General features: G+C 44.5%; 5 protein-coding genes across 5 annotated transcripts; 1 reads left to right on the top strand and 4 right to left on the bottom strand.

Annotated features, from left to right (window-relative positions):
• Positions 1-63436: 63436 nt before the first annotated feature.
• Positions 63437-71071, bottom strand: PSMG1 (proteasome assembly chaperone 1). Its single transcript, XM_040056730.2, has 7 exons — positions 70925-71071; positions 70577-70674; positions 69234-69385; positions 68835-68897; positions 66671-66869; positions 65753-65889; positions 63437-64700 (listed from the first exon to the last, which is right to left on the bottom strand). Exons 1-7 carry the CDS (start codon positions 71044-71046, stop codon positions 64626-64628), a joined length of 846 nt encoding a protein of 281 aa, XP_039912664.1. The 5' UTR covers positions 71047-71071; the 3' UTR covers positions 63437-64625.
• Positions 71072-72678: 1607 nt separating this feature from the next.
• On the bottom strand, positions 72679-115489 carry BRWD1 (bromodomain and WD repeat domain containing 1). Its single transcript, XM_040054967.2, has 41 exons — positions 115383-115489; positions 115186-115244; positions 115011-115040; positions 114765-114824; positions 111594-111744; positions 110684-110782; positions 110314-110474; positions 109883-110104; positions 108423-108523; positions 107748-107818; positions 106605-106705; positions 105948-105988; positions 105128-105226; positions 103615-103765; positions 103045-103179; positions 101993-102121; positions 100549-100774; positions 100062-100247; positions 98978-99161; positions 97723-97813; positions 96676-96816; positions 95179-95264; positions 94134-94329; positions 92807-92923; positions 92601-92708; positions 92139-92263; positions 91959-92041; positions 91521-91632; positions 88434-88495; positions 87524-87679; positions 86853-86973; positions 85417-85542; positions 84802-84877; positions 84272-84316; positions 84015-84161; positions 83157-83309; positions 82712-82881; positions 81105-81340; positions 80178-80366; positions 78739-79710; positions 72679-76369 (listed from the first exon to the last, which is right to left on the bottom strand). The coding sequence occupies exons 1-41, from the start codon at positions 115438-115440 to the stop codon at positions 75237-75239; spliced, it is 6909 nt and encodes a 2302-aa protein (XP_039910901.1). The 5' UTR covers positions 115441-115489; the 3' UTR covers positions 72679-75236.
• Positions 115490-118517: 3028 nt separating this feature from the next.
• Positions 118518-123358, bottom strand: HMGN1 (high mobility group nucleosome binding domain 1). The gene is made up of 6 exons (XM_040057057.2): positions 123227-123358; positions 122905-122937; positions 122789-122818; positions 122636-122686; positions 120697-120828; positions 118518-119411 (listed from the first exon to the last, which is right to left on the bottom strand). The coding sequence occupies exons 1-6, from the start codon at positions 123239-123241 to the stop codon at positions 119364-119366; spliced, it is 309 nt and encodes a 102-aa protein (XP_039912991.1). The 5' UTR covers positions 123242-123358; the 3' UTR covers positions 118518-119363.
• Positions 123359-123478: 120 nt separating this feature from the next.
• On the top strand, positions 123479-129300 carry GET1 (guided entry of tail-anchored proteins factor 1). The gene is made up of 5 exons (XM_040055887.2): positions 123479-123639; positions 125401-125566; positions 126140-126207; positions 127510-127624; positions 128301-129300. The coding sequence occupies exons 1-5, from the start codon at positions 123550-123552 to the stop codon at positions 128372-128374; spliced, it is 513 nt and encodes a 170-aa protein (XP_039911821.1). The 5' UTR covers positions 123479-123549; the 3' UTR covers positions 128375-129300.
• A 1069-nt stretch (positions 129301-130369) lies between these two features.
• Positions 130370-141748, bottom strand: LCA5L (lebercilin LCA5 like). Its single transcript, XM_040055884.1, has 7 exons — positions 141586-141748; positions 138925-139439; positions 137784-137921; positions 136100-136193; positions 132919-133022; positions 132504-132630; positions 130370-130974 (listed from the first exon to the last, which is right to left on the bottom strand). The coding sequence occupies exons 1-7, from the start codon at positions 141746-141748 to the stop codon at positions 130370-130372; spliced, it is 1746 nt and encodes a 581-aa protein (XP_039911818.1).
• Positions 141749-142320: the final 572 nt, after the last annotated feature.

Raw genomic sequence — 142320 nt, 5'->3', positions numbered from 1 at the left:
CACTCGGAATCATCGCCCTGCTTGCAGAGGTTAATGGGACGGGCGGATTTCCAAGTGGGAAGCTTTGCCCAAAAGTGGGTTAGCAAGAGGGCGGGGAGGAGACAGGCCCTTGCAAAAACAAAAATTCACTTACCCAGCAGTTGTGACTGGGCAAGGCCACTCACAGTGTGACAGGGGTAAAGCCCAGCGTGACAGATGTTATTTAATGTGGGGAAGTGGATCAGGTCACTCATCTCCAGTGAGGATCTGCTGCCCTGGCACAGTGCTGGCGGGAATCCTGCACTGAGGGGTGTCCAGTTCAGGACTGGGCTTTGTACATAGGAGCAGGAACGTGAAATCATAGAATGGTTTGGGTTGGAAGGGACCTTAAAGATCATTAAGTTCCAAGCTGTAGGCAGGGACATCTTCCACTTGAACGGGTTGGTCCAAGTCCCATCCAACCTGGCCTTGGACACTTGCAGGGATGGGAGAGCTATAACTGCTCAGGGCACCCTGTGCCAGGGCCTGCCCACCTTCCCAGGGAACAATTCCTTCCTAATATCCATTGTAACCCTCACCTCTGGTAGTGGAAGCCATTCCCTGTCCCTCCAGCCCTTGGGAATTGTCTCTCTCCAGGTTTCCTGGGGCTCCTTCAGGCCCTGCAAGGCCACCCTGAGCTCAGCCCAAAGCTTCTCCTGGCCAGGCTGAACAATGCCAGCTCTGCCAGCCTTTGCTCCCAGCAGAGCTGCTCCATCCCTCTGCTCATCCTGCTGCCTCCTCTGGGCTCTCTCCAGCAGCTCCACGTCCTCCTGTGCTGGATCCCAGCTCTGCAGTTGGGCTCTCACCTCAGGGGGCACAGGGACACAATCCCAGTCCCTTTCCTGCTGCTCACATGGTGGGATCAGCCCAGGGCACAGCTGGTTTCTGATGCCAGCACACACAGACAGGTCATGTCCCGCTCTCACCCACCAGCACCCCAAGTCCATCTCTTTTGCAGTCCAGATGCCAGGGCTCAACTTTGATTTATGCCTGGTGTGGATAAAGTCACCTCATCTAATTCCATCCCATTCCTAATTGTGCTTCCCCCCCCCAAGACACCTTCCCACAACCCCTTTCATTCCTTCTCACTCAAGTTCTTCAGAACATACAGGATGGGGAAGCACCACCACGACCTCTCTGCTGCTCACTCACACCAACAGAAGGAAAAAAAATAACCCAGCAGTTCTTGGAAAACAAGGACTGAAACCTCTCTTCCAACACGACCTAGCTGCAGCTGACACTAAACATAAAATGAAACGCAAAAGTGCCTTTCTCTCTCTCCCTTGACAAACACTGCTGCTCACGTCTGCTCAGATCTATTTCAGGCATCGCTGCTTATTCGAGGCAAACCTTGGCTCTGTGTAGGTGTGGCAGGGATGATTCAGCAGAGGAACCAGCATGGCTGGAAACCTTCCATGCTGATGGAAAACAGAAATTTTTTGGACCCTTTGCTGGCCAGGTGACAGAAACCTCCCTTTTTGTCCTCACGAGGTGGCTCTGCTGTAACTGTGCTCCTCACAGCAGTGCAAGTCCTGCAGTCTGGGTTAAATAAAAAATGTCACATGACATGAAAACACTGATGCCTGTCTGGTGTTTTACTTGCATGGGACAGCACTGAGGTTTTTCACACCTAAGGATCAGGGATCACAGAACTTTGGTGATAGAGCCATAATATTTGCCTAGGTGTATCCATGTATTTACATAAAGAATATTTAGTAGAAACAGGGAAACATACTTATATAATGCCTTTTGTACCAGGACACTAATTTATGAGTTTGATCAATCAGTTAGATTTTTACAGCTTGATTATTAAAACAAATTAACTCCCACTGTTACACAAAGTTCTTGCATGAGACGGATCACACACACCCACATATATACAAATATTTACTCCTGAGAAGAGCTGACCTCTCTTAATGCACAAAGATTCTGCACTAGTCTGATTTAAATGTCATATTGTAAAAAAAAGAGTCATGGGAAAACACGCTGCAAATAGCCATTATGTCCATGAAAACATCTCATTATCCAAAATGGGGTTATGTTTAAAAGTGTCTTGTTTATTTAAAGTTCAAGTCCTAGAAATAAATTCCACATTTCTCTTTCTCTTCAGATAAATACTCAATTACTTAACATGTTTGTAACATTGGAATGAATACTGAAGTGTTCTGTTGTTTTTTAAAAATATATTTTTTTAAAGTGTTGCAATGACAACCAAAGATTTAGTAGCCATTTTATTTGCTTGAGTTGACCTCATAGGATGTGATCTTGGAGAAAGACAGGCTTTTAGCAGGGCAGTGATTTAAAACACGGAATTCATTGCAAGATAAATAAGCAGGAGTCACACTATTTTCAAATCTCTCTATTTGTGCCTATGTGAGGTCTCCACAAGGAATAAAATTACATGGATCAAGAGGCATGCAGCTGACTTGTCACGGGGCAGTGTAGGAGAAACTCTCTCCCCCAGCTCAGTTCCCATTAGCTGTGAAGGGCTGATGATTGCAGTTTTTGGATGGAATTGCAAAAGAGAGTTGCTTTTGCCATTAATGTCATGGGGTCCAGATGTGAGGAGATGAGAAGCAGACTCCTCACCTCACTGCAGCTCTGGCAGAGGCTTCCAGCTGACAAAAAGCCAAAAAGCATCAACAGAGTGATGTTTCCAGCATTTCAGGTTTAACACATCAGGAATTCCATAAAAGTGTCCTGAGGGTCTTCTGGCCAGACTGGCAGGGAAGTTATTCCTGTGTTTTCCACCAGATCCTTTTCTGCAGGACTTTGTCAGGGTTAGAAAAGTGATTCTCCCCTGACTTAGACAGTGATGTGCTGTAGCTGTTCACCTTCCATGATAAGGATCAGAGAATCCCAGAGGCTGGAAAAGCTCTCCCAGCCCATCCAATCCCAGCTGTGCCTGTTCCTTACCTTGTCCCCAGCCCAGAGCTCTGAGTGCCACCTCCAGGTGCCACCTGCAGGGATGGGCACTGCAGAGCTCCCTGGGCAGCCCCTGCCAAGGCCTGAGCCCCCTTTCCATGGGAAAATTCCTGCTGCTGTCCAAGCTGAGCCTCCCCTGGCCCAGGCTGAGGCCGTTCCCTCTGCTCCTGTCCCTGTTCCCTGGGAGCACAGCCCGACCCCCCCCGGCTGTCCCCTCCTGTCAGGGGCTTGTGCAGAGCCACAAGGTTCCCCCTGAGCCTCCTTTTCTCCAGGCTCAGCCCTTGCCCAGCTCCCTCAGCCTCTCTTTGCATGAGCCTCTCTCTAAATATCTAAGTAAATCCAGCACTTCCCCTCATGGAATCACAGAACTGAGGATCAAATACACCTGTGCCAACCTGGGCTCTGGAGCAGAGCATTCCCAAAAGCACTGAGGTATTTGAAGCTCCTCTCATGGCTTATGCCCAAATGTGATGCCAACATCTCTGGGAAAATACGTCTACTATGAATTGGTGGTGTTTTTGTGAAGTTGCTTAACAAAAGATGGGCAATGTAACAAATTTAATCAAATAAAAGAGAAACAGCAATAAAAGCATTTCTCTTGAGCCTCACACTCAGGAAGTTGCCACCTTAGGACATCAGCTGCAGCCCTAAAAACGTGTGCAGGGGACAGGACACCAGAAGAGCCGTCGCTGGCCGTGTCCCTAGCTGCTGGGGGAAGCAGCCAGAGAGCACAAACCCTCTGCAGTCCGCCCTTCCCCTCACTTAAGATTCCAGAATAATGAACACTTCGCACAGAAGGGAAAATTTTCAGCTCTGACTCAACGGGATCATTACTTTTTTGTTTATAAGACACACCCACTAATTTTACGTTGGATGCACGATGGATCCATCACGAACCGCGGGCACGTGACAAACGCTGGGAGCACTGCTGCTGCACACAGCACAGCTGGATGAATCCATCCTCTGTCTCCTTGGAGTCTCCTTGGAGCTCAGGGATAGACCCTTAGCATGCCACTAGGCTGTTCCTCCCTGCTGGAGAGAGAGCTGGCAGCGCACAAAACACAGGGAAAATCTAAGTTTTTCCAGCGGCTCCAATGCGGAAACTGCAAGCAGGTGCTTCCCTCATGCCCAGCACCTCTTGGATCAGCGGGTGGCCCAGCAGGGCCAAGGCTCCACAGACTGCAGAAATAAATCCCAGCTGACGTTTTGCACCTGGTTTTCCATGCAGCAGGATCACAGAGGGTGCTGCGAGCTGACCCAAACCGGAGGAATTGCGTAACAGGCAGCCTCCCGCAGCGATGGGGATGGCTCCCTCCTGGATCCACTGCTGCATCCAAGTCCCCCTTCCAACACTCAGGAAGAAGAGAAGGACCCTCCCTCGAGTGGGTGTGAAGGTTTGTGCTGCCAGAGTGCAAATGGGAATCAGGCCTGACAGCCTTTAAACAGCACACAGCGGTGCAGAACCAGAGGGGAAGGCCATCCAACTGGAATACCAGGGATTTAGGCAACCAGAAATTTGGAAGCAACAAAACAACCGGTGGGACTGAGGCGAGGACTGATGCTAGCATATCTGCCAGCTCCAAGAATAAGGAGCGCTAACGAAAAAAACATGACCCACAGCTGAAACCGCGAGTTTCTAAACCTTAATCCTGACCAGTTAATTTGGTTTATTAACTCTGCAGGCACATTCTGGTCCCCAGTATGGGCTTTGCCCCAAAAATATGAGATCCAGAACCAGTCTTTGTTGGGACCAGGGGCTCCTGGGCAGTCAGGCACCTGCCTGAGGTCCTGACACACAACCCATGGCTTCCAGCATGACCAGGAGTGTCAGGTCCTTGGTGGGAATAAGATTTTTGTGGGAAGCCACTCCCAATTTGCAACCCCACTTCTCATGTTCCCACCTGCAATCTGAGGGCAGAATGCCACCTGGTGAGCTGCTCTTCCTCATCCTCATCCTCTTCCTTCTCCTCCTCCCTGCAGCCCCCCAAGCCTCCCAACCCTGCCCCACTGCAGGGGCACCCACAGCAGCTATCCTATCTCCTCATCCCTGTTACAGTTCTGGCAGCAGCTCCCAAATTTTCCTGCTCACCTGCACGTTCCATCACTGCAGGAGTCACTGCTGCTTGCCTGGGGGCTGCTCCCACTCCATGATGCCCATTTTTGGATCAGCTTGCCCAGTGTCTATGCCACAGAGCAGGGCACCTCACACAACCAGGACACAGGCCAAGGAAGCAGGCACAGCAGAGCAATGGGAGCCCTTTAAAGTTCCATCCCTGCTGATCCCATTTCCAGAGGAGGGTTTTGACAGGCAGAAACAAGATTATGGAAGGGACACGAGCTGCTTTGTGGGGCCTCATCTGATGTAACCATTGCATTCTTGAGGTGGATTCTTGGTGCTAATCACAGGCTGGCAGTAATTGGAATGGAGGTTTGCCCACTCTCCCCAAAACCACATTCCTGCAGGCATGTCAGGAATCTATCTATCTATCTATCTATCTATCTATCTATCTATCTATCTATATTTTTTTTTTTTTAACCCCCAAACCCAACATAAAAAGAACAGGTCTTGCTGTCTTTTGCTTCTGGGAGCTGGAGAGATTATTGAAGCCATCCTTCAAAAGGAAGAAGCAAGCTCAGCCAAATTATAGGGATTCCTCCTCTCCTGAGAGGCCTGAGTATAACAGGGATGCAAAAAAAAAAAAAAAAAACAAAAAACAAAACCCTCAGTGAATATGTCTGAAAATAACAAACATTTCCAACCAGTCATTCACCTTTGTCCATGACGTGGCATCATAACAGAGCACCAGGGAAGTAAAAACAGCATTTAACAGGGTCTTATTCCTGGGAAATATGCTGGACAAGCAGGGAAAAGAGGCGAGGTGGAAGATGCTTGGAAACCCAAGCACAGCCGAGGCAGCAGATCCAGGCTCAGCTGACCTGGCTGCTGTTGTTGTAAAATAGGAATGACACCTTGCACAGGTAATTACAGCCACTTAAACCCTCATCTGCATTCCACACAATGCAGCCAAGGAATAAACATAATTACCTCCTTGTCTGGAGCTGCTGCCCGGGTTAACCTCCCACCAGCCCCAGTTAAAATGATTAACATTATAAAACCTTAAATCCACTGCTAAATCCAGGGTTTAGCAACTCCTCGGTGGATCCCCACCGTGCCCAGTTTTGTTGTGGATGACCAGCAACACATCCCACAGCCCAAACATCCAAACAAACAAATTTACAAGAGCAAGTAGAACACAGGACAAGGGGGAATGGCTTCAAACTGACAGAGAATAGGGTGAGAGTGGATATTAGGAATATATCTTTTACTGTGAGGGTGTTGAGGTCCTGGCACAGGTTGCCCAGAGCAGCTGTGGCTGCCCCTGGATCCCTGGCAGTGCCCAAGGCCAGGTTGGACACTGGGGCTTGGAGCAGCCTGGGACAGTGAAAGGTAGACATGGCAGGGGATCAGTGTGGGTGATTTTTAAGGTCCCTTTCAATCCAAACCATTCTGTGATTCTTTGAAAAAAAGGGGTCAAACCAAGAGCAAAGCAAGGAGGAAAAAAAAAAAAAAAAAAAATAGCAAGCTTCCTGGGAGGAAACCAAACTATACCTTCTGTTGACTAAGTAAAAGTGAGTTTTGCATTTTGCTTGGGATAATTCTCTGCCTCTTCCTAAGTCCAGCCAGGACTGATGTACAGCAGGAGCCCAGCTGGCAGTGATTGGGACAGAGCAAAGTGATGGGAACTTTCCATCCCAACTTTCTTGTGCTGATGCAAGTCGGTGCAAGACCACTGGAGCTGGTGGAGGTTGTGTCTATTTATATCCCTGGAGGATCTGGCTGATGAATCACCCCCTTGCTGTGGCTGGAAAATACTGCCTCACCGGGAAAATCCCGCTGCCAGTGACACAAAACCTCAATGGTGAAGGAAAAGAGCTCCCTTCCAGCTCCAGAACAAACTCACTTCAGATTAGGTGGGGCCCCATTCCCTCAACAACGGAGAGCTCACTCCAGCCCCTCCATGGCGGCTCAGCTCGATGGAGGGCGGTCAAAACATTTCCTTATGGGGTCTTTCCTACTGGTGTTTCTTTTCTCTCTGCCTCTCCTTCCTCCAGGCTCTTATCTGCCTGCACACGTCCTGCCTCACCAGAGAACGACCATAACAAACCCTGATTTATGGCCCACTTGGAAAACGCGGTGACGTCCAGGGCTCCCTTCGAATTCCTTCACGTTTGCAAAGTTTAGATGTTGTCCCAGGAGCCGCCAAGGAGTCCAGAGCAGGAAATCAGCAGGAAAAAAAAAATTTAAAAAAAAAATAAAAAAGGAAGATAAGGGGGCTGCTGGGGCTGGGACAAATCCCCTACCATATGTTTTGTTTTCACGCCTTCTCATGGTTTAAAACTGAAGTGGAAAGGCTCTCCTTCGGCTTCTTGCTCCCCTTTTTCCTTATCCCAAAAAAGGCAGCCTCAAACAGAAGTGATTGTTTCCTTGACAAAAATTAGGTTAAGGGAAGGAAGGCACCTGAAGCACAGTTTGCATTTGATATTAAGTCTATTTTTTAATTAAATTGCTAACGATTCCAGAGCCCTGGTTACATCACATCCCCAACTAGGCTGGAACTGCATCTGCCCTTGCACTGGTGAGTTTATTTGGGCAAATCAGCTCTGCACACAAATCCTCCTTCTCCACAAGGGGAGAGCTGACACATGGGGCACCTGCACCCCACCAAGCCAGGAGAAAGGAGACATCCCATGCATTCACCACCAAATGATATCAGGGTGATGATATCAGCTCATTTCCCAGCAAGCAAAGCTGTTAAAAAGACACCAAAAGTAGCTCTGAAAGTAACTTTCGTGGAATGTATTGCATGACCCACTTGTGACAGGAAGACTCATCTTTTGTCACTCTTTTGCACTCAAATAGAGAAACTGCAGCTCTGTACGCAGCAGTAATTTGGTCTGGGCCATTTTGCCAGGCTGGGACAGTCAAGTATCTGCTTTCATCTGGTGGCTGGGGTTTTTTAGAAGGTGGAGGGGTCTTTTCTGAGGACACAGTGTGTGGACATTGGGCCTCTTCCCAGTGCCAAACAAATGATAACTTGACCTGGAGCTGGCATATCCAGTGCACCCATATTGAGGCATTTACGTGTCTGTTACCAGACCATAAACCACAGAATCTTCCACATTTACCCCTCTCTCCCATAATAATAATCTCTATTATTATTTATCCATATATTGTCTATCTAAATAACTAAGCAGCTCTAACTATTAAGCAAGCGACTTCACAAACACCTATTATCACAATCTGGTGAAAAATTAAAAAAAAAAAAAAAATCTTTCAATTAAAGTTCTTCTAATAAGAAAATGGATAAAGTCCTTCAGTACTAAAGGAATGTGAAATCCTAGGGAACCATGGCACAAACAAGACGTAGCAAAAAAAGAGGAAAAACCAAGCAGGAAAATTGACAGTCTTCATCGGAGGAGTGCAGTTTGTCTTTTGTACATACTGCAGAAAAATACTGAATATCCAAATGAAATTACTAAATCCAGAGGGGAAAAGAAGCCTCCAGTCTGCTCCTGTTTTCCAGGAGTTCAGGGTTCAAGCACATGAGATCTGTTGACTCCACTGTATGGTTTTGGGATCATTTAGACATAAAAATTCTGCCTTAGTCAGCCCTGTGGGTGTGCAGACATGGTGACCAGCACAGGACACACAAAAGTAAATCCTCGGTGTGCCTGAAGGGTTGGCTCTATATTGTCTTCTGCTGTCATAAAAAATGTCGTAACATCTCTCACACACACTTGGTGGCCACTTGCCACTCGATGCAAGAGATTACCAGGACTGGCCTCAAGAAGTTTTCCACCAGTATCCCCGCTCAGAAAAATTACAGGGAAGTACCTAAAAAAAAAAAAAAAAAAAAAAAAAAAAAAAAAAAAAAAAAAAAAAAAAAAAAAAAAGTGAAGCACGAAGCGCTTTTTGGTACAAAGTTTTCTTTGGAGAGCAGATTGTTTGCAGAGAGATGAAAAGCACGGCAAACACGCTGACAATTCGCGAATATGCATCCGTACACATATTTCCAGCCGGGCTCACGCAGCCTTCCCTTCCAGCTCCCTTGCAGGTCTGATGAATCACAGCCTGCAAAGAGCCCCACTCAGGCAATAGTCACGCTGAGTGGCTCATGACTAAACCCCCCGAGCAGGAGTTTATTCACAAAGTGTATGCAAATAGCAAACACATCTGTAAGCAGCGGCAGGCAGCGGGCGCTTTACTCCAGGATAATTTGCAAACAAGAAAAGGGGTTAAGTCTGTCACGCTGATTGCTTACAGAAAGTAGATCACTCAGCCTTAGTCATTTGCATCTCTTTCTGGATTGCAAATCCTCCTGGCGCAGAGTACAGCAGGCCCTTTCATTTGTTTTCCTGCTCCTCGTCCTCCAGATGTTCGAGTCAGACTTGTTTTCTGCAGTTGTTTTTGTTTTTTCTTTTGTTTTTAGGACTTCTCAGCCAGACAATGAAACCTACTACAATCAGGACTTTGCAACAGTCAAGCTCTGAAAACTCGATTTATTACTTCCAGCGGTCAATCACATAAATGAATTAAGCTTTTCCAAAGAAGAAATTCATAGAAACATATCATAGAATGGCTTGGGTTGGAAGGGACCTTAAAAATCATCTCATTTCACTCCTTCCACTATCCCAGGTTGCTCCAAGCTCCATCTAACCTGACCTTGAACACTTTCATGGATGGTGTATCCACAGTTTAACTGGACAATTTGTTCCAGGGCCTCAGCACTCCTATTTCAAGCACTTCATCCTCATTTCTAATCTAAATCTACCCTTTTTCCATTTGAAATTGTCACATGAATATTCTGCTTCAGCAGCAACCCAGGGTAAATACTGAAATTCATCTGCAGAATGAAAAAGCAAATTGTTTCTCAGCAGCACAATTATTCAATAGGCTCATGTTCAGTGGGCCCTGTAAAAACCCTTATGATCAGACTTTAGAAAAGCAGCTGTATCCAAAAAACACCCTTTCAATGGGTCAGAATCAAACCCAGAAACATCCATCCTCAATGCCCCTTGAGTAAGTGTTTAAATATCTTACTTGATGCACTTTTGCCCACAGCACTGGACCCCCAGATTTCAGAAACACCAGTTCTAATGTCACCACACACAAAGGCAATCTCTTAAAACTCCTTTCCTTCGGGTCTGGAATGGTAACAGCTGCAGTGCATCAGTAACAGGTAATTTAGGCACGGATTTAGCTCAGAGCTGCTGTGCTGAGCTCCTGGAAAACAGAAAGTGGAGTAGGAGGATCCTCCACCCCCAGCAATGAGCAGGTGAGTGAGCAACAGGCACTAAATTTGTACTAGGTGTGGGTAAAATCGCTAAGTCAGGGAGTTAGAAGGCTGAGTGCATCCCCACTCCCTCAGCTGCCTCCCGTGACTGCTGAGGTGCCACCTCTTGTTCTGCAGCTCATGCAACATCTTCACACCCTGTCAGATGATGTCTGACTGCTGAGCCTGCTCCTGGTGCTGCTCCATGACACCTTTCCCGATGTTTTCTCAATGCTTAACTTCAGCATTTTCGAATTACGGGCTACCTGTGCGCGTGCTATCCAAATTCAGTCTCCGTGTTCTCCTGTAAAATGGAAAGTAAATTTTTAGGAGCCCATTTGCACTTTAGTCTTTGACTGAAATCTGCTCTCTGGAATATCTGTAGACAAAGAATGCCTCTAAATACTGTGGTCCATCCCATGATCTGTTTTGCAGGAAGTTGCCCCTTTCCCTGGATTTGGGATGTTACCAGGAACAAGAAGTGAGCCAGTCTAAAGAGTTGCTGTGAATATTCTGTATACCTTTCAATTCAAGTCCCTTACCTTGCCAATGTCACAAATGAATGGCTGTGAGCTTCCTTTGATCTTGACATGGTTAACGACCCCAAGGCTGAATGGGAGAAATAATTCCCATATCATCCCCATCACATCTGACTCCATCCTCACCATCCCAAGGCTTGGGGTCACAGAGGATGAGGTTTTCAGGTAGAAGATCATGGAAAGCCTGTACTCCTGATCCCCCTCACTGGATTTCATTTCAGAGATTTGGGAATAGTAGCTTAATGCTGACAGCTACAGCAGCCAGCTGGCAGTATTTCTGGATTTGGGGAGCAGGGATACAGGCTACATCCAACTTTCAGGATGCCCTAAAAATTTCCAGGCTGGTGTGAGCAAGAACTGCTGCCTCATCTCACTGACCCTTTCCTAGTATCATCTTAAAAAATCAGCAATTGTGATCCAGGGGAGCCTCCTTCTCCTCCAACAGAGACTCACTTTTAATTGCCAACTACTAAATAAAGCCATTTTCACTCATTTCAGCCACCAGAACGCATAGATAATGGAACACATACTCATAAATAACCTGGCAATGGAGACACAAGGAGAGGGAGATGCTGAGTGTAGACATGGGTGCATTCCCTTGGAAGGGTGCTACATTTTTACCACAAGGTAAATCCCACATTATGCAGCCCAAAAGTGGCAATAAAAGGGCTGGATATGTACTAAACTTCTTTGTGTATGAGAGGTTTATAAAAAATCAGAAGTAATATGAGCAGGGTGTTTATTTTCTGCTTCTCCAAAAATGTAACTGTTGATATTCCTGGTCCACAGACATAAACAGCTTTTCCTACTTCTCTTCATTCCTGCCTGCTTTGAGTATTTGGAAATTATTTTGGACTTGTGTGACAGTTAGACCTGATTTTATTGTGTGTATTTCTCTGTCTTTCCTAACTAGAATCAAACAGCACTTAGAACATCCAGTGCCACCCCTGCCATGGCAGGGACACCTTCCACTGTCCCAGGCTGCTCCAAGCCCCAGTGTCCAACCTGGCCTTGGGCACTGCCAGGGATCCAGGGGCAGCCACAGCTGCTCTGGCCACCACCCTCACAGGGAAGAATCTTTTTCCCAATATCCCATCCAACCAATTCCTCTTTCGGCTTAAGGTCATTCCCGCTTGTCCTGTCCCTCCAGCCCTTGGGAATTGTCTCTCTCCAGGTTTCCTGGGGCCCTGCAAGGCCACCCTGAGCTCAGCCCAAAGCTTCTCCTGGCCAGGCTGAACAATGCCAGCTCTGCCAGCCTTTCCTCCCAGCAGAGCTGCTCCATGCCTCTGCTCATCCTGATGAAATCCTTGCTCAGAAGGAGGGCAGCAGCCACACCGTGTGTCCGGGGTAGTGATGAGGAGATGGGATGGAAAATGCAGGACCCAACAACTCCAAACCTCCCTTTAATCTCTGCCAGCCTCTGTGCGCCAGGGAATTTGCTGGAGCAGCCGGGCTGGCCGTGAGGACACACAGGAACCTGAGCCCTGGGCTCTGTTCTGCATCTGCTCCTGCAGACAAACAACCTGGGACTGTCACCGAGCAACGGGGAGATGCCGGTAATTTAGGAAATGACCAGCCATTTGTGTGTGTCTGCGTGCTGAGAAAACACATCCGGGAAAGGTTAAATCTGCCTCTGCAGCAGCACAAAAGAAACGGGATTGTCCCTGTCATGCTACAGTAAAGTCTGGAGGTTGGGGGTTGTTTGTTTGTTTGTTGTTTTTTTAGGGTTTTGTTTAATATTTAAATCAGAAGAATTCTGGAAGTAAATTTCTCCTGATTCTTTGCTTGATGGATTGTTTGGCAGTTGATACAGAAATAAAACACGGTGCTGGATGCTACCTGAAAAAGTGGTGGCTCCCTGTTTTATATGTGCTCAGGAGCAAAGCTGGCAGTCACTCACCTCATGCTTGTTTTTAAAAGGAAAAACATCTCTGACCTGAAGATTTCCTCGAAGACTCTCATCAGTGAGTGGGGGGAACGATGCAGCTTGTGCTGTTTCAGGCACCAGCAAGACACAGTTGATACAAGCACTGCTTAAACGGTGTTCCCACAGGAATTCTGAGCAGCCCATCTAGCCAGAGATGGAGATGGAACATTAAACAACTGAAGTCCTCTCTGGAAGGCAGGGAAAAGGTAATTTGTGCAGCTGCAGGGCAGGATCTCTGTGTGACCACAGCCCTGAGCAGGGCCAAGATCACACCTGGGCTGTTCCCCAGGTAAAACAACAGAAGTGTCCAGCTGTGAGCCTGCTGGACTCACCTCCTTGCCAGCAATTCCTCTGCATACATTTTAAACGAGGAAATAAAACATGCAGCTGAAGGCACGGAGGTGGATGTGGCAAGATGCAAGACAGGTTCACCACGGGGCAGATTATTCTTGTCAAACCTGGCATCTGATTTTCTAGAGATCAGATCTGCGATAAACCTTTCCTCTCTCAGTTTCAAACACGCTGCAGGACAAGGTAAGGGTTTACCTTGAGGAGGAGGAGGCTGAGATGGGCAAAACTAAAGGGATGGGGCCTCAGGCAGTGGGGAGAAGAGGCAGCAACACAGGCTCCTTCTCCAGGACCATTCCCAAGGCTGATCTGACTCAATAATTTTCCTCACAGCCTTGGCTCAGAACGTCAGCATGTGCTAATAAAATCTGCTGATGTCACAAAACTGGGAAGCAGCTTCAATTCAAATGTTAGAGCAAGTTACAGTAAGACCTCATGATCCAAAGCAGCAGAAAAGGGAGGAAACTCAGTAGCAGGAGGTCATGCCTTTGGGAACTACTGATTTTCTTTTTCCAAGCAAGGAATTCATCACCTGGCAGCAACAGAGCTTTTCCCCCAGAGGAAAGGGCAGTTAGGAATGATAACATGATGCAGATGTGAAGAGGGAACTTCAGCCTTATAGTGCTTCCAAAGAGGTGCCTCTGTTAGGGAGGCCCTAGGGAGGGTTGAAGTAATGCCGCTGTACAAGCTTTTGGTCGCATTTCCTTTGCAACTGCAGGTACAATTCTTGCTTCCAGTTCCCAGCATGAACTCCCAAGGGACAAAAAAAAATAAGGGTGGAGAAGGGTTGCCAGGATAATCAGAAGAGAAAAGGCTGCATCACCGGAATACTCTTGCTGAAAGCTTTGCCTTGGGAAAAGAGCAGAATAAAAACTCAAAAAGGGGTGTGAGAGAAAGGCATGGAGCTGTTTCAGAGGAGGTTTGGGGTGGATATCAGGTAAAAGTTCTTCCCCCAGAGGGTGCTGGCACTGCCCAGGCTCTCCAGGGAATGGGCACAGCCCCAAGGCTGCCAGAGCTCCAGGAGCCTTTGGACAGCGCTGCCAGGGATGCACAGGCTGGGATTGTTGGGTCTGGGCAGGGGCAGGGGTGGGACTGGATGATCCCTGAGGGTCCTTTCCAGCCCAGGGTATTCTGTGATCCTATAATTCTGTAAGTTAGGTGTTCTCTCTAAGTGTGCTGGGCACAAACACTTGGGAAGAGCTGCCAGAGTAATAAGAGCATATGGATACACACTGGCCATCCATTTATTTAGGCTGTAAATTAGGTGGAATGTTTAAATCAGTGGGAAAACCAGATTTAGGAAAAGGCTTCCTATGGGATCACAGAGTCAAATAATCCTATTCTTTGATGAGGTAGAAAAAGGAGGATATACCTGGACCAGGTGATGCAACAATTCTTTTTTAATCCCTTCCTCTGTCCTAGCTGACTCTCCCTGAGCGCTACCCATCAGGAACATAAATGATAAAACATGGAACTTTGAAGCTCCAACTTCTTCTCTGCTTTCAAAAGATAATTGAAGGCATTTGCTAGCTTCCACTCTACACCCTGACTGCAGAGGAGAGCAGAGCGTGGATTCAGGTTTCTGAGTATAAATTAGCACAGAGAGTATGAAAGTGAGATTTCAAAAGCAGGTCCAAACCACTTATACTAAAGGAAAAAAAAATCTGACTACAGCAAGGTCTTTAAAAAAACCCTATTGAAAGAACTGGGAGTAGTAAAGACTTCAAATACTTTTATTTTGCATGCTGTCCTTGGTCTTTTCCCACAACAAATTTTGAGCACAACAGATTTTTTTTTCCGCTCACCACCGAGTCACCTGCAAGAGGCTCAGAAGTTGTTTCCCATTTGTCTGGCTGCACTGCTGTGGTTGCACAGAGCCCTACAGGTGTACAGCGGTGGTAATAAATATATAAACCATTTTTAGAAATTTTTTCCCCATGGATTCACAAAAGCTTGAGTGTCTTTGCCTGGCAGGTTTGGCAGGAAAGGCATTTTTCCTTGTGCGGGATTCATTTTTTTGATGCCTACAGCACCGTCCAACAAGAGGGAATTGCACCGTTTTTCGTTCTTCAGCAGTGTTCTATTTAAAATAATTACAGTCAATTATTATCACTCAACAACTGGGACTTCCTGCCCTAAAAGCTCTTTGTTTATAAGTCATCACCCACCTCTCTATTAGTGAATTCTCCAGTAATCCAGTGTATTTGAGGACTACATGGAACGGCATGACTAATGCCTCCCGCTCATATTTTCCCGCTTTCCTGGTAAATCAGGAACAATAAGCAGCCAGAGCATCTCCACCTGAGCACTGTCCAGTATGTCCAATATGATTTTTTTAAATCATATTTTCTGCATCCAGCCCTGCTTTCCTCGCATCCAGCCCCACCCTGCCCCTGCCCCTCGGGAGTCTTGCAAAAATTGAAAAGAAGCCAGTTTCAGTTTTCCTTCCCTCCCCCAAAATTCCCTCTCTTTCATCCTGGGCTGAGTCATCCCAGAAGAGTTTCCTACACCCCTAGAGCAGCCTCCAGGCCCGCTCTGCTCACCCTCGCACCTTGCCAACTCTCCAGCACTGCAGGCACCACAGCTTTTGAATGGATAAGCCAAAGACTCCTTGAAGAATATTCTTATTCATGCTCCTCACTCGGCTGTCCTGGAAGCAAGCCCTGCCTTATCCCAGCGGATCTGGGTGCTGGAGATCAGAGCCCAGAACAAGAAGCACTTTACAAAGTCCCCAGGGAATACCTCAGGTGTGTTTTCACACCGAGCCTTACATCGCCTCCCAACAAGCCTGCACACGTTCCCAACGCCAAGTCCAAGCTCAAAGCCAAGCTTTCCAAAAAAAGTTTTAAATTAGAACGATTTGTTGTTGTTGTTGTTGCTGCACCTCATCAACTTCGCATGCAACCCCCACTTTGTTGATTGTGTTGATTTTATGGGGAGAAAAAAAGAAAAAAAAGTTGTTTTATGTTATGCTGAGGGCCAGGGCTTGTGTGGGTAAACAGATAGAGGGACCCATCAGTTCCCAGATATTAAAACACTTTTTCCTACTCGCTCCAGTGCTCCACAGAGCTGTAACTAAGTCCTTGCTGCTTTTCTCTCTCTGAAACCTCTCTGTCTCCCTGCCACTGAAGTGAAGAGGATTTAGCCCCAGGTGAGAGCAGCCAGGAGAGCAGGAGTGCAGTGACAGTGCCAACAGGAACATGGCCAGAGGGGTAAAGTTGTCTCATCCTTTTTGATCCTCAGCACAGACGGCTTTTGAGGCAGCCAAACAACACCTCTTGTGTCCCTGAAGTGGTGTGGGGAGGGTGGAGGGCAGACTTCTCTTGAAGGGTTCTTCAGCTGGGCTGTGAGGGAGACCTGTCTTATTAATACTTTCCTCAAATGCTCTGCAGCAGCAGCACTGAAAAAACCCCCACCTTTTATTCCACACATAGCTGCCTTCAAAGAAAGATGGTTTGTGGAAAGAGGAAATGGCTTTTCTTAGGTTCCCTAACACAGCTGGAGAACACAGGTGAGGTTTTGGGCACAGAGCCCTTTTTATGGCTTCTTTCTGCTATAATTGCTTTAGGATGTGTAACGGATGTACAACACACCTACAGCCAAAAAAATACACTCCCTTTGAGAATATTAGCGCGGCTGTGAGCTTTTCAGCAGGACCACCCTTTCCATTTCTCTGCTAGTCTTCTGCTGAAATTAGGAGCTGCTTAATTACAGCCTGCTTGAATGGTGCAAGTCAGCTGAACAGTGCCAGGGCAGCTTGGGCACTGCCCCAGCCCCGCCGACAAAGCAAAGAGTAAGGGGCATAAAGGGGTGGTTCTCCCCATCCAACCACCTCAGCCTCTTTATAGACTCTCTAGGTTGAAGCCATTAACAAAATCATTCTCAGGCACCTCTTACGACGCAAAGGAGCCTCAAAATCTTCCAGAGGTGGTTCCTAATGCAATCAGAGAAACAGAATTAATGTCTTGGCTTTCTCCTTGAATATTTCATCTGAAAGATCCTGAAAACAAGTAAATCTGTTGAATAAAGCTGAGGAACGAAACACACTGAAGCCCTTCAAAAACACTCTGGGGAAACAATGGCACTTGCAGTGACTTTCCTCCAGCACATCAAGGAGGAGGGAACAAAGGGGTGATTTAGGGGGTGCCTGAAGAATGGGGTTATTGTTCCTTTATTTCCTACACACACCCACCCAAACAGGAGCCAGCCCTTCCTCCAAACAACACCAGGCTGTGGATGTCTCAGCTGATGTGTCTGTGCCACCAGGCAGGAACACAAAGTACTTCACCCAATTAACAAGCACTGAGCCAGCAGCTGGAACCCCTTGGCAGATACAAGGGGTTGGGGGTGGGGGTTAAGCCAAATTTGCATTTAGGTGTAAAGACGTGGCTCTGACTTGTCTCCACGTTTGAAACCTCATTAATTTTCCTTTTGATTCATTCATTCAGTTACCTGTTAGCATGTACCTGGCTGCATGCTGAGACTTGACCTCTGAGGGTGTTCAAAGCCCAGAAAGGAGTGCTGGCTTGATCAACATCTCCTTAAACAAAAAATTTCCAGTAAGAAGAGAGATTTCTGCGAGATGACCGTGGCAGGAGCTGCTATGACGTCCTCCAGTGACGGCTGTACAACCTGGCCATAAATCACCGCCCCACAAAAGCTCTTTTCCAGGTCAGGGCTTCACCTCTGGCCCCAGTGGCTGCTCACTGAAGCTGCTCCATCCTTCAGGAGTTTCCAGGAGGAAAACATCAAACGTGTGATCACCACCAGCAACTGCTGCCGCGCTTGTGATGGATTGGGACGGGAACTGTCTGCGTGCTGCCGGACACAGTGGTGGCCTAACCCGAGCCTACCCAATAATGAACTGCAGCTGCAGCTCCAGGAATCCTGGATACCCTCATTTTGGCACTCTGGCTGATGGGTAAATCTAGTGGAAAAGTAAAAGCAAGTGAAGGCAGAAAAAAAGACAGCTACCTCTGAGGTAATTCTTTCACTTCCCTCTGTGTTATTGTGATTTGCTGTGAAACTCTTTCCACCAAAACGCTCGAAGAACTTTTTAACAGAAAAATCAGATTAATAGGAGGGAGCACGGCAGCATTGGCTACCTCACAGCTGGCCTTTGGCTTCTGAGCCACTGATTTGTCCTCTCTTCACACTGAAATAAAAAATAAGTTATCACAACTCAGGGATCCCTACAGGCTTCCTTGCAGCACTAGCAAAGTCAACTGAGGTTGTGTTTGGCCAGCCTAGGGGAGGGCACAGGGGCAGCTAACACTCAGTAACTAACCTGGGATGGCCATTCATCAGTCTATCTGAGCTAATGTCCCTTAGCAGCCAACAAAAAGGAGAAGAGAAATCCAGAGGAATTCACCTTACCCTAAGACAGAAAGCAAAATTAGGCCAGTTGACTCATGCCCAAAACACACCCATCTCTCCTGCTGCCAGTAAAGGGAGCCTGGGGTGATGGAGACAGCCCAGGTGGGTGAGTCAATTCCACCCCCACCTGGGAGCCCTCAGCCACCAGAACCTGGTCCAACCCCTGCCCCCCAGCTGGCTGTGAAAGGAGAATGTTCTCATCCCTTCTCACACTTCATAAAGAGCTGCAGAGGGTCTCCATTTCCCAAAGGGAACATTCTCACACCTGCAGGGGTTGTGTGGAGAGATTTCCTGCCCAGCTCCTGCCCCTTTGCCACCCTCACTACCTATGCCCAAGCTTGGCCACTGGGAGAAGCCTCCAAGGAGCAGGAATGTCCGAGATGACACCTGGAGGCATGGAGTCACTAGGATCCCTGCAGCCTGGGGCTTGGCAGGCTGTCCCCAGCCCTTGGAGGGATGTAGCAACCTGGAGAGGATGTCCACACTCACCCCATGTGTGTTCCAGCTCTGCCAGGGAGATGTTTGTGTGTGCACACTCATGCTGTTAATTAATGTAGGGAAACCAATACTGCACATGAGCCAGAGACCCATAAATGTGAAGCTTCTCAGAAAAGTAGATGGGACTTCAGCTAAGAGCAAGCAGGGGAAGGAGGGGGGATATCACCCAGCAAGCACACGCACCACCATGACCACTCAGCACGGAAAAGGAAAAAATAACGGCTGAGTAGCTCGGAAATATAAAAATAGTTTGGCTGCTCCTTTACCCTTTCAGTCATGGTTCCACTGCAGCCCCAGGGTTTGTTTGTCTCAGTTGCTATGGGGAGGCTGTGGCTGCCAGGCCCTGCTGGTCCCTGAGCCCAGGGAAGTGGCTCTGTGACAGCCCCAAGCCCGGCTTTCTCCCTGTCCCTCTGAGTGCCAGACCCGGCGCCTCCGGGTGCAGTGAGGCGTCAGCACATCTCCCCTTCCCCTTCTGCCCTTTTAGGAGAGCTGTGGTGGCTGGGGACAAGGCTGTTGGGCTGCCCCTTACCAAGAATGTCACCCACCCCATGAAATCCCTGTCACCACCCCAGAACTCATGGAAGAATGTGCAGGTGGCCTGTGTCCAACCTGGGTACACCTGGGAAACACCAAATTCTGCTGCCTCAGGCTGTGAGTGTGCTGCAACAGTGACCCTGCAGAGCCAGGGAAAGCAGAACAGGGAATGGCTCCTGTCCCCCTCCTCACATTCAGGGGGCTGGGTGCTCAGCACAGCAGCCAGAATGTCCCCAGGAGCAGTGCCAGCTCCGCAGGCTGGTGAAGCGGTGGCACTTGCAGCCCTCACCAGCCCTGCAGGAACACAAACACCTCTCACACGTCCCTGATAACGAGTGTCTGCAGGCAAGGGCTTGTGGCACCTTCTTTTCCGCTCTGGCTCTGCTCAGGGGTGACTCCTAGGGCACAGCAGCTTCTTCTCCACACTCCCTCATCCCTGCCCAGCCCCCTCCCGACCATCCCGTGCCCCAAATCACCGTGCTGGCGGGGTGACAGATGTGACAGCCCACTCAGGTTAGCCATCCACCTCTCCCCCCAGTTCCACTGGTCAGCAGGGCCGTGCTTTATGGGGTGCCTGCGGTCCCTCACCTCCTCATAAACGCATTTTGGCACCCTCCTGTATTTGTGAGCTTAAACATTCCTGCCTGCAATAAACCTGTCGTGCTCGCCCCACGAGTGTCTGAGCACCCTATTTCCCTTTCCTGCAACGTTCAAACATGCTGCTGGGAACCTAAAGGCTCCACATTTTTCTCACACCTTCTATGTTTGCAGCACTGTGCAGACATTCATTGCCATCTCCTAACAGCCCAGTGAGGGAGGTGAACAAATATTATTCTCTTTCCTTGGGTGGGAAGAATGAAACAAAGTGAATGATGCCTTGGGAAGGCTGACCTGGAACAGAAACTAAGCAGAGCTAGAGAATAAAGTAGATATTTATTGAAAGACCTTTAAGGGCACACCTTGGGCAATGCAAGAGCCTGGCCAGAGCTACACCCAAGGTGGACCCAAAATGGTCACAAAATGGACAAACGGTCATGAGGTCTTACACTTTTATAAGTTTTGGTCCATTTGCGTATTGGGTTTAATTGTCCAATTATATCTTCAGGTTATGCAGTCCCATCCTTCTTGTGTTCTCTTTTCAGCCACCATTGTTTGTACTTTGGGCCCGAAGCTTGTACCAGTTGTCCTTGGTGTCCAGCAAGAAAAGGATTTGTTTTGTCTCCCTACTCTGTGAAGAGAACTTACTAACACTTAATGTGAGGCTCAGAACTGCACCCCTAGGCCACACAGAATCTGACAAACATGAAAGCTGAACTTTTCAGCAGCTTGTCTGGGACCTCAGGGTTGAGCCTGGTAGCTCCTGAGCCTCCTTTCCCTTTTTGAGAGCGCAGTGTTTGCTCATAACCCACCTCACACCTGGAGCCCATCCCTGCTGCTGGCAGAGGCATTTGCTCTCCATGTGCTGGGCTGCCAGGGCTGAGTAACTTGTGAGCAGAGCATGAGTAAGAAACATTTCCTGCCAGGGCCTTGGGTTAGGGATGCTTTTCACAACTCATGGTGTGGAAACACGCAGCTTTTGAGAGTAGCCTCGACCTTCTCCACCGGCTGGGCTGGAAGCGCTGGAGCTCAGCTTTTTGAAAGGCAAGTGTGAAGAAGGGGAGAGGAATTTGCAGAACTCGTGGGCGGTTTGGCTGCCGTGAGGGGCAGGAGGGGGGATTTACAAGCACTCCATCTCCAGTCCTGTGCTCCTCCAGCCCTGCCTCAAGTGGATCTAGCCCCAAAAGCCCGGCCTTTGCTGGCTGTTTCACAGAATAAATGGGGTTTTCACATTGGGTTGCCTGCCCATTTGAATTTTTAATTGACATTGCCTAAGGATGAAGTACCAGCTGACTCAAAGAAAGAAGAAAGCTACAGTTGCTGTCCCATCTCTTCTTGTACATTTCCATAATTTCTGAGCTCTGAGATCTCAAACACCAAACCCTGAGTATCTCCAGCTGTGCTGATAAGGAAGGCGGCCACCAAAGAGAAGCTTGGCTGTAAAAGGAGTATTCTGACTTTCCCCAATGGCTCCCAGGCAGGGAAAAAGAGCAACTTCATTGTTTTTCTGTCGGGAACAGTGTTCATACATGCTAGCAAAAGACATAAGCTCCCATTCTTGGCAAACCCCCTGGCAGCTGGGCTGGCACAGGTGAGCAGAGCCCAGCTGGCACACGATACGCCCTCCAGCAGCACCAGAGCTTCCCTGTCAGGCTCAGAATTCCAAGCATTTTACAGTTGGAAACTAAACAGGCCACACTTCCATGGCATTCTAGGTGGATTTTTTGTCTTCACTCTCCTTCAATCCAAAAGCTTGGTTTGAATGTACGGTCAAGGGACTTTTTATTTTTTTAACGAGCAACAGTCCCACTTTTCCTCACGTCACTCTCCTGTAGTTCCACTCAGGTGTCAGACACAGGTTTTGGAGACATGGCTGCAGCCCTGAACATGAAAACTGAACTGAGGATAATACATCCAAGTGCACTAGAGAGTTTTTCAGGAATTCTGGTGGATCAGCAGAAATTTGATTGCGTATCTGTGTCACAGCTATCAAAAGTACCTGTCCTGGAGTTCAGGGTTTCAGATTCCAGGGCACATTATCTAGGCTGGGGCACATTCAAGTTATTGGTTTTACAGCCTGCCTATAACTGTGGAGAGCAATTTAAATAATTACAACCACAAAGAGCTGGAAAACTCAGGCGGCTGGGAGAAAGAGGAATGGGAAGGTGTGACAACACTGCTGGAAAAGAGATTACTGGGGAAATGGGCCAGAAGTGTCTGGGAGACACCCTTGGCTGCTCAGGGATCTTTGCTGATTGGGCGCCTCAAATACCTCCCCCTGGGCAGCCTCAGCACTGAGTGGGCAGCTCAGGTGTGCTGCCCATCCATTATCCCTTTTCCCACCAGCTTCCTCCTAGGAATTGTTGTGGTGAGTGCTTGGGCAGGGCTCTGCCCACCATTCCCCCTCCAAGGCTGGGACTTGACAGGCATTAAGCTATTTATGGAAAACTGGCCAAATAAGTAAAAGATCTTGATGCAGGAAAAATGGGAAGGACGAGGTGGGTGTTGAAGGAACCTGGGGTAAAACCTGGCTAAGGTGGCACTGTCTACAGGTTGGGGGGAAGCCTCAGAGAGCTCTGAAGCCCTTCCTCTCCCTCTTGCCAATCTCTCCAGCTGGATGGAGCTCCTGCTCCGCACCACTTCCCAAAAAACCACAGGAGCATGCTGTAGCCAGCCCCCACAAGCACTATCCACCTGGGAAGCCAATGAGCAGGGAGGGGAGCAGTAAATAATCTATGGAGAGAAGTGGTTGGCACTGCAGCTCTGCTGTCCCAGGCCAGGAGAGCTTTCCTTGCCTGGCCATTTCCCCTGCAGTGGCAGGGATGAGAGGGAGGGGACACTGGACTGGCCAAGGTCACCTGAGTTACAACTCTGGGCAGTGCCAGCACCTCATCTGCCAAGAGAAGGGCACTAGGCCCATTCTGTGGAAACAACAAGGGTTTATAGCAGAAATCTCTGTTTAGGGCAGCATTAGTCATCTGCTGTGGGTGTGATTCAGGGCCAAAGTTAGCTGACCAAATTCCCTATATAGTCAAGAGAGAGACCAAGAAAGAGGCTGGTGTCATCCAGGGTGCCTCAGTTACACACCTGAAGTCAAACACAGTCAACCCTACCATTGTGGATGGAGTGGTATTTTAGTTTCTGGCTGCAGTGAGTTTGGTTTGTGGTTTGTTGTTTTGTGTTTTTGTTTTGTTTGTTTGTTTGTTTGTTTTTGGTGGAATTTGTAAAAGCAAACCAACCTTTTAATACTTCATCAAAGCGGTTTTCCTTTTTTCAGCCACCAGTGGGAGGTATCTCACGTGTTTTGCTGGTATGCACTGCCCCACTAATAAACTGCACTATTTTGGCTACGCTTGCCAGCTGTTCTCGAAGCTTTCCTTGAGAATCAGTCCAAAAAACACCTCAGGAGAAGCATTTCTGTCCCCCATCTCCAAAGCAGGGCTGGCAAGGAGTGCTGCAGGGCAGATCACAGAGAAGGGTTTTTCAAAGGCCTTAGAAATCCAATGGAAACACTCAGAAATTAAAACAGTGGAGTGAGGAGACAAAAAAAAAAGCACAAGAGCCGTCTAAGAACTCAGGGCATGGCAAACTATTGGAATGAGGAAAACTCTGGGCAGTCACAGTCACTGCACAGGTAAAGGGAGCCAGAGCCTGGGAGATAATAGGACTTAGGATTAGTGAAACACAAATGACGGAATAACTGAACCAAAAATATATCTGCAGGGACAGGGGTCATTCACTGCCAGCTGCCAAGGAGCTGCGTAGGAAAGAGTTCCTATCTTTAGTCACACATCGTCTGAGGAGGCAGAGAAAATGATGCAGTGAGCAGCAGTGCTGGAAAAGAGTAAACACCATAAAAAGTTCATCCATGAGGGAGGAAGGGGCATGCCAGCTCTCCTAACACTGGTGAAACAACAGGCTATGCAATCCCTGAGCATTTCTACAGTCATAAAGGGTGCAGCCAGAAGTGTGAAGCCAGTTTCCTTACCAGATTTCCAAATTCCCTTGTTTTGTCCCCCCATCAATCATCTTGCCTTCACAGTATACTTCAAATTCTAATTTTTCTTCCCTCCACACCACCATTAACCCCACTTCCCCCCAGCTGAAGGTGTTTGCTTGTTTATGCCAGCTTAAACAGTGACACCATGACTTTCTATCCTTGGAATAACCAACAGCAGGTCTATTTCCATCGACGCTTTCGTGACTCAAAGTGATGCAATCTCTCAGTTAGCATCCATCAATTGTTCTCAAGCTGTTCCCTGGGACTATTTGCTGTTGGCAACGAAGTTCTGTTGGTCACATAAAGTTGTGTGCCATTGTTTCCATTTCCTGGCTGGAGGAAAAGGCAAGTAGATCCAGTGCTAATATTAACACTGATTTTTCCATTTGTTTTTGCACTTACTGGTACCTGCAGTTTTGGTGGCATTACGGCTCAGCTGGCCAAACTCAGGACTGGCACATGCAAATAGAAGGCAAGAAGAGATCAGCAAATTTCCTTAATTATATGCACAAACATGAGTGGATTTTTGGTTTAATACTCTTCGCCCAGTTCTCTATCACAACTGTTAGCCTGTTTTCTGATATTTGTGCTCCCTTTCTTTGTTCAGCTTCATTTCATGGTGGTTTCCTTTCTTCCCATATTCCCAAGATCTCCTCTATTCATTCCGCTACCTAGTGAGCTTTTCTCCTTCCTGACATGACTTATCCTTGGCAACTCTTAGAGCAAATACTCTCTATTATAAAATCTGTTACTACTTGAAATCTAATCTCCTGTTCAGCAAAGTTTATTTAGGATGGGTCTGGCTTTTCCCTCAGGATTTGTTTTGCACACTTTTTTTTTTTTTTAGCAAAACATTTTAACCAGTTGGGAAAGACCTCAGCAGAAAATTCCCTCTAAAACGGGGACAGCAGCCACATTAATAAAATCAGAGGTTGCAAAGGAAGAAAATTGTTGTTAAAAAGAGGGAAGCAAATGTGTTCCACCGCCCGTTCCGCTTTTGCATCAGAAGGTATATCTGGTGTGGAATGAAACCATCCTGATTAACCTGGTAAAATGGGCAAATTTTCCTGGATATTCCCTATTAAAGAAAAAATGTGGAGGGGAATTTGAAGAGTTAAACCACTATAGAGGAAATATCTCATTTTCTTAGGGAAAGAGGTGTGACTTGCAGAATGAATGCCCTTCAGATAAACACCTTGGGATGATCGGCGTGCCCCACCTCGGCAGAGTTACATTTTCTGCCCACTCAACAAGTGGGAGCTTGCGGGCACCCTCTTCCTCCTTCGAATGAGACACTCTCCAAACAACCTGAGCGGGCAAACAAACCCCTGGTGCTGTGATATCAAAGGAGCAAGATCTGCACGCACACCAGTAAAAAAACCGCGTTGTGAAACGCCCGATGTTGACACACACCAGCTGAAGAAACACACAACCACCAAATGGAAGGAAATCGGAATGGAATTACCCAACACTGTTATCTCCCTGTTCATTCAGCCGCCTTCCTACCCAATTTTCTCCCAATTCATTTACTGTGAGACTCAATGCAGATGTGTACTCTATTTATAGCTCCTTTCTGGATTTTAGGGCTTGCTAAAATTAGATATATTAAAATAATAGTCTGGTTTAAGCACTGCTTTCATACCCTTACTGCACAGTCACATTGGAATAATGTCTGGGGATAACACAACATCATCTCTTTACGTCTTTTATTACCTCTTATTATGGCAAATTCAACGCAGAGGGATATATAATAGACCTAGTAAGAGAAATCGGGCACCTGAGACACCAATGCAAATCCCCGAGCTCAGTAACGTGATAGGCACTTAGAAAAAGCAAATTTGCTTATTTGTTGGGCCAGGCAGCCTGCCCGTGGCTAGGGAAGCAAGCCAGGGCTGCCAGACCCACACCAAGATTCCCAGGCCAACCACAGCTTCCTCATGACCTTGTTCCAGTCGCTTAATCCCCTAGATCTGTTTACAGTGGGTAAAAGGAGAGTGCCTGCCTTCCCTATCGCATGAAGGCAAAATCCCTTAATTGCCATCGGGAATGAGAAGGGTTTGAGGGCTCTGGCTGGATTTTAAACACTTATTTCACTCCCGTGTCTGCAGGAGCGGGAGGGATGGACAGGCCGCGGGTCTCAGGGCATGGTCAGACATGCTGCTCTGGCTGGACCTGCCCTTTAGAGTGAGGGTTTAGAGGTGACCTTGCCTCTAAAAAGGTGACTTTTCAAACCAGGCAAGTTGTGCCTGTGCAGACACGGAGCGCAAGGAGAGAGGCTTGGAGGGTTTGGGACGCAGGGCGCTGGAAATAGCAGCGATTAGTGAAACTGTTGCGCCATCTATGCTCAGACACGGCTCGTGTTCCACCGTGCTCGGTCGGCCCCGAAATGGCATCGTGAGGGGTCGATTTGGCATCGTGAGGGGTTGGTTTGGCACCATGAGGGGTTTGTTTTGCACCTTGAGGGGTTTGTTTGGTACAGCGAGGGGTTTGCTTGGCACCGTGAGGGGTTTGGAACCGTGAGGGGTTTGGAACCGTGAGGGGTTTGGAACCATGAGGGGTCTGGAACCGTGAGGGGTCTGGAACCGTGAGGGGTCTGTTTGGCACCGTGAGGGGTTTGTTTTGCACCATGAGGGGTTTGGCACCATGAGGGGGTCGTTTCCCCTCATAGCTTTGCTCTCAGCCAGAGCTGTCCCTGCACTGACCGCAGCCATGGAGCACTGGGGCGTGACACCCGTGTGGGGCACCTTCACTGAATCAAACAGTCCCAGAATCATTTATGTTGGAAAAGATGCCCAAGATCATCACGTCCGAACTTTGATCTCCGCCTTGTCCCCATTGCTCTGAGTGCCACCTCCAAGTGCCACCTGCAGGGATGGGCACTGCAAAGCTCCCTGGGCAGCCCCTGCCAAGGCCTGAGCCCCCTTTCCATGGGGAAATTCCTGCTGCTGTCCAAGCTGAGCCTCCCCTGGCCCAGGCTGAGGCCGTTCCCTCTGCTCCTGTCCCTGTTCCCTGGGAGCACAGCCCGACCCTCCCCCGGCTGTCCCCTCCTGTCAGGGGCTTGTGCAGAGCCACAAGGTTCCCCCTGAGCCTCCTTTTCTCCAGGCTCAGCCCTTTCCCAGCTCCCTCAGCCCCTCCTGGGGCTCCAGCCCCTTCCCCAGCTCCCTTCCCTGCCCTGGACACACTCCAGCCCCTCCAGGGCTCTCCTGCAGGAGCCACAACTGGACACAGACTTGGGTCATGCTCACGTTTGGGTAGGCAAGCTTGCAAGTCACAATGCTCTTGGTTGCCATTCCAATTTCTCGACCAACATCAGGGAAGAACCATGAGGCTTTGTGTCTGGCCACCTGCAAGAGGGAAGTAGTACACCTTGACCCATGGAGAAAATCTCAGAATAAACAACTGTAGCTGGCAGGAGAATCAGCCTCTCATTCCTCAAAACCAAGAGACAGCCAAACGCATTTCTTTCTCACACCACTGCTCTTCTCACCACTTGCTTTTTAAAGTACCGTGGTTTTGTGTTCTCTTTCCTAAAATGCTAGTCACTGCAGGGCCATGTGTCTCTATTTTGGAAGTCCAGACTTCTTCCTTGCTGTCTTCCCCGCAGCTGAACTGGGATCACTGCAGTGAAAGTGTGATAAAGGAATAGCTGCCTGTGCTGGTTTGGGCTGGGGTAGGGTTAATTTTCTTTGCAGTAGCTGTTGTGGGGCTATGGTTTGGATTTGTGCTGGAATCAGCGTTGATAATTCAGGGATGTTTTGGTTATTGCTGAGAAGAAATTATACTTTTTCTGGCTCTCACCTCACCTCACCTCACTGATGAGTGGGCTGGGGGTGCACACGGATTTGGGAGGGGACACAGCCAGGACAGCTCACCCCAAACGACCCAAGGGATGTCCCACCCATATGGCATCATGCTCAGAGTCCGGAGATGGGAGAATAAGAAGGAAGGTGGGGTGGTTTTGTCTCCCCAAGTCACCATTAAATAGAATGGATCCCAGCTTTTTTGGGGATGGCTCAATGCCTCCCTGCCCAGGGGAAATGGGGGAATGGAGTCCAAGATTTGCTTTGCTTGCAAATGTGGCTTTTACTTTGCCTATTAAACTGTCTTCATCTCAACTCACAAGTTTCCTACTTTTGCTTTTCCAATTCTCTCCCAAATCCCACCAGCGAGGAGTGAGTGGGGCTTAGGTGCTGACTGGTACATGCTGTCCTTCCCATCTGGGAAGGCAAGGGCTTCCAGCAGGAGCATTTCAGATATTTCCTTCTCAGGAAAGCTCTCCAGTGCATTTTCACTGTAAAAAAAAGAGATAGTTCAGGTCATGCCACCTGTCAATGCCTCATTTTAAATATGCACAGAGTCTCTCCCAGGCACATCCTCACCCCAATGCCAAGGTGACCACTTGCAAATACACTCAGCAGGGCGAGTTGTCTCAGGGCTCTGCACACAGCCAGCAGTGCGTGTAGATCCCACTGATGAAACAAATGAGCACTTTACCTTCAAATGAGCAGGCTGGGTGTGGACCTGGCTCTGAATTCAGCGATTCTTTCTCTCTGCCTGTCACCCTGGGCCTTCAGCACTCTCCCCTTTGCCTCACACACTCCCTGAGCAGTGACAGCCCCTCCTGGGAGCTCACATGGGGCTCTTTGTACGGCCATGGAAACCACATCCTCCTCCCTGTCAACTCGTCTGTGAGTTTTTGAGAGCAGTGACAAAAAGCAGAAATAGGATAACCCAAACTGGGCTCAGTGTGTTCACTGTTACCAGTTCACAGCTGGTATCCAACACAGGCTCCTTCTGGAAGACCACCATCACTCCCCTGCTCCAGGAGGAGCTTTACCCCCCTGTCCTACCCTCCCAACAAATCTTTATCTTGATTTCCAGCCGCTTTTGCGAACAGCTTGATCTCAGTACTTCTCCTCCCTTCTCCATGTCCCAAGGGTTAGGAGAATCACTCAGAAGAAGGAAGACCTGCTCCCAGAGCTCAGCATTTCACATGCAACATGGATAAAATCCAGAGGAACCATGTGGGTCAGCACAGAGATGCCCAGGGCAGATGCAGGCAGCAGCAGTGGCTCCTGTCCCAGTGTCCCATGATCCCTGTGAGTGGAGCACACCAGGTGCCTCCAGGCTGAAGATGAACAGACATTTCCAAAGGCACAGCTTCAAACTGAGCCTTTGGATGGATCCTGTCCTTGTGTCTGTCTCTCAGTTGTAGAGCTCCTGCAAAAGCAGCGCCCCTGCAGCTGAGCTGGAGTTGTAAACAAGGCAGATTTTCCACGGGAATTCCCCCAGGTCCAACAGGCAGTGAGGTAACCCAACCCTCGGGGGCTTCCAGCTCTGCCTATTACTCAACTTGGTGCATTCCAAGGCCTGTTTCAAAGGAGGGGATTGTCCTGGAAAGGTACTGAGTTGTTAATTATTTGACAGTGGTTGCAGTAGGCTGGGAGGGTTTGCAATCCATTAATGGCTGCAGAATCACTCAGCAGCAGCACATCCAAAGCAGCCCGGGAGATATATGAGGTGTTTAGGAAAACTCTTTTATTGTGAAAAGTGTCAAAGGCATCCTTTAAACTACTCCTCCTTGGAAGGATTTATTAGCAATTCGTTTCTGTCACACCTCAGCTCAAGCCACTGTAGATCTTACAGCGATTTTTGGGGGTTTTAAGATGTTTTTATTTAATTGCTGTCTCAAAGATTGCTTTGAATCCTGAGTGTGCCCTGTGAGGTGCTGTCTGAGTCCCCTTCCAAGCTGACCTCCAGAGTGACGCCTGAAACTTAACTGTGTTTCCCTTTGCTAAAGGACCGCTGCCACACTCTGGCAAATTTTGAAATATAGCTTTTCCTAAAGTCCTGATGATGGTTTGAGGCTTTTTTTTTTTCCCATCTATCCGTCATGTCTTCTTTCCAAAGGATCTGTTAGGAAACAAAATTTCTTTATTTTCTTAACCAGATTTATCCCTCTCCTGGATTCTACGAGGGATGCTGCACAATTTGCTCTGCGGGTGACACCACCACAAAAGCTGCTGGTAGGGGGACAGGTCTGGCATGACAAACTGAGAGTTTGCACACAAATACTCCTGAAAAAAAAACAACAAACCAGCAATGATCAGGAGAGCCGCAAAGGGAACTCTGTGACTGCTCTGTCTTTATGAAAATGTCTGGGTGAGCATTTGAGTGTTCTCCATGTCCCATCAGCTTCTGAGAAAGTCCTGGTGCCTTTCCACAAAGCAGTTCCAGTTCAAGGGGAAGGCTGGTACAGAAACCTCCTGCAGGCTTTCAGCGCTGTCTCAGTTCCTGGGAACACGACTAAATTTGTCTGAAAGGAGGGGATGTTAACACAGCTTGTCAAGAAAAGCATCACTCAGGCTCCAGGTTCAGCTTGTGCTGACAGCTCTCAGGCGTTAGAGGAGGCCAAATCCTGCACTGATTTCAGGAGTAAATGGATGAGGCTGGCCTTTTTCTCCTGCATCATTTTTTTCCTTCCTCCAGCTGGACACTCAGTGACTCTGTGGTCTAAAACACAGACCTGAAAGCATAATTGTATTCTCTCTTCTACTGCCTTGAGCAAATATCCTCCAGTTGTAATCACAGAAGTTTGGGTTAATTGTTTTTTATACCCTGGGGTGCCCTATTTACATGAGACTATTCTGCTTTATCTGTTTTCTAGCTGGGCTTTTTTCTCCTGTGAAACTGGAGTTCACCACTTTCTGCCTGTTTTGTAAGAATTCCTTGTGGCTGTGTGCTGGGAGTTGTGGTTTGCAGTAAAAGCTTAGCCCATAGCTATTGGAAGTTAACAGGACATGGGCTTTATGTCCATTCTGAAATATTATCGCTTCAACATCTACTTTAAAGTGTTTTCAGGTGTATTCTGGAGTTATTGTCTTCTCCTCAGGCAATCTCTTTGAGGCTGCAGCCAGTTCTTTGCCCCACTTGGGAGAAACTTCACCTGATTTTCAGAAGAATTTATAAGTTGCAGCTCTTCTCTCTTTCTCTGAAGACACAGTCCAAACAGCTCTGATTAGAACCTGATTAAATGCCTCTCAAAATATTTCTTTTTCTGTGGAAGTATGGCAATAACTGTTCAAGGCTGTTACCAATGAGGGGGAAAACTGATGGGAAGTGTGGTTTCAGTGTAAATTATGCCCCAACAATGAGTGAGAGGTGGAAAGAGGCCCCTCATTCCTGTGTCTTTCTCATTCAGCACAAGATACAAGCAAAAACAAATGGAATAAGCTTCTAAAAATAGCAGGTAAGGTTTCTATTCGTCACTCCTAAAGACTTCAAATGGTAAAGGTATCTTTTATTTCACTAAAAACATAATTTAATCCTTTCTTCTCCTTTTTCACATCTCTCATGTTGAACCCTTGAGCTGCTCTGACTTGCAACTCATCTCCCAGAACTCTTACACAGGCACACCCCAAAAATTGATGCTGAGGCTGTGAGACATGAGGGTTTTTAAAAACTAGATGGTCACATCAATCTTTTGCCTAATAATTGTGGTCAGCTTTAGCTGATGGGATTTTGTTGCTGGTGTTGTTACAACATTTTTATGACAGCAAAAGCCTTAATATAGAACCAACCCTTCAAGCACACAGAGGATTTACTTTTGTGTATCCCTGAACTCCTGGAAAATGGGAGCAGACTGGAGGCTTCTTTTTCCCCCTGGATTTAGTAATTTCATTTGGATATTCAATATTTTTCTGCAGCATGAACAGAAGGCCAACTGCACTTCTCTGCTGAAGACTGTCAGTTTTCCTGCTTGGTTTTTCCCATTTTTTGCTACCTCTTGTTTGTGCCATGGTTTCCTAGGTCCTCACTTTCCTTTTGTACTGAAGGATTTTATCCCTTTTCTTTTTTGAAGAATTTTAGTTGAAAGTTTTTTTATTTTCCACCAGATTGTGATAATAGGTGTTTGTGCAGTTACTTGCTTAATAGTTAATTAGAGCTGCTTAGTAATTTAAGTAGACAATCTATGGAAAGCCCATTTTTCTTGGAAACCCCTTTCGCCTAAAAAGGCAAATCAAGGAGCAGCTTTTTGTACAGCATCAGCATGATGGGACCCAAATTCCTTCAGCAGCACACCTGGGGTATGAGAAGAAACATCACTGAGACACAGCAACCAAACCAAGAGAGCTCTGAACTGTTGACATAGGGAATTGTAATTTCCTTATCTTGAGTGCTAATTTCCTTATCTTGAGGGCAAAAAGAGGAGAAAAAGGAGCTACAAAGGGTGAAATAACCCTTCTCTCAGAGAACCATTCCTTCCAGAACCACAACATGCCAACAGCAGCAAACAGCAGGGACTATTATTACAGCCCAGACATTGACACAAAGAGGTTTTCCATGAGTGACAACACTGAAATTTCACTCAGAGCAGTCAGGATGCCAATGAGAGATGTGCATAAAAATACTCTTAGACCAAGCCCAGGCAGACTGAGCTGTCTTGCAGGTCCTGGTCACAGAAATGCTTTTTTCACACATGGCATCAGCACAGGGGGTTTTTTTTTCAGCATCGTTTTTATACTCAGCTTGCTGAACTCTACCTGACACACCAGTGCATTGCTGAACATCCTTTCCTCAGCTCCTCTTGCTCTGTTCCATTCCTGCCCAGCAGGAATGTGCAGGCACAGCTCTCCAAAAGCCTCTCAGCTTCCCTCAGCCACGTGGCAGGAATAATCTCCTGCTTTTCTTCCCACAGAAGGAGCTGATCCTTTTAGGTCCTTTGCAGTATGATACATACAGCTTTTTTACAGTTTTCACTGGCTTGGTGTAACTGGTACCCTCTGCCCACTGGGTGAGATGGGAGGCTGTGAAACCTCCAACCCAGCATGGGCAATTTTCCCAAGTCCTGTGGGGAGAGGAAGGTGCTGGAATAAGTGTTTCAGCCCAGAATGTCCTGTCACAGCATCTTTATTGAACTTAGCACTTGGTAAATCCTGCCGCAGCTCTGTGCCATATCTCTGCTGTCTCCTCACCTGCTGGGATAATTTCTAGCCCTTTTTGTCATTTCATTCTTCTCAGAAATGCTGCAGCGTTGCTTACAGCAGTGCTCAGAAATCCTCCTGTCTGTGCAGGAGGCACCAAAATGCCAAATAACAAACTGTTGTGCTGCGCCATGCCAGGACCATCCCTGGCATTTCCTGAGGCATTTTTTTATGTCTGGCTTTTAATTTCCTACACTGAAAGCTGCTTGAAGCAGAAAGCACATTTTCTCTCGTTTCTTAGTCTGGAACCCAGCAAAACACGAGGCCTTTATATCCATGAGTGGCTCTGTGTGGTGGGAGCTGGATTTCCCACCTGGTTTTGGAGAGTGTGGATCTCCATACCTCACTCTCCCCAGATGTGATGCCTTAGGATTTTAGCTTTTATACTTTCCATATATTTGTAATCCTGCAATTCTTCAGTGTCTCACTCTAAACTCCATACACAGGGTGAGCTGCTGCCTTCCCATTTTGGTCAGACAACACAATTCCTCTCCAGGCCTGGGAATCAAGGACACCTCACCGTCCCAGACCCTGAGAAACGTAAACACAACTGAGCTGGGGAGGAGCAAACTTGGAGCTGTGATTGGACGATTCCCCCAATATGCAAATGGACCAAACTTATAAAAGTGTGAAAAATCTGTGTCCCATTGTCCATTTTTTGCTTTATCTGCCTGAAAGGTACCTGAAGGCCCTTCAATAAATATAACCTCTTTTTATTCCCTTAATTTTGTCTGGCCTCTGTTTTCAGGTAGCCCCAAAGGCATCACAAGTAGAACCCAGCAGAGGAGATGGCATTTCCATGGAACTCTTCTTTGGAAGAATTTCAGCAGAATTTTTTCAATCCTGCTTTGCAGTGAGGTGTGTTTTCCATGAGGGCAGCGTGACCGCGGGCCCACCTTTCATCCCAACCCTTGTGCAATGCTTGGAAGAGCCTCCTGCTTTTTATGAGTCTGCTCTTCATAACTCATCTGCCAAAGAGAGCTCGGCACAGCCAAGCTCAATAGAAAATATTCCCCTGGGGAAACAGGAGCATTCTCCAGGCTTTGGGTATATTTACAGCAGGCAGATGAAATGCATAAATTAAAAGAGTAGGTAGAGGCTCTGAGGAGTTGAAGCCAGCCAGGGTACTCAGACACTACGCACATTTATTAAGGATAGGGTTTGGGGTTTTTTTCACAGGGAATGTTACTGTTCCACGTCTGACTTTCACAGCTGTAGTAAAACACAGGGTGGCATTTTGAAAGCGGCGGCACCGCCGTGAATCCCCTCGCTTTGAGTGGTTCCCTGGTAGGAGACCTTGGCAGAGGCGAAATCCTGGAACAGGCCGAGAGCTGAAAGCAGGCACAGCTAAAAAGCACAGGATTGAAGTGCTGTGAATAGGCAGTTTGTCTCCAAAAGAGCCACACAGGCTTTATCCCAAGGAGATAGCGTGGAAGCAGTGGGGTTGTTTGGGATCTTCGTCCTCTTTTCCCAGCACAAAGCTACTTTCTGCCCCCAGTGAGCACCCTGGGTGCAGGCTGGAGGCTGATCAAAGTAAACAAACAAACAAACAAATAAATAAATGAGCAGTGCCTGTCAATCCCAGCACTCTGAGGGCCAAGCAGGGTCCCAGTGCCAGGAGCCAGCTGTGATTCCACACACGGCCCGGGGGCGAAATGGAAACCAGACGGGAACCTCTCCAGCCCCACTGGGCTCGCCTTCCACCGGGTCTGCAATTAATTAAGACTGGAGGGGAGGTTTTGAATAACCCCTTTGTGGAACAAAATACATGCAGTCAAAAACCCAGCTGACAAACACAACAAAACTTTCTTATGAGAAAACCATTAATGGTCGGAGGAATGAAGAAACACTTTGTTCGAGTCGCTGGTGTGAATGCAGCATATTCAGATTACAAAGCAGTCTTGCCCTGCTGTAATAAATATCCTATAGCTTCATCCATGGGTTACCAGGTATATAAAAGCCAGGAATAACACATTAGGTTTTTAGTTAGCATACAGTACCTACTATTGCATGTTCACAGAGTTCACTCACAAAGAGCCAGAGCTTCGACGCCTCTGATGCAGCAAGAAAAGGTGTGGCAAACACCTGACCCCCACTGCCATGGCTCTGGCTTGATTTCAGCTCTTTGTCCATGCCCTCCTCTTGTGTCAGCACCCAAGGGAGAGCAGGGCTGTATGCTAAAATGTTTAATAAAGAAATCTCCTTTACCTCGGTGGCGCGTCGCCTTCTTTTCCACAGTGCTGATGAACTGTGGCAGGTTGCTCAGTCAGGCAGACAGGAAGAAGTAGGGAAAAAACGTCATGTTTGGGGAAAATATTTACGGTCTCCAGCCCTCAGCTGGGTGTCATTTAACAATCTGTGATGTGGCAGGTCAGAGAAAAGGCTGTGACAAGTTTTTCTCCTTGTACAGGTGGTGAAAGTGATCCTCACCCCTTGTTTTACTGCCAGCACCCAAAAGCAGTTCAGGAGTGTGCAAGCCTGACTGATTCCTACCACAGATCCCTCTTGCAATGGCTGGTCACCCTCTCTCTGTGATGTTTGTGAACCCACCACCCATGAGCCAGGGAGAGTCAGTCCACAAAGCACAGACCCAGCAGGTCCTGGTCTGATCTCACATCACATTCTCCCTTTGAGCACCTGAAATCCCTGAAATCCCTTTTTGCCTGCACCAGCCCCTCAGCTCTGTCTGGAGGCTTCTAACTTCACCTGCAGCTGAGAGACCTGCAGATGAGACTGCAAAACTCATCACTCTTCCAGACCTAATCCAACCAGGAGCCCAAATTCCTCGCAGGAAAAGGCAGCCACCACACCAAGTCAGCTTTCAGTCACAAACCTGGATTATTTTTGGCAGTACCATTGTTGGCATCCAGAAACACAGTCATTTTTAAGCTTAGATTCCTAAAATGAGAGAAAATTCTGACCAATACACCATATTTTCATCAGGTTCTCAGATAAATCAGCACATAACTGTGTCATCTCCATGGTTTTACAAGTAATTGACCATTCACATTTGTCTCCGTCATTTGGAATACTTTGATGCCCCAAGCATGCCAGGTGGGATAACAAATAATTGATTCACTTGTAGAACATGGAAAGAATCCACTGCAACATGAATGAGAAAACCCTGATTCTACACCTTCACCAGCCCTCAGAAACCTGAAAAATTCAACCTGCTGAGGCAGCAAGTGTGCAAATTCAGCACCAGCTTCTTTGGGCTGTATTCTGAGTATTTTGATACCTCATAGCCAGTCATCTTTACGCATTTATGACCACGGCTAACCTTTCCCAGGTGAATCCAATCTCAGGTGAAACCAAATCATGTCATACATGAAGTTGGTACTGCCTCTTCACCTTGTCCTGCATGGTACAAGGCTAATTCTCTTCAGATCCCTGAAATATGAGATGACAGTACCATTCTCTGGGTAAGCAAAGTGTGCTGAAAGCAACCACGACCATGAGGCTTCCAGTCCCAGAAGACTGACTCAAAATCTCATTGCGTATCTGACCCACTGAAATCAGACCACATCACAGCTCTCACAGAGCTTTGCTGTCTTTTCTAATGCACACACAGAGCTGTTTCCACCTGGTAAGAGGTGTCTCCTTCCTCCCTCCCCCTCATTTGAAATCTGTTGATCCTGAAGGCTTTGGTTTATAAGGAGGATCAGGTCAGGTCCTCCCCTAGGTGTTGCAGGGACAAGGATTTTTATGTGGACTCTCTGTCAAAACCAGATGGGATTTTTAATATCAGTCTTGCTTGGTCAGCCACGTTTGGATTTTCACCACAAACCTCTCCTGGCATCTCAAGTTTCTCTTGAGAGATCACATCAGCCTGATCTAAAGAGAAGGCCTGGACAGAACAGATGGGGATCATTGGGAGAACTGAAAGACCTGAATTTCCTTCCCCAAAGTTTCTTCAAAATGAGCTGGCACATAGGTGGCCTGAGGAAGATTTCTAACTACAGTCCATCCATGGCTTTAGATACTGAGAAATGTTGAGGATGAAGTCAAGATTTTTATGAAGACAAAATTTAAATTTGAAAGGGACGACTGAAAAGCCAACAAAGTAATGACCTAGATCAAAGAGGAGCATTTCTTATGGAGCACCAACACTCATGGTTTGCACTCCTCCTCTACCTACTGCAGGCTTGGTCTTCAGATCATTTCAGGTGAATGGCTGGAGCTGCCATCATGGGTGAGATGGGACTGTCAGGGCCTCCTCCTCCAAATGCACAAGATACTTTATTTCACTGATTTTCCACCTCAAGCACTCATTCAAATTGCAGTTAAATGAATGCACAAGTTCCCTTCTACTATTTCTGCTCACTCACCACACCTTCGGTCAGAGCTGTTCTCCTTTCTCCTGGTAAATTTGGGGTTGAATTTCACACTGTGATTTTCTGCTCCCATCCTTTAGGAGCCACGCCTTCTCCCAGTCCAGCCGCTTCTTTAGGCCCTTCAGGGAACACTAAGGAGCAGGTTGCCTCTTCCCACCCCACTTTGACCAAACCACAGGTTTTTTTCCTAAACATCTGCTCTGGCAACCACAACACCACAGGAGTTGCCTCCTCCCTGGCTCTGATCCCAAATCCTTGGGGTAAATCACTGCATCATCCTCTGTTATCATCCACTCAATGCAAATACCCACTCAGCATTTTACCTCACATTGTAATTTCTTGAGTGTATTGTGAGTCAACAAGACACACCCAGCTCCAAGACCAAAATCACGCCACATTGACACACTCAAAACTTAAAAGATTCTGATCAGATCTGCCAGCTCAACCACACATTTGATGATCTTCACAAAATAAGCCAAGAACGGTATTTCTTCCTGAACATTTTAAGAGATATCCACACACAAAATTTCTCACCATGCCCTCTTCAGCACAACAGAAAGGATAAATTGTGTTCTCTCTGCTCGAACTTCACAAGGAATTTCCCTTCTGTTAAAAAAAGACCACCACTGAGTATTTTCTCGAAAGACTAGATGGACAGAGCTAGGAACTGATGGGGAATTTCTTTCTGTCACAGATTTGTTAAAAGATCAACAGCCTCACTAAGAAGACAATAAAAATGTCTGGAGAAAAGTAAACCCCAATTTTCTCACAGAAGGGAACATTGCTTTCTACAGCTCACTGACCCTCCAAACCAGAATTAAGAGAATGAAACCAGGAGGGAAAGGGAAGAATCTAATAAAAATGTGACAGGTAAAAAGAGGAGGGTAAAATAAAGAGCTGTTTAACTGATAAATTTTAAGACATGGTAACCTTTACAAAATTTAATAGTTTTACTCTGATTGATCTTTATGCTGTTGAAGACTGAAGAACTGACCCAGGATAAAAACAGACTTGATCCCTTTGTGAAGAAATGTTCACAAAAATCCACAAAAAGCATTTTTTAAAACACAGACCCACACATTGATTTTGTCCAAAGCAGTACCAATAGCACATAAGCATTGTTCAGTTTCTATGAACACAACAATTTATTATTACAGCAATTTCTGTGTGACTGTTGCTCTGTGTGAGGATGTTCCCAACATCAAAGCAAGAAGGCTGCAGAAATCCTGCTTGGAAATTCTCTATTGTCCATGGATCACAAAAATAATGATGTTCCTTAGAATTTTAAGGATTTGATGAGAGCACTGGAGTTTGGGTTTGAACACAGCAAAGTGTGAGGACTTTGCCCATTCAATGTCACACGAAAACACAAAATTGTCAAAGAAGGAGCTCCTGAAATCCCTGCATTAAACATGATTCCCAAGGTCAGGAAAGGATCCAGCTGCCTGCAGCAGACCCCTCCTTGGGCCTGAGGATTCTGCATCATGCCAAGCACCCATCCAGGGGCAGCATGCCCTCACCTGGAATTTCATCTTGAATGGAGCTGGGGCAGCTGTGACAATCTCCTCTGCAGCCTCCAAACTGCAAAACTCAACCAGAAAACCCTTGAGCTACCTGAATTTGCAGTCACCCATACTGGGATGTGGGCTGGGGATAGGGGCCTCCAGAGGACCCTTGCAAGACAATTTTTTTCCATTATTCCACCAAAACATTACATTTCTTCTCTCGAATCCAGTAACATTTGACCCCACTCGAAGCAAGTTTCCATTATTTTGAAATACCTTTCTTTTTGTTCTGAACCAACCCTAAGATATTGTCTCTCAGCCCTTTATATATTGTCTCTCTCAACCATTAAAACCATCTGACAGTCATTCAGTTTAACTGAACACCTGCTGCCTCATTGTAGTGGAGAGAGAAGTACTGTGAATCACATGCTGCTGTGAAAAGAGGAAGGGACTTGAGAAAACGCATAAAAAGTTCCTCTGTGTCCAATTTCTGAGAAATACACTCATTATCTGGCTAGAAACATTAGCTGTCAACTAAATGTGGCTTGGACGCATACAGGAAGAAACAACTTGGAGCATTTTCCTCTGAGTATCTGAGGATGATATTTCCACACCTTTGAGGGTTGAATCATATCGTGTTTCCTTTTGCAAAGCTCCTACTCACTCCAGTAGTCAAATATGCTTGGAAAGTGCACATTTTTTCTTTAAAAAACCAGTTTTTTCTAGACAGGTGAACAGCAAGACAAGAGGTTATTGATTTGTAACTTGGCAGTAGAGCAGGTTGAGGTGGACTGGAGACCACAATGAGCTTAGCACCAAAGGAAAAAGCAACAGAGAACTTCTATCTGCTGCCACTGATTGCTGTTTTAATTTTGCTTCTTCCTTTAAGAGGCCCTGCAGCAGAAATACATCCAGAGATGTGCCATTTTGACCTCCCCTGATAAATGAAGAACATTATATTTGTATTTTTACTTGGGCATTACAATAGATCATGTGCTGGTTTTCGACCTGTCCATAATCTGCTCACAATTAAATCAAATTCATCTCAGACACACAAAAGATTGATTGATCATTAATAATGAATTATTTCTCTCCCACAAGGCCTTAAGCATGGCTAAGTCATTCCGGATACCAGCACAATTAATGCCATGGCTTCCTTGCTGTTAGGAATTCAGAATAATAAGATGGGCTGGGTTGGAAGGACCTGAAACAAAATCTATTTCCAACCCCCCTACCATGGGCTGGGAATCACTCTCTGGAAGTTCCTGGGTATCTGTGTGAATTAAAGAGGGGCTTTCATGTGAGGCATCACAGTGAACAACAGCCTTTTGTTGTGACAGCACTGTCCCAGTGCAGACATTACCCAAAACCCTGTTTAATGTGATGATCAGAGAGGGTTTCCCCCAGTGCTACTATGGAAAATGTGGGTTTATGCCACAAGCAGTCCAGAAGTGAATGGATGACTTCTGAAGGATCTGTCAGGCCCCAGCTGAGTCAGAGTTGCTCATCAAGCAGTTCCTGATGGCCAGAGAGGCACTTTCCTCATCCTTTTTTGGGTATAATCTGCACTTCCCACCCCACTCTCCCCAGAACTTCCTCTCAGGGCAGACTGTGTGGTGCTTACACCACCCCTGAGCTCAGCTGGCTTTTGGCATGCAGGGAAGAGACAGAAATGCCAACCAAAAGAGCTCCTCCATCGCTGAGTAGAGATCCCGAGGGAAGAAAAGCAAGAGGAGTACGATAAATGCTCACACAGATTGCACTTGCTTTCTTTTTCAGGCAGACAGGGCTGTATCAAATCATAACAACAGTGCAGGAATCCCAATTTCTTCTGGAGAGACACACCTCCTTCTGGCAGCGGGAAAATTCCAGCAGGAGCAGATATTCCAGGTGCCTGAGCTCACGTGGCCCTGGCAGCTGCTCTGCAGAAGGCTGTGCTTTGTGTTCAGGGATAAAATGCAAGCAACAACAGCAAAAAAAAGGGCATTTTCAAACAGAAACACCTGTTTCCCACAGGACCACAAAAATCTCCAGGGCTGTTCTTCTCGCTGGAGCTGCAACTCATTAGCAGGACCAGCCTCGCAAAGGGTGTTTGGAAAGAGATCAGCAGATGTGTGAGCAGGCTGCTAAGGTGTTTGAAATACACACCCAGAAAGGTGCTGATTATTTGAGATTGTTCATACAGAGAAAAGTAACTTCACTCCTGAAGCCCACGAGCTGCAATGAACTTGTCAAACGCAATCCTCTGCCTCCTCCAGGTGCACTCTGTGGGGAAAAACAGGTTCAGTGTGCAGGGAAGCCCAATCCAATGCCTTTGGCAGCAAAGAGTGAGTGCAGAGGCAGGGAAAGAGAGAGGAGACAGCAAAAACTTCTTATATTCTGCTCCCAGCTCAACCAGAAAGCAACTGATGGCAGCACCTGTCTTGAACCACGGTTTGTTTGTTTGCTTGGCTTTTTAAAGACAGATGTCACAGGTACATCAGCAGAGCTCAGGTTCCACCACAACCAAAGCAGTGGCACCTCAGAGGGATTTCCTTGGGACAATCATGGATTCTGGTGGCAAAATGACCCTTCCCAATGCTGGTGTTGAGGGAATCATCACCCAGCTTGCCTCTCTCTGGCAGTTTAGTCCCTCCCTTGATGTGGTGCTCACAGGGAAGGTGACCCACCTCTGTCCCTCCCAGAAACCATGCTGACACAGGATGTCTCCGTGTTGGAGTCCTAGAAACTTAGAATTTGGGGTTTTGGTGTATAGTAATATATATATATATATATGAGAGTAAAGATGGAGGATTTTGCGTGCTATTTTTGTTCTTCTTCCTTCTTCTTCATGGGTTTGGGTGGTTTTCTGTAATTGAGTGAAAAAGGTCCGCATTGCAGGTCTTGGGTGGTCATTATTGAGTCAAAAGTATAAATAATATAAGTGTCATCTCGTTATTGGGGGATTATCTCTTAAATAACCTTGGAAAGAGTTAGAAGCACTCCATTTTACCTTAGTTTTCCTAGCATGCCAGTTGGAGCTCATGGTACGTGAGTCTGTAAACACTGTAAATAGATGAGATAATAAACATTCCAAGTCTGAGCTCGACTCTACGTTTCCCATGTCTTTCATCCCGACCTTGGCAGAGAAGAAAAGAAGCCAAAACTGTCACATCCCCACCCCGTGCAGGATCCCCTTGAGGAGCCCATTTCCTCCTTAGCCTGAACTCCCAAAGCTCCTGAACCCAGCCCACAGTGGGATTTCCCACTGCCTTGCCCCCAGGATAATGGGTTTTCCCTGGCATATCTCTGGCCAGCTCTGCTGCCCCTTCCCCACCATCTCCTCCTCAGTGACCCTACACAACTCCCTCACCACGCCTGTCCCCACTGGGACTCCTGCAAAGCTTCATTAAGGAAATCAGAAAGCAGCACAGACCCTTTTCTGGGGCGCCCTAGCATCAATGCCCCTTCTCTGGGGTGCAGCATCCACCTTGGACGCTGAAAACTCCTGAGGTTTGATGGCCTGTGGAGGCACTGACGTGCAAACAAGCAGTGCCAGATGCTCATTGTGCAGGGGAAAAACCCTAAAAATGCCACCTCCTGGGGGATTTACCTGGGTAGCTCATGAAATGTTCAAGGATTGGGATTTTTTTTAATACTTTGAGGAATAACACTTCTCTATAACCCTGTCTCGAGCCCCCTGACGAGTTTATTTTTGTCTTGACAACATATTGTCCTTTGGGGTATTGCTCACTTCCAGAAAGATTGTCCTTAAAGGGGAAAAAGTGTGCAGTGGGAGAGACCAGATCAGGACCCACCTGTAAAAGAACATCACCCACACTTTATCAGCTTTTAAAAGCAACATATGTCTGAGAGAAATGAAAAATAAGAGATTTTTTTTTTTTTTTTTTGAGAGCTAGGGACCCGCAAAGATCTTCGAGTCTAACTCCTGGCCCTGCATGGGACAGACCCAAAATCCCACTCTGTGCCTGAGAGCATTGCCCAAACTGTTCTTGGGGCTATAACCATTTCCCCATAGTGAGATTATGGGAAAGACATGAATGGCATCTGATGCCAGTTTGGTCCCCAAACTGGTGAGTGTGAACTAAGTCACAAAAGACCCCTTCCACTTCCTCCAGTGTGCTCCTCTGGTTGGTGTTGTGTCCTGCACTATGAAAAAAAAGATATATTTTTTTTCCTATTTTTGTCCACCTGTGGACAACAGAAAGCTTTCCAGGGAGACATTTGGGAGAGAGGAATCCCATAACCTCGTTTGCTTCGTTCAAGGCCTCTGTTTCTTCCCTGCCCAACATGCACAACTTTTTAATTGGTTAAAAGGAGTTTAATGGAAAAAAAAAAAACAAACAAAAAAAATAAAGGTAGGAAAAACCCAGCCCCAAAACCCTGGGTGAAATTTAAGCAAGATGAAGACGTGCACGGCTTTGCTTTGAGTCTCTGCAACCTGGGTCCGCTGGGTTCCATGGATTACTGCAGCACCCAAATTTTTCCAGGAATCTCAGACAAGTTTACCACAGCAATTAAGCCGTCTGCCATCTGCAAAAGATTTGCCCAAGAGTTTTCCTAGTGTTTTCCCCCCCACCCCGGCCCCAAAATACACTTAACTTAATTCTTTCAACATTTTGCCTATCATTCAAGTCCACGTACATTAAGCACTGCGGAGCTGGCTGGATTTTTGAGGGCAACTTTCCCTTCTAAGGATTAGTTGTGCGCTGGTGCACTGAAATTTTATATACGGAGTAACACTCCGAATATGAATTATTTCTCGTGGAACACTGCGCCTATTCTTGGGGAGCGGAGAAGTAAAAAACTTTACTGGGAGTTCCAGCCAAGGAGCTGAGATTAACACCCTTTATTCTCCTCCCAAATGGGGAGTTATTTCGAGAATACTGGCCCAGGCTCCAGCTTGATGTCTCCATCACACTGTATAAAAGTGCCCTGCGAGTAAATGCGCGCACTCAGCCAGTGACAATGAAAGACGTGGATCTGAATTCTTCGGCACACTGGAGAAGGTTTCCAGCTTTCCCAGGAACATTCAGTGTGCCCCGCGGTCCAAGGAAAACAGTGGTTAGGAAAACTGAAGGGTATTCTTTATGTTTCTCCTCCTTGCACATAAACTGGTTGTTCCCAACTGCCTAATGCTGGTGGGTGTTCTCACTTTTCACTATGGAAACTATATATATATATATATATATTTATGGAGCTCTCTAAATACAGATTTTCTTGTGTGACAAATAATCAGCCAGTCTGCAGCACGTTATTTTCTCTCTCCTTCAGCATTTGTGCTTGCATGGCAAATTCTGTTTTTCCATCGTGTACCCAGAGAGTGAGTCCCCTAAAATAACCCCCGAAAAAGTAATTTGTTAACAATTAAAAGGCAGGAGGGTTGGTGGCACAACCTGTCCCTTCTGGAGACTGATTTTCACAGAATTTGGAACAATTTTAGGGTGGTCAAGTGTTGGCAGGGGCTGCCCAGGGATGTTTGGAGTGTCCATCCCTGGAGGTGTCACCTGGAGGTGGCACTCAGTGCTCTGGGCTGGGGACAAGGTGGGGCCAGGTCACAGCTTGGACTCAATGGGCTGGGAGGGCTTTTCCAACCTAAACAGTTCTGTGATTTTGTGAATTTTATGCTGTTTCTATGACTTTGCAGTAGCACAAAATAAGGTCGGGCCTTAGAAGAATTGGGAATTAGAACTGGAGTTTTCACAAAGCCCAGTAAAATGCTGCATAACTGAGAAGAGCGGCAATTGTGAAAAGAAATAACTCAGTCCCTCACCTGGGTTCAGTGTAGGGCCTTTGGAGTCCTTGACTGACCAGATCTATCAGTAAAATATAAAATTTTGCCCTTGAAAGCACATGTTGGATTTTAGGATGATGAATCTGCGTTTAAAAGCCATTCATCAGCCTCCAAGAAACCATTCTGTGTTTGTGTGATTTTATAGATAACATTTTATATTAATTGAATAAATTAACAGCTGGGTCTCCTCTTTCACTTTCTCATGGTGTGTTTTTCCTTTTTCTGAGTGGTTAAACCCTTTGGACATGTTGTCTATTTCCCAGAATCCCAGAATGGTTTGGGTTGGAAGAGATCTTAAAATTCCAATCCCCTCCTGTGGGCAGAGACATCTTCCACCATCCCAGGCTCCTCAGAGCCTCATCCAGCCTGGCCTTGGACACTTTCAGGGATGGGGCATCCACAATTTTTCTGGGAAAGTACCAAAAAGCTCAGAAATGTGATCACAGATGAGTAGTGATCTGCATAACCAGTCCTACCAGTCACTGGGAACACTGGGGCAGCAAAACACTGTGTAGAGTCCTTAAATTGGGTTTTAGCCAGCAGCAGCACTCACAAACTATCCCACCTGCCTTCCTCATGTCCTCCTGTCCATCCTCATCCCATCAATCCAAATCTCACTACAAGGCTTCCAACCTCCACCATCCTCCACAGCTGCAACGTGGAGCTGATTGTTCTTCTTTCTATATAGAAAGTCAAATTTACAGCACTAAAACGAGGTGTCTCCCCACCCTACTTTACACACACTTTCAAAAATACCGCTGCTATTCAAAGCAGTGGATGTTAGGCACCAAAAAATAATAACCAACAGTGTGGAACACATAATTCCCGTGGTATTTTTTTACAACCCGTGAGCCCAGTGCTGGCCACACCAAAAAGAGCACGCACAAAAATACAGCAAAGCCATCAGAGAGGCCCTGAGCTCTGCAGAGGAGCGAGGGCTCCAACCCACTGCCATGGCAGGGACACCTTCCACTGTCCCCAGCTGCTCCAAGCCCCAGTGTCCAACCTGGCCTTGGGCACTGCCAGGGATCCAGAGGCAGCCAAAGCTGCTCTGGGCATTTATTTTTGCCATGGTCTTCATGGGAAAGACACAGAATTTGTGTTTTATTCCAGGGTGTAGAATAAGGAAGGGCTACACGAACACCAGGAGCCACCTGCCAGACCTTACACCTCACATTTCCCTTCAGAGGTTGCTCCTCCAGCTCTTTGGAGCCACCCATCATCTCCATCACGGCAAGGTCCCAGCTCAGGGAAGTGTTCAGACTGTGCTTACATCAAGCAGCAGCCAAGGGGAAAGGGGGGAACCTTGAGGAACAAGGAATGGTGGGGTTACCACAGACACTGTGGCCTTTGAAATCCGTGGGACACAAGCAGAGGAAAATGAACGATCTTGTCTGAGGGTCTCTGGGGAAAGGCAGTGCCTACAGCACAGTAAATCACAGAATCAAGAATCTTCCAGGCTGGAAAAGACCTTCAAGCTCATCCAGTCCTAGCATCACCTGGCAGCAGCAACATCACCCCAAACCCTGTCCCCAAGGGTCACATCCAGACTCCTCCTGAGCACTGCCACAGACAGTGACTGCAAACCTCCCTGGGCAGCTCAGCCCAAGGCCTGAGCACTCTGCCAGGGAAATTTTCTTTCCCAGTCTCCACCCTGAGCCTGCCCTGGTGCGATTTGAGGCCGTTCCCTCTCCTCCTTTCCCTTGGGACACGGCAGCACAGCCCAACCCCCCCGGCTGTCCCCTCCTGTCAGGGGCTTGTGCAGAGCCACAAGGTTCCCCCTGAGCCTCCTTTTCTCCAGGCTGAATGTCCCCAACTCCCTCAATGGTTCCTCATAACTCACATACTCCAGACCCCTCCCCAGTTCCATTGCTATTCTCTGGACATGCTGCAGCACCCCTTCCCTTCCCTTCCCTTCCCTTCCCTTCCCTTCCCTTCCCTTCCCTTCCCTTCCCTTCCCTTCCCTTCCCTTCCCTTCCCTTCCCTTCCCTTCCCTTCCCTTCCCTTCCCTTCCCTTCCCTTCCCTTCCCTTCCCTTCCCTTCCCTTCCCTTCCCTTCCCTTCCCTCTGGACATTCTCCTGGCTTGAAATTATCCTGCCCAGAAAATTTCCTTCCAAAAGGTCTCTTCCAACCGAGTGATTCTGAGAAATCCAACTGCTGTGCTGCCTCTCCCTCTCCCTCTCCCTCCTCTCTCCCCTGCTCTGTCTGCACTCTGGGATTTTAATGGACTTCTGGTCTCTCTCTATATCCTGTGTATAAATTTCCCAACTCCTCAGACAGTTTTATTCTGCCACAGCCTCCAGTGGTCTCTGCTCACAGCCCCTGGCTGCCAGGCCAGTCACTCCAAACTTCTCACCACACCTGGAAAAGCAACAACAACCAGAAGTCCTGAACTCAGGCAACGTCTGGAGGTGCCAACACCCCATCCAAGCCCAGAAGGACAAAACCTGGTGCTGAAAATTACCTTTTGCCACTTCAACTCGGAGTCCATTCTTCATGCCCACCACAAAATTCACTCACCAGGTGCAGGACTGGTCTGCCTGTGTGGTGTGAGGAAATTATAGCCAGGTCCATGGGATCTCTGAGAGCCCAACCCCAGATCGTCTGGGAAAACATAAATTCTTCCTGATTTCACCAACACTATGGGGAATTGAAGCAGGAAGACAGCAACAATAATTTCAAATATTGGCTCTCTGTTTTTCTCTAGGAAGTGAATCATTTAAAAATTGACACTTTGCAGCCAGAAAAAAAAAAAAAAAAAATCAATAAATCAGGTTAATATGCCTTGGCATAGCAGGTATGTGCTTAGGTATGTGTCTGCACACAGGCTGGAGGTCTGCTGGTTGAATTAATATATTATTTTTAAAGTGAGCTAAGATGCTGTCACTGAACAGCAGGTTATTTATTTTTTTCTCCCCAAATGAAACCTCTGGCAAAAGCATATAAACCAAGTAGATCCTATTCTATTTCACATGTATTTTCTGCATGAAATCATCCCTGGAAGTGTCCAAGGCCAGGCTGGATGGGGCTTGGAGCAACATGGTCTAGTGGAAAGTGTCCCTGTCCGTGGCATGGGGTTGGAATGAGATGATTTTTAAGGTTCATTCCAACCTACACCGTTCTGGGATTCTATGGAATTCATTTTGGGGACAACAGGAAAGAGCACACTCATGGTAACAGCAGTGTTGCTCAAAAAGCGTAATTTGTAAAATGAGGAACACAATGAGAACAAAATTGCTGGTTAAAAAACGTCATTTTCTATGAAAACAAAATACGGCTCCGTTTTCAAATGCTGCCAGAAAGAAAAACTTTGGAGTTGCGGACGTGAGCTATAAACCACGATTTCATTTCACAAAGACGCCCCAGCAGGGATCCGAGGCTGAACTGGGAGCACTGGGGCTTTGCTCCGTGGTGTCTCCAAAGCAGGGCTCCGAGAGACGGAGGGGTTTAAAGTGGAGCAGCAAATCCAGGGCAGTGAAACTCAAATCCGAAGCGCTGAAAACTCAAATCCAGAGCTCTGAAGCTCGTACGGCGTGGCAACACTGCCCTCCTGCTTCCGAGAGATCCCTGCCCTCTGCTCTGTTCAACACAGGGATGGTGAGAGGCGTCCCAGCAGCTTCCCCCACCGCACAAGTGTCAGGGGTTAGCTCTGTGTTTCCTTCATTCTGTCCAAATCATCTTGTGCAGGCAGTAAAGACACAGCTCGACAGGGAAAGGGGGATGATAAAAGCTCGAACCTTTAATTTCGTGGGTTTTCTGAGGGGGAAAACACACCGCCGTAAAAATCACCTCAAAATCCGCTGTTTGATTTCTGGGTTCAGCTTCAGGCTGTGTAACTGAGCTTAGCACAAGTGAATTAGCAACGGAAAGTAACTAAAATAAAATAATTAATAAATATAATTTAGCACAGAAGCATCAAAGCTGGAAGAGCCCTTTAGGATCACCCAGAGCCACCCCAGTGCCACCAGCATTACCCCAAACCCTGTCCCCAAGGGCCACATCCAGACTCCTCCTGAGCACTGCCACAGACAGTGACTGCAAACCTCCCTGGGCAGCTCAGCCCAAGGCCTGAGCACCCTTTCAGTGAACTTTTTTTTTTTTCCAATATCCAATCTGATCCTTTTCGGGTGCAATTTGAGGCCATTTCCTCTCCTGCTTTCACTCGAGATGCAGCAGAAGAGATTGACGCCTCTCCTCCCCCACAAATAAAAATGGTTTCTATCTGTTCCTTTCATTAGGTTGAACATAATGGAAAATATTTAAAAAATAGGGGAAATGGATCATTAGATTAGACTAATCCTGTTCTTTCTGCATTCTGTTTTTGGGGATGGCAGGGAGAGAAAGATGCGATACTCTAGCCCTGGCCAGATTAAAATCTAAATTTAAATAATGTAAATTTATAAATAAATGAGAATTAAATTAAAATATTAATCCCTCTGACCTGTTCCTACCTGCTCCTATTGAAATACTTGTCCTGGGCCAACAAATCTACTGAGAAAAATGAGGAAGAGAAGAGAGGACACCTCTTGATCCCTGCACAATCCAGGTGCAGCCTGAGCACCAGATGACTCAGAGGGTTAATTTAAGCATCTGATGAAGAAGTTAATTACTGATTTACCTGGTCTAATGGGACGTGTCCCTGCCCACAGCTGGGGGTGGAACAAGATGATCTTTAAGGTCTCTTCCAACCCAAACCCTTTTGTGATTCTCTGATTTATGATGCTGCAAAGCAAGATGATGATGACGATGATGGAAGCCTTTGGTTCTGTGTAACACTTTACTTGAGCCTCTGCGTTTTTTCCCTTCCAGAAAGAAAAACAACCTGAGATGTGCAAATAAACCAGGAAAACTGGAGGGAAGGAAGGAACAGCTTGCAAGGCAATTGTGAAAAACAAATAACAGCAGTAACGAGGAAGGAACAGAAAAAAAATCTCCACAAAGAGAGGACGTGGGTCAGGGTTTAGAAAACATTGGAAAGACTCAAAAGGTGCAGGGAAAAAAAAAGCTTGAAGAGGCTTATTGAACCCAGGAGGTGAACAAGACTGAGTAACAAAATGAGGGAAAAAGAGGCTTACAAGGAAATAAATCCCTTTGTTTCCAAGTTCCCATAAATCAGGCTCTAGGCACTGCTGCTGACAAATCCAAGTCCCAGGTGTTCAAGTGTCCCAAACTCCCCTGGACTCCTGTCCTCCTTTGAAAGTTGTCACATACACACCACACTTCAAAGGTAAAGGTTTTCCTGGTAAAAACTGGCTGTGTGCTGATCCCTCAGGAAGGATATTTCCCCTTCCAAAGGAAGAAAAATAATTAGAAAAAGCAGCAATAGGCACTAGCCCCAAAGCCCTTATGGCTTTCTGATTTGAACCCAAATCATTACCAGTTTGTGGATCCCCAAACTCCACCTTGTATCTCCTCACCTCTGACCTGACCCAAAGGTTTTTTTTTTGGTCGGGAACACACTCGGAATCAGCACAGAGCCCGTGGGCTCCTCCTCGCACACCGTCCAGGTGTGTCACCACCGACAGCTCCCAGCACCATCCCCCTGCCCATCTCCCATCTCCCATCAGGAAAATCAGCACTGTGTTTCCCTTCCCGAGGCACCTGGGAAGAGGAGCAGGGTTGGGGAGATCTGGGACTTTTGCTGATGTGTTGCTTCCCCCACACTCGGCTGAATTTTGCGTCAATGCCACAGCGGAATGGTCCCACGTCTCTTTTCACTGGAATATTCCTGCTCACTTAGCCAGCACTGATCTGCACGTTTGCCCCGTGCTGGCTGTCACCTTCCAGCCTTCCCATACCTGTTGGGTTTTCCCGACACCTGGCATTGCTTTGATGCTTGGCTTTGTTCTGTGCTCCAAGGGTCACACAGAGAGATTTTCTTAAAGCGTCCTTCAACGCCAGCTCCCTGACAATGACAACTCTCGGTTTACTGCCTGTGCTGAGGCCTCAGAGTGTTCCCTAAGACATCCTAGTGGTGCTTTCAAATCCATCACTCTCCAAGGCAGATGCAAAGTAACCATGGAAAGCTGTACACAGCCATCAAACCATATGAACGGTTTTATAACTCCTGGCAACCCACTGAACGTTAAATATTGGATTAACCTTCAGCAGCTCTGCTGGTGCTTCCTGCACTTTGGCAGAGAGCTCTCCCCACCACGGGATGTTCTCGTGGAATGGGCTGCAACTCTCACTAAAGGATCTGAAAATGGAGGCCTTTGTTCTACTCTCAACGCAAAGCCAGAGAGAAATGGAGCAGCACAACAGGATCCCAGCCTGGGAGATGAGGCTGCTGCTGCTTTTCAGCTTCTGTGAAATTAGTTTGTAACTCCTGACTTGCATGGCTGGCCCAGGGAAAAACCCGTGCTTGAGTTGCTACCAACCCAAACCTACTCTCTCATGAGTTTTGGTTCCCTCTCCTCCCTGCCCTCCCCCTAAGTGAGAGCTGTGATCCCTTTGGGATCAGGACTGGTTTTCCTGCTTGCAAGGTGATTTTGCCTTACATTTGCTCGATCTTTTCTCCCATAACATGAGTGCTTCTCTCAGCAGGAATAATTTTCTCTGAGAGGTGGCTCTGGGTCTCTGCACTCCGGAGATTCAAGCAAGAGTCCCGCCTTGTACCTCCAGCCAGCTTTTCACTGAGGAGTTCCCTCTTTTCCCTGCTCTGCATCCCTCCTTGCAGGGTCAGGAGCCTCGTGTAGGACCAAAGCCATCTCTGGGGAGAGGAGCTGCAAGACCACAGGCACCAAAGGGACCCTGTTACATCTTCACCTCTGTCAGGCACAGATAGAGGAGCTGCCATGAGCATGACAATCCTGCCCAGACTCCTCAGGTGTAGAAATTGCTTTGCTGCTGCTGCTGAGGACTCCAGGACGGTGTAGATAAATGTAGACGAGAGATCTCTGAAGTTGGGTTTTAGAAGATGGGGTTTATTGTAAGGGATGTGAGGCCTTGCTCTGAGCTGCCAGGCTGCAGCTCGTGGCAAAGCCTAGGAAGGTGGGGGAAGGGAGAGATTGGGAGTGGGGGAGAGCAAAAAGCAAAGAGCAAAGAGGCCGAGCCACCTTCGCAACGCCCTGATAAGGGGTCTCGAGGTGGGCTGGGTCAGGACTTGTGCCAATGGGGTTACAGATACCTGATACTTCAGGGGAGGGGTACAGGTGTGGGATGAACCATACATTGGGGTGAGACAGAACATCCCATTTGACCTCTGGGTCTGGCTGCAGGTAACCTTCAGCTGGTCACATAACTGTTTTCCCAGACATCCAGTAGCTAATACATCTCAAACATCAAAACTTACTTTCAATCCTATCTCACTTACAGGTTTCTCATTCTCAGAATCTAAGCAATCATATTTATAGGGCTTTCTGGCTTCATCCTCCCCAACACTCAGGAACTGCAGCTCTCACCTGCCAACTGTTAGCCCAGGTTGGGGTGAAATGAATAGATCCAGCTCAAAGGGGGCTGCTCCATCCCTGGAGGTGCTCAAGGACAGGTTGGATGGAGCTCTGAGAAAACCTGGGATACTGGAAGGTTCCTTGCCTATAGCAGGAGCTGGAATGAGATGATTTTTGAGCTCCTTTCCGACCCGAACCATCCCGTGGTTCTGTGATTCTATGGGAGGCATGGGGAGAAACCTGATCCCAGAGGATGCCAGGCAGCTGTGCTGGAGAAAATCCTTCATGCACATTCCTCCTGACTCGTATTTTACATTCAGGCACAGGCTGCAGCATTCCCAGAGGCAGGAGGAGCCTGACTGATGGACTCCAGCCCTGCAGAACATGCCAGCAGCCCCGTGACAGGGGTAATCACCACATCCCAAACACCATTTAAAGAAAGGCAACCTGTCAAGTTTGCTTATATTTTGAGCCTCAGCCTCGGAGGACTCCGGCGAATTTCCAACGCATCGAACTAATTGCAGTTTACATTCGCTTCACTCTCCATTAGAGCTGCTCCACTTTCCAGGAAAGCTAATTGGATCCACAGCGTTTGGGCGGCCGGAATTTTCTGCAGGAAACCCGAGCAGCTCTCCTGACCGAGCAGGGCTCTGGGTACCAGGCAGAGGGAAACGTGCACACGGGCTGTGGCATGTCACCCTCGGCATCACCACACGCCCAAAACAGCCCCAGCTCCCTCCGCCCTGCTGGAGATAAAACATATGGAGTTAGCGCGGCCGCTGATTGGATTTTGATTGCTCTGAAACGCTGCCAAGTTTAAAGTGGGGAGTGCGTCCTGAAAGGAAATACAGTAGACACCAGACAATTTATTTGTTTCTGAGCAGGGACCTGGCTGCCGGGCGGCTCCGAAGGTGGCTAACGAGAGCAGCATGTTCCCATATGGAAACCAGATGGCGGGATCGGGCGGGATCCGGGAGCGCGGCACGAGCGGCGTTATCGCGGCGGCGGGGAAAGAAGAACCCTGTGAAACCTGTGCCAACCGCAGCAGCAAACTGCTGATTGATGGTCAGGGGCTTTCCCTGACATTCAGGTGGTTTCAGGGTCCTTTGCTCCCCTGCACAGCTCCGAGCCAAGCCGAAGGAAGAGACGGAGTTCTCAGGTTTAGATTTTTCAATGTTGCATACTTTGTTTATTGTTTCTTATCTTACAATTTTCTCAGAGTCCGACAAGATGTTCACAGCTGCATGGATTCCTCACGTCTCCCCCCGAGCTGGGCTGTCCTTATCTTTTATACTAATTACTATGTATTTCTTGTTTACTATTTCTTACCAATGTCTATCACTATTACTAAAAAGGTCATCTTTACTTTGACCCAATCCTCACTAACTACTTTGTGCCACGTCAATGCAGCAATGGAGTGAGGGAAGGAGAATGAAGAAGAAGGAGACAACGCCCCAAATTCTCCATCTTTTCCCCATTCACTCCAATGCTAGGAACCTAAAATTACTATTTTCTCACCCTGTGATAAGCTAAACTACTATTTTTCACAACCTTCTCTCAGTGTAGGAAGTTTTTCCCATGGACTGAAATCAAAGCCAGTGTCTCTCTGAGCTCTGGGCTGGGGTCCCAGACCCCCCTGCCCAGGTCCCTGACCCTCCAGGGAAACCAAAGGAATGCCCTGGACTCCAGCAATTGATGACTGCCACGGAGAACATTCCAGAGGGGTCGGCGTGGTGTGGAAGGTGGGGAGGGAAAACACCCCTGGAGATGGGAAAGTGATGGTCATTGTCATCAGTGCCATGGGCAGAGCTCTCCCAGCTCAGCGTGGCAGCCGATCCTACGGATCTGAAGGACTACAAAACCCTGGGAAAGGGAAAACTAATCCCCCAGTGCCACACCCCTCAGAGCTCCACCCACCCAGCCCCACCCAGGGGGTTCAGCCCCACCCACAAGTGACACCACCCGGGGGAGGCTGTGGAACACAATCGTACAGGAATGAAATCAACAAAATTCCCTGAATTCCTGGATTTAGCACAGATTTATCCATCGTCTTGACAGAAGAACAAGGAGATATCAACTTTCTGCCCCCTCTTTCTGAATGTTTTAGACCGGAATGCTCTCACACCTTTATATTTCTATTTTTTTTAAACAGCAGTGCTTTGATGATGGCATGCAAAAAATGAGAACAAGTTTGTCTGGATTAAAAAAATTAAATTAAAAAAAAAAAACACCAACCAATTTTGAATATTAATTATTAGTCTAATTACAAATTAATCTTCTTTATCAATTAAAAACAAACAAACAAAAAAACCCCAAACCTTAAAGTTCAATTTTTCCTTTTTATTTTGTTGAGATTTTTGGTCACGTTTTCCCAGACCCAGAATAACCGTTTTTCTGAAGCTGTTTTTCTTCAGTCAGTGGAGGGGAAAATAAGAACTATCCACACGGTTTCACCTCTAAGGGCAGAAAAAGAAGGAAATAATTGACCATGTCAAAGCATGATCCATCCAGCAACCTGACAGTGACCACAGGCACATTCCCCACTGCTCATTAACTGCTGAAATGCTTCCAGGACAGGAGCATTTAGTGGAAAAGCAGCATCCAGAGAGCCAGAGCCCACGACTAAACAAAGGTTATGCTGCTATGGTCTGTTTTCTCACCTCAGGAGCTACTAACTTTTCATTTCTTGATTTTATGACTTGAAAGATACAGGGAGCGGGGAGTTTTAAGCCGTTGTCCATGGAAAAGGCATCAGCTTTTCCACATTAACTGCTCAGGATTTACAGCTTCCCCGTTTGCCGTGACGCCGCAGGAAATGTTTCACCGGTACGTTGCAGTTCTGCACGTTCACTGCGTGTCCTCAGCCACCGTGAGACCAAAGCGGTGATTTTGTGTTTATTAAATTCATGCTTGATTTATGCACAAGGAGGGCCTCAACAGTGTTTACAGACACTCTGAGGAAAATTCCTCTTGGGGACAAGAATATATTTAGTGACAGCTTTGAGCAGCCCCAAACTGAGACTTCGGTCAACCTCCCTGGAAGACTCCAGGGTGCTCCTTCCTGCTGCTACTCCTGCGGCTGGTGCTCCTAGAAATACAAAGTTCCTAAAAACACCATCCTCACCCAGAGCTGGCTCTTGGAGAATTTCATGCCCTGTCCTTTTGAGGCCATGACTGGCCATAAGTGCCTCTGAGGACCCTGCTTGGAGGGTCGGAGCACCAAATTCATAATATTTAAGGGAAAACAGAGCAGAAGAGATAAAAGAGATGGGCAGAGAAACCCAGACTAGCCACACACCCAGCAGAGATGGAGCAGCTCCTGAATGCTGGCAGAAGGAGGCAGAAGCCCAGAGGCTGTGGGGTCATGGAATGGTCTCTGGAGTTATGGTATAGTTTGAGTAGGAAGGGACCTTAAAACCCATCCAGCTCCACCCATGGGGCAGGGACACCTTCCACTGTCCCAGGCTGCTCCAAGCCCCAGTGTCCAACCTGGCCTTGGGCACTGCCAGGGATCCAGGGGCAGCCACAGCTTCTATGGGAATTCTATTCCAGGGCCTGCCCACCCTGCCACGGAACAATTCCTTCCTAACATTTAATCCAATCCTGCCCCCTGTCAGTTTGAAGCCATTCCCTGTGTCCTGTCACTCCAGGCTCTTGTAAAAAGTCCCTCTCCACCTTTCCTGTCGTCTCCTTCAGGTACTGGAAGGCCAAAGTTGGGTGTTCCCAAAGCCTTTTCTTCTTCAGGAATCTTTAATGCCAGGTCCTAAGGAACAGCTATAATGTTGAGCTATAAGGCCAGGAAATCAAAATAGACACCTCAGTCATCGCTTGTGATGCCCAGCCTTCAAATGAAAAATAACACTTATTTCACCAAAAAAACCCCAGAAGCTGCCAGTGTACAAAGGCCTCTTGATACAATCTCAGCAACTCCGTAAATCAGTATTTGCATGTCAAAAATCTCTGAGTGGTTATGTAAGTCCATCTATACACATACAACCATAATTTGGAACAAAAGTAAAAAGCCATTCGGATGTGTTTTAGCTTATTTCAAGATAAAGCAGTGAGCATCACTAATTTCATCACCTCATGCACCACAAAGCTACAGGATGATGCAGTTTTATTCTAATCATCACAAAAGTTTTGCATTGATTTATGATAAAAGAGGAGAATTTGTGCCATCCCTGTCTCCAGCTGAAGATTTTTTTCCCCTGTGTAACACCTATGATGTGTTCTCCTGCAGAAACAGGTCACATCCAGGCTGACACTACACCTGGAAAAGCCAAGCAGGTGTATCTTTATCAGCTCCAGCAGCAGAGGAACTCAGATTTTTCACTCTCTAAGCCAATATTTCAATGGCAACCCCTAAACACACCAGGCAGGAGGATTTCCCTCAGTGATGCTTCTATTTCGTGCTCAGGAAATAGAGCAAAACTCCTCGTTTTAATTAGTCTACAGCCTCTAGAATATTCCAATCTGTTCTTTAAGGAAAACACAACCCTGGGCCAAGGCTGAGCACCTTCCTTTTCACATCCTACTTCCGGTTCAATTCACAGAATCACAGAATATTCGGAGTTGGAAGGGACCCACTGCAATCACCAAAGTCCAGTGAATGTCAGAAATCCAACGCAGCCAGACCTGGGCTGTCCAAAAGTTAGGACCAAATAGTCTTTGAACAAAGCTGCAGTCCCTACAACCAGTGGTCTCTTGAAAATTTGGTGACTTTAGGAAGAAATCCTTCCCAGTGAGGGTGCTGAGGCCCTGGAATAGAATTCCCAGAGCAGCTGTGGCTGCCCCTGGATCCCTGGCAGTGCCCAAGGCCAGGTTGGACACTGGGGTTTGGAGCAGCCTGGGACAGTGGAAGGTGTCCCTGCCATGGCAGGGTACGGGAATAGATGATCTTTAAGATCCCTTCCAACCCAAACCATTCTGGGACTGTGATTCCATGACTTTGCCAGAAGTTTTCATCACAAGGAAAATCCAGTCCTCATAGTTACAGGGTAAACAAAAGCCTCAGGAGGCAACTAAAAACACCCCCAAACGTACTCAGTTTTAAAAAATTGATTAGAAAATCAACTCACAGCTACCTACACTTGGAGCTACCTACAGCAATGGAGACTATATATATATATATACAAACATATTTATATCTATGCATTTGCTTGCCAGCAATTTTTTCATCTTTAAAAACTCTTTAAAAGCTAATTCACTTGGCTGCTTAAAGAGATTTGTTGCCCAGTGACATCAGAGGAGGACTTCTGCCTTTTTCCAGCAGGTTTTGCATTTCTGCCTCTCAAGTTCTGACCAAAAGGGTAATTTTTCAATCATTAAAGAACAGCTTTGGCACTTAGGGTTTAGTGCCCTGTAATGACATCTTTAAAGCTGGAGAGTTACAGTGTACTAAAAAAAAAAAAAAAAAAGAAGAAAAAAAGAAAAAAAGGAATCTGGGCCAGAAAAATAACTGCTGAGAAACTTACTGGAACAAAATGTATATAATAAAAGTCTTTTTATCTTTTAAACACTCGAATAATTTTGTCCAACTGTAGTAAAGACCGAAACTTTTTTTTTTTTTTAATCCTCTCACTTGGAGCACACCTTTAAAACAAACCACAACAATGGACGGAGCTTCCTGCATCCACTTCCTGCTACGACCCGCTCTAATTCTTTGAAATAAATGTGTTTCAGGTTATTTTTGTAAGGGCAATGTTTAGTGTCTGTCCCCCAGTGTGTAAATGTGTAGAATACACCAAAGATTTAACATCTGCTATGAATAATTTTATGGAGGATCTCAAGTTCTCCTAAGGTTATTAGGATATTGTACAGGTGGCCAAATTATTAAAATATGGTTTAAATCCAACACTTACGCGTTTTCATAACACGCACTGGATTCGAGGGTCTGGAAGCCACATGTCAACACCAGAAAACATCGGGCCTGGCTCCCTGGAAGTCCCAAAAAATCAAAGCCACTTCCCAAACATTACAGCCTGGCTGCTCGGCATCGCAGCTGCGGCACCCCCGGCGTGGAGGGGATGGAAAACCCAGGGCAAGCTGCTCTCCTCTCAGACAAGTGACCTTTTCTAGCAGCATTACAGCATTGCTTTCTCTGCCCCACGCTGATTAAGTCAAGACCTTCTCCGAGTGAGCTGAATTTTAACATCTGACTCGGAGCACACGCTGCAGCACAGGGCCAGGGCCAAGGCGCACGGAGCCAGGCGGCTGCTGCTGGTGCTGTGCCTTCGTTCAAAAAGTGACAATTAAATGAGGGAAAACCATATAAAAATGATACTAAAAAGCCCTGCTTGCTCTTGGCTGGTAACACTCAGTGTTTGTTTCTGTTTTGAGCTGCTCTGTCAGGAATGCCGGGGAGCCTCTTGCCTGCTGTGCTCAGCAGTGCAGAGCTCGGGGAATTTGGGTTCCAGCGGGGAGGAAGGACATGGACACGATTCACACCGGCACAGGCAGCATGAGAACCCAGTTCTGCAGCCTGTGCTTCCGCTGGGCTGCTCTGGAGACCACAGAAAGGGGGGTTTAGCGCAGAAACTCTTATTTGAGGGAAGCACTTGCTGTTTTGCAGCAAGGGAGAAGTTCCTGTAGAATTCCCTCTGTCCCATGGAATAGAGGTGGATACCACCTCCCCAGGAATCACCTAAAGCATAGCCTGAGCTCCTCAGGTCTGAGGAGGCAGCAGGATGAGCAGAGGGATGGAGCAGCTCTGCTGGGAGGAAAGGCTGGCAGAGCTGGCATTGTTCAGCCTGGCCAGGAGAAGCTTTGGGCTGAGCTCAGGGTGGCCTTGCAGGGCCTGAAGGAGCCCCAGGAAACCTGGAGAGAGACAATTCCCAAGGGCTGGAGGGACAGGACACAGGGAATGGCTTCCCAGTGCCAGAGGGCAGGGCTGGATGGGAGATTGGGAATCAGGAATTGTTCCCTGGCAGGGCGGGCAGACCCTGGCACAGAGTGCCCAGAGAAGCTGTGGCTGCCCCTGGATCCCTGGCAGTGTCCAGGGCCAGGTTGGACACTGGCTTAGAGCAGCCTGGGACAGTGGAAGGTGTCCCTGCCATGGCAGGGGTGGAACTGGATGGGCTTTAAGGTCCCTTCCCAACAAAACCATTCAGTGATTCTATGAAGTACAAGACATACTGCTTTAATTTGAATAACATACAGAAATAGCTGAGCCTGAACAAGAATTATGTACAAGAACCATCTCAAAACGGACCTGATACTAAATTTGATCTCCAGCCTTGACTTGAGGAAATATTTTTGCCCAGATTTTTCTCAGACAATTATTAAACTGAAAAAGTCCGTGAAAACCTAAAATTTACTTGAGCCTTAGAAAGCCTCATGGCCACAAATGGGCACCACACGGAAAACCAAGCTGCAGCTTTGAGTGCCTGACCTCAACCACCTCCCCACTGGGATGCTCAGGAAAGCAAATAATAGGATTATTGTCCAGTAGGACACAAAGCAGAGCATTCACAGAATTACTTAGGTTGGAAAAGTCCTCCCAGCCCATCGAGTACAAGCTGTGACCACTGCCCACCTTGTCCCCAGGCCAGAGCACTGAGTGCCACCTCCAGGTGACACCTCCAGAGATGGGGACTCCAAACCTCTCTGGGCATCCCCTTCCAACATTTAACAACCCTTTGTGTGAGGAAACTCTTGAAAGAATTGTTAGGGCCAACAAAATCTCCACTGAACTTTATGCTCAGACAAACCTGCACCATCCAGAATTCCTTTCCTTGCCAGGCAGGGTGCCAGCTGGGGACTGGAGGGATTCTTATTTGGGTTTAAATCAAAAGATCTCTACCACAAGCCTTGCAGGAGGTGAAGTTCCCTAAAGACAGGAAATGTGCCTCCCACAATACCTGGGGATAAGGTTATTTATAGAACCCCCACAGACTAATTTTTTGCTAAAAAAAAAAAAAAATCTACTAGATTTTAATAGATGTTAAAAGTAAATATTCCTCAATACACACACTCTGATAGAGAAATGGAAGAACATAAAAAAGGGGAAACTGCAAGGGCAGGTGCTGAATCCACTGCTGTAGAGCATTTCCTCACACATGGCACTACCAGGTTACCCCAACATATTTCTCTGCTGTGCTCTCATCTTTCCATAGCAGCTGCCTCAGTTCTCATCAATCCTTTCCTCCCACAGGTTTGCTTTGCTCTGTTTTTCTTGAAATTAAATGAGGCTGTACATTCTCTGTTCATCTGTTCAGTAATCGGACTGCTGCCTACACTGACTGTGACTCTATTTTAATTTTTCATCCCCCCTTTTTCTAATTCCTCATGAAGCAGCTTTCAAGTTGCTGGAACTGACAGAAAAAAGGCTGCTTTTGTGTCATGACAAGGGATCCTAGTCAAACTTAGAAGAAGAATTAAAATATCAAAGTGGAAAATGAAATGTGGAGTTTCCAGCGTATGAGAGCACGTTGCAATTCTCTGATTCAAACACAGGGCAAGAACCTGTGCTCTTCCCAATGAATGCTTTATATTAAATTTCCTTTGAAGGTCCATCAATATTCTCATGAAACATTTCCTGCTTTAAAGCAATGGACTAAATGTCTTATGCAAAGAACTTTTGAATATTTGGCTACACGATTGTTTGAAAGGAAAAATTTGACGTGAAGCTTCTTCCACACAAACAGTAAGGGGTCTGTGGATTTCCCTCAAATCAGGATGCCTTGATAAAAAAGTGAAAATTTAAGGATACTTCTTTTCAGGAAAGGGAATTAAATCCAGTGATTTCAATGAGGATTAGTTGGACAAGCTTTGGTCCATTTCCCTGCACTTCTTGTCATCCCATTCACTATCACTGTTTTTGCTTGGTTTTGCAATTTTTCCTTTCTTTTTTTTAAATTTCATTTCTTCAAATTCTTCTTCTCCCTTTTTTTGCATTTCTCCCCTGATTTTAGGATTTGAATTGTCATAATTTTGGCAAGATTTGGTCCTTTTCACTGCCCCTTATTTCATCTCAGGCCATTTGGTGGCAATCACTCCATTGCCAAATTTTCTCGTTTCTTTTCAATTGCACCATTTTTGATCATATCACTTTTCTAGTGCAGTTTTTAGACTTTATTCTCTGATTTCAAGATTTCATCCCCTTCCCTGAAAGCCTTTTGGGAAAGGGAATGAAATCTTGAAATCAGAAAACAGAGTCTAACAAATGCTTTGCACTTTTATCCATGTGAGTGGTTTCCCATGGTATTGAACTCTGAAGTACCTGTGCTCATCAGCTCTCCTGGGTGATCTCTCAATAGGATCTCAGAGTTTTCTGTAAAATAAAATGCCTGACTTCAGAGCTGTGATCTCACTTGGCTCAAGGAGGAGCCTGTTGGTGCTGGTTTCTGCAGCTGGCCAAACTTAAAATATTAGATGGGAAAAACAAAGCACAGATCTAATGGCACCAGAGGAGAGGAAAATCATTAACCCCTTTGGTTTTATTTTTAGCTCATTTAGATCTTTCAATGTTTTAGACACAAACCTGAATGTTAAAAAACAAAGAATGAGGTAGAAAAAAACGCTTGGCTTTTTCAGTTTCTTGGCGACAAACCGTAGAATTACACGTCAGAAGTGATCTTCTTCCTCTGAAACTCTGGCAACAAAGCACTGTGCAGGTTGGAGCCAGTGTGAGCATGGAATCTTGGAAGAATTAAATTTTTTCCTGTATCTGTGCAGTGAGATCAGAGCTTTCCCAGGAATGGGAATGATGTGAATCCTGTCTGCATCCACAGCTGAGTGAGCAGCAGGAAGGGGATTGGGATTGTGCCCCTGTGCCCTGCTGAGGTGAGAGCCCAGCTGCAGAGCTGGGACCCAGCACAGGGAGCACCTGGAGCTGCTGGAGAGAGCCCAGAGGAGGCAGCAGGATGAGCAGAGGGATGGAGCAGCTCTGCTGGGAGGAAAGGCTGGCAGAGCTGGCATTGTTCAGCCTGGCCAGGAGAAGCTTTGGGCTGAGCTCAGGGTGGCCTTGCAGGGCCTGAAGGAGCCCCAGGAAACCTGGAGAGAGACAATTCCCAAGGGCTGCAGGGACAGGACACAGGGAATGGCTTCAAACCAAAAAACGACACGTTCAGATCAGATATTAGGAAGAAATTCTTCCCTGGCAGGGTGTTGAGGCCCTGGCACAGGGTGCCCAGAGCAGCTGTGGCTGCCCCTGGATCCCTGGCAGTGCCCAAGGCCAGGTTGGACACTGGGGCTTGGAGCAGCCTGGGACAGTGGAAGGTCCCTGCCATGGCAGGGTAGGAATGAGATGAGCTTTAAGGTCCCTTCCAGCCCAAACCTGGCTTGGACATCACCTTTGTACAGCCCTGCTCTCACACCTCTGCCCTGCACTGCACTGACTCCAACAGGTTCCAAGGCAAAAGCAAAGGTGTAAAATGCAGCTCAAATCCAAGACTTAGGTCGGGCACATCACCTTGGAGTCAGGAAGGTGTAAACACCTTTGCCCACCAAATAAATTCTGCAGCATGACAAAGCAGAGTGGACTCGAGAAGAGCCATTGGTTTGGAGAACATTCAGCAGAGGACAGCTAAAAAAAGGTAAGAAGTGGCTTAAGTGACTTAAAAAAGTTGGGGGGTGGGGGGGAGGAAAAAACCCCTCTTCCAGTCTCACAGTTTCCTCTGGTTTCACAATTTGCATTTAGAAAATACTTCAGGAAACCAAGTCTTACACAATCTCATTTCAAACTTCTTCCCCCAAAGCCTTGAAGCCATCTGCCACATTTGACAAGTCTGGAGTTTGTGAACTCCTACAAGGATTAAAGCCAGCAGCTGTTGGGAAACAAGAAAGCCTCACTGAAGGCTCCTGGTAGATACTGGAGAGCACAGAAGGGAAAATAAAAAAGGCAGCAACATTCAAATATGGAAAAAAATCTTCAGTCAACACTCACATCTTATGAGAGACACAGCTCATCATTAGTTCTAGAATATTTAAGAGGTGAATACGAGCTGCTGCCTACATCAAATTATGGGAAAAGGCAGGATTTTAAATTAAAATCTCTTATTTCACTGCCTTACAGTACCTCCCCATGACATCCTACCTAAACATTTCCTGCCATGGAGAGCTTTCAAGCAAGAATAGTGAAGAAGAATTCTGCCAAAACATCAAGTTTCAGTCCAATTTCGACTCCCAAGCTGCCATGGTTCCGTTTGCCACTTTTATTCAAGGTGTTCAAGAACATTCTCACACCTCAGCATAAAGCCAGGTAGTAAAAACTGAATTAAATATAATATAGTAACTGTTTTGAAACATTGCAAACTGCCTGGGCGATCACATCAATACCAGAAATACATACCACAAATCCTCTAAGGGGCTGCAGAATTTACTATTAAAGATATTTCTTGCTATCTGCTTTATTTATTATGAACCAAACACACAAAAGTAAAAAAATGGTGAAGCCAACTTTCAAAACAACAGAATTCTAAGCTCAGATCACGCATAAAACCAATTTTTGAATTACGAGAATGGACAGAAATGGGAAAAAACAACCCAACAAAGCTTCAGAATTTGTTCCAAAATCCAGGACCAGAATCCAGCACTGCTTTAGGCAAGATCTGCTCATCTGTAATTATCTGAAATTTACACCAGTGACAGTTCTGTGAAGGAAAACACTGTTCAAAAATATCCACCGAGCATCCAGGGTAAGTCAACGCTACACCCAGAAGAGAACAGAATCACCTGGGAGCAAATTAATACTTGAACACCACTTTCTTAAACAAAATGTTAAATTAAAGGGAGTGTAACTCAGAACCGCACCACAATGCTAGTTAATATTTTAAATAAACTGCTGAAATTTTTGCAAACTTTCAGAGAATTTACTGAGACACTTTAAAACCTTTTACTTTCCTCTAAAAATCATGTGCTCTGCCTAAGAGATCTCTTATTATTCCTACCATTGTCCAAATTTTGGTGTTTTAAAGTGAATTTAAATAAGCATACACTGGCAAATCCAGCTGAAGCAGCCTGTGATACTGCCAACCCCTCTGACCAGGAGAGGTTATTTTTCACTAGCAAGTTTAAAAGGCATTAACCATTCTTTATTTACCGCATTTTGTATCAAGACATTCATTGAAAAGGGTGAGTGGAACCATAAATAAACATAAACAAAATTCTCTGCGGATGGAAAAGGACAAAGGATAGAATTCTCTATCACAGACAAATCTTTGAAGAGCATCAAATATCAGAAAAACCTCCAGGTCTCAAAGTCAAAAAGGAGAATTCTCAATAGACACAGACAGAATTCCTTATCTGCATTTCCTCTTTTACATACAAAAGGAGTACTTTTAGGTAAGATAATCCCTTCAAGAGGAGGAAAAAAAGAGTTCCTTTTCATATCCAAGGTATCTTTCCTTAAATCACTCCAGAAGAAAGGGTGTTTGCAGTGATGAAGTTAGAGGCAACAAAAAATAAGTAGAAAAAAAAAAAAATCTGCTGGAATTTATTCTACTTTTAAGGGGAAAAAAAAATCTCAGAAGTCCTCTAGAGAAGAAACTGGAGTTTACAAAAGTGCAGCATCAATGCTGTGGTCAGATGTAGATATTATTTTGAGTTTCACTGGTTGTCAGGAACTTCTTCAAAATCTTTGTGCTTTCAGAGGCATCCTGGGGAAAGGAAGAGAGGGATCAGCATCACCCACAGTGCTGGGAACAATGCAAGAGCCCCACTGGTCCCATTTTTATTACTCTAAACATCACTTTTATTAAAATAACTGTGAGCAAAACTCAGGTCTTTTGAATGAAGTTATCCACAGCAATCTGCAGTTCAGGAATAAAATGGGATTTATTATTTTGCATTCCTCCTTGCCTGGACATGAGGGGAAGAGTCTCTGTATTTGTCACTGTTCTCCTTCAGTGTTTAAATATTTATGTCTTACTCAGACTTACTCAGCAGAACAGAATGAGCTGCACTGAAAACTGATTTCAGGACTGAAATGAACACCTCAGTACACACAGGCCTCTTTGGCATTTAAATCTGGGTTCAAAGTGTTTTCAACCAACTAAAATTCAATTTAAAACATTTCAGAGGGAGCAGAACGTTCATTTTAGGAGCTGCAATGGGAATTCATGGGAGCAGTGGGATTTACTGTGAGGGTGGAGAGGCCCTGGCACAGAGAAGTTGTGGCTGCCCCATCCCTGGAGGTGTTCAAGGCCAGGCTGGATTTCACAGCTGCTGCACTGGTGTAAAAACATCCTGAGAAATTTGGTCTTTTAGCTCCAAAAAGAAGTTATAGGTAAAAATGGGTATTTTAAGAAGTTCTCCTGTATGCCAGAAGAGGGAGAGAGCTAGAACAGAGCCATCTGCTATACGAATAGAAGATGTGAAAATAAAAAAAAAAACCCACACAACAAAAAGCTTAAAAAGTTTTAAATGAGGCAACTCCAAAGGAAAATGCAGCTTACACAAGCACAATAAATCTCTCCTTGATATATTCATGCCTGAACATTCAAAATGAAGTTCTGAAGGAAGCTGTGGATTCATTACTCCCAAGCCACACAGATGTCACAGCAGGTACAAAGCACTGCCATTAAAATCTGTGTTTTTCTGCCTTTTCAGATGAAATCCTCACAGGGGAACCAAAACCAGCAGAATGCAAGAGATGGAAACCGACAAAAGCAGCCCCCAGCTGCCATTAATTTTAAACATGGGATTTTACCTTGGCTAAACTCTTCAGGACTTTAGAAGCAAGCAGAGGCTTGAAGGCTTCGATGGTAACCGTGTCCAGCTTGATGACATCGGTGTAACACTGATACAGCACCGCAGGGATCTGCCACACCTGGCAGTAACTCAGAACTGAACACAGATCACAAGGAAATCTGTGTTAAACCCAGCAGAAAAGCTACCACAGTTCTGCGTATAAAAATCACAATTTTAAACCCGTGGAAGTTGAATTACCAGCTCAGGATCCTGACTGCTGGAGCAGCCATTCCTCATCCCCCAGCTACACAAGGAAATAAACCATCAAAAATAAAAATAATAGCAACGTCTGCAAAAAAAACGAACAAAAAAACCCACAAAAAAGAAGTGTGAACAAGAGAAGATCATCCACTTTTTAGCTCCTGCCAAGCAAGCTTTTCCTTGTGCTGCCACCATTAGGGACTCTGAACTGAAAAGCTCCGAGTTTTTATTAAATTACATAATAAAACTGAACCATGAGGTTGATCAGTAGCCCTGTGCAAGCTTATTTGCAGTATACATAAAGGACTTTATAAGCTTTTACTGTGGATGCTCAGATGAAAATAATTCTTAATAAAACACACTTAATTACTAAGTAAAATTCCCCCCAAAAAATCCCACTGTACAATCTATTTTGTAAGGCTATACCAAAGAATTTTCCAGTATTTCAGTCCCACACAAAATGGGGAAAATGATTTGTGGCTGATTTGGAAAATGGTTCCTCTGTTTTCTAGGGCAACGTGTCAGATGTCAATCTGTCAGTAATTCATTTTTAAAAAGCTGACTTGTCAGAAAAGTCCCACAATTAAGCAAAAATTCTAATTGCAGTGGGATGTTCCTCAGGGACAATTTTGTGTTTCCACCAGCAGCCCTGTAAATAATTGGAATTGCAAAGTACCAGCAGCAGGAAGATCCCTCACAATGTTGGGCTGCTCCAGCAGCGGGCAGCAGACCTCCTCCTGGAATTCTTTGGTCTTCAAGGCTCTCAGGAATGGGGATACAAGTGTCAGAGTGGATTCCTGAGTTTTATAATCAGCTACAGGACACGTGGAAAGGATGGTTACTTGCAAGCCTTTCTTCTGCATGGAGCCAAAAACCTGAAATTAAAAAAAAAATGTACATCAGCGGAATTTCTCTTCTCGCAATTAAAGCAGAGAAACCTCAAAGATTCATTTCAATTTCAGAGCAAAGGGCATTTCAACTCAGGTTTGCAGGACTAAAAACAGTTTGCATCACAGCCTTCAGGTAGAAATTCCCCAGGCATTGCTCCTGGGATGAAGATAAAAAACCCCAAAAATAACAGCTGACATGTTTCCAAAGTCCAGTGATCTTCAGGAGAGGTTTTAGGTTTTCAGCACTTTCTATTCAATACATTAATATTTACTGCTTTCATTAATGGTGACTGTAGAAAGGAAAAGGATTTCAAATAAAAACAAGCAGTTCACTGAGCTGCATACCATTTGAAATTAAAATAGTGCTCCCCAGATGTCCTATAACACTGTAAAAGTCTTTAATTTTAAATGCACAGGTTTTATTTCATTCTATTCAAGTTGAATTGAGAAAGAAGATTTAGGGTTCTCTTTCTCAAATTCAAAGAACAGAGTTTTGAAATACAGAACCTCTGGGCCATCACAAAATACCAACAGGAGAAAAGAAAACAGAGAATTTGGAACGTGTGACAGAAATTTGCCTGTTCCTGTCTGTGTGCCAGTCCCAGGAGGGAAGCTGCCTGTGCTCTCCCATCGCTGTGTCATCACCCTGACAGAAATCTGACAGAAATATTCAGAAGCCCACCTATTTTCCACTTGCTTTGTTGGGAACACTGGCTGCAAAACTCCAACCTGTGCGTTCTCGTTTGTCAGTGATCCCTCACAGAGAAAACACACCCAGATGTAAAGGTGTGACTCGTGGAGATGAGAGATGCTCAGCAAATCAGGATTTACACCCAGAACAGGTCCGCAATTCACATCAGAAGCAAAAAGATTGCCAGCACGTTGTTTCTGCTGCACAGTTAAAAATACCAATAACCACAAAGCCTAAAAATACTCAGGAACATTGACTTGGTACAACCACACTCCTGCTGCTCAGGAACACCCACGCTGGAAATCACACCAACAACTGGGGAAGACAAACAACCCCCCAGTCACCTTCCTCCTGCAATCCCACTTTAAATGAAGGGCAGGAATGGGTGGGATACAGCAAAAGCAAAAGGTTTGAGGTCTCAAGGTTTTTAATGAGACGCAATTAAAAAGCCACACTTATGTCTAAGCACAGCTTCAGAAGCCCTGCTCATCCATCAGCTCAGCAGAGATTTAAAACAGGCAGGGATACAGACAGCAAGACAAAGTAAACCACTCTTCCTCCAAGCAAAGCAGTGACCCAAATCCATCAGGAAAATCAAGAGGAGGAACATTCCCTCCTGTCTTTTATCTTATTAAAATCAAAATTATGATATTCGGAGGGACTCCACTGAGCCAGAAGTGCTCCTGTACCTGGAGGATGCTAGGGTGAGGCCCTGGGAATGTTCAATCTGGGAACAAATGGGAAAAATGCTGCTTGGGAGGCACCTTCCCCTCCAGCTCCCCCTTGGGAAAGGCACAGAACACACCCAGCAGCTGACACCATCCACCAGGAGTTCCACAACTGGTTTGTCTGCTGATCCTTTGGCAGCTGTACAAATTGCTGTTGGTTTGTTGGTTTTTTTTTTTTTGTTTTTTTTTTAAAGGAAAAATTCTCCCAGGGGTGAAATGCAGCTGAATTAAGTCATGGGAAATGAAAACCAAGCAGGAAAAAGGTTTGGGAAGTGGTTAAGGGCCAGCAAAACTGAAATTGTCCAAAAAGAGTGACTGCACTCAGCTGGGAGGTTACATCAGATACAGCTGGCAGCATCTAGAAAGGGACTTCACAGATCCTGCAGGGACTAAAATTAATCTATTTTTGAATATTTAATAACAGAAAACCACAGGGGAAACTTACTTAACACTGTCATGTTTAAAGTATCAGAGAGTAAGATCCCCACCCTTAGGATTTTCTTACTCCATTTATTTTCTTGCCAGTTTTACCTTCTCAAGCCACTGGAACTGTTGATCCTCAGCCACGTAGCAACTACACTGGCACAATAAAACCTAAAAAAAGTAACAACTTGTGTAAGCAAGTGGTTTAAAGGGCACAACAGCAGCTCATAATCACCTGTAAGGATGATGAGGCTGCAGACAGTAACTTGTTCAGTTATTCTGGGTTTCTTTAACCCTGTTTCAATGAGGGTTTTTGCTCACAGGTGCTGTGAAGCCTCGGGGCTGTGACATCTTTGTGCTGAGCTCCACAAGGTTTTAGTGAGAATTAACCCCTCAGATCATTTATGAGATTAATCCACGATCCTCAAGTGCCTCGTTTGGGGGTGGATGAAGTTTCTCTTTTTCAGAAAGCCAAAGCACAGAGGAATTAATGCTGGAGTCACTTACTGTGGGATCTGATATCAACCTGTAGAACAAACAGAAAGAGTCTGTGGGGAGGACATTTGTGGTGCTGGATGTTCTGCACCACTCATTCCACAGCTTCACAACTCCAACCACCTCCCAGCACACAGAATCCAGGATAAAAGATGACAGGAAAGCTGCAAAAGCCATAAAAAATACTGTTAATTTATTGTGATGGTTTTAGGTAATTTATAAAGAATATATATTTAGAAAGAATAAAATAAACAAATAGCTGGACTAAATTAGACTGTTGCAAACTGAAGGAAGAATAACTCATTTTTATCAAGTTAGATTTACTTACCAAATCTAAGAAACATCAGCAATGTGAATAGCCCCACTGTACCCAAATTTAAAAGGATGAGAGAGTTGTTCAACATATACAGATCCCTAACATCAAAATCACTTGTTCTTAGGAATTATAGCATTACAATCAACTTTATTTCTTTAGCATTAATTAAGGATGTGACATATTAAGTCTTTAATACTTTCTGACACAGCAGATATAGCAGATTAAAACCAAAAATCACTGAGGCAGCAAGGCAGAACTGTTACACTGATTCCAGGAAACAGAGGCAAGAGTGTGGCAAAAATGCTAATAAATCAGATTCCTGTCTAAAGCTACAAAAGACAGACCCAAAATATCTACTTTTCAAGGAAAAATGTGAACAACACCCAAACAAATTAGCAAAGTTAACGCTGCAAAAACCTGAATGTCATCTAAATGTCACTTAAATGCAAGCAAAACTTCTTGGTACTATCAGAACAAATCTGTTGCCAATTAATAAACAATCAAAGGTAAAGGAAAAGGGGGACTGTCCCAACTAAAACCCTAAACAAAAACATACTTCACTTTTGCAGTTCAACTGAAAATACATCAATTTTCAGGAGGAACAAACAGCTGTAGCAATAACTGTGTTTTACATGCACAGAGGAACTTCAGCTTTCTCCGGACAACTCAGCTGCCTCCAGGTTTAACCTCTGCTCCTCAATGAGGAGCTGCACATTCAGCAGAGGGGCTTCAAGAAAGCTGGAGAGGGACTTTTCCAAAGCTAATGGGATGACAGGACAAGGGGGAATGACCTCAACTCAAGGACAGCAGGGTTAGATGGGATACTGGGGAGGAATTGTTCCCTGAGAGGGTGGGAAGAGCTGGAATGGAATTCCCAGAGCAGCTGTGGCTGCCCCTGGATCCCCGGCAGTGCCCAAGGCCAGGCTGGACACTGGGGTTTAGAGCAAGGGATGTCCTGGCACATTTACACCTCCCTCCCACTTTCTGCCTCCTCAAATTTATGCCCCAAAATCCCAGCAGCATCTGGTTCTGCACGCACCCGCAGCGTTCCTTCCAATGGCCACGATGAACCTGGAGCACACCAAGGGCTCCTCGGCACAGCCGCCCGCCTGCCCGGTCCACAGGACATCGATCTCCCTGGGAAAAGAACCACACAACACCCCGAGATGGGAGAGACCCACAAGGACCATCCAAATAAAGCTCCTGGCCCTGCCCAGACCCAACAATCCCAGCCCGTGCATCCCTGGCAGCGCTGCCCAAAGGCTCCTGGAGCTCTGGCAGCCTCGGGGCCGTGCCCATTCCCTGGGGAGCCTGGGCAGTGCCAGCACCCTCTGGGGGAAGAACCTTTCCCTGATCTCCAGCCTGAGCCTCCCTCGCCAGCCGGTACCTTTTCTTCTCGATCTCCCTGCGGATCTCCCGGTCCTCGGGCGTCTCCTCCCGCGCCTCCTCCTCCTCGTCCAGGCCGGCCCGGGACGGGGCCACCACCACCTCCCCGAAGAAAGTCGCCATGGCCGCCGCCCGCGCCTGCGCAGCCCCGCCCTCAGCGCCGGAACAGAGCTGGGAGGCTCCGGGGCACGGCGGGGAGAGAGACTGCGACATCGCTGGGTGTGTGTGAGGGACATAGCCGAGTGTGAGGGACACCGCTGGGTGTGTGTGAGGGACATAGCCGTGTGTGTGATGCCATCACCGAGTGTGAGGGACACCGCCGTGTGTGTGGTGCCGTCACCGAGTGTGAGGGACACCACTGTGTGTGTGTGGTGCCGTCGCCGAGTGTGAGGGACTCCGCCGAGTGTGTGTGTGGTGCCATCACCGAGTGTGAGGGACACCGCCGTGTGTGTGGTGCCATCACCGAGTGTGAGGGACACCGCCGTGTGTGTGGGGTGCCATCACCGAGTGTGAGGGACACCGCCGTGTGTGTGGGGTGCCATCACCGAGTGTGAGGGACACCGCTGTGTGTGTGGTGCCAACACCGAGTGTGAGGGACACCGCTGTGTGTGTGGTGCCAACACCGAGTGTGAGGGACACCGCCGTGTGTGTGGTGCCATCACCGAGTGTGAGGGACTCCGCTGTGTGTGTGGTGCCAACACCGAGTGTGAGGGACACCGCCGTGTGTGTGGGGTGCCATCACCGAGTGTGAGGGACACCGCCGTGTGTGTGGGGTGCCATCACCGAGTGTGAGGGACACCGCCGTGTGTGTGGGGTGCCATCACCGAGTGTGAGGGACACCGCCGTGTGTGTGGGGTGCCATCACCGAGTGTGAGGGGCACCGCCGTGTGTGTGTGGTGCCATCGCCGAGTGTGAGGGACACCGCTGTGTGTGTGGTGCCATCACCGAGTGTGAGGGGCACCGCCGTGTGTGTGTGGTGCCATCGCCGAGTGTGAGGGACACCGCTGTGTGTGTGGTGCCATCACCGAGTGTGAGGGACACCACCGTGTGTGGTGCCACCGGCGCCCGGCACCGCCCTTGTTACCCACCCCCAACTTCGGCCTCAGGCGCCACATCCAGACGGCTCCGGTGACTCCACCGCCTCCCTTGGCGACTTCTTCCAAGGATTCACCATCTTTTCAGTGAAGATAATCATCCAAATATCCCATTTAAAGCTCCCCTGCCTGAACTCGATGGCGTTTTGTCCTGTCCCTGTTCCCTGGGAGCACAGCCCGACCCCCCCGGCTGTCCCCTCCTGTCAGGGACTTGTGCAGAGCCACAAGGTTCCCCCTGAGCCTCCTTTTCTCCAGGCTCAGCCCTTTCCCAGCTCCCTCAGCCCCTCCTGGGGCTCCAGCCCCTTCCCCAGCTCCCTTCCCTGCCCTGGACACGCTCCAGCCCCTCCAGGGCTCTCCTGCAGGAGCCAGAGCTGGACACAGCCCTGGAGCACAGAGGGACAATCCCTGCCCTGCTCCTGCTGCACACACAATTCCTCATCCAGCCCAGGTGCCAGGGGCCTCTTGCCCACCTGGGCACCCCTGGGCTCGTGTCCAGCCCCTGTCACCAGCACCCCCAGGGCTTTTCCAGCCCCTCTGCCCAGCCTGGAGCTCCACGGGGCTGTTGTGACCCAAGGGCAGGACCCGTCCCTTGGCCTGGTTGAACCAAATAAGAAGAGCACAGTGACATTCCAGGTGTATGTACAGCTTTACTTTGGTCCACTAACACATGTACATCATCAAAGCCTTCAACAGGAAAGAATTTGATTCTGATTCTGTCCTGCACTTTAATGTTTCCCTCTGTTCATGCTGGCTGATCACTATCACAGAGCCAGGTCCTGCTTTAAAAACAAATCAAAACACCCCGTCCAAAAGTCACATTATTAAATAAAGATCCTACTTTCAAGGGTCTACTACTTCCCTGAGTACAGCTAGACCAAACCAAAACTGCTCACTTAAAGGAAGGTGAAAGGACTCCCACTTCTGCAAGAGTCACCATGCTCCTTTAATAAATTAAAAATAAATAAACAAAGGGTGAAAGACTCCAAAATACCTTTCCAGTTTAATAATTTCCTACTGCCTATGTGTATAAAATTAGGAAATACAGACCAGCACATACTTTGCTTAGCAAATAGAAGTGTCAGGGTTCCTAAGGCAGTGATTCCCTCTGGGATCTACAGCTCCAGAGGCCAGAACCTTCTCCAGCTTTCAGGGATCGCCATGAACCTGTGCGTGCAGTGACAGAATACAGCGCCTGAAAAGAAAACCAGCTTTGTAAATCTAAGCCTAGATTAGAAATACAAACCTACCAGCCAAATTTTAGCTGTTCAAATGGAAAATCAATAAAAAAAACCTCTGATGTTCGGTTATTCCCAAATTGGAGGTTGTACTCCAGAGAACACTGAGAATAAGCAGCTGCTAAACAACAAAGTTTATGGAAAATACAAAAGAATAGTGGGCTTACTACCCTATAACGAAGTTTGCTCCTCAAAAAAACCAAAGCCACCTTCAAGTTTCATCACTAATCACAACAGTGCTTGTATTTCAGAAACCAAATAAAGAATCCAGATAAACATCTTGAATTTACAAAATTCTGCTGCATCCTATTACAGACTATGCTCTAAATAAAACTTCCAGGGGCAAGAACAATTTTAGTTGTTTTTGGACTTCACCCATGGAAGTTTTAAGGAAGAAAAAAAAAAATAGTATTTCTCTATGCTGAGATAATATCCAGGACAGTAAATGTGACAGCAAAAGTGATGGTAAATGCAGACAATGTCAGTGAGGGTGTTGGAGAAGTGGCTCTCAATGATGCCAGCTCCCTTTTCCATGATGCATTTCCATTTGTACAAGGAGCTCTGTCATTATTCACCAGGATTGTGCAGCTGCACTGAATTTCTTTACCCCCAAACCCTTCCAGATCCACTACCAGTCCAACCTGCTGGAAAACCAATCCCCAAACTTTTGCTAGTTCAGTTCAAATAAGCTAGGTTAGGATAAATCTGATATTCTGCCACATCTTCTACTGAATGATGAAATCAGGAATCACCAAGTTTTCTGAAGTTGCAAGAAAGGGAAGCTGCAGAGCAAAGGAGGAACCCTGGAGTGGGGAAGGAACAGAAATTCCTGGTGTTGAGCTGGGGGCAGCCATTTGGGGGGATCCCACCAGCACAATTCCAGGGAAAACTTCAGGATTTAGAGTTGCTGTGTTTTTGTCCGTTGATATGTATTCAACCAGGGATTTCCACGTATTTTCCGGAGAAATTTTCTTTCTTGTCAACAAGGGCCACCTCAAACCTTGTGAAAACAGGAGATGTACTGCAGTGCTCAGAAACTGGTAACGTTTAATCAATGGGAAATCCAACATTCAAACACTTCAAATATGGAGGAACAACGGAAACGTAGCAAAAAAAGGTCTGGAATGTCAGAATCCTGCACCTCAAGCTTTCCACGCATAAAGAAAACAGGAACAAGTGTTTTGTTTGTTTTTTCTATTTTATAAAGAAAACACACAAAAAAAACCCCCTTTAGGCCCAAGAGTTCACCTGCATTTCATAATCTTAAAAGTTTACAGTATAGAAGTCACATTAATGATGTACTACCTGTCAGCAGAACCCCCTGTTCACCACAGCCTCTGGAAATGGCAAATCAACTTCTTCGCTGGTAAACGCTGATCAGCAATGCAGGCACGGAACATTCAGCACCTGCACTGAATCAAGCTGTGAAGTTATCAGCCTTTTCATTCCTCTTTCTCTACCAGGTTTTTAGAGTGTGTACAGTTATTTAGAAGCCTGTTACTACTGTAGATGATTTCATACAGCATTAGAGATGTTTGAAACCTGTTCTTGAATGTTGCATGACCTAGGTAGTATTTCATTGCAGCACCCATAACAATAATACTCAACATACTGCTATTAACCTGTTTGCAGTGTTTTAACATTTTTTTAACTCTTGTTTATATGTAATAAAATACCAGTAAAGACAAAAAATTGCCCCTATAATGAGGCACATTTTGGCATCTGTGCTAAATGCTGCTACATGGGCAGGCAAGTGCAAGTCAAAATATGAAAAAGGAGCAAAGTCATCATCTAATCACATTCATAACTTTTTCATAGAAAAATATAAATATATTCCCTGAAATGTAGGACAAAGAAGAGCCAGCACCCATGAGTTCTAGTGCTATTACCATTAAAAAAAAAAAAAAAAAAAAAAGGAAAAAAAAAACAAGGGGAAAAAAAAAAAAAAAAAGAAAGAGACGGGCCGGCTTTCCTTTTGTTAAGGTTACGTTTCGCACTCGGCGTCCTCGAGGGCTCTGTCGTCGTCGTCGCCGTCGTCGTAGCGCACGGTGCGCCGGCCGCCGTTGCGCGTGCGGATCTTGGAGCGGCGCCGCGCCCGCCGGCACTCGCCGTACTCCACCTCCTCCGAGTCCCGCTCCTGGCTGCCTCGTTTCCACCGTTTCCTCCGCTGCGGTCTCCTGGAAGGTTTCAGCGAGTCGTAGTTGAGGGTTTCTTTCCTGCCAGGTTTGGATTTCCTCTTGCGTTTCCTGGTTTCCGTGGCGTCGCTGCAGACGGTGGTGTCGGTCCCGGAGTCCGAGGAGGAACGAGTGAAGTTGGCTTTGGAGCTCCCTGCAGTCCCGGCTGCTTCCATGTCCTCGGACACGGAGCTTTTCTCCTTTTTCTTCCCCCCCGTTTCGGATTCTGCTGTTTCTCTGAAGCCCTCCGCCTGTTTTAATCTCTTGAAAGAAGCTCTGGGTTTTTTATTTGCTGCTACTCTGGTATTTTTAGTTTCAAGTTTAGCTAAGTCACAATCTACCTCCTCTTCGGAGTTACTCGTACAATGGTTGTGGGCTGAAGCTGCCTGCCTAGAAATTCCCCACTTTCCCCCATTTTCTACCCTGTGGTTTGTGGAATTCTCCTCCGAAGAGTTGTAGTCAAAATTATTCAGAGCTGCAGCACAGAGGGGTTTGCGTGGCTGCACATGGTTATCGCTCCCCTTCGGAGTCTCTGTCTCCGAGTCAGTCCTTTCATTCTCCGACTCAATAACGTATTTCCTTCTAGAAACAGAAGACTCCGGGCAGGAAGGTTTTTTCCTGCCAGAAACCTGCTCACTCTCATTTTCAGACCTGGAACAAGCCTCCACCTCCGAGCTGTTGAACAGCTTCTTCCTGCAGGCCGTGGACGCGCTGCCCTGGAGCTGCTTGCGGTTCTTTCTGACCGGGTAAACGCTTTCTGAGCTGGATAATTCCTCCTTTGCATGGCTCATGATCTTGATCTTGTTGGCCGCCAGCGTGGCACACCTGCGGGGGTTCTTCTTCTCCCCCACGCCGGGCACCTTGGTGTGCTTCTTGTAGTTGATGATGCACGTCCTGCTCCGCAGCACTTTGGGACTTTGGCCGGCTTCCTCTGATGCTGGCTCTACGAAAGAAAAGAGTTGGAAGTTCTTTTGAATGTCTGACGTTCCTGAAATTATTTGTTTGTTACGCCCAAACGTTGCCGCTTTTAGTGAAATAAACAAATATCGGATTTTATTTTTATTTAAACTGTTAAGTGCAATTTTTCTCGATTCTTTACTTAAAATACCATCGGTGTCCCAGGGGTACTTTTAACTCTTGAGATTGTCACTTTTCGTGGTCTCAAAAGAGCTTTCTTTAGCATCACTCTGTTAATTAGCTCAGAAATTACCAATTCCCTCACTTAGCAAACAAATGCTGCCATATTATTAATACCTGCAACAACAATTACACATTTTAGACCTTTTTATCCTAAAAAAGAAATGATACTATTTCACATGGATGCAAGTTTCACAATTTTAGCCAGTTTTAGGTGGAGAGCATTTAAACCCTTCATATCCTTAGTGACTTTAACATTCAGATTGCTGCTAACATTGAATCTTCCAGTGTTTTTTTTAATATAGAACTTGCTTAAGTTGTGTTTTAAAACAAACATTCAATGTGTAAATCATATACTGTGAAAATCAAGTGTTTCCCTTCTAAATAGAACAATTTGTACATACTAACAAAAAAAAAAAAAAAAAATCAAAAGTTCTTGAGGTAAATTTAAAAAAATAAACAGCTGGAAAAGTATGAGACATAAATTCCAATGTCCAGCTTGAGTACCAATATTAACAATCTCTTCATATACCAAATCTGGTCCTTATTTAAATGTAGATCCTTTTATGTACTACTCCAGTATATTCCTATTTATAACTCTTCAAAGGATAATAATTTCCTTTCTTTGTTAAGAGTTTCCAGAAATGATACATGAATATTACTACTTGTAGTACTTGTATTGTGTGATTTGATGGCCAAAGCACAACTCATTTCTGCTGCACTCTGCAAAATGCTCTATAAAAGGTGAATTAATCCACAGACTAAAGAAAAGAAGAGTTAGATCTTATATTATACACTGTCCTCCAATATTATTAAGTAGCTGGAACACAAGGCTAAAGAATAAAGAAGTCCAGCCTTTCTGCAACACTGCCAGAATATCAAAATTATACTTTGTATACAAGATCCCAAATTTGGAACAAATCTATAATAACATCCAGAATGAAAACCTGCAAAGGTCCAGCCAGGTGGCACAGGCAGAGAGAGCATTAAACCAAGGACCCCCAGAAACTGGAGGAGCTTTTAAAAGACACAAAGATGTGAAGGTCTGGCTCATCAGGGTGTCCTGGAGTTCAGGCCAAATTCCAAACCTGAAATATTGGGCAGGAAAATCCAGCCTTAGCTCCAAGGAGCTCAGCTGCAGGGGGCACTACAGCCCACAAGGTGTTGGCACAATTTATCTGAAAACTTTGCTTTCAGTATTTTCTGATATATAAAATCTCATGCTAAACAGTACAAATCTATAATATATACTATCTGTAACATAATATACATTACAGAACTATATATAGACTGATTTACATATCAAAATGGATTATGTTATTATTATAAGTATTTCAAAAATAACTAAAAGCTTCCACATACATTGTTTAGCTGGCTAACTGAGCAGTGTGTATACACACATAAATAGTTGCAGTTATATATATAAAAATACATATTTATTTCAATAACAGAAATTCTTCTAGGACGCTTCTATATATGTATTAAATATAAGATCTTGGGACAAAACAAGTAAATATTCCTTGTGGAAAACTGTCAAGACAGAGTCATCTTAACAGGCAATAATTTTCTTAAGATTCTTAAAGCACCTTGACAGGCCTGGAAGGATGACACCAAACACCAACAGTCTTTCAAATTCCAAATCAGGACCAATGCCCTGATTATATGAGGGCACAATGTGCATGACCTGGTTTAATAAACATCAGCATCATTCTCATAAGCTTAAAAAAAATCCCCAATCCCAACCCAACTCTAAATCACGATCAGCCAGCAGACAAAGATCTGAGTGACAGATAAAGTTACAGAATAAAACCCCAAAAGTAAAGAATTTAACTTTGTGAAACAAGTGGAATTTAAATCTTACTCCTACCAAGTGCCTGTCTGTGTTAAGGACTCTACACATCACTGACAGAATAAAAAGTCAAATCAAATTCATTTTGAAAAATGATCAATGAAATTACTTCAAACTGAAAATAACAGCTGTAAATCTGCTGCAGCACAGAATATCTCAACAGAAAATTAAAGCAAGTAACGGAACTGCAACCCAGAGGGTTTTGGTTACCGAACTCCTCAAAATAAGGAGCTGAACAAAGAGAGAGAACGATCTGCTCTCTTGGAGATTTTCTCTGTCATCTACTCAGTATTAAGAAACAGAGAAATTAACTTGAAAAATGTTACCTTTTCTAACGACTTTTGTTTTTCCTTTCCTCTTCCTCATCTTTGTTTTTGCAGAAGTTTCACAGTAATTGCTGTTATTGGAATCACTCTCCGAGTCTGAATCAGAAGAGTGATGGAAGCTGGAGGCAGCTCCAGATTTGGAACTCCTCACAATCCTAGTGGGCACCAAGCTCTCCCACACAAAACTCTTCTCCTCCTCTCTGGCTTCTGTTTCAGATTCTGCTGTGTCCTCTAAATCACTCAAGACTTTTGCTTTTTTTAAAGGAGGAGACAGCTGCAGCCCGGAGGCTTTCCTGCCATTCCACCTGTCCGAGTCCGCCTCATCCTCAGAGTTGCTCGCTGCAGGCTTGTGATGTGCAGATGCTGACTGGTCAGAAACCTTGTGGCTGCTCCCACCCTCAGAATTACGGCTTTTGGAGTCCTCCTCTGAAAGGTCTAAGGTGGGACTCCGCACTTGGGGAGACAAAGAGCACACAGGGCCCCGGAGCTGTTTGTGCCCGTTGCTCTGCCAGCTCTTCTGCTTGGTCTGCGCGTCGAGCTCAGAATCCGAGCTTCCATTCTCAGATTCGCTGACGAATTTCCTTCGTGGAGCAGAGCAGCCAGTCTGAGAAAGAGCTTTCCTCTTGGTGAGCTGCTCTTCTATTTCTTTGTCACTCTCAGACTTCAGGCCAGCCTCATCCTCGGATCCCTCCAGCAGCATTCTCCTGGCGGCGGCCGAGGCGTTGCGGTGCGGCAGCTTCCTGTTCCTGCAGATCCCGATGCTTTCTGAGCTCGACACCTCTTCCTCCACGTCACTCATCAGCCTCAGTTTGTTGGCAGCCACAGCAGCGCTCCTGCGTGGGGTTTTCCTGTGCCTGCCCTTACTGTTGCCGAGGGGCTCGGATGTCAGCGCCGAAGTGTTTTCAGAGTTGCTGCCATATAACTTCTTCCTGACCGCTTTCCTTGTGTTCCCGTTCTCCTGAAGGAGTGTTCCTGTAAAGGAAAGCAGGGATTGGTATCTTACATATGAAAGAGCAGCTCTGAAATCTTGTCAAAACTGGGACAGGTTCAACCCACAGACACGATGCGTGAAATGCATTCCTAGAGACAGTCAGGTGCTTTTGCTGTCATAAATTTCAGATTCATTCTGGTTTTGTGACAACCAGAACTTCTTTATGAATTGTTGCTTTTTTTTCTTAAGATAATGTTGCAAGTCATTCCCTCTCACCAGGCTCTTGGTTTCTGCCCTCTTCCCCTGGTCATGAAAAAAATATTTTTAAAAAAATTGAGTGTAGTATTTGACAGCTTCAAAATTAGCACCAAATAAAAAATGACTATCTAACACATACAACGATTTAAAAAAAATACTAACTCCACTGAGTTATTCTGATAAACATAAATATATAAACATAAAAATTTGGACTTTTCTTGCTGCTCACAAGAATCTCCTGCCACCCTACCTGTCTGTTTCCTCTGAGCAGCCCTGTTCCGAGTCAGCCTGCGACTGCTGTTCCTCCTGCACACCCCGTTGTGCAGGGGAGAGGACACAGGAGCCCCAGAACAGCCTTTGCTGTCTTCTGAGCTGCTTGAGGAGGATGAAGATGAAGAGGAAGTGGATGAAGAAACCCCAGAACCTTCTATTTCACTCTCTGTTAAAAAAAAAAAAAAAAGAAAGCAATTGGCAGGTAGAATTCTAAACAGCTTCCAGTTAACAGTTACATTCTGCTGATCCTGGAATCTTCAGAATTTCCTCACATATAAAATGCATTCGCATGCCTGAATGTCTTACAGGGATCAAACTGATACCTCATCAAAATCCATATTCATGCAGTGTTCAGTGACAGGAAGCTTCTTTAACCTGTATTTAAGTTTCAATTAAAATAAAACAGCTCTTTTCAAACACCAGATTTAAGTGAAAAGCGTGTTTAAAAAAAACCCTCCAAAACACAGAACATTTTCTAACAGATTTTACCAGAACTTGCATTCTGTTCTTTGAAATAAGCTGAATTTTTGTCAGGAGGAGGTGTAGGGAAAAAGACAGTTTTTAAGACTCAGAAACTTCTGTCATTTGCTAATTGCAGATTATATATATGAGCATGTAACCTGTATTTTATATAGTATCAATTATCAAATACTCTTCTTTCCTGCTGACAGATTTCTTAATCAATTAAAGTAAATCTACATTCGACACAATTTCAAAGCAAAAAATTATATGCAGTACACAAATCTTTTTATAACAATCACAGTCAATAATGTAAGCATCCAAAATCCAGTAAAACACAAAACTTCTGCGTCACACAAAACCCCCAAACCTCGCGTAAAAAAAAATTCCGCTTTCAAAACGCCAAGCTCACTTAACACCTCAGAATGCAAATCTGAGTCCTGACCTGATGATAAAGCAGAACAGTTAGTTAATGTCGTGGATCTGGCTTTCCCATTCCTCTCAAAGGATGCCAGGCAGGCAGAATCCGAGGATTCTCCCGAGGAGCTCTGGTTGTAGGAGCCAGCGTTGGGTTTATGGCTTGTGACACAGGCGGCTCTGCTTGAGGTAGGCTGAGGAAAAGAATCTTCCTGCTCGGATTCAAGTTTGGCCTGAGACTTCAATGGTTTCTGCTTCAGATTTCTAGTGAAAGTAGCGAAAGCAACACAGGTTGTAAAACCAGGAGAGGGAAGGCAATTATGTGTTTTAACAACCTTTAATACGGTTTTGTATTTCTGGGAGGGTGTTTTATGAGCTAATGTGGTGTGGGACGATTTTAACTCTGGCAAGGATAAACATGAAGCACTTTCATTAAAATAACAGTCTGCACTCCTAGGGAAGTCATACAAGAGGAAACAATCTTTCTCTGCTCTGAGAACCAGAATTTAATGGTGGATGTCCTCCAGACAATTCATCTCCTCTTATCCTCACTGCAGCAGCAGCCTCAATTCTTGTTGGATTCCCAGCCTCTGGTTAATGGCACACAAGCCTCCAACTAAATGCTGTCCAGGCAAACATTATTCCAAAATAAACTGAGCTCCCAACACACACAGAAGGTGGAACCTTACAGACAGTTCACTGTTTAAAATAAAGAAAACCTCACTAATTTGATCCTTCCTTACCTCCCCTGCCTGAGTGCTTCCTGCCATCCTGCCCAGTCCATTATTTTCACCTACAGAACTGTTTTGTCAGGTTTTTTCTTTACATTGCAGCTTTTCAGACATTCATGCAGGTGCACAGGTTATAAATTCCGTTATCCCAAACCTCACTTCTGCTGTCCCTCACTGAACAATCACACACAATTCTCCAGGTATGAGCGCAAATGAGATTCAAAAGCCAATTTTGCCTATCCTGGTGTGTGGTTATGTTCAAGTATAAAAGTAATCCCTTGAAATTAGATTTTTTTTTTATTATTAAAACTCTTACTCTTGTCCTTTCCCTGCCAGAGAAGGAAGCCTGGACAGCAGCAGAAGGGAAAAGCTCAGTTTCAGTAATTTACCACAATTTCGCTTTAGTATTTTGTCCCACATGTAAATTAAGGACAGGAGTTAATCACGTCAAACAGCAATTGTGTCAAAAGCTCGTTTGCCCTCAAAAGAGAAAAGGCAAATCTGGCTCCCAACGGAATGCTACAGCAAGTGACAATTGCTAGGAATTCCACAGGACTGACTCTATTCTGTATGCAATACAGAAATTATGTAATTTATGCCAATTTTCAACTTTGTTTCATTCCTCATTGTTTTAGTTGAATGTTGATTTTCTGATTCAAATATTAAAGAAAAACCCAACCTTTTCTACTCATCTGTCTCCTTGTATTTCTCAGTTTTATACTATAAAAAAGCCTCAGTTCTTTTGTAATGTATTTCTCCTACTGCATGAAAATTATAAAAAGTCTCACTGGGGTTACAAACCATTTAAAAATCCAATTGTTGCCCTCTCCACAGACTAAATGTGAAAGTCAACGTGAGTATCAGTCAGATGAGATCGATCTTTATATCTTCATAATTTAATTACCTGAGCGTTTTGGTGGGCTGCTGCACTGAGCTTTGATTATTAAATCTTCTCGTGTACCTCTGGTTTCTCCGCAGCTTTTCGTTCTGTTTCTGCCCATTCTTGAAATCTGAAACAATTCTTCGGATTTTCTCTTCAAACAGCGCTGACAATCTCAAGGTCATGCTGTAAATCTAGGTAAGGAAGTGGCTTCTATTAAAAACAGAGCCTTTGATCCAAGACTAGTATTTGTAATATTAAAAACTGCACAGAAAAGCAATAGGAAAAGCACAGGCAGTCCTGTGTAATTCCAAATAAACAGGAAATGAACATATTAAATATTTTTGTCCTACTTCTCCTCCCTTATCTACCCAACCAGCAGCTTTACAAAAGTACTGACAAACAAATTGCAAACGAAGATTTAATTTCATTAAGACATTCACAACCCCCCCCAGATATAAACAGCTACCTTTGACTTTTTGTTTGGAGTATAAGATTTTGCATTACTGAATATCAGTCTGATATCTTTGCACAGTTCCATTGGAGTGTCATAATTCCCAGCTTCCAGAGTTTCCTTCACTGTACCAAAATCCATTGGAGTGTCTATAATATGTCTGTAATCCTATAAAAAACATATGAAAAAAAGATTTCTGTGAAAGTATAAAGGAAAAAAACAAAAAAACCCAACAAAAAAACACTTTGGAATTTTATTTCTGTCATTTAGGAGTAGCTAAAATTCCACAAATTATCTTCAGCAGCAGTGGAAAGAGAAGCACCACAGCAGAAAACAACACTTTTGCTGAGACAGACTGATTTAAAATCTCCTTTTCATCATCCCCTGAATTTTGCTGTGACAAACAACAGATCTGGTATAAAAAAAACAGCCAAAAAAAGCCTCAATACACAATGACCACACAAAAAAACCCCAAATTAAACCCCATCAAAACACCTCAATCTTTCTCTCCTGTTCATGTTTTTTTAAGAGAACCTCAAGATGTTTTTAGAACCTGAAGTAAGGCTCAAACTCAAAATGTGGAGTCACAAGGAAAAGTTATGTGCTCTAAAGAAGTTGTTGTCCTTTTAATTAAGTTTGTTGGGTTTTTAGAGAAAAAAAAGAGACTCAGAGGGGTACTAAGGTTACCCTGAACAGCTAAAAGAGAGGGAAAAAATCAAATTCATAGCTCAGGCTCACTAATCAGATTTTAGACCTCCAAGAAACTCGTTTTAATTAAGGAAATAAGGATTTTTCTAAAATAACTCCTTTACAAGGCACAGTAAGGCACCAAGGGAAAAAACCAATCTATTAAATTTATCAAGTACAACTTACAGGATATTGATCCAAATCAACTGGCTGCCTGAAAGGTTCTGAATCCTCACACTGGAAAATTAAATTCACCAGTTCCATGCACTGCTTCTTCCAACAGTTTTCATCATAGCCACTTTTCAGGTTCTTTCCTTTTTTTAAGCCCCGTCCCTTGAGGGGGAAAAAAAAAAAAAAAAAGAGTTAGGGGAAGCATTAACAGAATACAGCAAGAAAAAATTCAGCCTGATTTGGGTTATAAGGTAAACGATTGGCCAACTCACTTTTCTTCTTCTGTATGATGTTCTTGGAACACATTTTTCATCATCCTGCACAAAATAAAATCAATTATCTTAAAAGGGATGTAGGGAAAAACAGGTGATGGAGACTAAAAGCGCCATTAGATTTCAGACTGTGGTAAAATTAAATTTTCTTCTTAATTCTTTCAATGAGACAAAAAAAGAACATAAAAAAAACCCTAACACAGCATTTGGAGATTTGGAAAGCACTATCCTAGATAAGGACAAGAGCTGGAGTCTGGAAACTTCAGCGGTCTGAGAAAAGGAAAAACCACCATCAGCAATTGCAATTGGAAGTTACCCAACAGCTTTGAACTTCAGTGACTAAATATTACCAGTAATGCAATTCACTGATAATAAACGACATAAAACATTCATAAAAATTCCTAACATAGTCCATGTTTGTATTAGCTACGTAAATAACTCAGCAATTTCACCAGCAACGTTTGAAGGTTGCCGGTATTTTCTTACCACCATAAATTACTGGAATGTTCCACAAAAACATCCCAACTTACCAGATCAGCATCATGACAATCTTGTTCATCATCTGTCGTGCTACATAACTCAAAAATGTTTGTACAGTCCTGGTCACTGCAATGAAATTAAATCTCTGTTACTGGAATAGCAAAAACAGAGATGTTGCTTCCTAAATTAAACTCAGCCACAACCAAGTGCTCCATGTAAAAGAGAAGACAGTAACTGAGTATTAAATGGAATATAAAAATCAGGATTAGGGGTTTGAAAGCGGCCTGCCCAGCTGTAGGAAGACTGCCCACACACATTTCAAAATAAACCTCTCAGTTTATTTTAACTTTTCATTTAAGTCAGTCAAGCTACAGCAGGAACTTCTACACAGGACAGCACAGAAGTCACTTTTCACAGGCTGAGCTACTTAACATACTCAATGTCTAGTGACATTTCAGGGCTGTAACACTACAGAAAAAGCTAAAATGCCTCTAAGCTAAACATTTCAGTATTTAAGGTAACAATCAAAATTATACACCTGTCCTCACAGGGCACTGAGAAGAGTCAAAGCAGGGCTCACCACAAAGGGATATTGAGCTGTTTTTTCTCTCCACTGTTCAAAAGCATAACGATTCAAGGAATATTTAGATTAAAATGCCACTTACTTGATAAACTTTAGGAGCTGGGTGGTGATTTTTTTTGCAGCTCTGGCAATAGCACTCCCAGGCTCATTGAAGGTTCTGGCATTGCTTTCAATGTATCTGACTTCCCAAACCAATGCTGAAATTCTCCTTCAATTCAGAAAACATTACACCTTTAATACCAAAGAAAAGCTTAAAACCAGCAAAAAATTTATCTCTCTAAATTTCTCTCCATATTAGATTTATATGTCCTCTGTTTTATGTCCCTTTAGGGCAGTCTTAAACTTCTCCTTCACATGGAAAACCCAAGGAAACAAAACCACAATCTTCATCTTCCATCACTCATTTCCCAACTCATTATGATAATTCATCCTCAGACAGTTGGTGATAAAAACTCAGTTAATTCAGCTGGCAAAGTAAACACTAGCATTTGTTACCACTGAAATCATCCTCAAGGGCTGTGGATTTCCTGGAATCTTTAAAAACAGGCATTTTTAAAAAGCTTATGTTTGACTAATTCAAAAGGAGGGGGAAGAATACAATCTAATCACTAGTCTAAATGATCACATTTCTTCTGGAAATATCAGAAGCTGCTTGTTACAAAGCCCTGAGAAATGGAACACAAGTTGAGTCATACCTGAGGAACTTTTAATTAATAAATACAAAGCACAAGCAATTAAAAAGGAGTGACAAGAGCAATTAAAAAGGAGAGCCTTGTCCAATTACACTTTTGAAGACATCCCATCTAGGATGTCCCTTTCTGTCCTCCCTTAAAGACCTTGCTTTGGGCCAAGTGACCACTGAAAACAGCGCCCCTGTAAAATGACAGACTTGAGAAACTGCTACAAATTGAAATTATAACTTGATAGAAATGAGCTGCTACAAACGTGTAATTTTATTTTTTACAACTCCTTTTCCCAATTCCTTATACCTGTGAAGCAGAGATACCCCCAAGTCTGCAGTTCTTCACCTACAGAATTCCCAATTATTTCCCAAGACTTTTTTTCCATCTAATGCAGGAGGAAAATCACTATTAGTGTCCCTTCACTGTATTTATAGACACGCTGAATGCAGGTCCAGATGAAGAATATACCCAAATTAATTTTCAAGCTATGGCTGACCAGCACATCCACGGCTTTGTCATCATTACACTCTTCCCTCCTTCTCTGCTCAAAGTTTTTATCATTTAAAATGCTCCTGTCAATATTTAACATTTCACCTCTGGTGTTTAAGCTCATTTCCACAAATAGCAAGAGCTTAACCCTCTTCAAGTTCAAGGAAACTGAAGGACAGCACTTCAAAATCTGAATTGTCATCAGCAGCGAAGTAACTTCAGGGAGTTTTTAAATATTTGCTGAATTCAAATCGTGAATTTGAATTCAAATTCCAAGAAAGAGTGTCAGGGTTTGCTGGGACTCTGCACAGAGTGCCCAGAGGAGTTCCTCCCTGGCAGCACTGACCTGTAGAACCTGTTGGCCAGGCGGGTGCGGATGGTGGTCAGGTCCGTGGGATACGCGATCACCGTGCAGTACTTGGGGTACGTGCACAGGTCCACTGGGCCAGCAAAAGCTGCTGAGATGTCTGGTTAAAAACAGCAAGAAGGGCAAAATTTAACTGTTTGACCTCAGTTTTGGCCTTCCAAGTGCCTGAAGGAGCTGACAGGAAAGACAGAGACAATTTCCAAGGGCTGGAGGGACAGGACACAGGGAATGGCTTCCACTGCCAGAGGGCAGGGCTGGATGGGATCTGGGGGAGGAATTCTTCCCTGGCAGGGTGGGCAGGCCCTGGTACAGCTGTGGCTGCCCCTGGATCCCTGGCAGTGCCCAAGGTCAGGAGCATGGAGCAACCTGGGATACTGGAAGGTTGGCTACCTGGATTGGCTTTTGGGTCCCTCCCACCCCAAGCCATTCTGGGATTCCATTTCAAAGCCTGTAGGTCCATGACAAGTGAGCTGGGTGTTATAAAACCAATGATGTATAAAACCATAAAGATCTCAGTAACACAAAGAAAAACATTTGTTCCTTGAAGTACTTTGTCAGAGTGAATTTTTAAAGGATGCCATGGATATCCCAGGCTCTGTTTATAGATGCAACCTCAGGAGAAAACCGCCTGAAGCTCAGCTCACACTCACCAAGAGTCATGAGTTGATCAATCCCACGGATGATCCTTTCACAGGCCTCATCACGGGACTTCAGCCCCCACTCCCCCTCCTGGGGTTTGTACAGGAGCTTCTCCACCTCTTCCAAAGTCACAGAGACGCTCGCTCCCAATTCTTCAGGCTGATCAACTACAGAGAGCAAATTGGAGGAGCAGTGAGAACAAGACAAATTGTTGAGCATTCACGGTTATTAAATAATTGTATGCTTGCAACTGACAAGGAAAATCTTTGCCTTGAAGTAGAGTTTAATGCTAAGGCTGAGGAAAAAAAAAAAATTACACAAAATGGATACGAAGAGCAAAATGTTGTAAATTCTGTTTTTCTGCAGTTTTGAATTAAGTTTATTATCTTTTTGACGGCTTATTCAGTAGCTACTTCCTCAGTATCTCCCAAACTTTTCTCCCCTCTCCCAGCTAGTACTGACAAGTGCTGGAAAAGTGAAATCTTAAGACATACCACAAATTCCACTTTTTCATTTACACATAATTCAGATTTGACCAGCAAACTTTATAAACTTTTGGTTTTATGTGCAGTAAGGATTTGCACCCCCCTGGTATTATAGTATACTACAACAAGTTCATAGTTTGAAACTTCAGATGTTTTTTGAAACCTGCCATTTAGGAGTAGCAGGTTTTATTCTGTAAATCAGAGCTAGACATTTAAAGTTGTTGTGTGGTGTTGTTTTTTTTTTTTTTTTTTTTTTTTAATTGCTCTGGAAGATGCAAAAGGAAAAAATAAAGGTATATTCAAATTATTTCACTAAATCTGAATCAAGACTGTCTTTAAGACAGGAATCACCTCAGGTCCACTACCTGCATGAAACAAAGGGACTGGGAAGAGGGAAAAGCAGATTAAACTGTTTTATTGAAGGGTTTCTACCTACCATTATCAGGCACTGGTTCCATGTCCCATGGGCTCAGCTTTTCAATCTCACCATTGTCCCATCTGATTCACCAAGTAAAAAAATAAAAGAAGAATTTAACATCACCATGACTCAGAAGTGTTTCCTCCAAGCATATTTAAATCTCAGCTACAAGCACATTTAAATGACAGCTATTTGTAGGTATTGACAAAATACACTGTAAAAACATGTACATAAACAAAGGCATTAGTTTGCACCCAGCAAAAAGGAAATCATTCTTCATAATCGATTTCAGATTTAAATTGTGCTCCTGATTTTGGCTGCATGCAACTTACCCAATACATAAATCAATTTTACAGATTCTTGTATCGAGAAGACGAAGACAAAAAAAAAGCTGCACATTTGAAAAAGTGAGATTACATCTAGGGGAAGATTTGAGAAAAATACAGGAGAGGATTTTTCTTGGCTGATCACAGCAGGAATTGTGCAAATCCATGGATTAAGGGAGAACAGGAAGTGAGGAATTTCATATGCTAGCATGCAAATTCCTGGGGCAGAGGACATTAAGACAAAGAAAAGAATAAATGTAAAATTAAGAAACTGAAGTTAATTAAGGTCCAAGACAAAGCAAAAGCAACACAAGTGTTATTGATAGATCTGGATATTCACTCTGATGTTGAACTATTAGGTGTGAACATCATTCTGAGATCTATCCAAATCCCACCACATTTGGGCAGATTTGTACATGTTTTTAAAAACACATAAATACCACTGAATTTTGCAATTTTCAAGGTAAAAAACATCTGACTGGATCAGCTTCACACCTCCCTGATCCAGAGAGGCAGAAGTACCCTGTATGCTGGATCCTTCCTACAGCTGGATTAATCCTTATGTTCCCATTTTTAGTTTTTATTACAAGCACATAGCAGAAACAAATAGATCAGACTGCAGTTCACAAATTTCCCCTCCAGAGCTTTGCCAGCAGTTTGCTGTCAGAGTTCTCCAAATTCCTGGGTGTACTTCTGATGCCTTAATAAACTCAGATACTTGGACTAATGCCTCCTGTGTATTTATTTCAAACCAACAGGAAACTGAAATGATCACGCTCAGTTATTTTATCTGGCAAGAACAGCTCTCTGTTGTTTTGGATTTCCCAATGCCCAGGAAAACTTGGCTCATTCAGCCTGTTTGATTTTTATGAACTAAGAGTCCTAAAGGTTGATCTGTTCACTTCTCCTCCCCAGTTATTGTACAATACTTCTCAAGTTGCTGATATTCACAAATGGATATAATAATTCAAAAGTTTGCATGTAAGACTTTATCAAGTTTAGTACAGCTTAAGCCTCACTTGGTTCTGCTTAAGTTCCACTCGTCCAGGTAATCCAACATCAGAATAAACCAAGCTGCTTCTACACAAACACCTACTGTCTTGCCAATAAATTAACAAATAAATTGAAAATTATCTTCATTTATTTTCCATACAAGAGTAACAGCAATAAATTGAAGTAAGTGTAACAAAAAGAACAGACCCAGCCAAGTCACAAAACTTAAATGCAGCTGCCAAACATTCCAGGTATTTCCATACACATCTCTCAGGATTCTGCTCTAGAAGAGCTGTTTGTGAGGCCAGGTGGGATAAAGTCCTTTTGGAAAGGGATCTTAAGGAATGCAGCATTCATTCCTTCAAAGCAGCTCTAGACTTTTCTGTTAAAGGCTGATGCATTAAAATACTGAAATATCCTTTAGGTTTTACAGAAGAAAGGAGCCCAGGAAATTGGCACCAGGCTTTTGTTCATAACTGCAAACTTGATTTGGAACTGGCCAAGAAAAATCCAAAGCCCACCTGAACTTGCACCTAAGGAGTATCTGTGGTACACAACAGAACACATGGAATGGGATATGGAAGGGAACAGGCAAGAACTTCAGTCTGTGAGTTACTTCCACCTCCCCATCAAGGAAAATCATTGAGAGAAAAGACAAGGAACCATAACATGTAACACAATCTTGGCAGCCTCACTGGATTATCTACTAGCTATAAAATTTTCCTTCTTTGTGGTGAGCAACAGGTTCAAAAGCCTTTGAGTGAAAAGCAATTAAGAAGTCCTCCAACAGTGAAACTGTGATTATTTAAATGTACTGATAAGGCATGGGAACTATCTCTGAGCATGATGGAAATAGGAATATTGAATATTCACTGTTTATTCTCCTTACAGTCCTTCCTTGCTGGGGGAAACCAAACCAAGCAAAATCCCAGAATTATCCTTTCAGTGCCTACAGGGGGTGACAAGAAGGCTGGAGAGGGATCTTCACAAGAGCATGGAGTGAAGGACAAGGGGGAATGGCCTTAAGCTGTAGGAGGGAAAGGTTAGATTAGATACTAGGAAGGAATTCTTGACTGAGAGTGGTGAGGCCCTGACACAAATTGTCCAATGAAATTGTGGCGACCTCATCCCTAGAAGTGTCCAAGGCCAGGCTGTTTGGAGCTCTGAGTAACCTGGGACAGTGGAAGGTGTCCCTGTCCATGGCAAAGGGTTGGGAGCTTTAAGGTCCCTTCCAACCCCAACCACTCTGTGATTCTATTCCAGACGGCTTGGACAGGGCAGGACAAGGTCAATATCCTGAGTCTGAACATTGAAGTGCAGAGATATCTTTGTTTTCCATTCCCCTACTTTGTGTGAAGGCCTCTTTGTCGATATGAAAAAGGGTGCACAATGTGAAAGACAAAGTGTGAGGACCTGAGGCGTAAGGACCTTGATGTCCGCAACCACAGAGGAGATTCCACACCCCAAACCATCAGTGCAGACCAATAATTAACGTCCACAGAGAACTGCAATGCTTGCTTTGTGGAAGGCATCCAGAATTACTCAGTACAGGAAATGTGAAGAGGCCAACAACTGCTTTTACCATATTACTGCTCATTAACACGCTGCCACAAGTTATTACAGATCCACACCGTGCTACAGCAGCAACTTAAACCCATTAACAAGTGACAACACCAGGAGTAAAATAATTTAAGTGAACAATTTATACATTCTCATAGCAATGAGGCAGCTGTGTGAGAGCAAATGCACTCTAATACCATTGGGAATAAAACCTTTTTGTACTCACTTGACACTGTAACACTGGAAGTGGCTGTCTGGGTACTGAGGCTGGTAAGGTTCCTGACCCAGCACCGTCCCAAACCACCAGGCATCGTCAATAATGGAGCGGAACCTGTCGGCTGCAGCAAACACAGACACTCTGCTGAGGGAAGGATTTAACTCTGTGGCTGCCACAGGCAATCAGAAAAACTCCTGATAAATGTACTGCTTGATTACTCTGCATAATTAAAGTTCTAGACCCACTGACATGTAAGTCTGCCATTTAGCTTTAAATTGAAGACGGGAGCAGAACAGCCTGGATACGTATTTTGGTGACTGTATTTACATCTACTGCAGTCCCTCCCACGTTCAAATTTCTGACCCTACAAACAGCACATGCAGCAACTAGCCAAGGACACATTTGTGATTTCAAAACTGTTCAGCCCAACACTCAGCAAACACTTACAGGCCTGCCAGTTCCTCTGCCGGGCTTCGTCGTAGAACTGACGTAAGATGAGGAAGTCGATAACGTCTGGCATGTCGTGGTACCTGGGTAAAGAAATAGTCACTCACGTGTGTCTCAGGGCTTCAGGAGGAAGAGAAACACATTCTTAAACAATTTTCAGGAAACTAAAACTGCACATACCTGATGGAAAATGATTTGTCTGTGTGTTTCCCAGTGGCGTGGTCTATAAAGGCAAGCTTGAGGCAACACAACGTGGGAGGACCAACTTCGTATCTAATTCCAACAATTTTTACCAATTCCTGATCCTACAGGTAAGAACAAACAGCATCAGCAAGTTTTACCTTAGGGACCATGAAGAGAACTTTTAGTTTAACATGAATTAACCAGCTGTACCCACATGCAAAAATACTGACATCAGATTTTGAGATTTCAGTGGAAGGCAGTTTGTCAGCCTTAGGATTTTAACACAGGTATTTCATTTGGCTTCCACAGAAAATTCTGAAGACAATCTGATAATTGCACACGCTTTTCCCATAGGGAAATATCAGTAACCTCACAAATCCATGTTTTGCAAACAGAAAAATAAAACTGTTCAGTCACAGACTCTGTTATAAACCCACAGAACCTTCAGTGCAGACCTACCCTAAGCACCACTTTTCTCCAAGGCTCCTTGTGTGGATTCAGCTCGTAAATGTTATTTCTTCTCACTGCCTCAATGTAAGCTTCGTGCCCTTGTCGGAAATATATCACCTAAAAAGCAGCCCAACAAGCCCAAACAGTGAGTGTTTCCCTGTATTTAGCAATTGCAATAATCACAAGCACTGGAAGATTGCAATCCATGTTCCTACCTCGTCCCCCATCTGAGGGACAAACGGGGACCTTCGGAGAGCCGTGTCTGTGATCCAGACTGGAGGGTGCCAGTCATAGGACAGCTCCAAGTTCAGTGGTTGTGCTGCAGCATCAGCCTTCACAAAATCAGACAAAATGGACATGAGTTCTAAACAAATCATTCCATTCTGACTTGGCAGACAACAGCTTAAAGGATTAATCTGCAGCATTTCCAAACAGCAGCAGCAGAATTCCTCCAAGGCTTTGCTTGAGTTGTAATTGTATTTGTAATTCTAACACTCAACATTCCTCTCCTATCTGGAGATTTTACAGAGCAAGTCATTATTATGCAGGTCTTAGCAAAAAGTTTTATAATTCAGATGACAGTCTCAGTACCCAATCAAAAATTAATCTAGCTGCAAGAAACTGTTTGATTCTACTTAGAAGAAAGTGAAAGGATAGAAAGAAAAACAGACCAAATGTATCAAAATTACCACAGGCTTAAAAAAATAATTTGTTTGCTCCTTTATGAGGGAAGACAACGAACAGTAGTTATTGTAACTTAAGGTAATTATTTAAATTAACTTAAAACAAATTCAGTAGCTTAAAATAGAGTAATTATAGTAACTTATAAAAAAATTAAAAATTCAACCTAAGTATAAAATGGCCACCATCAATGCAGTGACTGTGTCCCCTATGGATTAAAACAGGTAAAAAACCAGACAGTTTAACAAAGTTATAGAGCCACAGAATGGGTTGGGTTGGAAGAGACCTCAAAGATGATCCAGTTCCACCCCCTGCCATGGGCAGGGACACCTTCAAATATCCCAGGTTCCTCTAAGCCCCAGTGTCCAACCTGGCCTTGGACATTTTGAGGGACAGGGCAGCCACAGCTTCCGTGGACAACATATCCCATTGCCTCACCACCCTCAGAGTCAGGGATTCCTCCCTAATTTAATCTAATCTAATCTAATCTGATCTAATCTAATCTTATCTAACCCTGCCCTCCTTCAGTTTAAAGCCACCCCCCCTTGTTGTAGTCCTTAGGAAAAGTCTGATATTCTGCACTGATATTTATTAAACACATTTCCCCTTTAAGGAAATAAACCTCGGGAACCCTTTTCATTTGGAAAATGAAAGTGCCTTCACTTGGAGCGCAGATTCTTCCCTACAAATCAGCAGATCCCTCACACTGGGAATGATCTAAAATCAATTCCATGTACCCTGTGTGTAGTGACAGAAAGATCCCTGGCTAATGGCAGTAACATTTAAGAGTTTCTAACAAAGAGACCTAACCCCTAAGAGAGAAATCAACTGAAGATTGTGTAGAAAAAACGAAAACTGTACCTCCTCCTGCTTTTTTGGTTTGGGTTTTTTCCTCCTCTTCCTCCTTCTCCTCTTAGGAGGCGAGGATTTCTCAGCTGACACCTCGTCCTCGGAGGTGCTGCAGTACCTGAACGCTTTCCTGCGCGAGGTGCGCACCGGGGGCTGCAGGTTGATCCCGGCATCCGCGATCCAGTCGGAATATCTGCTCGAGGAATCGCTGTCCAGAGGGCAGGGGAGACAAAAACAGCCAAGCTCTCATCACTTCAGAACACTGAACTCCCTCAGAAAAGTACCAGCAGACAGCCAAGTGTTGTTGAAAGCAACTTCAAAACCACTTCGCCCTGTAACCATTACTACACTTCAAGCTTAACAGGAAATTTTGGGAGAAACCAGTAATTGAAAGCATATTTCTTTAAACAACAAAAGTCTGGTGAATTCTAAAATCAATAATTTTATTCAAGAAAGCTGTTCAGTGGAATTCTGGACTAATTAAGAGTCTTCCCTAAGGAACACACGGACCAAATGATGCTTAAATTCTTTACACTTCTCCAAATCTCAGCTACACATCCATGTTCCCGCTGAATATTTTTTATATCTGGTACCACAGAATTCCGAAAGAACATCTAAAATAGCCACAATTAAATGATTAAAAACTTACCTGTAACAGTTCTACATAAAACTAGAAACCTTTAAAAAATTCTGATTTTTCAAAATTATTCTCCCCAAACAGAACTGGGAAAAAAATTTCTCAAACAAAATCTTTCACCCTCCAAAACCAGACCAAAACACGCTATAGAAATAGTCCAGACTCTCATGTCTCTTTGCCAAATGCAAAAAAAAAAAAAAAAAAAAAGCAGAGGGACTTGGAGTTACGTAAAAAAATAGAAATGTTTTGGTGAAATGGAACAGTAAACAATACAGTGTGTCAGTGAAGTATATGAATTATACCTTGTATGATTATTATTATTATCATATGATGGCATCTGAAGCAGAACAGAGCCTTCATACAACTCCTAATTTGTCAAAATTCAAGTAAAACTCATTATGGGATGTTTTTTCACTTTACCTAGAACTATTGCTGTTGCTTTTCTTGTCACTTCTCCACTCTTCCTCTTCATCAGATGAACCAGAGCCCTCACTTTCTTCAGCTTCCTAAATTTAAAAATACAAACTCAAGCCAAAGCAATGCTTTAAAGGTCTGAAACTTCAAAACCTGTTGTCCATATTATCAAATTTAAAAGAAGTTTGATAAGAAGTTGTGAAAATGGAAATAGAAGTAATCAGGTCATATAAAGTATGTAAAATCTGACTGACAGGGAGGAATTTACATTACAAAAGGAACAGATCAAGACAAACAGCCACATCTTCTCTCCACACACAAGGGGATATTCTGTCACTGCTATGATTTTTTTCATTAGTTATGCAAGTTGGAATCAGATGAGGGTATTTTTTTCCCCCCTCACCTTGTAGTGTCAACTGATTTACCAAGTACCAACTGGAGTAGTCATGCACGTATTTAAATGCAACACTTAACAGTTGAGAAACACCAAAATATATGATGATTTTACTGATTTCCTGATTGTTGCTCATCAACTAATTGCATTAATATAATGTTTTAAATGTGTTTTTCATAACTGAGTCAGTATGATGCATGGCTCATGTGTCAAGTCGTATTTTGTCAAGCAAAAAAATTAAAATCCCACGAGATTTCAATTGTAGCTTTGAGTGTTTGAATTAGCCCAGCTGATTGTCATTTGCAGAGTAACAAAGCTAACAGTCCTCTCACTAAAACCTGTTCACACCCTGTGTAGATGGACAGCACTCACTGAAATTCTCATTCAGTTCAAGTGATTTATTGTTTTTAGCCACAATGAGATTCTTTATTAAGAGGCAAGGAAAGGAGAGTCAATTTCCAAGGAATACTACTCCTCCTCTAACTTGAAAGATTTCCTAATTTCCCTTTCGTTCACTGTTCTTCCTCAACAAAGTGACTGCTCCAACAAGTCTGAGCTCCTCTGCTCCTTCAACTTCTCCCTTTCCCAGTTTAAAATTATTTCCTTGTAGGTAAGGGAAGACAAAGGCAGTCTCATCACCCATTTACAGTCTGGTAACATCTCAGACACAAACAAAAAAGCTCCTGCTACCCACAAAGTCCTGTGTCACCCCAGGCCAAGAGAAACAGACCCTGGGGAAGAATCACATTAGGAAAACCCATCAACATTTCCACAGAAAAAACATTAAAACGCACCTAAACTCCAAATGTCACTTGAAGCCAACCAATTGTCCATCAGATTTTTGCCTTGGGCTGTGGATTTGGTTTAGAAGATTCTCAGCAAAGTCAGCTGAGCCATTTATAAACTGACAGGAAATATTGTCTTTATTAAAGCAATACAACAGGTTTGGGAAGTGCCAACAATGATGCTACTTACAGAAATATTTTCTCTGCAAAAAGAAGGGGCAGGGGTTTTTTTCTTTGCTTGTATAACAGAGAAAAGGCACATCTACATGAAATTTCATTTCTTGAGCAACTCAGGCTCAGTTCCAAACTGAGAAGACAACTCACCTGCTCTATCAAGCCAAAGCAGTTGTCCCTCTCCTCCTCAGAGGACTCCAGCTGTTCGATGTTATTCCGGGTTCTGTAGTTGGAATATTTCCGTCTGTGCAGTCGACGCTTCGATTGGATCAAGGAAGACTCAGAGTCACTCTAATTTATAAAGAAGGGAAAGGAGATAAATAAAAATATTTATCTGGCAAATTTTTTTATGAGGGGGAAAGAGTGGCTAAAAGCACTGCTGAATGCAAAAAGTGAAACAGCATTATTAAGTCCTTTTCACAAGAAGTAATTTTCATGTAAGCCCCAAAGTTCAAAATCTGCTGTTCCAAATTTGAGATTTATTAATTGTGCTAAGAAATTTATAAACTACGGTGGCAGCTCCATTCACATCACCTGATAAATGTACTTACAGAATCAAGACACTAACTGCCACAATGTGCACTTATAAAAGCAGAGAATGGTTTGGGTTGGAAGGGACCTTAAAGATCATCTTGTTTCAACCCCCAACTCCCCTCAGTAAAGGAGATAATGAAGTAAAATTCTTGTGTCAAATTGTACTCTAAGACACAGCAAATCAGAGAACAAGCTTATAAATGCAACACAATAACCAATGTTTCCTTCTTGCTAATCTCTCCCACAACACAGGTTATGGAAAAAACACTTGAAAGGAGGGAAGTCTGAAGAAGTTCCCCCCCCCACAAAATTACCTGAAGCAAAATGACAAGGAACAGCAATATAAGCTGTGATTCCTCAAGTATAGGACCTTGAATGCTCTCAGTGCTTTTAGCTGTGTAACTGCAGTCAAAACCAGAAGGGCCTGAAAGCCACCCGGCCTTTAGAAATTACACACAAATACCTCACATAGAAGCAGGCGAGACTGAAAGCAAAAAGAATTCCAGGTATCCATAAAAATTAATCAAACCTTGTCCTGCAGTAATTGGGAGCTGAATCATCAGGGTCCTTGGAGGACCATACCAGAAAACTCTGCTTTCATTTTCTACACAACCACTTGTCCTTGGGCACAGAATATTCACTTTTCCAGAAGCTGCCACATACCTTTTCCAGTGACTCGAACGACTTTTTCTTCTCTGTTGCATAAAGATCTCGCTCTTCTTCCCCCTTTGCAATCCGATATTCTTCCTGTTTCCTACAAGAAAGCCATGAAAATCTGATTCTACACCTGTTCTAACAATGCTGGTCTCTTCACACCCAATTCCATTCCATTTTTAAGTTCAGGTATTATTGTTGCTCAATCAACTCTAAACCATCCTATCATTTCTAGGTAAGAGTAAAAAATACGCATGCTAATAAAGTCCTCCTTCCAAACATCAAAATATAATCTATGTTTTCAATCTCATTTTTAATTCATTTTTCCATTTGCAATCATTCTACCTCCCAACACTGGGAATGCTTCTTAGAACCTTCACAGATGCGGCAGCACCTATGGTTGTGGCTTTAAAAGGAGATGTTTAGCTAATAATTTTCCTTTTCACAGATGAATCCTGACAGTACTTTTGAAAGCAACTGGTTTAGCATTTCAAGGGGTTATAATTCATCACCTCCAGAAGTCTCACAAAGAGCACAATCTCACTTAACTCTTCCACGGAAATGAATTCAACCTGTATCTTTTATTTTGGAGAAAGCAAGAATCTAGGTGACCTAGCTGGCCTGGAGATGACTTAAAATATTGAAATAGAGGAAAATCACTCAACTGGATAACTGCCCTTTCTTCTCATTTAATGCACCTTACAATTACAAGCTTTTAGCACATCTGCCCACAGTGCTGAGCTATTCCAACAGCATCCATTCTATCTCTGGTGTAACAGCACTCAATTCAGACAAACCAAGCTGCTGCGCCGTCCCTAGTGTTGCCTTAAGTTTTAGCTTTTGTATTTTTCAGATTCTATACTGCATTAGAGTATAACTCTGAACTCTATAGAATATAGAGTGTTAGTAAGCTCTCTTCACATTTTGGTCAGACTAAACAATCCTTCTGGGCCTGGAAACCAAGGTCACACCAGCTGCCTCAGGCCCTGAAAAGTACAAACAAAAGTGAACTGGGGGAGAAGCAAACTAGAGGGAAATCACTGCATTACCCGAAGCTACAATTGGACAATTAACCTCTGACAGGCAAACAGAACAGACTTTTATCTGTGTGAAAAACTCGTGACCATCGTCCATCTCAGCTGTAGCTTCTGCCAGGCTCTCGCACTGCCCAAGGTGTAACTTTATCTTTTAATGAATTCTTTACTCTCTAACTCTGTCTAGCCTCTGCTCTCTGCAGGCCATCACCTGCAGGCTGCTGACAGACCTGAGCAAGCTGGGGGGGATCTCTGGCACCACCACCCTGCGCCTCCATGCCTGCAGGTCCCGCTCGGTGGCCATCTGGCTGCGCGGCGCGTTCTGGTGCATCTGCCGCACGCCCTCCACCTGCCCGCTGCGCCGCAGCCCGATGTTGGGAGGGGACTGGATGTCCAAACTCGGCCTCCTGAAAGCTGAAACACACGAATCAAAACGGTTTTGCCACGCTGCAGGGAATTGGAAGCTCGTTGCTTCTCGCTACGAGATAAAAAATAAGATTAACGGCCGTGTATTTATCTCTGAGTATGCGACTTGTGGCCTTCGGGGGATTATGTGTCTCGTGGAAACCACAATGGGAGATTACACAAAGGACTTTTAAAATGGTTATTTCTGCTACTGTTTTCACAGAATCACAGAGTCATTTAGATCTTCTGGAGATCTTTTTCAGATCTCCAAGATCCAGCATTTGAGCAATGACCACCTTGCCCACCTGACCAGAGCACTGAGTGTCATATTCCAGCGGTTTCCCAACACCTCCCAGGGAAAGGAACCGTGGTGTGACAGAAAGGTTCTTCTGAACTATTTCAGACAGCTCTGAGGCCAGTGAGGCTCTAAAAAGCACTTTTCCTAGAGCTGAATGCACATAATTAAATATATAATTGTGTAAGAAAATGTATCTTTTCCCACCTATATTATATAATTACATAATTAAAACTACAAAGACAGAGTTTAGGAAAGTGTCTTGTTTAAATCTGTGAAGAAGAAACAGGGGAAACCAGTTTGAATAATGGCACAATACTTGGCAAAAAGTATGGAAAGCAAAAATAACTTATACCAGCAAACTTTTGCAAAACATTCTATTGTATGTATTTTGCATGTTATTAATGACCTTTTCCTTTTAAAGTGAAAGGCTTTGTAATTCAATCAGAGGAGCAGCAGTGTTTTAATGAATAAAAATAACCAGGTATCACAATGTTAAAGGAGTCTCAGTCCCCAAAACTCCACTGAAGTTAAAACCTGGCTCAGTATTTCACACAGAACAATAAAAAAATGGAGACAGAACAATTACTGAAGAATTTATCAACAGTCCTGACCTCTCCTGGGTGTTCCCTCCGCGTTCTGGGGGCCACTTGGAGCAGATTCTTGATCAGCTCCGGTTCTCTGATCCTGTTCCAGCTGGAGCTGTCTGATCATCCCATCCAGAATGCTGGGCTCCAAGCCTGGCTCATCCTGGTCAACCGTCTGCTGGCCAATCACCTGCTCAACAACTTCCCCATCACCTTGCAAGTGTAAAACAGATCAAATGAATGAAGCTACTCCAATTATTTCCTCCAAGTAAGACATTCATGGAATGTACAGTCAAACGCTTTGTGAACATCACTGCCCAGAAAAAGAACTGCAACAATCCATTTCGACAACTGATTTTTTTTTTTTTTTTGCTTGTTTAAATGGTATTCACTGTAAGATCTTCCAGCATCTTCAGTGAACATAAATACAAAACATCAAGTGGAAAAAAAAGTGTTTTGAAATTGATGTCTCCTTAGGAACTAGCGCATAACCTACTCCTTGTGATATCCTTACTTGTTGCTACATATCCAAGCTGAGGAATCAAATGTTCATCTGCACAATTCTCTCTTCCCGGCACCAATCTTTGATATTTTGTTGGATGAGGGTTTCCATCCACGTCCACTAAGAAGGGAGGGGGCATGAGGTGAGGGGCCTGCTGAGTCTGCTCATCCAGCACGTAGTTGTTGGAGTCCCGGATCAGCGGCCGATAATCCGTGTGGAAGAACATCTGATCAGGGATCTAAAAGAGAATTTTATTTTTATGTTAGCAGTTTGGAAAAAAGAACACGCTAAAGAACAAGCACTAAAGTCTCTAAAGAAATAAAAGAAAGGGCAAGTTCCCAGTTAGGAGATTTATGTGGAACTTCAGTTAACCTGGACGGGTGTTGTAGTACAACTTTCGATAGTGATTTTGCAGGCAGCAAAATTCTTTCAGAAAACAAAAAGCTGAGGTAACTTAAGGCAAAAGGACTGGTTTACACTTAAAAATATTTACCTCTCATTCTGCATTTTCCCCCTACAGCTATCAAAATCACAGAATATTCAGAGCTGGAAGGGACCCAGAAGGATTCACCAAGTCCAACTTTTGAGTGGCCCCTAAGTTTCCTCGCAAGGAAATCTTTGGCTAAAGCTCAACATCAGCTCTCAAAGTAAAGTTTTCCCAATCATGATTGCTTTCTCCATCTATATCCACCTCAAGCTTTTTTTTTCTACAGCTGAAAGTCTGCTGAGTCCATGAGGCTGAAGGAAAATGGTTACACAACTATTAGATCAGTCAGAATGTTTGCTTCCAACAGCGATGGGAAAGATGAAGGGAACAAGTTTCAGTTTCAGCTGAAAACTGAAAAGCAAGGAAATATTGTTGATAATGTTGATAAAGCAAGGAAAAAAAATATTTTCTTAAGAAGACACACATGGAACTAGTATTGCAACCCGAAAAGAAATGGAGAGGTAAAGAAGAAATGTGTATTTACCAAAACAAAAAGGAAGCAGGCAGATAAATTCAAAAATTTAGGACAGGATAAATTCAGACATTTATCCTATTCACATTTTTCTAATATTTCAAAATCCACAGCATTGGATCAGTAATTTACTTTTGCTTAATTTAATCAACTACAGCGAATTTGCACTCAAGTGAGGAAAAGCCTAAAGAACTACAAGATAAACCAGCAGAAACTAGAAACATTTTTGAGGTTGAACAATTAATGTGAATTAGCTGTCTCCAAGATGAGAGCATCCTGGGGAGCTGCTCCCACGGGAATGTGAAGACGCTGGGTTTTTTCTGCTGTGCCAGGGTCATATAAGCAAGACAATTTACAGACATAATGGAATCCATTATATTTAGATCCTCTAACCACATTAATTATTTTTTTACATGTGAACTTTTAAATTAATTCACGTAATAACATCATTTCAGTTAGAAACTCGATACGGAGATCTGATAAAAAGCTAAACTTACCTTTTCATAAGGCCTGCTACAGCCAAAGCCAAATATCAGCAGATGCCCATGAGAATCTGTGCATGCAAAATGCTGCCCATCTGGTGAAAATTTACAGTCAAAAACAGCTCCATGGCCCTGGCCTTCAATCTGGATTGAAAGGAAAAAAGTTCAAGATTATTTGGTCATTTCTTTAGAGCAAACCACAAGCGTAAAAAATTAATTGTTCTATCAAAAGCCATCACGCATTTCCCTAAATACCTCCATTAAGGCACCAATCATTTTGTTACTTCAGTATATTTCTATTCCCCTTGAATTTAAATCCTGAACCAATCCTAAAAGATTCACTAGAGGGTACGAAAAGTTACTGTGCAGTGAATAAAATAAAGAAATAACCATGTTTTTCTGAGGCTTTTTAGCTGTCAGCACACCGCTTGAAATAAACTGGAGCTAATATAGATTGGTTTTGTTAAATAACTTTCTAGACAAACCCAGAGAAATTAAGAATTAAAAGATAATAAAAAAACCCCCTCTTTGCTGTTGACTGACCAGGGGAAAAAGAGGATAAAATATTTATATGAACATTAGATCAGAACCTAAGTCTCAGAGAAAATAACCTAATTTAAAGTGTTAACGATGAGCTGTCAAATGGGGCCCTCAAGCATCTCTGATATTATCATTTTTAAGACTGTGGAAAATACAAGTATCTGTCCGCAAGTGTCTTGAAACAATGGCCTAAACCAGAGCCTTTCAGATGGCACCTCACCCCAGCTGAGGAAAACAATTAGTAAGAATGAAGTGCACAATGATCTTCAGTAACAAAGAGTGGAAAATCTGAAAAAAATCAGGAAATTCTAAGGTGAAAAGCTCTAAGGAAAAAAAAAATAATACGTTTTGCTGATTAAGGAAAAAAAAAATAATACGTTTTGCTGATTAAGGTTTTTCTGTTTGGTTATTTGGTATTTTTTTCCCCTAAAACTGCAGGGGTGTGAATGTTGGTGGCAATTGCTTAATGCTGGCAGCGAACACACAGCTGTGTGCAGAGAAGAGATGGTGTTTAAAGAAGCTCTCACCATGTTAAAATAATGCTTTGTTTTGGTGCCTTTGGTGATGTCCCAGATGAAGATGTTGCCATCGTGACCCGCAGACAGCATTATCCTGCAGTCAAAGGGATGGGTCTCCAAGACAAACACTTCATCTGCATGGCCCTGCCATTGCAACAAGGAAAATGCACATCAGCAGGGAATTCCCAACAGAGCCCAAAGCCCACACTGTCCCCTCTGCAAAATTAAACCCCAGGCAGCCACAAATGTTTGAACGTTCCAAAGGTAAAGATTTTCTAAGTTCAAGCAAGAGCTGTAGAAATATGAAGCCTTGGTCAAAGGATGGTGAATTATTCAATGTCCAAGTCACTGAACAAAAATTTTATTTATTCCACATTTATTTTTTTTCTATTATTTACGGGGAAAGTCCAAAGCAGGAGGAAGCAGCAAATTTGGATTAAAAGAATTCCAAGGAGCACCACACCTGCTGTATCATCCATACAGAGCTTTCAAGACTACTCAGCTCCAATTATAAATTCAGCATGCACACGTCACTGTAACTCCAGGAAAATCTTCCAAAAAGCAAGGAAAGTTCCATACCACCAAGTCATGGAGCAATTGCCCTGTACTGGAGTTCCAGACTTTGAGCAGGTGATTATTCACAGCCGTAACAACGTAGTTGTCATTTTGGTTCCAAGCTATCATGGTTACTTTAGGCTTCATGAATTTGTCTTCTTCTGCACAAGTGTCACTATTTTTAAAAAGTCAAAGAGGTCAGAGATGTATTTTGTATTTTAATTAGCCCGTTTCTATATGAAAATACAGTAACCTGTTCTCCTGTGTTGATAATCAGACAACAGAAAAGAAGTGAAGGATTAAATTTGGGCTGCAATTCTGTCCACAAAACCCTTCATTTAAAGCAAATCTGGATTTTTAAATTTTAAAGGACTTGATAATCTTTTTCCCATTTGAGAGGCAAGGCAAAAAGGCTTTCCTTTTCGTGGAATCTTGGCTCCTCTACAGTGAGAGTCCTAACATAAATCCTTTAAAATTCTGGACTTTTTACAGTCACCTTTTCCAACTAACTGATTCCCAAGCCAATCTCTACATTAGCTAAGCATTTTTTAATGAGTCCCAACAGAAATACAGTAAAGATAACATTTTGTTTTAACCTCAATCTATTTCCTTATTTTCTCCTCAAAATACATTTGTAGGATACTGTAACACTGCCTCTCAGCCTTTTAGGCAAGTGAAGGAATAATTTTTCCTTGGAACACCTTCACATGGGATTATCTTTGTTCCACTTCAAGCAGAGGTCTCTCTTACAAAGACTCTCAACTACACAGCCACAGTCAAATCTCAAATATTGGTAACTCCTCCTTTGTAAAATCAGTTTTTTTCATGGTCTTTTTCACCACAGGAAAAGCCTGAAATCACCCTTCAATCAAGTGGTGTACCCGAGATTTGGCTTTTCATTTAATCACCTACAAATCATTTTATGAAAAACTCAATCACCTGCAAATTAATTTCTCTTCAGTGTCTGTGGGAGCTTACCGAGCTTCCGTACTCCTGTAAATCATTCCCCCTTCAGGTTTACCCAACACCACGTAATACCCAGATTTTTATCTCTAATTACATTATTCAGCCTGGGTGCCACCAGCATTTCATGAATTCACTTTTTTAAAAGCAGAAAATGGAAACAGTCAGCAGGATGAGGCCTCGAGGAAAGCCACCCATCCCCTGTCATAGCCTCTCCTGCAAATAGGTCACCACCTACTTGATTTTTACTGATCTAAAAATATTTCTCCCGTGACACACCAGGTGTCAGACTAAAACCCATATAGAGAAGGTGGGTTCTTCCTGTTCACTTTTTTCCCCTTGAAAAGAGGCAAGAAAATTCATTTGGTACAGAGTACATCTGAGAACTTTATGAACACTTAGGAATCTATGAAAGCACAGCCTCAAACTCAGCAATAATGACATCACCAGAACACTCAATTCATCCCCTCCCAAGACCAGAATGTTGCTCCCACTCTCATCTTTGAGTAATTGAGTTTTTCAACCTGAGTTTACACAAAAAACCCAAAAACCAAGAAATGAACGCTTCACCTACCCCAGCAGTCGATCAGACATGTCCAACAAGATGCTCCTCCACTCTGCCTGCTCGAAACGCCAGATCCGAGCTGTTCCATCCCTGCTGCCACTAATGAACCTGAACAAGTATAAAAATTAATTCATTTGTCTTCCCCAAAAAAATTTGCTTTAAAGTATGTTCAGACTAACACATTACCGCGACATAAATTTTGCACTGGAAGATTGATAGTGATTGAAGCGAAATCTTCAATTTGTGTTCAAGAGAATTCTTTCCATGAACTTTCTTTCCAGAAAACTAGGAAAGAATTTTCCTGAACTGGAAAACTGAATAAAGTTGTCAAAGCATGAAGAACAGAGAAGTAAGTTTCAAAGTTTAACTCAGTTCACAAATTCATCCTCAACTCCTCCTCAGCACAGCATTTTAATGTATTTTAAGTAATTGCAGAGTTTCTGATACTGAAGTAGAGGCAAGAACAAATCAGATGAAAAGGCTGTAATTTATTTTTGACCATTTTCACTGCATTTTTCCTATTTCCTATACAATGCTCAGTGAAATTGAAAGGAAAGGAGGAGGAAAAGGAAATTTATGAGGCCACAAACACATTGGGTACATTAAAAAGTGGTAAAATTCCTCCAGGTTAATAAAACCCCAGCCAAGCCAAAAATATCATCTAACACAGATCAACAGAAAGCTGGAACAGCTGAAGCTTAATTATGCTCAAAATTTTTCCTTCTGAGTTCTAAATAAGTAGGTTTTTCTTACTGGGAACATCCAGTAATAGATTCTTAGTTCCAAAATTATGTATTTTTTGTCCATATTCCAGCAGCTTTCAACATACCTGTCCCCACCATTAGAAAACTGAATACTGTCAACTTTGTCCTGTAAGAAAAAATAGAGTTTGTTAGAAATTTTATTTTTTAAACAGGAAATATGTTTCTTTGATAATTCTGAGTTTAGTAAAATCTGAAATAATGAAAAAATAAAATGTGTTATTTCTAAGAGTTTTAACTGCAAGGCAAACCAAGTCCAAGCACTTCCCAGAATTCACTATCTATTAATATATTTAAAATGTATCTTTTAAAAACTGCCTAAATTAAACATGAAGGATTAAATAACCTGGTTGACAACTGAATCTTATTTAAACACATCTCCAATACCGTAAGTCAACTACAACGGGGCGGAATCTGTTGTTCCTACTTACAATTTCTTTAAAAAAATAAACAATAATTTCTTTTTATCACAATAAAAACTGCAAGGGAAGTAGATACCACACTTTGGCTTAGAGTGGAAAAGTCTCCTCTACATATAAGTAAGTACTCTACATAAAATAAGTACTGCTCAAGCCTTATAAATGCAACAAAAATAAAGTCAGATTTTGTAGTAGAGGAAACATTAATGCAAACAAAATTAATTAAGAGCATTGCTAAAAACCCACTCATAAAATCACCTCGTGACTACAATGCTGCTTCAAATGACTAATTAACTAATTACTTACAGCATGACTTTCCAATTCAGCTATTTTCTCAGGTGTCTCAGAGCCAAAAAAATACATCCTGATGACGTGGTCAGTGCTGCCAGTTGCTAGAAACATACCACCTGTAAAAAAAATCAAGCAATAATTAACCTGCTGTGGGAGAAATTAAAACAGGTCACCACCATTTCTCAGAGGCCTGGTTTAAATAAAACAACCCCACAGCTATTTGAAGAATGGCACATTTTTTATGCTCGTCCACTGACACACGTATGTGGAAGGAAATCCCTTTCTTACCCCAGAAAGTAAAAAAAAAAAAAAAAAAAAAAAAAGTGTTACAAGGATTTTAAAATACATCATTAGGGCAACAGTGGAACTTTTCACATTAAATTGCACAGAGAAGCCTTCAGGGGTGGGGAATATGGTTCTGGATAATCAGAATTGTGTAGATGACTCTCACTGTAGTCTGTACCTCATCTGTGCAAGTGAACTGCATCAAAATGAGGCTGAAATGTGACTAAACCAGTCAAGTGAAGTCGACCAGTGTAAGCACACCAGTATTTAGCTGTGGTGGCAGAAATTCTAAGATCTGCCTCTAAGTGCTGTCAAAAAAACCTCCAAACAAGCAAAAATGTCAAAAACACCCTCCCAACACAAGCCAGGGCTCTATCCTGACAGTGTTAACAAGCTACACTTCGATTTGCTTTTTATTGCTGAGTGAAAGGAAACTACAAGCCAGAAGTGAAGCAAAATAAAGACACATTTTTGGTTCTTTATGAGCATCCCAGGCATTGGATCAGGAGCTCCTGCTGGCAGGAACCACTTCCACTGCTGGTGACTTTGGGATGTCAGAGCACCCATTCTGCCAATCCTTGACACTGCACAAGGGGATTAAACCAAAATTAAAAATCCAGTGAAGATGGACAGAAGCAAATTGATATTAGCTGACTTTTACTCCTGTGAAATCACCAATGTCTTCAACAGTCTTTCACTGTCAGCTAAGGGAAGTCCCATGATTTAATTATGTCACAGCTAACAGTGCACATCTGTGCAATTACTTACACACAACCGCAGGTTTTGTCCATTTTGTCCATTTTAAAGCTGTCACAATCAAATATGACAAGAGAGGAAAAAAGAAATCATGAGGCTGAACTCCACCTGACTTACCCACACTGAAGGAAGAGCAAAGCATCTGAACCCCTGGTCTGGGTTTCTCTGTGAACTTCACTGGCTTGGTGCTTAAAAAGAAAAGATGTTTGAAATAGGCCACACCACCCAAAACTCAGCTCTTAGCAACATTTCAAAAGATAAAGGGATGTTTCCTCAAAAATGGATCATTTTATATCAACTACCACGATGTGGCACAACACCAGACACACACTGATCATCCTAGAGCTCTTTTCGGTAGTAATGAATTCTTTTTGGGTACAAATAACGAGCAATCACATGCTGAACATTTTAAACTCTCCTGAACGTTCATATCCAGCATGCAAGTTCTAAAAGGAACATCCTAAAACTGGAGGATTACTGGAAAACCAACACCACCACCAAGTTTTATTATACTTTCCAACATATTTGCATTTCCAGCCATTCCTGTTGTCCTACATTTGTACTTTTAGTACAGAAAGAAATTAATATATTTCCCAGCTAATCTCCCAAGTCACTGGAACAACATTAATTTGTGAAGGACACAGGTGGTGATGGTGCTTTAAAATAACTACGGAATACACGATTTGCACAGCATTTTTACAACCACACAAACTCAGCGGAGTGAAATGCACCTGACTTATTTTACTCAAGCCTAGGATGGCATCAAGGTTAATCAGCAAAGCATCCACATACTTGAATTTCATGGAATCTGTATCCCATTGCCAAAAGCACACAGTTCCATCTGCCCCAGTGGAGACCATGTACCGCAGGGAGCCTTTCACCATGGGACTGAACTGCAGAGAGGAAAGCAAAATCACACACAGGAACAGAGATTTCAGAACTGCTCATGAACTTCTCAAGAAGTTAATGTAAAAGCTATTGATTTCTTTCGGATTTTTCACCTCAAACTGCTGGAGCAGTTGTTGGCAGCTCATTTTTAGTGTTTACAAAGTAATACCTCCCCTACTTTAAGGTAAGTTTGTGGTCTGTGTTTCAATTACTGCATTAAAAAAAACCAAAACAATTCCTTCAGTGGTTTGGGTTTGATGCTTTTACTGACCACAATCATTCACTGAAAATCCTGTCAACAAATGAAATAATGAGCACAGCAGACTGACACAAAGGAAGTTTGAATAGAAAATAATTAAGCAGAGCATGAGATAGTTTGAATGTGTAACAGCATCATATGTAATTTTATAGGAATTTTATGGGAATTCCTCAGAAGCAGTTCCTTAAGAAATGGATTTCTTGCTATGCAGAGCTGTCCTTCAGAAAACTTTACAGACACAACTCGTTTAAACTGTTCAGCAATCAGTAACTTTGGAAAGCCATACAAATTACACATATTGCAATTATGGTATCATTAAGGAAGCTAAAATTAAAAAATCCACACACTACAATAAAAGAAGCACCACAAGCATTTAGGCATTAAAACCAAACCAAACTAAAAAAATGCAATGAATGCCACAGAAAGTGCAGGTATGAAGACTGCTCTCTGAGGCAGCATTTTTGAGAAAAATGCAAAATTATTTGTTTGTACTGAGCTCCACAAGACACTCTTCACCCCTCAAGACAAGCTGTTGGTCTCACTGGAAAACACTCCAAACCCGGATATGAGCTACTAATTTCTGTGTTAATTAAGGAATTAAAGGCCAAAACCAGACTGAATCCAAAGGACCACCAAGAGCACACTGTGTATCAAACCACCTTCAAATTTAAACACACACGTTACACCTTCGTCCTTCTGAAATAATTCCTGTATTTGAGATTAAAACAAATACCCACATCCCAAAAGCTGTAGGAATAATATACTGGATCAGAATATATTCACACAAAATAGCAAATCATTACTTCAGTAAGAGGAAACAGGAGGACGTGATATTTCCCAGAAATTCCCTTTCGTTCCAAAAATTCAAGTATTACAGGTAGTGATCTTTAAGTGAAAAAGAATTCCTGTCATTACCTTCGGTTAAATAGTTAGGAATTCCAGAGAGACAAGGAATTTATTTGTTTTTAAGCAGGTTTATCCTGTGATTTGACTTAGTTTTGACATGAATATTTACACATTCAGATTTCACTACTCCCATAGGCAGCCACAGAGAAATAAGTTCAGTTTTTAATATGCAGAGACACTTCAAAGGCCCCATCCATACCTGCAACGAGGTAATGGACCCCGTGTGCCCGTGGAGGACAGCAACTGGTGCACAAGTCCTCAGACACCACACTCGGATCATCTTGTCACAGCTGCCAGCCGCAATCATGGTGTTCTCATAGTTCACAGCCATGTCAGAAATCTCCGCTGAATGTCCTCGTAAGGTGGCAAATAATCTGCCATTGTGAGTGGACCAGATCTTCACCAGACAGTCATCTGAGCCCTGGAGAGAAATATTTATTAAGGACAACTTCTGACATGCTTCTGACCTTTAATTACAGCAAATTGTTCCACTTAAGCGCAGTGATGGAGTTGCATTTTACCAGCATTGATATTTATCTCCAGAAGTTTTAGCACAACACCCATTTCCAAGCTCTTCTCCTCGTATCATCTGAAACTATATTCAGAGTTGGAGGTATTTCATCAACTTACAGTAAATATTCTGTGTCCAGTCCTGTCAAATGCAACACAATAGACAGAAGAGAGATGGCCAAGGATCCTCCTGTGCATCTTGACATGCTGGTACATACTTCCTGGGAATGAACTGCTGAACTTGGCATAGCCAGTCAATTGCTTTGCTCGATGCACCTCCACTAGAACACAGAGGAATCACATCATGTTTCAAACGTGTCTGTTCTAAAACTTGGGTTTATTCGACTGCCATTAATATTAAAAAGCGACTAGAAATTACTTTCAGATTTCATAAAGTTGGGTTTTGTGGTTTCTGCATTTTTTTTTCTGTGTGTAAAAACAGCGTTTTAGATGTGCTCAGCAGCAGTGGGGAGAGGTGAGAGGAGCTTACCAAGGTTTGGTGGGGTGCCATAGTTCACCGGCATTTCAGGGGGTCTGCCTCGATGAAGAGCAGCAAATGCAGAGCCCTTCCAAACAGTGTTCCTGCAATCTGCAAAAACAGTTGAAGCTCATCCTAAGTATTTAAAATGCCAAGAGAGCTGCAGTTCCAAAACACAGCAAAGACTGGTCTCAAACACAGGACTGGACTCACCAAAAAACCAGGCACCGACTGCCCCAAGACTTCTCACACACAGTGAAGAATTAAAGAGAAAAATCCATTTAATAGTAACAAGAGAAAAACCCAACAGAGCCAACCACCAAACTTTGAAATTACTCCTAAATGATGGTAGCCCTTCAGTTCACATGACACAAAACTAAAATTTCAACTGATTTTTAACATTTTCCTGAATATTTATACAGGAATTCAATGAGTAGTTATTAATATGAAGTTATTTAATGAGATAATCTCAAGGACCTTTCAGGAACTAAAGGGGATTTTCAAGAAAGCTGGAGTGGAATTTTTCATAAAGGCTTGGAGTGAAAGGACAAAGGGGAATTGCCTCAAGCTGAGGGAGGACAGCTTTAGATGGGATGTTTGGAAGAATTCCTCCCTGGCAGGGTGTTGAGGCGCTGGCACAGGGTGCCCAGAGCAGCTGTGGCTGCCCCTGGATCCCTGGCAGTGCCCAAGGCCAGGTTGGACACTGGGGCTTGGAGCAGCCTGGGACAGTGGAAGGTGTCCCTGCCATGGCAGGGGGTGGCACTGGATGAGCTTTAAGATCCCTTCCAACCGAAACCATTCTGGGATTCCAAGAGGTGACATCCAAAGTGTCAGTTCTGCCTTTCTTACAGCATTACCCAAATCCTAACTCTGTACACACGACAATGTACCACCCCCACTTCAAACAAAGAACAGATCCTACCTTTTGCTGTCCGGAGCAAGGACTGTCTCCCTGCCCCAAGTAAGGAATTCACTCTGGAAATGCTGGGGGGGATCTCCTTATCCAGGATAGGTCCAATACGTTTGCAAATTTGTAATAAATGATCTGGAGCCACGTGTTTGTTGGACAGCACCTGACAGAAATTCAAAGTTTACAAATAAGGATGGGACACCCAGAAGAGATGAAGCTAAAAGCATCGATATGCACAGGTATATTTCATTTTTTTTTAAGTTCAACTTTCAGAAAAAAATTAATTCTGTTAAGCTCTGATCTATTAAATTCAGTAAACTCTGCAAACTAGGGAGTTTTAGTAAAAATAACTGGAGTAAAGTTGCTCACTACCCATCAGTGTTTTATTACTGGAAGTTTGCAGGAGTCACCCCTGTGGCACCCACTTGTGAGGCACCCTACACTAAGTCTTTGCACAATTCACTCGATCATTTGTATTAAAAATAACAAAATTCAAACCCTCCTAACTCAAGATCACAGAGACCGTGGTTGAAATCAAGCACAAGAATTTATGCAGCTACTACTCGTACTTGTTCAGTGAACTGCAAACCAGCAGGTTTGAGTACAATCTCTCTGGAAACAGTTTCCTTGAAGAACCAGTACTACATAGCCTAAGTCTGCCCTACTTCCTTAAACCAAAGGATCAAACCAGTCATCCCTACGTTCAGGAATGATCCCACACTATCTGCATCAAGCAACCTAAAAAAAACCCACACCCCCACACACACTCAGATGTCTCAGACAAGAACAGATGTGTGCGGGTTTTGATTATTTTTCCCCTCCCTTTTCTTTCTGGGAGTTCAATCTAAAAAATCCTTATTCTTATCAACCACAATAATGCAGAAGTTAAAAGACACAAGGTAAGAGTTTAAGCAGCTTTGAGTAGAGCAAACCATCAGAATCATCAGCTGAAGCTGCTGGGGAGGTGTGAAGCAGCTGGGATCAACAGCCCCACGCTTCCTCCAGTGTGAGCTGGCCACGAACAGAGCAGACAGCCCCAGCAGCCACACTGCTCCTGCAGCAGCTGGGAATTCCCAGCCAATCCATGCAGGAGAGGCTCAGGGCCACACCAGCTCAGGTATGTGGCCTCTTGCCCAGGTACCTGAGCACACAGGCTGAACGAGCTCCTGCTGCTGATGCCGTTCCCTTGGCTGAATGACTGAGCTCGCATGAGCAAAGTGTTCCAACGAGGCTGATCTGCTCATCACAACACCAGGAATAAAAGTCGCCCAAATGCACACTGAGCATTCAGAAGGTACAATTTAAGACACGGCCTCGCACTTGTTTTTAATAATAAAATTCCAGGTGTAAAGCTCGTGGGGCACAGGTTGTACTCCTGGCAGGGTGGGAGTTGATAACATCAGTAAAATTGTTCCCATTACCCCACAGGCAAAAATATGTCCAAGCAAATCAGCTCATCAGATGCTTAAGGTTGATTATAAGAAACATATCTGGTAGCCCCAAGATTACAAAATGCAGTTTGACATCATTTCTTTCTCAGTTTTGACTCTTGAATTGGTGTAGAGCAGTACCAGCCACAACACTCAGGACAGAAAGGTCAGCGTGCTTTCTGCCAAACACTAAAACCCTTTTTGTTTGCATGCCACCAGCAGTAAGTATATTTTCTAAATGCAACCCTTGCATACAAAACCTCGCAATTCCTTTCTTTTTGAAGTAGTTTTGCTGAGGATTTTGGAAGGAACGGTTATTTCAAAGATTGGCGATTCCAAGCTGAGCAAAGTGGAATAGAAATAATTGCACCACACGGCTGCATTTGTCTGTGGTCTCTGCAAATTCAGAGTGAGATGAGTGGGACAAGAGGTTCCCAGAGCCCCTCAAAAAGCAGAAAGTAAAACCCTGAGAAAATTCTTTTAGATATCTGGAAACAGCACTGCTCTGTGCAGAGATTTCCTTTAAATTGTGCATGAAAAAAGAGGTAGAAGCAGCACCCGTTAAAGAATTAGTTTGACAACTGTGTATGTAAAATAATCACAGTTAAAAAGCAGCACTGAACTCAGAAAAATACACACATGGGATCTCCCAACACCCTGCTTTTTGTCAGAAGAAATGGGGTAAGAAACCAACAATGAAGCAACAAAAAAAACTCCCAGCATTTCTTTTTAAGCTTAATCCTACTTTCATCTCGCCCAAATTCAAGGCCAGGCTTCTTAGTGACTTAAAAAAAAAAAACTGATCCAAAACCTTCCTTGCTCAACTGACCACAACGACAAGTAGAGGAATCACACTTATCATTTCAAGCAACACTTAAATAATTAAGAACACGTTTTAAACAACATTTTGTTCCTTCTCCATGCAAATATGAGCCTGAGATCTTTAAGTGCTTCACAAGAGGGAGTTCACTGCAACAGTCAATTAACCTGGAATGCCTGAACCTTAGGTGGGAAAAAGCAAGGATAAACACCTCCTTAAATACACTATCAAATACAATAAAGCAGAATAAAAAAATCACACTGGGCAGGGCAGGCACCACCAGGCCATCACTGCCCGGCATTCAAACTCTTTGCCATTTAAGAACCAGCAAAATTAAGCCCCAAAACACAGCTCTGCCTTCTGTAAAAACAATTCAGAACACACCACACCAGCCGTGGAAGGGCAGAAAGTATTTTTTTCTAGAGAGATCAGCCCTCATCTTTCCAGCACGTCAGAAACAAAGCCGTGACCAGCGAGGAGCCGGCGATATGAGCACATTCACAGGCACCACGACTGCCAGCCCTCGGTTTCTGATCAGCGATTTCATTTCCTAATCTGTTGGAGGGGGCTGAAAGAAACCAACCAGAAAATAAATACCGACAAATCACAGCGTGCCTCACAAGCTGGCCCCTGAAACTCCGAAATGAAACCTCGCTGTAGATTGGCTCCTGCCGACATGTAGGCAGCGGCATGTACCACTGCACAACGCCAAGCTCCACCTCTGCTATATAAACAATATCCTCAATTTAAACCACCGCTTGTGTTTTTGTTAGTCCCATGCAAAGAAATTGAAGGCCCTTTCTAAAGTAACTCCAGTGTTCAGAGCCAGAATGGTACTGGGAGGTGATCTGGGCCTAGTATAAAAGGTAGAGGGTCTAACATCAATGTTACTGCCGTAAATAAAAATGTTTTTCTTAAAGAGAAAAGTCTCACCAATTCTTCATAACTTCTATAATGCTCATTTCCTTGCCAATCCAACCTTTTAGGAAGCAACTATATAAAGGAAAAACAAAAACAAAAAAACAAACGTGAGCGGTTAAAGGGGAAAGGAGGGATCACAGACCACAGCCAAAACAATGTGTGTTGAGGGGGGGAAAAGTTGAGACAGCGGCAGAAACTTGAATGACTTGCAAAGGAAACTTTTGACTACAGCAAGATTTCATCAGAGCCCACACAGACCTGGTGCTGCTCCAGCTCCTGCACCAGCACCTGCAGAGGGAAGGGGAAAAACACAGAGTCAGGAAAAAGCCACGATTTGGCTCCTCCAGAACTGGGGGGCGCGGCTGCTCCCACCTCCCCCAGCCCCTCTGCGGGCAGCGCGGGGTCCCCGCGCCCCGGTGAGCTCGGGACTCACCTTCAGCGCTCTCCTGCAGGGCCCGGTGCTCAGGAACCGCGCGATGAGGAAGTAAAGCTCTGTTAAGAGACACGGCAAGAGACACCGGGGATGAGCCGGGGGGCGGCCGTGACCCATCCTTGGGGGGTGAGGGTGCGGGGGGGGGCAGGAAGATGGCGGCACCGGCGGCACCTCCTCACCCCGGCCCGCGGTGTTACCTGATTCAATGAGCGGCAACGACGCGCCGGAGCTGGAAGAGGCCGCAGGCTCGGCCATGGCGGGCTGAGGGCGGCGGGCCCGGCTCGGCACGGCGCTGTCAGCGCCTCCCCTCCCTCCCTTCCTCCCTCCCCTCACGGCCGCCCCCCCGCTCCCCTCAGCGCTCCCTCCCTCCCTCTTCCCCCTCAGCGCAGCCTCGGCGGCGCCGCCGCCATCGCCGCCGCACCACCCGCCACGGAGCCGCCGCTGACGCCTCCGCCGGGAGCGCCCGCGGGGGGGCGGCGCAAAATAGTTCCCGCAGTACCGGGCGCACCGGCGGAACGGCGATGAAGGCGTGTGGCCGCGGGGTGTATACGCACAGGGCGGCGGGGTGGGCGGCGGGGGGAATGGCGGGGAGGGCGGCCGGGGAGGAGAAGGGGAGGAGGAGGATGAGGCGCGGAAGGATCGCGCGAGGAAGGCGGCGGTGACGCGTACCGGGGGCGGGGCGGAGCGCGGCCGGGCGGCGGCGCTGAGGGCGGCGGGGGAGAGCCGGGCGGCTGCGGGGCTGCTGCGATCGCCCCCGGGAACAGCGGTGCTGCCGCCGCTGCCTCGGCCTTCCTAGCCCCGGAGGGCCCTCCCGGGAACCGCGGCGAGGCACCGAGAGCCTGTTCCAGGGGCGATGCGGTGACGGAGCGGACGCCGTATGCCGCCAGGCCAAGGACTTTGCCTCGAGTTCTGGGCCCCTCTCTCCGAGGTGGATATCGAGGGGTTGCAGCTTATCCGGAGAACGGAGCTGGGGAAACGGCTGGAGCCCCAGGAGCGGCTGAGGGAGCTGGGAAAGGGCTGAGCCTGGAGAAGAGGAGGCTCAGGGGGAACCTTGTGGCTCTGCACAAGTCTCTGACAGGAGGGGACAGCCGGGGGGGTCGGGCTGTGCTCCCAGGGAACAGGGACAGGAGCAGAGGGAACGCCCTCAGCCTGGGCCAGGGCAGGCTCAGGTGGGACATGAGGAGGATTTTTTCGCTGAAGGGGTGATCAGACGTTGGAATGTGCTGCCAAGGGAGGTGTTGAAGTCCCCGTTCCTGGAGTTCAAGGGACGACAGGACGTGCTCTAGTCGTTGACGAGGCGCTGATCAAAGATTAGACTCGATGATCTCAGACGTGTTTCCCAAGTGAAATGATTTTGTGATAATGTGATTCAAAGTGCACTGCCCTGTGTAGTGCCCAGTGCGTGTCCCGTGCCAGCAGAGACTGGGGAGCATCAATGCTGTGTCCGTGTTGGAGGTTACCGATAGTCCAGCCTCCTGCTGGGACAGCAGAGCTCCATGGGGGATGCTGGAGGGCATCTCCATCATTTCCCACATCACTCCAGCAGCACTGCTTCCCTGGCATCACTGATCCAAAAACAAAACATTGCCCCCATGCCTGTGCCACCTCGAGCCTGGCTCCTGGAGACAGAATTTTGGGAGCCAGGACATTGACCTGGAGAGAGCCCAGAGGAGGCAGCAGGATGAGCAGAGGCATGGAGCAGCTCTGCTGGGAGGAAAGGCTGGCAGAGCTGGCATTGTTCAGCCTGGCCAGGAGAAGCTTTGGGCTGAGCTGAGGGTGGCCTTGCAGGGCCTGAAGGAGCCCCAGGAAACCTGGAGAGAGACAATTCCCAAGGGCTGCAGGGACAGGACACAGGGCAGGGTGGGCAGACCTGGCACAGCCGTGGCTGCCCCTGGATCCCTGGCAGTGCCCAAGGCCAGGTTGGACACTGGGGCTTGGAGCAGCCTGGGACAGTGGCAGGTGTCCCTGCCATGGCAGGGGTGGCACTGGATGATTTTTGAAGGTCCCTTCCAACCCAAACCCTTCTTTTTTTTCTTTCTCACAGTTGTTTCTCAGCCATGCCCAGCATGAACGCTGGTAAAAACAGCAGTGGCTGTACTTGTGTTACATTTTAAATCCAAGCTCTGCTTTCCCTATTTAGTTTTTCACCTTGAAATGCATTCTTAAAACCTTGAAGTAAGTTATTTTTATATAACATTCCCTAAACCTGATGAACAACTACCAGCAGTATACAAAGACAAAACAGTCTCTTCCAAGAAACAAATTTTGTTCTGCTGTTGCATCAGATTGTGCTCCATTGGATTCAAATCTGCATCAGCTCTCACTCCAGTCTGGTATCACACAGGACAGAGTAATATCAAGAAATTAGAATAAATTAAGCACTGGGTAACAGATGTGAGGGAGATGCTGGAAGTCCACAGGATCACAGCACCAGAGACCCAAAACACATGAAAAACAGATTAATTAAACTAAAATAGACTGTTTAAATTCTGTAAAAGCAGAGATGAGGGGTTATTTTGGGGGATTTACCTGCAAGTTTATTACTTACTTAACTGGTGGGTTGAGCTTGCCAAAACCAGAGGGTAAATAATATCATGGAGCTAGATCATGTTACTGTTAAATTAAAGCAACAAATATGATACCTGGAAGGGGATGTTGGGGGAAGTGAGTGAGAAAAGTGGCATCAGTTTCCAGTCCTGAAATATCCAAGAACTTGAAGCCAAAGCCAGGTGTGCTCTCTGAGGAACACACCTGTGATGGAATGGAACAGGAGCAGGTTGTGACTGACTTCCTATAGAAATGTTAAAGATTGCTTAAGTATTGAGGAGGTAAAAATGGTAAAATTCTTCCTGAAATGAAAGTATTGATGAAGAAAGCAAGTTAGAGGTGAAACTAAAGTGTTTTGGTTTTTTTTTTCAGAAATAACTGCAGCAATTTGAAAAAGGCACTAAAAATGGACAGGAAGCAGGTTCTGGGCTTGCAGGTGTTACTTAAGAGGATAAACAAGTTCTGAGGGAAGAGGGGAAAAAAAACCAGCAGAGAACAAACGTTACCGTTTGATCTTGGTTCCTTCCCAGGACAAGGTGGCAGTTGTCTGGCTGGCATCTGATGCTTACTAATTATTGACTTTTTTTAAAAGCAAACAGCAGCGGCATAAAGCTCTCAGCTTTCAAACTGCAGGTGTAGATTAACACTGCCATTTTCTCCACTCCCCGAAATGCCACCCATCTCTTTAAAAGTACATTTTTATCACTCCAGAGGACACAGTTAAAAATCCAAACCACAGCACTCAGATTGTGAGTTCACAGTCAATGCAGGAGCTACGGAAACAGCCTTTCATAATCAAGGTTTATTTGGCTTTTGTTTGGTGATCACAAACACTATCAATAATTTTACAATTGTTTTTATTCACAGAGCTTTTTTTAATCTAAAAACTAATTGTTTTTTCTTTCTAGCACTATTTCAAATATTTTTCACTCAATCTTTGTAGACAAGCTGTCCTTTAAAACTAAATGTGAATTTCCAGTATCTCAAATATTGACATAACAAGTTCCATCTTCCAAGCAGAAACTTCTACTAAAGACAATATTTAAAGATATAAAATAAAAGTTTCCAATCTTTTGCATCACAGCTACAAAGTTGTTGGGAAAAAAATAAAGCTGACACTACCAAAAATAACTTTGTCACTGATGTACACCACTCAGCAAGAAATCCACCACTAGGGAGCAGTTTTATTAGATAAGCAATTCTACTGATGGTACAACCATAGAGAAAGATAAATAACTAAAATGTTAAGACATTCTCAAGACATTATTATGAATTCCAAAATCTGATCTGTGCTATGCTTCATTTTATAGGATAGAAAACTGTCCCTTGGAGTCTGTGGAATGTGAGGCTTAATCAAGGCCTCAAAGCCCTCTCCTTAATTAACATGTCGTTAATTTCTGGTTTCATAGAAAAAAGACAACCAGTACATGATTTTACCACTTAAAAAAAGCATTTACACTTATCTAAATATGTAAAAAAATGGGTTGAGTTGGGATTCTCTCCTTTTTAAAAACATGTTTTCTAGAACTACTAAAAAACTTGCATTTACAAAATAGTTGATAAAAATATTCCTCTGAATTGTACAAGAAGAAAGGTTTAAGGACCACCAGTTACAGATGTGGGAGCAGGTGTCACTCAGACTTCACTTCTTTCTCTGCAGCTGCATCAGGTGCTGGAGTCTGGAAAGGAAAAAAAAAAAAAAAAACAGAACACTTCAGTGCAGGAAGTTTTTAATGGCTCAGATTAGTTTGGAGTGGTTTTAATGCAAAAAAATACAGAATAACCCCGAGTTGTTCCTCCAGATTTCTCTTGGATCATGACCTGCTAAACCAAGCTGTCACAAAAAGGCTCCCTGAATCCACCAGGATGGATTTCAGGATGTTGATGATTTATTACTAAATACGCATTGCAAAGGATTTTAATTTTAATTGGATTACTGCCTTTATGACAGAAGAAACTTCACCTTTTACACTGCTACAATTACACATGAGGTGTTTAAAAAATATATGAGGTAACACTTTATGCCTTTAAATTTCAGTGCCACACTTAAAATATTCTTCAGATCTTAACCCTGCTTTGATTCTTAGCAAACAATAACATCCAACAGGACAGACTCTGCCTCTTCTAGACTTTGGTATAAAATTACACCTGGAATTTTGGGTGGTGTGACCAAGTCATCATGCATTCCTTGTAAATTTACATAATCTCTGTGAACTAAAGGGACCCCAGATGGGAACGCCGCCAAATTTGGTTCCGCTGCTGAAATATTACAAGCACAAATTAAAAGACTGCAATAATGCCAAAGATTGAGTCAGCAGAAGAGCTCCTAGTTACAGCACAACTTTCTCACACTGCAAGCTTGCAAATGACAAACTGTCACCCCAGAGTAAATCCTCCTGTTCACTGAGGCACCATCCTGCACCTTCCTTGCCCACCAAACCTCATCATCCACCTAAAACCAAAATATCCCACTGAACTCCTGAAAACGAGGGGACATTCACTGTCACAGAAACGTGACACCAGCTCTAGGCCCGTTACCACACTTGATTTCATCCACTTGCCCTGGTAAGAGGCACCGCTTTTCCCTGCAGATCTTGTCCTAGATTTGTAACCGACTTCTGCCTGCATTCCAGGAATATAATACAGAGTGGAGGATGCTGTAAGTGACCTGACCAATGGCTCCAGCAAGTTCAGCCACTGTGGTGCAGCCAGGACTCAGCTGGCACAGTCACTTCTTCAGCAACAACAACTCATTAATTGTTGTACTTTGTCCCTGCACCAAGCTGTCCCTTCTCCCAGCACTGTCTATGTCACTTCAACTTTGCTCAAATCAACCCTGGGTTTTCACTCAAGACTCATTCCAGGCCCAAGAAAAAGAATATTCAATTTGTCAAGAAGCTTTTGTCGCAAAAAACCCAGACTTCTCAGTAACAGCAAACCCAAACCCAGCCCTCCAAACTTCACCTCCTCAGTTTTAGCTTCCCCATTTTCTGCAGGCAGGTTGTCCTTTGTCTGTTCTTGGTTTGTCTCTTCTGTCTGTTTTCCTTTAGGCCCCTTCTTCCCCTTTGACGGAGCTTTCTTGTCCTCAGATTTATCCTACAACAAAATACATTTCCAGTAAGTCAATTTTGTTACAACCTTCCAGGTAAACCTTGAAAATAACAAAAAGCAAGGAAAAACCAAGATGGATTTGCTAAGCTACCAACAACCCTGATCACCCACTTACAAAATATTTCAGAATTACATAATTGCAACACGCTGACTTCTATACTTTGCCAAAATACATTTTTCTTCATTAATATTTACTTAAAAATCCCACTATGTAACTCCATCATGAGCAAGCTTCTCACAACTGGAAAAAATACTGTGAGGAAAGTTTTAAAAACTGACAAAGGTGATGCTTGATGAATCAAAGACATCTTTGACTGCTAACTAATAGCTTGAAACAAAAAATCAGTATCACATATGTCAGTCAACATCAAAGGGCAACAGTAAGTGCAGATGCATCCCAGACACTGCAAAAAGAGAAAGGAAATTACAACTCAGTAGCATTGGAAAGCTTCCCCAAATTCTTTAGGCTTACAGCCCTGAGAGTGGGAACATACTGATACTCAAACCCCCGGAATGAAGGTGGATTCCTGATCAGTAACTGCTCAACAGGATGAATACAATGAAAACATCAGGAAGTCTGCAAAGATTATTAGTATATCTGAAATTAGAGAATCACAGAACAGTTTGGGTTGAGAGGGAACTTAAAGATCATCTCATCCAACCACCACCATCTTCCACTGTCCCAGGCTGCTCCAAGCCCCAGTGTCCAACCTGGCCTTGGGCACTGCCAGGGATCCAGGGGCAGCCACAGCTGCTCTGGGCACCCTGTGCCAGGGCCTCAACAACCTGCCAGGGAACAATTCCTGATTCCCAATCTCCCATCCAGCCCTGCCCTCTGGCACTGGGAAGCCATTGTGACACTATCGCTCCATCCCTTGGAAGTTGTCTCTCTTCATCTTTCTTTTGGACTCCCTTCAGGTACTGGAAGGCCACAATGAGGTCAGCTCAAAGCTCTTAATCAATACATTCACAAAGAAATGTTATGATGACAAAGGAATGCTTAACAACACAAACAGCAGCAACCCAACAGACACAACTCTATTTTTATTACTCCTAAAAAACTAAAGAATTTTTTACACCTTACTTACTTCCACTGTGAAAGCTGTGCTGAAAAACTCGAAGGTCACACAAACACACTTCCTTATACACACACAAACACCTGAAAGCTTGACCACGTGAATGGAAACTCATGTGGTTCTTAAGTGGGTAATAGATTTTTTCCCTGTCCTAACACACCGCTTTAAAACATCAGTAGGTGTATTTTATCCCCTCTTGTATCAGAGATGAAATACAACGCTCTGCACAGAATCATTCAGTTTGGAAAAGTCCTCCAAGATACTGCAGTCCAAGTTTAAGTGAGCACCACCCTATCAACCAGAGCAGAGCAGTCAAACAACATCCAGGCCTATCCTTGGACACCTCCAGGGATGGTGACTTCACCACCTCCCTGGGCAGCTTTTCCAATGCCTGACCAGCCTTTCTGTGAAGAAATTCCTCCTGATGTCCTAACACACAGTTGCCTTGACAGGCAAGTAGTTCCACCCAACACCAAACCACAATGTAACACGCATGGATCCGTGCCCACGCTTCCACGCAATGCCTGGAGCTTAACAAGGATCTACATACACAGTGATGGAATGTACCTGTAAATACTCACAAAAGCACATTAAAACAACATTTCAGCCAAGCGACTGTTCCCACAAGGAATAGAACCATTCCAGCACGGTGCACTGAGGACGGGATGTCCTCAAGCACCGCCTCCTCTCCCTCCCCTCTTCCAATTCACTCTCACCTTTGCCGGTAACTTTTTGGGTTTCGGCTCTGCTTTAGCAGGCGCGGGTTTCTGAGGAGAGAGAACAAGTCAGGCGGGGATCCAGCCCTCGGGAACCCGTCCCGGGCTCGCCCCCCCGCCCATCCCGGCAGGGCCCCGCCGCTCGGCACTTACCGCGGACAGCCGCGCCGATCGCCGCTTGGGCTGCGTGCAGAGAGAGAGAGAAGGGCGTGAGGGGCGGGCGGGCCGGGGGCAGCCCCGCCTGCCCCGCCGCCCTGCCCGCTCCTTACCTCCTCGGGGGCGTCCCCGTCCGCCACCGTCACCTGCAACACACACGGCGCGTCAGCGGGGCGGGCCGGCACCGGCCTCTCGCCGCCCCCCGCCCGCCCCTGCTCCCGGACCGCGAGTCCCTCCGAGCCCCCCCGAGCCTCCCGCACCCGCAGCCCCCCTCCCCGGCCCGCCGAGCCACCCGGCACGAGGGGAAGGCGCCGGCCCCCGGTTATCGCCCGCCTCACCGGAGCCCGCGGCGCGGCCGCTTCCCGCCGAGCCCGGTCCCCGCGCGCCCCCGCCCGTCCCCGCCCGGCGGCTCCGCTCGCTGCCGCACGCCTTCACCTTCCTCTTCGGCATCTCGAAGCTCCGGGCCGCGGCCCCCGCGGCTGCGGCTGCTCCTGCGGCGCGGCTGCTGCGAGCGCTGCTGCGGCTGCCTGCGAGCCACAGCCCGGCTGCGCAGCGGGGCCGCCCCCCCTCCCCATCCCAGCAGCGCCAGCGGCGCCGCAACAGGATCCAGCCGGATCGGCGCGCGCCCCGCCCCGCGCGCGCCGCCGCCCCATTGGCCCGCCCGCCTCACGTGCCGCGCGCGTCCCCGCCTGCCCTCACGGGCCGCTCCGCTCCCGACCCCAGTCCCGGTCCCGGTGCCGGTCCCGGTGCCGGACTCCATGGCGGAGAGCGGCGCCTGGCTGCTGGTGCTCAGCGCCGTGTTCCTCTGCAACGCGCTCAAGATCCTCCTGCCCTCCTGCTCCTCCATCGTGAGTGACGGCACCGCGCCCGCCGGGGACGGGGAGGCGGGAAGGGGGGCGCGGGCCGGGGGATGGCTGGGAGGGAGCCGGCAGGGCGGTGAGGGGGTCCTCTCACCACATGGGGGGAGCGATGCCGGGCCGGGAGGGTTCCCGGTGCCCCTCCCGCGGCCCCGGCTGTGACGGGCAGGGTCTGTTCCTGGTATTGGAGAGGAGAAGCTGGTGCTGGAGATGGTGGAACGCGACCCGTGGCTGGGTGCCTCCCGCAGCCCCGGTTACACCGGGTGCTGAAGTTCTGGGGGATGAGTTACCGGTGTGGTCAGTGATGCTCCTGAGCTTCCAGCCCTTAGGATGGAATCATGGAATGGTTTGGGCTGGAAGGACCCTTAAAGATCATCCACTTCCACCCCCCCCGCCCTGGTCAGGGAATCTCCCACCGGGCCTGGCAGCTCTTGCACTCCTCCAGGGATGGGACACCCGCAGCTTCTCAGTTTTCGGGAGCAGAAAGGACAGCTTTGCTCAGTCTTGCATGTTTTCAACAGATGGACATGCCCATTGTTGAGATGAGAGACCAGTGGATATGGAGATTAAGGAGTTGAGCTATTGTAGGAATAAACCTTAAGTCTCAACCACTAATCAGGTTGCCCCTGTTCTGATCTGAAGCATTCCTGTGGAAGCGTGGATAATGGAATTGAGGACGAATAAACTCTGTGACTGCCAGATAAACTCACAAGTGTACAAAGATGCTGAAATCCCTGTCGCTCTGCTCTACCGTGGAAATAACTTCACTGACACAGAGATCAGAGTGCACTGTTCAACAATAGACAAAAACCCTTTAAAACTTAAATCACCCTCAGCAATTCAGGAAGCTGAACTCAGTGTTACTGGAGAAACAGCCATATGAGGAGAGGCTGAGGGCATTTGGTTCTTTCAGTCTGGAGGAGGCTGAGAGTGGGATCTGCAGCTCCTCCTGAGGGACAGCTCCAATCTCTGCTCGCTGTGACAGGGACAGCACCCAGGGCATGGCTGGAGCCAGGGCAGGCTCAGGCTGGAGATCAGGGAAAGGTTCTTCCCCCAGAGGGTGCTGGCACTGCCCAGGCTCCCCAGGGAATGGGCACGGCCCCGAGGCTGCCAGAGCTCCAGGAGCCTTTGGACAGCGCTGCCAGGGATGCACGGGCTGGTATTGTTGGGGGGTCTGGGCAGGAAGAGGGCTTGGACTCAATTCTTTGTGGGTCCCTTCACAACTCAGGATATTCTAAGATTCTGTGAAGATCTCTGTTCAGCTGTGGTTTGAGACTGAAGATGGTGTTAATGCTCTTGCTGACTGCAGGCCTGAGAGCAGCATCCATGGGGAAAAAAAAATCACGTGTCTTGGTGAAGCTGGAAAGGTTTGCTAAGGAACTGCAAGGATTCTGTGTCCTTTGTGCCTTCATTTCTATGGCAGAGTTCATGAACCGACAAGCAGGTGGTGCCTCAAGAAAAGAAATTAGGAAAGCAAAAGGAAGGGAGAAAAGGTTGGAATGCTTGGCTGCTGGAGCTGGAAAGGGGAATGATCACAGAGTCATTTAGTTTGGAAAAAACCTTCAATATCATTGAGTCCAGCCTGAGGCTGTTTCCTCTCATCTTGTCACTTCTTCTCTTGTTACCCAAGGATTTCCTGCATCTCAACAAAAGGTCCTTTTTATAGGAGGCTCCTGAGCTCATACTTTATACACATTAAAGCAAATCAGTGGAATTCTGGATCAATTATTGATAGTTTTCTTCACTTCTTAGATATCCAGGCTGTTACAGAAAGATGCAGAGCAGGAATCCCAGATGAGAGCTGAGATCCAGACCATGAAGCAGGAACTTGCCACCATCAGTATGATGGATGAGTTTGCCAGATATGCCCGGCTGGAGAGGAAGATTAACAAAATGACTGACAAGCTCAAAACCCACGGTACACTTCCATGTCTGCTCTATTTTCCAAAAGGAAAAATGTTTTCTGTTTCTGAAAAGCATTCTGTCAAGAGTGTTTTCAGTTTTAAGTATTTATCCTTCAAACTTGCCTTCCCCATCTCAGCCATTTTCAGTGTCCTTCCTTCCTTCCTTCCTTCCTTCCTTCCTTCCTTCCTTCCTTCCTTCCTTCCTTCCTTCCTTGCGTCTCCCTTTCCCTTCCCCATTACTTTTTCTCTCTCTCTCTCCTTCTCTACTTTTTTCCTCTTTAAACTATTTGAAGACCTTGCTTGTGTCTTTCCAGGAATTCCCTGGCCTTCACTGTGTAATTATTTATTCTTTCTCAGTGATGCTGATCACTGAATCCTGTTTTGTGTAAGTCAAGAAGGAAACTACAGTGTGATACAAAACTGGCAGTTCATTGCAGAAGGGTGTTTTTAATATATCATTTGGAAAGAGATTTTTAAACATGGTAATGTCCAGTCTTAAACAGTGAAATATTAAAACATTACTAATTTAATGTAATTATAATTCATTATTGTAAGTAATGGAAAGTAATATTTTTTTTCTTTAACAGTGAAAGCACGAACTGCCCAATTAGCCAAAATAAAGTGGGTCATAAATATTGTATTCTACATATTGCAGGTAAGTAAATATTTTCTTATGGATACAACTTAACCCAAATCCTCAGCAGTGTTAGAATTCTCTCCTGGCCCATAACTGGTCACTCAGGGCTCCCCCAGCACAGGGAGGACGTGGAGCTGCTGGAGAGAGCCCAGAGGGGGCAGCAGGATGAGCAGAGGGATGGAGCAGCTCTGCTGGGAGCAAAGGCTGGCAGAGCTGGCATTGTTCAGCCTGGCCAGGAGAAGCTTTGGGCTGAGCTCAGGGTGGCCTTGCAGGGCCTGAAGGAGCCCCAGAAAACCTGGAGAGAGACAATTTCCAAGGAATGGAGGGACAGGACACAGGGAATGGCTTCAATCTGAAGACAGGAAAATTAGATTAGATATTAGGGAGAAATTTTTCTCTGTGAGGGTAGGGATGCACTAGAAAAGGTTTCCAGAGCAGCTGTGGCTGCCCCTGGATCCCTGGCAGTGCCCAAGGCCAGGTTGGACACTGGGGCTTGGAGCAGCCTGGGACAGTGAAAGGTGTCCCTGCCATGGCAGGGGTGGCGCTGGATGAGCTTTAAGGTCCCTTCCAGCCCAAACCATTCCGTGATTCCCAGGACACAGAGCTTGTCAAACAGAAAGAGTTTCTGGAACTGGAAGGGAGATGCTGCTGATAAAATCTGGTAGTTGAAAATGGAAAGATTTTAACTTCCATCTCAGTTCTGTGTTTGTGGTTTTGGCTGGACAAGATTGGAGTTTGTCTTCACTCTTTAATCACTGGGGGGTTTTTTTAATATATGGCCCCAAATCCAGGAAAGTTCTGCTACATCTAAATATAATTCTGCCTTTGGAAACAAAATACACTTCTGCTGAGGATGCAAATCTCCACCTACAGCTGCCACACATTTCCCCATGGTGCCTCATCAGATTGTCTGTGTAGTTCTGATGTGATGCCAAAGAATTTTCTAAGGAGAATTTGCTAACGAGGATGGCAGTGGTCAGCCTGAAGATTTCCTTAGGGGACTCTTGAAGTGAGTTGCATTCCTTGTAGGCAAAAATTCAGGCTAAAAAGGGTCATCAGAATTTTGAGAGACACTGTGACTGTGTTTGATTCTGCTGGATTGGTAGGAGGGTCTTGGAAGAAAACAAATTCCCACTGCCTGATAACCTCCTGATACTGTGTATAAATTTATGATCATACCGAAGCAAAAGATATTTTGAAGAAGATAAAATAACAAACAATTCCCTTTCATTAGAATTAATTATTTGCTGTTTCCAGATAGCACTGGGGATGTACTTTGATGTGTGTTATTATCCAAACTAATAAAAATTCCCATTCCAGGCTGCCCTGATGATCTCTCTGATCTGGAAGTACTACTCTGAGCCTGTCACGGTGCTTCCCAGCAAATGGTTGGCTCCCCTGGAGCGCCTGGTGGCCTTCCCTACAGGGGTGGCAGGTGAGGAAAAGGACATTCCCAAACCCCAAAGCATCCATGGATTAACAGCAGCTGCTTCTCTGACTCCCAGAGCACAGGGTTCAAATATTTGAGCAGCTCTTCCGTGTGTGCTCAGTTCCGGTTTCTTGAACTGATCACGGAATTTTCTTTTTATTTCCATCCAAACAGAGCATTGCCCTTATCTATATTGGATAGATCCTAGGGAAGATTGCGTTTAGAAAATCAGAAAATCACCCCAAAAGGGAGCTTTCTTCACAGGAGTGCTAAGAATAGTTAAAAAACAACTGATTTCAATTTCAGAGGAAATACACTTACTACCTCTCTCAAGTCCTGAGGTTTTAGGTTCAAGCAGAGCATTCTGTGACTTGCCAGGCCTTAAATTCGTGATATTTTTCTCTTGGGTCCATAGCAGATGGTTTTAGCTGTGGGGTGCACTCACCACACTTTAGCTCATGTTTGTGTATTTGGTGTTCTTTTCCCAAGGCAATCCAGATTTTTTTGGGACCAGCATTGATTTATCTCCCATCTCTTGTATCTCCCTTTAGTATATAAAGAGTTTTGTTCCTGTTGGCCTCATGCATTGAGTTTCATTTTTTACACTTCCAAGGTTGTTTTCAGCTGTTCCTCAGGGTTATTGATCCAACAACTTCAATCGTGGTTTCTCCCTCTTTTCCAGGAGGTGTGGGAATTACCTGCTGGCTCGTGGTCTGCAATAAAGTTGTAGCTATCATGCTGCACCCCTTCAGCTGAAGGAATCCCAGCAATCCATGGACTCCTCAATTTCATTTACATTATCACTCTTTTAAATTAATTTTAAAAACCCAAAAGGGATGGTTATCTTTCGTGAGACAATCCTTGTTAATCCCATTTGGATATCAGTCACTCCTTTGGATTTCTCTTCCCAGAGTTTGTCTTTCAGTTTGGAAAGGACGGCACTGCTGGTTATAAAACCTCGTTTTGGGTTTATTCCTGGCAGAACCGTAAGGTTTTGTCATGGTCTGTTGTCACCAACGTGTAGAACTGTTGGATTTGTGGTTTTAAATTGGAAATGTGCTGGCTTGAGGAATTAATTTGGGAGCTTGGCTGTTTCCTTGCTGTAAAACGTGGTGGCTTCACCCCGAGGTGGGATCGTGTTGAGCGGTGCAGAGGGAGGTTGGTTGCTTGGCTTGGGGCACAGAGGAGTTTCCTTGTGATTTTTTACCCTAAAATTGGAATATTTTTGAGCTCTCCTAAAACAATAGATGTGTTGAATCAAGATTTTATCTCTTAAGAGGTTTCTTCAGCTGCCAAGCACAGGCTCCCGTCCATGAAGCAGAAGACCGTGCTGTTCCTGCAGAGGGGATGCTGATTTAGCTTCCCACTCTGGAATTCCCAGAGGAATGATCTGTTCTGCTATTTTTTTTCCTCCCTGCAGGAAGGAAAGGGGCCAGAACCCCTCCAAAATTGGCACTGCCTTTAAAACCCAGTTCAAAAAGTTGGGTAATGTTGCGTGTGTATATATGGATTAAATATTTTTGTTTGGTTGTTTGTTTTATGTTAATTTAAAAATTGGGATTTTATATTAGGAGTTGCATTTAGCCAACATGAAAAATAAATATCAAGGAAAAAAAAAATGTTGTGGTTGAGTCTTATGTATAATTGTGTTGTTATTAAGGAAATAAAGCTTTTACACCCATCTTAGGTTTTCTCATGTCTTTTTTAATGTTAACTAGTTTTCGTAAACAACCTACAAAAACCACAAACAAACCCAAAATGGCAAAACCAACCCCAAACTCACCAAAATCCAAGCCAAAACACCCCCTGTGTTTGTGCATAAGGAAATACCATTTGAATCAACCGGACTAATATATTTTTAAATTATTTTTCTAAACCTTTGAAACATTGCTGCAAGCAGGTTCCGCTCTGAATGTCTTTGTCATCTTTAAAAGCTTTTGTAATGTAATTTTTGACATTTTTTAAGACGCTATTCCTTTAAAAATTAACAAAATGTCCCTAATTTTTCCAAACTTCACATGCATTTAGCAAGTATCTAATGAATTACTGTGAGGAACAAAACACAATCCTCCTCCCCATGCTTACATAACCTTAAACAAGGATTTTTAGAGGCTTTTTGGGGACTGGCTATGCCTGACTTCTCCAAAACAATGCTTTCCTCTTGCACATTCATCTCTGGATGTCAGCTGGGGAAGTTACCAGGCAAACTGCTTTGATAAGTTCCAACAGTGGGGAAGAATGAGGCTTTAGAGGATTCTAATGCTCGTGAAAACAATGTAGGAGCAAATTATTTTTATTATCTGTGAATACTGGAAGCTGTTTGGGGAGTGAAGGAAGTAAAAAAGTGTTTTCTTTTATTGCATTGTTGGTCCTCACCCAGCAGTGAACCTTATGAAAGCAGCATGGAGCTGACAACCACCCAGCTTCCAAATTCCAGCTCCTTGGGAATGCAAAACCCCCGGAGATTCCTAAACAAGGACTTACCTGGTAACAGGTAAAAATGATAAGGAATTCTCAATACAGCACATTTTTGTGGGTATACACCGAGCACAGAATGTTTTTTTTGTGACAACTGATTGGATTGTTTTGGAAAAAAAATCATGGAAAGCAATTGCCAGTGCTTGGAAGATTTCATAAACACTTCATGAAAGTAAAACATTTGTTTTTTAACAATCTGAACGTTAAAACTTTCTAAAGGTAAGCCGATGTGCTTAACTCTCAGAAATAATTGTGTATTCTCAGGAGCTGGCTTTAATGAGGAGAGATGGACCCTGGCATGGATTTTGGGATTTGCCTTGCACCCCTCGCTTTCCTGCCTTCCCCCTCGTGCAGCTGGAACTCGAGGGGTTCTCTCCTTGCAGACAGCCCTCCCCAAAGAGCTCCTGCCTCAGGTGTTCCTCCCACTCCAGAGGTGCCGTCCTGCCCAAAAGAAGGTTCATAAACCCCGAAGGAAATTTTCCCCCTGGGCACGGCAGTGTTACTGCAGCTCTGCCTCTGGCTGCTCAGGCTGCCTGCTTTGCATGTGGCACCTGAAGCGTGGAGCCCCTGATGCAAATTCTCGGCATCCCTTGAGGAGATGGATTTTCTTTTCAGCCTAGTGGGGTCTTTGCTTGGAGCAGCACCTTCACTCCTGGCTTTCTTCTTTTGCTGCTCATGTGGTTTTTTCTCTTCTCTTTCAACTTTTCCCACTGCCTCTCCCTCTTGATTGTTCTGATTGTTCTCTTTTACTCCGTCACCTTGAGGATTTTGTTCAGATTTCGTCAGACTTTTCAACTCCTCTTCAAAAACCTCTGTCTGTTTTTCCATTTCTTGAATGAATTCTGGGAAATTGCATTCTTCCATCAGTAGTTTGGCCCCTGAAATATTGTGGGGTTTAAGAACATGAAGAGTTATGAAGTTTTAAAAAGAGCAGGTATCACATCCTTATTTCACTGCTTCAGTTCTTATTGATGGTATTTCAAATATCATCTATAATGAATACAACGGCATGGGGCAAGATTTAAACAACATAATTCTGCCACTGAATCCAGGTTAATATCTTTGTTTTTTTACTTTTTTCATGGTGTTGATTTTAGTTAAATGGATTTACCTGCCATTATGTACAGTGATGGCTAAATACAGTGCCAGAAAAGTCATGTACAACGCAACAGAGAAACCTGGTGAGATTTGAACTCTTAATTGGCACTTTCTGGCTTTTAAGTAGAACTTAGAGATATGCAGGATTTCCTTTCCCTTAATTCACAACAGAGTTCCTTGTGTGGAGCAGAATATGCAGCAACTCTCTCACCTGGAAATGAGAGGGCTCCACTTTTCAGGAGGAGAAGGAACCTGTGTACAGAAATGTCATTTATCTGTGCAGGGGGTGACTTGTAATGGGTCCTGTGCCCTGCAGAGACCCACAGAATACCCCCAAAATGAGACAATAATCCAAGCTTAGAGGAGAAATAAGAAATTGCAAAAACTAAAAAAAGCCAAGTAAGGCTTCAACAAAAGTCTACTATCAATGAGAGAAACTCAGATTTCACAGATTTTTCAGGGGGAGCATTGTAAGACCTGTGTTTCCTGTCAGTTTTAGAAGGGCATTTTAAAGACTTTGGTATTCTGGGGGGCTCTGCAAAGGCTGCAGGCTGAAAAGGCAGAGTACAAACCTCAGGAGTTAACACATCCCAGGTACAGGGATGTGACCTGGCATCACCTGTTCCTCCTGGGTAAATGTGTGAGCTGGAGGTCTCCTGCCATTTGTCACATGTTTGGAATGGTAGCACTCAGCCCTTTTCTTCTCCTAAAAGCCTCAAAGGAAATAACAGGATAGTTTCTAGAAAGAAAAATGTGACTGAGGGAACAGCAGTCGCCTTTTCTTTCCTCTGTTCTATAGAATTTCTGCAGAATAAAGACGTAACTTTTCCATGAGAACACAGTGGCTGAGATTTACGTAAAATCTCTTTCCAGGGATCACTGTCATGAGGAGCTGCTCCCAGCCCTCACAGTCCTTTTCCTTTTCCAGCCATGGAAATCTGCTCACATCAGTGATGAAGATTCCCAGCTATCACTTTGAGATCAGTGTTTGTTTAGTGTGGATTAACAAGTGTTAATTATCCTGCTACAAACAGAACCCTGAATTTTTACCACCCTGACCAAGAAGTGCTTTGAGAAGAATGGCAGGGTGGAGATGCCACATCCTGCTCTGCTCTCAGTGCAGCACCACCAGCAGCTGTATTTTCCAACGCAGACGATTCTGTGATTTCAGTGACACTTTCATTCACCATTTGGAACCTGTTCCTGTCAGCCAGGTACCAGTGAAGGGCTGTCAGAACCACATAAATTTCCAGGACTTCTGGTAATTTGCGAAGAACAGGTGAATTTCTGAGAGAAACATTAAACCTACCTCTGTGTGTCCTGTTAGAAGTTTCTGGCACTGGTACTTTCTTGGTTGCCTGCTTTTCTTTTCTATCCTGGGCATCTGAGCGCACCTCCTTTGCTTTACCTTCTCCACACTTCTCTCCTCTTTTCCCCTACCATTGGCAATTAAAGGTAAAATTAACGAGGGAATGCTTGTTTAGTGACTTTTAAAAGAGCACAATCTGTGCAATACTTATTTAAAAGATTAGTAATTTCTATTGCTGTTACATTCTCATTTTGCTTGACAGGATTATTTCTGTACTGTAATCACACCCCTGCAAAATCCACACCCAAGATGATGGATCAGGCTATCCAGGCATATTACTGCAACTTAGGGAGTGAGATACAATTTAGCTGAGAGTTTAAACAGGGGATTGGATTTGGATCCAGATCTTTCCCACCTTTTTTAGCCGGATTGGATTTTTTTCTGTTTCCTGGTGCTGAGGCAGCAGCAGCTCTCTAAAACTCTCTTTATCTACTTGTACTGATCTGTCTACTCTCAGACCTGTTGAATAGGACAAGCATTAGCAATGCAGTAATTTCTGGAATTAAAGTATTGATAAAAACAAAAGATATCTCTGACAACTGACAATATTGACACGTAACCAAGAATTTAAACTTTTTTTTTTTTTCAAAATGTGTATCTTAACGCCCTTTAAAAAAAGAAATAAGTTGTTCTGCTGAATCTATAAATGCTGAAACTGGACACAAACCTGGATTTCTGAGCCTTTTCATCTGTACATCAGCATCCTAAACATACTTATATATATAAATAAATATAAAATTATACAACTAAGTCCTGTTCAGACAGAACATGTAAAGTCAGACAAGTGTGTCTATGCCCCAGAGGCCACATGGGCTTAAGTTTTGGTTTCATTCTAGAGTAAGTTTGAGAGGTCTGCTATGAAGCCTCAGAGTTCAATTTCTTAAATTTGAATCTTTATGGAACCCAGCTCATGGGAAATGCTTAACACTGTTTGAAATATCAGTGGTCTTTGGAAGAGATTCCAAGGGAGTGACTGAATGAGATGTTCAGAGAAATAATGGATATGAGATGGAGAAGATCAGTATATTGTTCCTTTTCTCTATTTTTTGGGGGAATAATTTTGACACCAGTACAGCAGCTGGGAAAATTGCTCCGCTCTGCCACCAGAGCAGCAAAACCCGGATCTTACCCACATCCACATCCACATCCACATCCACACCCACACCCACACTCACATCCACATCCACACACACACACACATCCACATCCACACCCACATCCACACTCACATCTACATCCACATCCACATCCACACACACACACACATCCACATCCACATCCACACTCACATCCACATCCACACTCACATCTACAATCCACATCCACATCCACACACACACACACATCCACATCCACATCCACACTCACATCCACATCCACACTCACATCCACATCCACATCCACATCCACACTCACATCCACATCCACACTCACATCTACATCCACATCCACATCCACACACACACACACATCCACATCCACATCCACATCCACATCCACATCCACATCCACATCCACATCCACACCCACACCCACACCCACATCCACATCCACATCCACACCCACAATCCACACTCACATCCACATCCACATCCACATCCACATCCACACCCACACTCACATCTACATCCACATCCACATCCACATCCACATCCACACTCACATCCACATCCACACCCACATCCACACTCACATCCACATCCACATCCACATCCACACCCACACTCACATCTACATCCACATCCACATCCACATCCACATCCACATCCACATCCACATCCACATCCACACCCACACTCACATCCACATCCCACATCCACACTCACATCCACATCCACATCCACATCCACATCCACATCCACATCCACATCCACATCCACATCCACATCCACATCCACATCCACATCCACATCCACATCCACACTCACATCCACATCCACATCCACATCCACATCCACACCCACATCCACACCCACATCCACATCCACATCCACCCTTATTCCCGGTTTCGAGCTCAGAAATCCAAGGATAAAACCCGTAAAAACGGTGCCCTCCCGGTGCTGGCAGCTGGGCGGTGGCTGGAGGGATGCTGCTGAGCAGCCTGGAATGACTCGGATGGTGCGGGAGGATTTGCTCTCCCGGGTTGTTCTCCCGGTGGCTCCAGGAGCTTTTCCAGGCGGGATTAGCGGGGCGCTCCCCGGGATCGGGACTAGGGGGCGCTGCCCCGCCAGGTGAGCCGCTGTCACCTGCCCGAGCTCCGGAGCTCCTGCGATCCCCGGCTCCATCCCATAAATCCATCGCGGTGACCCGCACGGGGCTTTCGGACCGGCCAAGGAAACCTCCCTCCAGCCATTTATCGGAGCCGTTTCAAATAAAAAAAACAAAGCCAGCTGCAAATTTCTTGGGAACGTCGACTAGGAAATAATGACCTGCGAAAGCAACACTTTAGAAATCCGCTAAAGGAAAATTCAAGCCAAGAGTGAAAAGGAGAACAAGTTGTCAGCAATTCCAGCTCTGGGTTTCCAAATCCATTAACTGGCAGAGAGTGAAAGCTTTTTCTGAAAATTCCAGAGGATCGGGCAAATTTGCTTGGAAGCTTTTCATTACAAAATATCATGTCTCTCTGTCTCCAACTAAGCTCCTTTATCTTGCTTAAAGGAAAGAATTTAAACAACAATAGTGGTTTAAGTACCATAATTGAAAAGCAATATTCAATTTCTATTGAATACAAGGCCATGTGTGAGTAAAACAAAATAATAAAAAAAAGGTAGTTATGCGGTGTAACTAAAACAGGAATTTAGAGTTTCATAAACCACGAGTCTGACTTGGGATGAGAACCAGGAATATGTGTTCTTCTTAATTTTCCACCTTGAGTTACCAATCTTTTCCCTGTGGTTCACTGGTGGTTGAGACAGAGTTAATGGGTTTGCAGAGACAATGAAGGGGAAAGAAATAAGCGACCGAGTGTGATAAGATTTTGTACTGCTGCCATGGTTGGAGGAATTCTGTGGGGGGCATTTCCAGCAGGCAGGTTTGCTAAGTGCTCTTTGCTACCCACGTGAAGGAAATCCTGATTTCTGCTTCACTTTAGGAGCAGCAATATCTGCTCAGTGCTTTCAAGAAGTGCTTCAGCCAGGGAAGTCCATGTTCAGATCATTCCATCCTAAATTCTGGGTGCAGTGGAAGCAAACTGGGGCATCTCAAACTCTGCTGGTTGGGTTTAATCAGCCGAACCCCACTCCAGGCAGCTGCCCTTGGAATGTTGGGTAGCCAAGACTGGAATAGATGTTTCTTCCCAGCATCCATGAACACCCACGTGAAAGAAATATTCTTTGCTAAAGAGCTCTTTCTTCCTTGGTGGAACTTAATTTATATTGTTCTTCTCCATCATTCAAGCCTTTAAACTTCCTTTTCACCTTTTCAGCCCAAACAAAAGCACTAGTTTGGCATTTAAATTGGAATAAACCTCCCAGTTCTAAAACAGTGGAGGTGTCATTAACTAACAACAACAAAAAAGAAGATGATTACAGACATACTTTGGTCATTAGGAACCCAATCACTTCTGTCCCTCAGGGCTTTCGGCATCCGATTTGCATAAATATTCTTTATGTAAAGTTGCCGATCCTTTTCCTAAGAAGAAATAAACACTATTAAGCTTCTAATATGCATTAAAAATTACTTCTTACCTGCTTAATTTTCCCATGCTGGATGAAAGCCATCAGGGATTTCACCCTTTGTCATTTACATTTTGCAGACATAGGTGTTTTTTGTTTTTTTTTTTTTTTTGCCTTTACTTCCTATTTTTTGATGACTTTTTAAAAATTCATTTACTCAGTGCCCTGTCCTATGTTCACAACCTGTTGCTCTGGTGGTGACATGAGCTCCAGAGGCACATTTTGACATTTAATTATCGAGATTCCTCTTTCCTTAACCAAGTCTTCCTTCAGCACAGAAGACAGATCTCAGTAACACTCTCACCACTCCAGTTTTCAGCGGGAAAAAAGAGGAGCTTCATTTATTTGGGAAAATTACAAGTTATCCTGGAAGTGGAATGGCCTGAAATAAGACTGGTGACTAAAATGATGAATTTGTAAGGATAAACTCTGTTCTGGCACAGAAATAAGGTTGATAAGCGTGTCTGGGCTTCTTTGTGGTAAATCAGTAGAAGATTTTGTGGATCTAAATAGAAAATTCAGAATCGTGGACACACAGAAATCTGTGTGGAAAAAAAGATGAAACTGAACCATCTTAGAGAAGTGTTAAGGTGAGAACTGTACTTTGGAATAATTTACATTTTGGGACAGTTTTATATTAGTGTTCCTGAGATTATAATTGTTCCCATCTCCCAGATCTGCTGGTCCAGGAGGAGATCAGGCTCTGACAGGGAAAAAGCCAAGTACAAGGAGGAAACTTCTGCACCTGCTACACAGGGAAGAGGGATAAACCACACCTCTGTGCAGATATCCCACCCTCCATGAATCCTCAGGAATTGCCTGTCCTGCCCTTCACAATGTCTGGGAAAACTCCCCTTAACAACATCTTCCAGAGATATTTGATTCCATTTAGGAAGAGAGAGCTCCCCAATGGGAGCTTTGACACAGAAATATATGAATAAGTGTATTTTAACTGTGTTACAAACAATTATGAAAAAGCCACGAGGGATTCCAGGTTTTTTGGAATGTGTGATGGTTTTCTTCATTACAACTCATGTGACATCCCATCCTGGCAGTTTTGGCTTTAAATCCTTTAAGTTTTCCTGTATGTTTGATTTATAAGCATTACAAAAAGTGCAGACCTGGACCTATTTATCCTCAAACCATTTATCTAAAAACCAAACTGGAATTTGAGCAAGCTCTTGGAACATTTCCACGAGCCTTTTTGTTGAACTCTGGGTTTGCAGGTTGTAATATTTGGCTCATTTTGACTTGTTTCTGTGAGGGAGCTCATTTAAACTGGCAAAATGGTAACACATTGGTGTGAGTTTTGGTTCAATTTCTGATGCAATTATCTCAGTTTCAAGTCATTACTGAACTACTTCTAACAAATACACCCCACAATGATGCCAGAATTTCACATTTCTGGCTTTTTTAGTAGATTTATGGACTCAAGCAGGAAACCAAATTCCATCAGTAAATACTGTAAAAGAAACAAAAGGAACAGGTAACGTTAAATACTTGAATTTTCCTGTAGAGACAGAAACATGGATAAAATCTGGAATACCTTAATTTTTTGGTGAACGATGCTAATTTCCACTAGCAGGTCTTTTGTGATCATCGTGGCTTCCAGGAGTTTTTTACTCTCACTTGCCAGCTGACGGCTAAAGATGCTGTTGTTCAGCTTCAGCTGCATTTCCAGACTCTGAAAAAAGTGACAGGTTTTACCACAAGGATGTCCTCGTTTGGAAAACTTCAGTTCTTGACACATTTAAAATGTAAGTGTGCTAACATAAGGAAATGTAAGCTCATAAATATCTATAATAACAGTTATTAACTTCTAATTGTAGTAATATAAATAATATGATAAATTATATTGTAAACAATGTGTGAAACGGTACTGAAGCATCTGAAAAATTAATTTCAAGGTAAGTAAAGAAATGGTTTAAAACCTATTTTTTCTGAACCAAAGGAAAATTTTTGGCATTCAGTCACAAAAATAAGACCGTGCATTGCCTTTCTGATAGATTAATTGATACAACCACCTTTGAGAAGTGTTAAGGCTTTCTACTCACAGAGACCTATGAACTGTGGCAGAGTAAGGAGGCTTAGTGTAAATGAAAATTTGGTGATTTATTGGGTACTTTATCTTCAGAACCCAGGGCCAAGCTCTGAAATTCCAGTTTCTAAAAGTAACAGGTGGACACCCAACCCTGTGTGCTTTTCATAGCTGCTCACTCCTGGAAACAGAAAGTTTTTAAAAGAGGGTCTGAATATAGCTGTTCATTATTTACAGTTTCTCTTAAGATTTCCTGGCTCTTTATTTAATTCTATGCATGATAGATCCCACAGGAAACAGAAACAAATTCCTGGAGGACTATGGAAATTTCTCTCTTCCAGTTTTGTACTAAAAATTGTGTTTTTATCTGGTTTTGTGCCAGGGTCAGTGAGAGTAAAGAAACGTGAGATATTTAAAGGAGACAAATAATCTTGTCTTGAATTTCCTTACGCTCAGGAGAGCACTGGATTTAACAGCATCCAGTGTTACGGGATTGTATCAGAATCATTCATGTGATAAGAAGTAGCCAAAATTTTTCCACTACTCCTGCACTGAAATCTCTCCTGCTCCACGATCCTTGTGATTCCCTCCTAGTTTAGGATATTCTATGACCCTACATTCCACAAATACAATCATTTGCAGGCATTACCTGTATCCTCTCGTCCTTTGCTTCCAGTGTTTCGTTAAGGACCAACAACCTGCGATTAAGTTCCTCCCTCTCTGCCAGAGCTTTGTCTTCTGACAGCACAACCAAAGTCTTCAGATCGCCCTTCGTCCTCCTCAGCTCCGCTTCAACTCTTTTGAGCTCCCTGGCTGTGTTCTTCTCGGCCTCCTGGGACATTTTCAGGAGCTTTTTGAGATTTCTCATCTCGTCCTGATGCTCTGCCAGCAGCCCCTGCAGATGGCTCTCTGAGCTGTCGTACCTGTCGATGGCCCTGGAGTGCCGGCGGTTCAGATCTTTCAGAGCAGCGTTCTCCAAGCTCGAGGCCTCAATTTTCCTTTGCAAGTCGAACATTTCGTTCTTCAGCTCTTTGATTTTGTGGAGCCTGGCGGAGGAGATTCGCTGGGCCGTGGCGTTTTTGTCCTGGTAAACCACCCCGCTCTGCAGGGTTAAAAAGGACGAGTTCAAATAGGGGTTCTTTGCCGCTGGCCATTTCTTCCCTCCTGCATTGAGTAAAGTGGCATTAAGAGACAAGACAAGAGAAATTATTGGAGACAAATCAATCGCTGCCTGCCTTTTCTCCTCACATAAACTCCTACTACTAATTAACTACTACTCCTAAATTGCTCATCCAACTTCAGAATTGTGGTTTCTTCACAGAATGCCCCAAAACTGATGTTCAGTGGGCAGCCTGGTCTAGGGAAGGTTCCCTGCCCATGGCAGCGGTCAGAACAAGATGATCTTTAAGATCTCTTCCAACACAAACCATTCTAGGATTGTGTGATTCAAATAATCCACAGATAAATGCATTAAATATTTTATATCTCTGCATCTTTCTGTGGCTGCAGTGGACCACAGCTAGCAGCCAATGGAAATAAATGGAAACATATCATTGGAAATCAATTTTCAATGCATGGAAATCAGTTTTCTTCCTGTCAGTCGTGCACTTCACTAACGTAGCCACAATCTGATGAACCAAATTCAACCCACCAGAATCTATACTTTGAATAGGTGCATGATTTAAAAAAAAAACCCCAAAACTAAAACCAAAAACAAAACAAACAAAAAAAAAGCCCAACAAAACCCAACAGAGTAATTTACAGGTCTGCCAGGACTCAAAACCCAACATGCTCCCAACAGCACATGGTTAAAATCCCTGCAGCTGGGATTTCTAATCAGTTTTTGTACAGCTTTCCAGTCAGCTGTGAATTAAAGTACATTTTAAAATAAATATTAAATACTCATTGCAGTTGTCTGTGTGGTTTCTAAACAGCAATTGAAAAAATATATTAATGGGCTACTTCTCAGTGTGTTGCTGGCATTTGCCTCTCCTTAAGGCCAGGATTCTGGATGAATTGTTCTCCTTTTCTTTTCCTGAAGCAGGATTAGAATTTAAAAATAGTCAAGACTCTAAATCTGAGGGTGTTCCCCCTTTTCAGGCGCATTTTCCAGTTCTCTACAGCTCTCATAGCATTTCAGACAGTACTTTGCTAAAAAGTTTATTGTAATTTATAGATCACCTCCTGTTTTATGGATAAAACAGGCGAGTTCCTGACTTAAACCACACCAGAATAAAAGGACAGATCCTTCCAGGAATTTCTGTTGGATCCAATATTTTATGTAACACAATTCCACTGCAGGAAAACTGCAATATGATCGCAAATATTGTCACACAAGTATTTGCAAAATTATATTATCTTATTATTTTATTTTGCCAGAATGGACTGAGAGGATGGAAAAAAAAAGGGCAAATACCTTTCTGCAAAAACTGTCAGAAGTACTGTAAAATGTATTTCATTTTCAGTAGCCATGGACAAGCAAAAATAAACACTTTATCCAAATGATATATAACATTTAAAATAATGATTTTTTGCCAACTAGATGTTAAAAATTATTTTTTTTGGTCTGCTACTTTCATGCCAGTATAGCTTTCTGACAGCAGCATAAAATAACAGAGATTATAACAGAGACAATCAGTTGTTCTCGGTTTTTTTGGATTGATTTCCATCTTGTAGCTTTGGTAAATCAAGATGAAATTTTGAAGCTCAGCAGGAAAAGGATTGCTGGTTTTCCACTCATTTTTGTGGTGTCCTGGTAGGATTTAAGAAAGGATGGGTGTAGATAGGAATAGATGCAGACATGGAGAGATTCTCACTGCTAACAGTGGCATAAATTCCATGTACATTTGCATATTTGTTCTTTATGCTCATTCCATTAGGCACAAATTCATTTCACAGCATACACCATGACCCAGCTGGCCACAAAATTGCTGTTTTCTGGTCAAAACTGACACTTTTGTCCATTACTTCTACCCACTTTCCTTAGGAAAGGCTTTTTCAAACTCACCAGGTGATGCATGGTCAGAAACCAAAATGTGTCCTGGGGTTAAAGCTGAGGAATGAAGATTGTCAAGAGGCTCCCACATCCCAGGTGATTCTCCCTGGATCACTGAGTATTGTGGGATAACACAGTAGGAAATCTCTCTCTCTCTCTTCCCTGCCCTTATTGGTGTTTGAAACAGAATTTATTACATTCTTTCACTGAAAAACTGTTGTCCCTGTCTTGCTAAATATTGGGGAATTAAAAAAAAAAAAAAGGGAACAATAATATTTCTCAAGAGAGTGTCATTCTACCAGAAAATAAATTTACCTTTTTTATCAACTTGGCCATAGAGAGACTGTCCAAATTTCTTTTTATCCTTTCTCATCCTGTCCTTTTTCTGCGTTTCCTTCTCTTCAGTTCCCGGTGTTTCCAAAGGTTTTCCTCCTCTGACTCTTTCAGGGTCAGCCACTGACAGAGCTCTTGGAATCATCCCTGGGAGAATGTTCACTTGTGTCTTCCCTACCTGGGATTTCATAATATTTCATGTCATAAAAATATCATTAATCACATTTTTTCAAGAATTAGCAAGTCAGGTCACAAAATTAGCTAATGCCTTAAAACAGCACAAAAACCACCTTAGCTGCCATATTAGCACTCTAAGCAGAGGATGGAGAAGAACCTAAAACTAATTTAATATGCTTGTAAAAAGCATGTACAGCATTTATGCTTATAAATATTTATTTTTAAAATAAATCTATTTTTATAATTTTTTTATTTTATGTACAGCATAAAATAAATTATTCTAAGTAATTTTCTAGGTAATTTTCTGAATAGCTGTTATGACTTTTTTTTCCCCTCCTTTTTTCTCCCCCTTTCTTGTATTTTTTTTTTTTTTCCTTCCCAAGGCTACTGGGAAGTGCAAGATTCTCCTGGAAGAATTATTTAAACACTGTAGTTCTGGTAAAAATTATTTATTGGGATGTGACTTAATACCCATTCCATTTTTTTTTAATTATCATGTTCCAATGCACTTCAGGTGAGGAGAGGCAAGTTTTGCCTTGA

Source organism: Hirundo rustica, chromosome 2 (assembly GCF_015227805.2).
Source record: "Hirundo rustica isolate bHirRus1 chromosome 2, bHirRus1.pri.v3, whole genome shotgun sequence".
Classification (NCBI taxonomy): domain Eukaryota; kingdom Metazoa; phylum Chordata; class Aves; order Passeriformes; family Hirundinidae; genus Hirundo; species Hirundo rustica.
The sequence above is the reverse complement of the archived record's forward strand: the minus strand, read 5'-3'. Positions and strand labels throughout refer to the sequence as shown.

What these genes read in the sequence shown, in the direction of transcription:
- PSMG1 (XM_040056730.2), bottom strand. Translation starts at nt 71,046, where the DNA reads ATGGCGACTTTCTTCGGGGAGGTGGTGGTGGCCCCGTCCCGGGCCGGC. An exon ending in CATTGGAAGGAACGCTGCGG is followed by an intron (nt 69,386 to 70,576) that starts GTGCGTGCAGAA and finishes TGGCTTTTGCAG; the next exon opens with CTTTCCTGTCATCTTTTATC. An exon ending in TCCTGAAGAGTTTAGCCAAG is followed by an intron (nt 64,701 to 65,752) that starts GTAAAATCCCAT and finishes TCCTTTCCCCAG; the next exon opens with GATGCCTCTGAAAGCACAAA.
- GET1 (XM_040055887.2), top strand. Translation starts at nt 123,550, where the DNA reads ATGGCGGAGAGCGGCGCCTGGCTGCTGGTGCTCAGCGCCGTGTTCCTC. An exon ending in TGCCCTCCTGCTCCTCCATC is followed by an intron (nt 123,640 to 125,400) that starts GTGAGTGACGGC and finishes TTCACTTCTTAG; the next exon opens with ATATCCAGGCTGTTACAGAA. An exon ending in TTGTATTCTACATATTGCAG is followed by an intron (nt 126,208 to 127,509) that starts GTAAGTAAATAT and finishes TTCCCATTCCAG; the next exon opens with GCTGCCCTGATGATCTCTCT.
- BRWD1 (XM_040054967.2), bottom strand. Translation starts at nt 115,440, where the DNA reads ATGGCCGAGCCTGCGGCCTCTTCCAGCTCCGGCGCGTCGTTGCCGCTC. An exon ending in GCAGAGGAACTGGCAGGCCT is followed by an intron (nt 91,633 to 91,958) that starts GTAAGTGTTTGC and finishes TGTTTGCTGCAG; the next exon opens with CCGACAGGTTCCGCTCCATT. An exon ending in AACAAAAGTCGTTAGAAAAG is followed by an intron (nt 76,370 to 78,738) that starts GTAACATTTTTC and finishes TTTCTTTCGTAG; the next exon opens with AGCCAGCATCAGAGGAAGCC.
- LCA5L (XM_040055884.1), bottom strand. Translation starts at nt 141,748, where the DNA reads ATGATTCCAAGAGCTCTGTCAGTGGCTGACCCTGAAAGAGTCAGAGGA. An exon ending in TCGTTCACCAAAAAATTAAG is followed by an intron (nt 136,194 to 137,783) that starts GTATTCCAGATT and finishes ATTTCTTCTTAG; the next exon opens with GAAAAGGATCGGCAACTTTA. An exon ending in ATCCAATCCGGCTAAAAAAG is followed by an intron (nt 132,631 to 132,918) that starts GTGGGAAAGATC and finishes TGCCAATGGTAG; the next exon opens with GGGAAAAGAGGAGAGAAGTG.
- HMGN1 (XM_040057057.2), bottom strand. An exon ending in ACGGGGACGCCCCCGAGGAG is followed by an intron (nt 122,819 to 122,904) that starts GTAAGGAGCGGG and finishes CTCTGCACGCAG; the next exon opens with CCCAAGCGGCGATCGGCGCG. An exon ending in GATCGGCGCGGCTGTCCGCG is followed by an intron (nt 122,687 to 122,788) that starts GTAAGTGCCGAG and finishes CTCTCTCCTCAG; the next exon opens with AAACCCGCGCCTGCTAAAGC.